The 144179-nt window shown below is 38.0% G+C and overlaps 2 protein-coding genes and 2 pseudogenes across 2 annotated transcripts in view; 2 read left to right on the top strand and 2 right to left on the bottom strand.

Moving 5' to 3' along the window:
• Positions 1–47082, bottom strand: part of ECT2 (epithelial cell transforming 2) — a 61844-nt gene extending 14762 nt beyond the window's left edge. Inside the window, exons 1-20 of the mRNA XM_054577051.1 lie at positions 46995–47082; positions 44137–44288; positions 43432–43511; positions 43241–43330; positions 40851–41033; positions 39766–39855; positions 38919–39026; positions 37559–37632; positions 36622–36752; positions 36374–36489; positions 36215–36277; positions 34428–34650; positions 30594–30730; positions 23990–24109; positions 16158–16226; positions 13739–13849; positions 12736–12832; positions 9924–10005; positions 2265–2343; positions 1989–2108 (exon numbers count right to left, since the gene is read on the bottom strand). Coding sequence (XP_054433026.1) covers positions 1989–2108; positions 2265–2343; positions 9924–10005; positions 12736–12832; positions 13739–13849; positions 16158–16226; positions 23990–24109; positions 30594–30730; positions 34428–34650; positions 36215–36277; positions 36374–36489; positions 36622–36752; positions 37559–37632; positions 38919–39026; positions 39766–39855; positions 40851–41033; positions 43241–43330; positions 43432–43511; positions 44137–44266 — 2103 coding nt within the window. The 5' untranslated portion in view covers positions 44267–44288; positions 46995–47082. The remainder of the gene's footprint in view (positions 1–1988; positions 2109–2264; positions 2344–9923; positions 10006–12735; positions 12833–13738; positions 13850–16157; positions 16227–23989; positions 24110–30593; positions 30731–34427; positions 34651–36214; positions 36278–36373; positions 36490–36621; positions 36753–37558; positions 37633–38918; positions 39027–39765; positions 39856–40850; positions 41034–43240; positions 43331–43431; positions 43512–44136; positions 44289–46994) is intronic.
• Positions 47083–66077: 18995 nt separating this feature from the next.
• On the top strand, positions 66078–119343 carry NCEH1 (neutral cholesterol ester hydrolase 1). Its single transcript, XM_054580614.1, has 5 exons — positions 66078–66402; positions 101010–101238; positions 103170–103239; positions 114700–114871; positions 117280–119343. Exons 1-5 carry the CDS (start codon positions 66265–66267, stop codon positions 117895–117897), a joined length of 1227 nt encoding a protein of 408 aa, XP_054436589.1. The 5' UTR covers positions 66078–66264; the 3' UTR covers positions 117898–119343.
• LOC129073673 (ATP synthase F(0) complex subunit C2, mitochondrial-like) lies at positions 103675–104132 on the bottom strand (annotated as a pseudogene).
• Positions 119344–119362: 19 nt separating the features above from the next.
• Positions 119363–122998, top strand: LOC129076431 (sister chromatid cohesion protein PDS5 homolog B-like; annotated as a pseudogene).
• Positions 122999–144179: the final 21181 nt, after the last annotated feature.

The raw sequence follows: 144179 nt of genomic DNA, 5'->3' as shown, positions 1-144179 counted from the left end.
AGATGAACAGAGCCAGTTGACCTAGGCACGTCAACAGGAAAAACCTAAAAAAACTTTAATAGAAGCTAACAAACAGAAGTACCAACAAACTATGGACAAACAGAACTCCATAACAATGCAAAATGAGATGAATATGATCCATAATTGATTCCACCTAGCTCCTGTTCTCAAAAGCAGAGCAGCCTAAATTTCTTTTATGGGATAGAAAAGAAGTTCTGAATTATCTGCCTCATGATTTCTTATAACTTTCTCAGTTCCGGGTATGATCAATTGTGTACAGTATTTTCACTCTTCTGCGTGTTGTAACATTTCTGGAAAAATGCAAATATCAATTTTCAGTAACCTCACAATAGCAAAACTCTGCTCTTAACACAAGTGAACTTCTGGTGACTGGGCATGATTTACTCTCTAAGATTCCCTTGTATTTTATATTAATATATGTGATACAAGAGCACAACACTAGAAAACAATTAGAAAAGGAAAAAAAGAAAGAGGTATAGTCTTTTTGAAAGGATAATCACTGCAATGACAGAGTGATTTTTTTTTTAACATCATTTAAAAAATAAGCTTTTTATTCTAAGAAACCCAAAACACTAACTTGAAAGAATATATGCATCCCTATGTTCACTGCGGTGTTAGTTACGATAGCCAATATCTGGAAGAAGCCCAAGTGTTCAGTAAATGAGTGGATAAAAAAGCTGTGGTGCATTTACACACTGGAATACTACTCAGCCATAAAAAAGGAAATTTTACCCTTTGCAACAGCAGTGATGGACTTGGAGAGCATTATGTTAACTAAGTAAATAATAAGCCAGTCAGAGAAAGACAAGTACCATATGACTTCCCTTCATGTGGAACCTGATGAACAAAAGCAACTAATGAGCAAAATAGAGAAAGAGCAGGCTGACAGCTGGGGGTAAGGTGGCAGGTACTGGGTGACAGGATTGAGAGACTGAACTGAAGAAAAAACTCACAGACCACAGACAACAATGAGTGACTGCTGGGAGGAGGGGCGGGGAGAGGTAGAAGAGGACACAGGGAGGATAAATGGTGATGGATGGAGACTTGACAGGTGGTGAACACGCCATGCAGCCTAGAGAGGACATGTTGTAGAATTGTGCATCTGAAACCTGTGTAATTTTGTTAACCAGTATCGCCCCATAAGTCAGTAAAAAGAAACATAAATAAATAAATAAATCGCCCATTAAATCTCTTTATGAAAGCGGCAGAAATTTACCCAATAATAGAAATGTCAAATTGGTCTTCTGGTTAATATCCATCTTATCAAAATGAATAGTTTTATCTCCTGAGATAAAGGGAAAAATACACTCCTCTTTATCCTCCATTAGGCTATTTAAGTGTTTAAAAATACACAATCAACAGAATGAAAGAAAAGAGTTGAAAAGCACACAAACGTAGTTCAGTTTGCTTTTAGAAATAACATGGAGGAAAACCTTAACTTCGATGAGAGTTTTAAAATAGAATCATTGCATGCCATCTGATGTACTGACCACCCATACACTCTAAACCGTTAACATAAGGAAGAATCAGAGAATCATAATTCATGAGACTAAGTAACCAAGTTATCTCTCTTTTCAAGAAAATATTGACTTCTTTGATAGAAAAACCTATTTAAATTTCAAAATAAACTTGTAATTATTTTGTACATCTTTTATAAATATACATAAAAATAGGAAGTTCCTAAAACTCTTGACTTAAGCATTTATTTGCATGAAAATAAGCTAAATTTCCATTCTCACTTGAATTTGAAGTCATGAAAATTTATCATACTTCTTAATATTAGGTCCTCTCCTAAAAGCATTCCATTAATAAATAGAATTAAATCAGCAATTGGTCTCAGTCAAAAAACTGTGATTATTTAAGTTCACTTACTTTAAACTTAAATTTAATACTTTAATCAAGGCTTGGTTTTAAACATTCAAGGAAATCACACAAATCAGCGGTGTTAATATTAAGTACAACTTTACCTCCAGGCAATCGTTGAAGAGAAAGAGAGTTACTTGTTCTCCTCTGTCACAGGGGTGCTCACCTAGAGAAATTGTTTCAACTCGTTGGACTAAGCTTCGGTGAGAAGATAAAAGATTAGCCTGTATAGATTGAAAATATAAACACATCACTTGAGAATAAGGAATTATTTTTAATTATAATTTAAAAGAAAGCAGTGCCATGATTCGTTTACATTAAAATTGTAGAATCTAAGTAAGAAAGAAAAAATAAATTGACAATCAAAAATGAATACTTACTGGGCATCCATCTACTTCATAAACAATATCAAAAAATTGCTTTTGAGCTTCAGTTTTCCTCTTATCCTCATTAATATGCCTGAAAAATTGATAAGGTTATTTTTAAAACTTTAACTTTTTAAAACAACAGAATATGGAAACTGCATACAAATACATCATGTTATAATAAAAGTCCTTCCAATGAGTTAATCTTAATTCTGATTAACGGAATCAGTTAAAATATTCCCTAAAAGTATCTGCTACATTTTAAAAAATTCCATACACCCTTCAGAAAAGTACAGTTTGCTATACTCTTTGCTATATTCTCTTTTTTTTAAACTATACTCAGTATACACTTCCTAAAATACATTATATCTGTATAATCTTCATGTTAACAGGTTTAATTATAAGTTCAGTTAAGGTTTTACTAAAGTTATTCCCAAGTCATATGCTAATCATTTCACTGAAACAAAACTAAGACCACAGCTTCCAGACAAGATGAAATAAGGAAAGCAAATACCATATTTTGCCATGCATAATGTGTACTTCTTTGCCCAAATTTTTGAGGGAAAAATAAGGATGCGCGCATTATACATGGGTATAATGATTACATACCATGTGTATAATAATCCCATGTATAAATGTGTACAAAAACATGGGTGCACATTATACATGGCACCTTTGTATATGGTACCCTTCTGACTGAAGCAACTAAAAAACTGTCAAAATATAAAGAAACAAGCATTCTCAAAACACTGGAAGTCAATTCCTGTGTGACATGAAACAAACAAGGCAAGCTGGCCAACTATGTACTGTCTATAAGAGACACATTTAGATTCAAAGACAAGTAAGATGTAAGAAGAAAAATACATATTCTTTTCAAATGCTCATGGCAGTTTTTCAAAGATAGACCACATGATAGGACACCAAGCAAACCTCAGCAAATTCAGGAAAATTGAAATACCACCAAACTTTTTCTCGGACCACAAGGGATTGAAACTGGAAATCAACCTCAAAGAGAAACTTCAAAAACTTGCAAACTCATGGAGACTGAACAGTAGACTATTAAACAATGAATGGGTCAATAATGAGATAAGAGAAGAAATCAAAAAATTTCTGGAAACAAATGAAAATGAACAGACAACTGTCCAAAACCTATGCGACACAGCAAAGGCGGTCCTGAGAGGGAAGTTCATAGCAATACAGGCTTACCTAAAAAAGATAGAAACATTTCAAATAAAAGACCTAACACTACAACTTCAAGAACTGGAGAAACAACAACAAGTAAATCCCAGAGCAAGTAGAAGGAAGGAAATAGTCAAGATTAGAGCAGAACTGAATGACATAGAGACGAAAAGAACAATTCAGAGGATCAACCAAGCCAGAAGCTGGTTCTTTAAAAAGATAAATAAAATTGACAAGGCTTTAAGCAGACTCATCAAGAATGAAACGGAGAGGACCCAAAAAATAATATCAGAAATGAAAGAGGAGAAATAACAACTGATACCACAGAAATAGAAAGGATTGTCAGAAACTACTATGAACAATTATATGCCAACAAATTTGAAAATCTTGATGAAATGGACACATTTTTAGAAAAGTATAATCTTCCAACACTGAAGGAGGAAGACACAGAACGCTTGAACAGACCGATAACAGCTGGGGAAATTGAAGCAGTCATCAAGAAACTCCTGGCACACAAAAGCCCAGGGCCGGACGGTTTCACAGGAGAATTTCACAAAACATTTAAGGAAGAGCTAACTCCTGTCCTTCTCAGACTATTCCAAAGAATCCAAGAGGAGGGAAGACTCCCAGACTCTTTCTATGAGGCCAGCATCACCCTGATCCTAAAACCAGATAAAGACCCTACAAAGAAAGAAAACTACAGGCCAATTTCACTGATGAACATAGATGCTAAAATCCTCCACAAAATATTGGCAAACCGCATCCAGCAATACATTCAAAAGATTATCCACCACGATCAAGTGGGATTCATCCCGGGCATGCAGGGATGGTTCAATACATGCAAATCAGTAAACGTGATACATCACATAAATAAAAGACAAAAACCCCATGATCATCTCAATAGATGCAGAAAAAGCATTCGATAAGGTACAGCACCCATTTATGATCAAAACACTCAGCAAAATGGGAATAAATGGGGCATTCCTCAACGTAATAAAGGCCATATATGAAACACCTACAGCCAATATCATACTCAACGGGCAAAAACTGAAAGCTTTCCCACTAAGATCGGGAACACGACAAGGATGTCTGCTCACCGCATCTTTTCAACATCGTATTGGAAGTCCTAGCCACAGTGGTCAGACAAGAGAAAGAGATAAAAGGCATCCAAACAGGAAAGGAGGAAGTAAAACTATCATTGTTTGCAGATGACATGATAGTGTACATAGAGAACCCTGTAGACTCTACCAAAAAACTCCTCAACCTAATAAGTGAATTTGGCAAAACAGCAGGATACAAAGTCAACATTCAGAAATCAAAGGCATTTTTGTAAACCAGCAATGCAATAGAAGAAATCAGAGAAAAAATACCATTCGATATAGCAAGAAGGAAAATAAAGTACCTAGGCATAAATTTAACCAAAGAGGTAAAAGACCTGTACGCAGAAAACTATACAACATTGAAAAAAGAAATTAAGGAAGACACAAATAAATGGAAGCATATACCGTGCTCATGGATTGGAAGAATTAATATCATCAAAATGTCCATACTACCCAAAGCAATTTATAGATTCAACGCAATCCCTATTAAGATACCAATGACATATTTCACAGAAATAGAACAGACATTTCAAAAATTTATATGGAACCATAAACGACCCCGAATAGCCTCAGCAATTTTGAGAAAGAAAAACAAAGTAGGAGGGATCACAATACCGGACATCAAACTCTACTACAAAGCCACTATACTCAAAACAATCTGGTACTGGCACAAGAACAGACCCATAGACCAGTGGAACAGAATAGAAAGCCCAGAAATAAGCCCAGGTCTCTATGGGCATCTAATATTTGACAAAGGGGGCAGAAGCATAAAATGGAGCAATCATAGCCTCTTCAACAAATGGTGTTGGGAGAACTGGATGGCTATATGCAAAAAATTGAAATTGGATCATCAGCTGACCCCCACCATACACAAAAATAAACTCAAGATGGATAAAAGACTTAAATATAAGTCACAACACCATCAAAGTCCTAGAGAAGGACATTGGCAGGAAACTCTCAGATATCCCACGCAGCAAGTTTTTCACTGATAATGTCTCCTAAAGCAAGGGACATAAAGGAAAGAATAAACAAGTGGGACCTCATCAAAATGAGAAGCTTCTGCACGGCTAAAGAAAACATCAGCAAAATGAAAAGGGAGCCAACTCTATGGGAAAATATATTCGCTAATGATACATCAGATAGAGGTATGATCTCCAAGATATATAAAGAACTCAACTCGACTCCACTCCAAGAAGACAAACGATCCAATCAAAAAATGGGTTAAGGACCTGAGCAGACTCTTTTCCAAGGAGGAGATACAGAGGGCCCAGAGGCATTTGAACGGATGCTCAGCATCACTAGCCATCAGAGAAATGCAGATCAAAACCACCATGAGGTACCACCTCACACCGGTAAGAATGGCCATCATAAACAGATCCACAAACAACAGGTGCTGGCGAGGCTGTGGAGAAAAGGGAACCCTAGTCCACTGTTGGTGGGAATGCAGACTGGTGCAGCCACTGTGGAAAGCAGTGTGGAATTTCCTCCAAAAGCTGAAAATGGAACTGCCTTTGGATCCAGTGATTCCCCTGCTGGGACTATACCCTAAGAATACCAAAACGCCAATACAAAAGAACCTATGCACCTCAATGTTCATAGCAGCACAATTTACAATAGCCAAGTGTTGGAAGCAACCTCAATGCCCATCAGTAGATGATTGGATCAAAAAGTTATGATACATATACACAATGGAATACTACGCAGCAGAAAGAAAAAAAGAAGTACTAAACTTCAGGACAGCATGGATGGAACTGGAGAGCATTATGCTAAGCGAAATAAGCTGGAAGGGGGGAGGGAGGACAAATACCATATGATCTCACCTATAAGTGGAACCTAACCAACAATACAAAGATGCAAGGAAAATAAGACCAGCAACACTGAAAGGAAAAGAAATCAACAGAGACAAGAGGGAAGGGGGGGCGGGGGCGGGGAAAAGGAAGGGAAGGGGAAAGTCAAGGAACATATAGCAAGGTCTCATGGACAAAACCAAAGGGGAAGAGCTGAGTGAGGGAAGGGGGGAGGGGGCAAGGGAAAGTGGTGGGGGGTAGGCAGAGACAAATGTATTTGAAAAAATAAATTAAAATAAAATTAAAAAAAGAAATGTTGAATCATTAAAAAAAAATTTATGGTCAGCTGATTTTCAACAGAAGTTAAAACTAATTTCAGTGGAGAAAAGTTGGTATTTTTACCAAAAAGTGATAAAATAGATTTCCGTTAAAAAAATAAATATTGATCTATACCTTACCCTTATACCAAAAAAAAAAAAACCCTTAAAATGAATATTGGACGTATGATTTTTATCTAATAATTAAAAGTACAAAGCTTCTTGAAGAAAACAGGTAACCTCCGTGACCATGAGTTAGACCAAGATCACCCAAGAAAAAATTACAAAATTACCATCCATGGGGGAAAAAAACCTGATAAATTAGATCCCATAAAAATCTAGAACTCCCATTTTAGAAAGGAACTGCTAAAAAACTAAAAACAAGCCACAGAGTACAATATTTGCAAATCATGTATTTGACAAAAGTCTTTTCTTAACCAACTTTTTTAATAGGGCAGTTTTTTTAAAAGAACTCTAAAATAAGAAAATCCAAATTAAAAAAAAAGAAAGACAAGAGATTTGAACATACATGTACATATAACAAAGAAGATAATACGGATGGCAAATAAGCACATGGGAAAATGCTAACCATCCTTTGTCACTAGGGAAAATGCAAGTCAGAACTACAATGAGATACATAGCTACACATCCATTAGAATTTCACAAATTAAAATGAATGGGGGTGGGGGTAAATGAGTGAAAAAGTTGAAGGGATTAAGAAGTACAAATTAGTAGTTACAGAATAGTCATGGGGATGCAAAGAACAGCATAGCAAATATAGTTAATATTGTAATAATATAACTGCATATGGTGTGAGATGAGTACTAGATTTATCACAGTGGTCGCTTTCATGTTATATAACTGTCTAATCACAGGGTTGTACACCCAAAACTAATACAATATTGTATGTCAACTGTAATTCAAAAATAAACATTTTGATAAAATAAAAAATAAAAAAATAAATAAAATGAATGATCATACTTAAGAACACGGAGCAACTGGTACTCAGGTCCTAAAAATACACTGTTGATGCGAATGCAAAATAATACAACCACTTTGGAAATAGCAGGATAGATTTTTAAACACCTGCATGACCTAGCCATTTTTACTCCTAGGTATTTATCCAGAAGAAATGAAAGTATATGTCCATAAAAAGATTTATTCACCAATGTTCACAGCAGCATATTGGTAATAGCCAGACAATGAAAATGATCAAAATGTTCACCAACACATGAATGGATAAACATGGTATTTCCATACAATGGAAAACAATAAAAGAGAATGAACCATTGATATAAGCAACAATAAGGACTAATCTTGAAATAATTATGCAGAGTATTAAAAAAAGTCTGACAAAAGATAATATACTGTTTGATCTAATTTAGGTAAAATCCTAGAAAATGCAGATTATACTGATTAAAAAAAAAAGAAAGAGCAGTTGTTGCCTTGGGATAGTCTGGACAGGGAGAAGCAGGAAAAGTGATACCAAAGGCGATTAATAAACTTTTGGAGGTGACAAAAATGTCGCTTATCTTGACAGCAGTGATGGTATTGTGGGAGTATATGTATGCCAAAGTTAATCAAAATATATTTTAAACATGTATAGTTAACATGCTGAAACTAGTAAAACAGAAATCTATAACAAATTAATGTTTATAAATTAAGTATGTGTAATTAATGGTGTTAGAATCCAATTTTAGTGCTTTTTTTGTTTGTTTTGCTGAAATAGCAAGGACTAGTTAATTGGTGCTATCTCAGTATTTCCTTTACCTAACAGGTTACAGTTGTTTCAATCAACCACAATAAGCATTTAATCCCTATGCTAAATGTTCAAGAATCTCAAGAATTCAGATATGCTCAAATTCTCTAAGGTTTACATATCAGCATCGCAATTCAACAATAAAATAGCAGCTTCTATAAAATCAACATATATTGAAAATCTACAAGCAAGCCATTTAGGACAGAGATATATTAGAAAGATTTGTAAGGTCTCAAGACGCTTAAATAATGTTGAAAAAGAAGAAATCTTTAATCACCAGTCTTATGACTTTGGCCCATTACCCCTGGACCAGCAGTCTCTGTGGCACTCCTCCAAAGGAGGCAGCAGGTCTAATGAGTAGTTTTTTCCCTAGTTAGGTTACTTTATAATCTTTATTTACCAAAATCTATTACATATAAATAACAAATAGCATATGCTATTACCAAAATAGTGGTACAGTATGATACACACTAAACAGATAAATTAGGCAAGTAATAGCCTCTCAGCTTTTCGCTTTTGGGAAAATATATTAACAATGGCTGCCTACTTCAAAGAGTTTGTTGAAAGAATCAAGGTAAATAGTGTCAGAGGTTGTTAAAGCATGAAGTGTTGAAAAAAACTATTTTCCTGGCCCCAAAATAAATCAAAAGCAAGAAGACTGATGAACACATAAAATACAAATGTAAGCAAAAAAGAAAACATGCATAGAATGGTCAGTAGCAACTGAAACTGGTGTTCACTAATTTGAGCATTATTTTACTGTTGGACCCTCATCTTGCAGCTAGTAAAGTTCCTTGCTAAGAGCTCCTTTGCAAGTATTTTAAGAAATATTTCATATTGAGCCACCTCATGGGATCTCAGAAAATACTTCATTATATCTATTAAATATGTTGATATGTAAAGTCCTAAGAGATGAAGTGCTCTCGCCCTCTATGAGACAAAACAATACCAACATAGTTTTCAACTCTAATCATAGTAGTCAGAAAAGAGCATTTCTGATCAGAACTATGTCTACAAGTTTATAACAATCAAGGGCCCAAATCAGTTTTATTGAGTTTATGCTTTTCTTACATCTCCAACCAACCCTGACAATTTAATTCCTTAAAATTCAAGTTAAGAAACAAAAAGCTAAAGGTAAAGTGAAGAAAGTATTATAAACCTTTTGTTTTTATTTCACCACTGTCAAATACCCAAGTTAAATTTGGGCAGTTTATATGAATATGAAGACAAAAATAAGCTATGACTAGAGATATATATGAAGAAAACATCTATTAGTAAATTATAACATTTTCAAATTTGCAAACCATTGCTATTCTCTGTGCATAACAGTTTAATACTTTAAGAAAAAATGTTTTTGATTAATCAGTGTTTTATTACAACATTCTCATCATTTCAATGTGTAACTACACTATTAGAAAAAAAGCTTCAGTATTTTACAAATATTTGTTAACATTTTCCTCTCTATGACTAATTGTTCTATCAATTCCATTCTACATCCAAGGAACAATAAAAAACGGAAATAATGCACTTACTTCATTACTTCCCTTAGTGATTCAATAGCATTTTCTAGCATGCTTTTGTCAGGATTTTCTTCAGCTGTATGCTTCTTAAGGTCTGTAATGATAAAATGTTTTTTCCATCATTAACAAAAATTCAGTGGTTTTCCTTCTAAGACTTAAAAATGTTACCCATCTTAATAGATATAGATTGATAATGTTTAAAGACATAGCCAACATTCACTTTAAAAAAATACTTACTCAGCATTCCCTTAAGAGCACTCTTTCTACACATGTTAAGGCTTCCACATTTTTTTTATTGACTTAACTTGCTATTGCAGGTAACACGTATTTCACTATCTCAATTTCCTTCCAATGAAGGTTGAGGACTTAATAGATTCCTTAAACTCTCTCCATGAATGAAAACACACGATCATCAGTTACTTGAGAAATCATTATGCAGGGATGGGCAAAATTAGGTTTACAGTTGTGTGTACAAGAAAGAATTTAGTCTTGTATTATTATTTATTAATTACTGTGTTACTTGTATTACAACTGTAAACCTACTTTTGCCCATCCCTGTATGTTGTATTTTGTACTGAAGTCCATGACTCCATCACAGAGAGAATCTGTTGCCCTTCAGAGCAGGTTTTGTTTAGTTTACAGGTTCATGGGATGCTTACAGGTTCAGAGATGCTTACGTAACTTTGACTTTTTTAATCCAGGTTGTTCATAACATTTCCTATGCCGTTCCACCAAAGGGTTTCCTAGTATCACATCCACCCAAACTTTTATATGGATTGATAAAAGAATGGATCAGAAATCAAGCTCATTTTAGTCATGACAAAATGTGATGGATGTCTACAGAAACTTAATGGAAAAATAAAGATAAGCAAAAATATTTACATACACACACACACACACACACACACACACACACACACACAGACTGCTGTGTAAAGTTAAAAGTTTGCTTGCCCATATATTCTCTTTATAATCTGTAAAATAGAACAGCTTTTAAAGACCAGAAAATTGACCTCCAGTCAAGATGGAGACATAGGTAAACACATTGCACCTCCTCATGCAACCACAGAAAGAATTACAACTAGACCTTGAAACAAGTAACACTCAAACCTGTCAGAAAATTAAGCTGTAAGGAAGTATATTCAAAGTGATGAAAAGCAAGGACCTACAACCTAGATTATTCTATCCAGCAAAGCTATCATTTAGAATGGAAAGGCTAATAAAGTGCTTCCCAGACAAGGTAAAGCAAAAAGAGTTCATCATCACCAAGGCATTATTACATGAAATGTTAAAGGGACTTATATAAGAAAAAGATAATGATCAAAACTATGAACATTAAAATGGCAACAAATTCACAACTATCAACAACGGAATCTAAAAAAAAACAAATGATGCAAACAAGCAGAACAGGAACAGAATCACAGATATGGAGATCATTTGGAGGCTTATCACTTGGGTGGGGAAAGGGGGAAAAACAGGGGGAAAGGTCCAGGGATTAAGAAGCGTAACCGGTTGGTACAAAATAGACACGGGGATATTAAGAACAGTGTAGAAAGGAGTAGGCAAAGAACTCACATGCACAAACCATGAACATGAATGAACTAAGAGGGGGAGGTTTGCAGGAGGAAATGGGGGTACCAGATGGAGGGGAGCAAAGGGGGAAGAATTGGAACAAGTGTAATAGCAAAATCAATAAAAGTTATTAAAAGAAGATGACTAGAAAATCATTTTATCAGCTCTTAATTCTAAACTACATTAGAAAAACTTAGAACAAAAATTGTCAATTTTTAAGCAACTACTACAATTCAAGTTAAACCAAGTATTTTAAGAAAACAGATTAAAAACAGATTAAAGTTACAAAATTAGCCTCCTTGTTAGTTATGTATCCTACTGTAGTTAAGGTCTGAGAATCAAAATGCTTTATTACAGATTTATTCCTGTCTGTAATTTAGTTTTCATACTTAAATTTTTAAAATATAAAAACTGACACTGTCCTAAACATGATCACTTCCTTAGTGAGCTAAATGTACAGATATGCTTGCCTTTTACTGCAGACAAAATTTATTCATAAAAATTAACTCTGCTGTAAAACTCCCTTGCATTGATATTTATAGTGTAACTCCTAAAACAAATGAATGTATGTTTCAAGAGTGTTCTGCACAATCTAAGAAAAAAACAGTAAGCATTGAGAGCAAGTATACAAAACTTTACTATGATTTGAAAAAAAAAAAAAATAACTTGAGACATATGAATAATCTCTTGCCTTGTGATTTTGTGAGTAAATGGTGTGTTTACATACATATAAAATGATTTTAAATTAGTGATACACCATGAAATGTAAGGAGACTTTTAGTGGAGAGATAAAAAGTGCAATACTAGTCAATATAATTGACATCAACTCTGGCTGTTGTGGCTTGTGGATTAAGTGCCAGTCTACGAACCAAAGGGTCACCAGTTCGATTCCCAGGCAGGGCACATGTCTGGGTTGTGGACCGGGTCCCCAGTAGAGGGTGCATGAGAGACAACCCCACATTGATGTTTCTCTCCTTTCTCCTTCCCTTCCTCTCTCTCTAAAAATAAATAAATAAAATCCTTAAAATATAAATATAAAATTGATATCAGAACAAATAAAGCATTTTAGGCCAGGCTGTTTTTGTAACACAAATGATTAAGGTTATCCATAAAGATGTTATCTATGTAAATGATATAAATGTTAATGCTGAAATCTAAGAAAACTATGAAAACAAAAAAGTTTCCAATTTTTTAGAATAAAACCATTCCACAAAATTATCCAAAGTGGTCTGAAAAATGATTAGACAAGTACCATTCAAAAGTAATGCAACACTGGGTAACCTCTGTACTGGTCGGATGAGGAGTTCAGCAAGGCTTTGCCGTCCACATTCTGGTTTAGCTTGGTTTATCTGAAAGGAATTAATTTATTCAACAATTTTTAACAAAGCTTTTTTTCTACAAACACTAGACAACCTACATTTATCAGATTACACCTGATCATTAATGTCCTGATGGCTAATTGCCAAAGTGGGGTGGTAGTTGTTCAGTGGCAGATTACTGTGGTCAAAAAATGTCCCAAGTCCTGAAATGACTTCCTGGCCATCTAAGGGTTACATCTTAACCAGAAAATGAGTTCCTCCACACACTATTATATATTTCATCTTAAGATGCTCTTAAATCTATCATTCACAGGAAAAAATGTTTTAAAATATTAATTATGCTACCCTGACTCGTGTAGCTCAGTGGGCTGGGTGTCGTCCCGCAAACTGAAAGATCTCTGGTTCGATTCTTAAGAGTGCATGCCTGGGTTGCAGGCCAGGTTCCTAGTTGGGGGCACGCGAGAAGCAACCAATTGATGTTTCTTTTGCACATGGATGTTTCCTTCTGTCTCTCCCTCCCTTCCCCTTCCTCTAAAAGTAAATACAATCTTGTAAAAAAATAATAATTAGGCTGACACCACTGGATAAACAAAGGAAAGGCACTGATGGGGGGCAGGGGAATCACTAAAGGCAAAACAAAATCACCCTGGAAATTTTTTAGGTGCTTGAGAACTAAAACATGGATAACCTAAACATAATAGTAATAACAACAATAACCATATACAACATTCTCATTCACTCAGCTGACTCGTGGACCCTGCTACCTAATATGTCAAATCTTCAGAAGCTAAATATCACTGCCACTCTCAGGTACAGCTAAAGTTAACAGATAACATTAAGGTGTCCTTACATGCATACATTTTTACTAAAAGTATAATTTTAATAAACTCCTTCAGAAATTATTCCCAGATTTTTATTTGAAAGAATGTACATTACCTTCAAAAAAGCATGAAATCTTGGTTTCTGTTTTTCACACTTAATAATTGTTTCCTTGCTCATTTCAAAGAAGTTTATAAAGGGTGGGTAGGTTTTTACCAAATCTTTTGACTAGGAAGAATAAAAAAGAAATTAATTTGTAATGTATTTCATCCTTAGACACTAAAATTTAAAGTCAATGATCGACAATCTGACATATTGAAGGCAAACGTTTGTAAGTGTCTTCTCATTCTCATATTAAATAAAAAATATTTTTTAAAGTTCATACTCATGAGTGAGTTAATTGCTAAACAAAATGCATCAATTGGTACATACAGCCTAGAACCTGAAAAATAAATAAAGACCAGAAAGAAACAAAAATATATTACAGCTTATTGTACTAGTATAAGCATTGCAATTTTAAAAAACTTCCATAAATTTACAACAAAGAAGCCAAGAACATATAATTGAGGAGTCTGTACAATAAATGGTGTTGGAAAAGCTTGACAGCTACATGCAAAAGAATAAAACTAGACTACTATCTTACACCATTCACAAAAATTAACTCAAATAGGTTAAAGACTAGAATGTAAGACCTGCAACTATAAAATTCCTAGAAGAATACAAGGGAGGTTAAGTTCTTTGACATGGATTTTCGTGATGTTTTTCAGGATCTGACTCCAAAGGCAAGGGAAACAAAGCAAAATGAACAACTAGGACTACATCAAACTAAAAAGTTTCTGCACAGTGAAGGAAACTATCATCAAAAGGAAAAGACAACTACCAAATAAATGGGTGAAGGTATCTGCCAATCATATCCAATAAGGAGATAATATCTACAATATATAAAGAAATCATAAAACTCATCAACAAGAAAAACCTGATTGAAGAAAGGACAGGAGAATCTGAATAGACTTTTTCCCAAAGAAGGCATACAGATGGTCAACAGGCACATGAAAAGATGTTCAATATCACTAAATATTTAAAAAGGGAGAACCAAAGCCACAGAGATATCAACTCATACCTGTTAAAATAACTACTATCATAAAGACAAGAAATAACAAGTGTTGGAAGGATGTGGAAAAAAGGGAACCCTGTATACTGTTGGTGGGATTGTTAAGTGGTACAGCCACTACAGTAAACAGTATAGAGAATCTTCAAAAAATTAAGAACAGAACTACCATATGATCCAGGAAGACCTTCCAGGTATTTATCCAAAGAATTTGAGTAAGCATCCCTATGTTCATTGCAGCATTATTTATAATAGTTAAGCTGTGGAAACAATCTAAGTGTCCGTCAATGGATGAATGGATAAAAATGTGATTTTATATATATACAATGAAATGTTATTTAGCCATAAAGAAATTAAATCTTACCATTTGTAACAACATGGGTGAAACTTGAGGGTATAATGCTAAGTAAAATAAGTCAGAAAAAGAAAAGAAATACCATATAATTTCACTCATATGTGGAATCTTAAAAAAAAAACAAGAGGAACATACAAAACAAAACAAAACAAAAACAAAATCATAAATACAGAGAACAGAACAGTAGAGCGGGGTAAGGGGGTGAGCAAAAGAAAGGAAGGGGTCAACTGCACGGTGACGTATAATAACCGAACTTTCGGTTATCACTTTCTATCTGTATGTAGATGTTGAATTATACTGTTGTATAACTGAAACTTGTGTAATAAAAAAAAGTTTATAAGTTCAGAACACAGGCATTAGAATTAATCTGTGCAGAACATAAGAACAAGCTATCATTTATTGAAGGATCCAAACCATTACAAGATTAATTTTATTACTCAAAAATGGAAACAAGAAAATGAAAAATGTCTTGGCTCACTGAGGAGACTAAAAGGTATCAAAAAGGTATGTGAGACTAATTCGCATATTTGTAATTCACAGCCAACCAGAAAAAAAATCTAAGAAACTATATGGTAAGGATGGAAGTTAGAAGGCCTCAGAAAGGAAATGTGCCAGAACCCGAGGCACTGAAACTTAAAAATCGTATTTAAAAAGACAAATAAATTTATAAATCCTATTCATAGCACCTTATTCAAAATACGTTTACTTTATTTAAAAAAATTAAGCTATGCTGTGGTTATGTTAAGAATCAGTTCCTTAGAAGCTTTTAACAACGACAATAAAAAGGGACTATCAACTAAGGAAAAGTAAAAATAAAAAATTTTTAAAAATCATTAATCTACGGCCATTTGTGAAGGGCAAATAACTTGATATATAGCACAACGATTATAGTACAGTATAACAATTACCGTTTCTAATGATGACTTTGAGCTATTGCAAGTGTTGAATTTTATATTTTAAATACAATGTCAAGGTTTTAAAAGCTCTCACGTTTAAACAGGTAACTTTCATTTTCTGCCAATCCTTTGATACAATACTTTAATCTGAAAACTTAAAAAAAATAAAATACTTACATATTTAAGAAAGATGTCACCAATGCTTTTGTTTTCATCCCAATTAACAATAAGATCTTCAAGATCATCCTGAAAGAGCACAAAATGAACTTGACAATCCCTTAGACATCTTTTAACATTTTTGAAGATACTTTACACAGTGTCTTAATTTGATGGGCAAAACAATTAATAACACAGTCTTTCTCATCAACAAGGAATTAACTTGAGAAAAACATCCTTAGGAAAAAAACATTAAGAAAGTATAGAGTAGCCCTGGCTGGGTAGCTCAGTTGGTTAGAGTGCTGTCCCCATACACCAAGCCTGTGGTTTCAATGCCTAGTCAGGGTACCTATAAGAATCAACCAATGAAAAATGCACATAGGTAGAGCAACAAAATTAATGTTTCTCCCCACTATCTCTCAAATAAATAAAAAAGAAAATATGGAGTTATCAAATTAATAAGACTAAGCCTAACTTCTTATTATGATGTGACAGTTCAGTATCTTTTATTAACTATAAAGCTAACTGGCATTATTTATTATAGAAACTACTTTCATTTGTGCTGCTGAAGCATCTTATTTAACATCAACCATTAGAAACTAATCTAACTAATCTATAATACGGGTCAACAAACATTACTTAAAGAAGCCATAATGGTTTATGTCACAACACTTAACTCTGTCCTTGTACAGTGGAAACAACCATAGACAACACATAAATAATTGAGTGTGGCTATAGTTCAATTAAACTTTCTTTACCAAAAGCAAAACTTTACCAAAATCCCAAACTGCCTGGATTTGGTCCACCAACCATAGTGTACTAATCCCCAGTCTAAAAAATTCCTCAATTATCATACTAAAATATTACATATTTGGAAAAATTTAGAAGACACTTAAAAGCTTTATAAGTAATAAAATACAAATCAGATGATAAAATGAGATGCCAAGAAATGACATGCCCTAATTGAAATTCTAAAAATGATTTTAAAGTAGACATTAATCAATCAGTTCTTATACCAGAGGTTGTCAACATATCACCTGCAAACCCCACAGCATAACTTTTCAGTGGGATCCATGAGATTAAAACTATTTTCAATTACAATACTAAGGTATTTGACTTTTTCACTCTAATTCACTCACAAGTATACAAGAGTTTTCTATAGGCTACATAATGTGTGATATTGCAACAGATTGAATAAGGAAACAGGTTTGAGAAAAAAAATCTCCTATTATGTCAGACAAAAAATGTAAAACAACTGCCTTGGCTGAAGCTCAGCGGATTGAGTGCCAGCCTGCGAACCAAAGGGTTGGTTAGATTCCTCATCTAGGGCACATGCCTGGGTTGCAGGCCAGGTCCCCACTGGGGGGGCCCGAGAGGCAACCACACATTGATGTTTCTTTCCCTCTTTTTCTCCTTCCATTCCCCTTGTTCTAAAAATAAATAAAATCTTCTTAAAAAAAGGAAAATATCACTCACTATTTATTTTGACAATTATTATTTTTCATAAAGAATATGTTATTTCTGCTACCATGAGTTGTTATTACTTTAATTTACTAATATATTTTAAATTGGATATCCACACACAAAAAGAAAAAACCCTCACCTCACTCCAAAATTATCTCAAAATGGATTATAGAGCTAACTATAAAAGCTAAAACAATACATTTAGAAATAAGAGGGGGAAAAAAACAAACTCGGCAAAAATTTCTCAGATATGATCCCAAACGGACAGACAATACATGAAAGGAAAAAAAATATATAAACTGGACTTCATCAAAATTAAAAACTTTTGTACTTCACAGAAACAATTAAAAAATGAAATGACAAGCAAGAACAGATTGGAAGAGAGTATTTCCAAAAAACACATAGCTGAGAAAGGATTTGTATCTAGAATTTATAGAGAACCCTTACAAATCAATAAGATAACAAACCACCCCATCAATAAATGGACAACATATCTAAGCACATATTTCAGCAAAGATAATATACAAATCGCTACAAAGCACATGAAAAGATATTCAACATCATTAAACATTAGGGGAAAGTACATCAAAATCACAACAAGATACCTCACATCCTAGAATGGATATTAAAAAAGCGTAACTATTAATGAGAATGTTGAGAAATTTGAACCCCATACATTACCACTGAGAATGCAACATGGTATTTTTAAAAAGCCTATAATTTCTCAGAAATTTTAAACATAAGATGACCATTATGACCTAAAAATTCTACTCCTAAGTATCTACTGAAGAGAAATGAAACAACTGCCTATACAAAATTTGCACACAATGTTCACGGCAGCATTACCCATAATATCCAAAAACTGGAAACCACCTAAATTTCCATCAACTGGTGACTGAATAAAGCAATGTCACAGAGTCATATAGTGGACTATTATCTGGCCATACAAAAGAACTACTAACGTGCTTCATCATAGATGAAATTCAAAAATTTGCTAAGTCAAAGAAGCTAGACAGGTATCACATACTGTATATTTGTATTTACATGAAAATCCATAGAGTAGTGTAGCAGTTGCATAGAAGCACAACTAGGAATAGGAATTAACTATAAATGGACATGAAGGATCTCATCGGGGGAGGTAGAAATGTTCAAAAAATGGATCTACAGTAATAACTGCATCACTTGGCAAAGTTATTAAAATTAATGAATCGTATATTTGAAACATGTTAATTAAAAAACACAGTTATCTCAGTAAATCTGTTTAAAATGATACAGCTTAAAAAATATTTTTAAATTTTGTTTTAATTTCAAATATAGTTAAACCCACCCAAAAGTTCCTCAGTAATTTTGAGGGATGAAAAGAGATCTTAAGAGCAAATAATTTAAGAACCATTCTCATACACTATGAGATTCAGAAAAGTTCAAAAGAAAAAGGTTCTTTTGACAGGATAAAAGTTAACTCAAAGCAAGACTCCTTAACAGTCCATAAGTTAAGAACTAAGATTTAACAACCTAAAATTATACTTAAAAGAGGCAAATGAAGGGAAAAAATGAATATAAATAAAACTAATCTTGGGGTAATAAAACTAATATAGTGGATCTAGCACTAACTAACTAGTTTTAAATACTGGCTCTTGGATTTCTTAGTTCTGTGCCCTTGGGCAAGTTACTTAACCTATTAGTGTTTGAATTTCCTACTCTGAAAAATTAGGATGGTAATCATTCATATCTCATAAAGGACTAAATTAGTCAATACTTGTATAGCACTTTAAAGCATCCCAAAAAAATAGTAGTGCTCAATATGCTATTATTAACTATATTTTCCTATGTATTTAATATAATATAGGGGGTATAGTTGGAAAACAGTGATGCAAGAGAAAAACTTATAGCTCTGCCAATATAATGTAGTAGTGTTTTTCCACCACATTCACATAACTTTTATTACAGCATACTGTTATAATTGTTCCAATTTAATCATTAATTACTGTTCTTAGCCTTTTATTGTGCCTAATTTATAAATTAAACTTTATTGCAGGTAAGTGTGTACAGGAAAAACAGTACATATATGGCTTGGTGCTATTGTGCTTTCAGGCACTCATTGGGGGGTCTTACATGTTCCCCTAACCCTGAGAATAAGGAGGGATGGCTGTACAACTTTTGTAACTCAAACTCCGTGTTACTGTCTGCTTCTGCAGAGCCCAACCAGAAACAAGGGTGACATCAATGGTAGCAAAAATTCTCTACTGTAGGATGGCTGTATATACTTATGTAAGAACATTGCTATTGAGAAGCAAAATAATCTCTAGGTTCTCTGAAAAGTAGCCCACTCTCTGGTTAACCTTTAATTCCTAATGCTTGTTGATTAAATGAAGATTTCTCCCTTCATTTTTAGCTCATGAATTAAGTAATATAGAACCTGAAACCTCAAACCACAGTTGTGAACCAGTATTCAAACTCAGGTTTGTCTGACTCCAGATTCCCTGTCATTCCACTTGATGTATGCAGTATTACACCACAGTTCCTCCCCATTAGAAATGGGGAGTCAGATTTGCCAGGCAAGCAAGCCCCCAAGAGAGTAATTCACAGTGCCATCATTTCCTACAATGTTCCTGTGGGAAAATGTTTGACCCAATTTAGGACAGACACTGAGACAAACATAGCTCTTTCTCCTTGTCCAAAACACATTAGAAATCCTCCATAGGATTCTCCCAACCTTTTGTCCTGGCCACCAGAAAAGAGGGTCTCTATAGCTCTAAGACAAAGAACATAGCTCAAATCCTAATAGAAAAGTAGAGGAAGTAATAAGCAAGAGATTATGAAAACTGAGCTGGGAGCATTTGAGTTCTTGTTCTCTGGCATATGTCATCAGTTTAGCTCAAATAAACTCTTATAAAAATTCAAAAAAAAAAAAGAACAAGAAAACTAAGCTACTTTTTTCATTTCTTCTTCATTAAGATTCTTTCTATACTGTTAACTACTTTTATATAAAAGATGGGTTTCTCTTTTACCTAGCTCACTGCACAATAGATGAAATCAGCCAATTCCCCAATATACACCTGTTCCTGAAACATGTATGACGGCATCCTGAAACTTACAATAAATTAACAAAGGATAAACACAAAAAGAAGAAAGTACTCTTTCCAATCCCTCCCTTTCTCTTTTGTTTCATCAGTTCCATACAAATGCAGGCATGTGTACCTCAAGGACCAATGTTAATACTGAAAAGGAAAAATTCACTTAGAAAAAGAGATGTTTTTAACATGTAAAAAATTCTCAATCTAAAGATCGGTAGCAAACTAGAACTTGGAAGCAAGTTAAGAATGAAGCAAAAGGCATCCACATAATATCTAGATGAGAAAAATACACTGATTTCCAATCCTGATTCAGGCATTTAAAATTAGCATGACAATCATTTAGCAAACATTTACTGACAGAAATCTAAGCACCAGACAGAGTGGCTATATATACAGTGGGAATTTAAAAAAAAAACACAAAAAACAAAAACCTCACAGACACAGAGAACAAACTGGTGGTTGCCAGAGGCAAGGAGTGGGAGGTAGGCAAAGTGGATAATCATGGTCAAAATGAACACACTTCCAGCTATAAGATAAATAAGTGCTGGGGATCTAGCATACAGCATGGAGACTATAATTAATAATACTGTATTGTAGGGGGAAACCCCAAAATACTGGAAATTTATTTATAAAAAAATTGTGTATTTATTCTTATATGTTTAAACTTCAGTCACCTTCAAATTACTCTTCATTTAATGCAATATACCTATCGAGACATATTTTCCAGTACTCAAAAACCGTTTTTGAACTCATCAATTTTGATGCCTTTTAGTGCTTCTGCCATTTTTTGTTTCACCTCTTCCATAACTGCAAACTGTTTCCCTCTGAGGACTATTTTCATCCAGGAAACAAAGAGAAAGTTGCTTGGGGCGAGATCTGGTGAAAAGGGAGGATGGGGCATGGGAGCCCTGCCATTCTTTGGTCAAAAACTACTGAACAGTCCGTGCAGTCGGGGCAGGTGTGCTCGTAAATCACCCATCAAGAAACGGCAAAAATGTTGAAAGAGTATTCAAAAAAAACTTCACAGAAGCCTAACGCAGCCTCTCACGACAATGCCAGCTGGTACACTGATACAGATGGGTTCCTAGAACACTCACCTAGTGGAAGAAGCCTGTACTAGAAGGGGCCTGCCTTCCAGAAGATAATTCCAGTTTTTTGAGGGGGCCCCATCATATATGCAAAAGTTGCTAAGAAAGATTTTAAAAGTCCTCACCAAGAAAAAAATAGTAATATTATGTAATGATAAGTGTTAACTAAACTTACTGTGATCATTTTACAATATATATATCTCTCTCTCAAACCATTACATTGTACACCTAAAATTAATACCATGCTATATGTCAATTACATCTCTTTAAAAAACAAAGCAAAATAACATTGGAGTTTAGAACAGGCTGTGAAATTAGACCAAAAAAAGGGTACAAATCCTATATCCAGCAATTATGAATGACTTAGGAAAAATTACCATATTTTGCCAATTAAAATGTGAACTTTTTTGCCCAAACTTTTGAGGGAAAAATAAGGATATGCACTGTACATAGGTAGTACTACTTCTGTACCTACATAAATGTTTTTAATTCTTTTATTTACGCTTATGTGTTAAAAGTTTCACTCTAGAAAGCAATAACAATATCCATATGCAAAATAATACCCTGGAATATGATAATCAGTTTTGTTTCTAGATGTAAATAAACAATTGAATTAAAAAAATTAAAACAAAGGATTTTTTTTTCCCTGAAAGTTTGGGCCAAAATATGTGGGTGCGCATTATACACAGGAGTGCGTTATACACAGCAAAATACAGTTATCTCTTGTGTGTAGCACTTTAACATCTGTGAAATGCAGACAATAATAATACCAACATCTCAGTAGTGTCTAATACTTGATAGATGTCTGGCTACATTTTTAAAAAATGAAAAAACTTATGTGTAGAAAAGACAAAGAAAATACAACAAACTTTTAGGACAATTTGGGTGATAAAATTTTGAATTTTTTCAACTCTTTTTTCTTTTGCTCCTGATCTTACAAACACTTGACAGCAGGTATTGGTTTCATGATAGAAAAGACACAGGCTTTGAAAGTTTTAAGTGTGTGACACACCTGGAATCAGCTAAAAAACACCTAATAGTTTAAATACTAGTAATCCAACTTTTCAGAAGAAGCTTAAAGTATTACACATGAGAAAACCAAAGAAAGGGTGACAATCATTTTCAAAGCTCCAATGAATCAGGGAACATGATTTTCTGAATTTATGATCCTATACACATAGAAAGTATAACATTTTATATTAGGAAAAAACTGGCACACCCAGACTAGCTAAAATAACTGATACAAAGTCAAACTGACCCACAAACTAGTGGTAGAACACCAAGATAAAAACGTTCTTGCCTTTCCATTCTACCTTTATGCCTCTCACTGTTTCTTATGAAATAAAAAACATTCCAAGAACACTTTCCATTTTAAATATTCAAAATCCTAAAGGGAAATAAGAATAAAGTAGCCCAAGGTTCCGTAGGTTTTTAAGAAAATAAACATTCCTTCAGCACTCCCTTTAGATCTAGAAATAACTGAAATATACAAGGAGTCTGATAAAATATAAAATACAAGTATTTGAGAAATTGCATTTTTACTAACTCACAGATCTTTTATATTTTTGTTGGTAATGTGCCATAACATCAAAAGTAATATAATGTATTTGTTTATTATATTTTATAATTTAGAATAATCTTTTCTACTAGACTATGGAATAAACATAATATGGGTAGTTTTGAGGGGGAAAAAAATGATTAATTTTGCTCAAGCACCACACAGAAAAAATAAAAGTAAAGCTAAATTACTTATAAGAGTTCAGCTAACCCTGCCCAAAACTTCACAATGAGAGTTACACATGAAAATCATGGGCCTGTCATTAAAAAAATTAAAAGAATAGCATTGTCTTATATGATTTTAGTATTTATCTAACTATAGAGAATTGAATGAAATGAACTCTAAGTCCCTTGCAGCTTCATAGTTTTTCAAATAAACCAAAGCAAAACCAAAAATCTACAACCCCAGAGGAACAATGGTAGAAAAATACACTAGCAACCACATGGCTCTATAGAAAACCCTGTAAGGTCTTAATTCCTTATTTTCAGGATTGAAATTTAAATAAAAAAACAAAACAAGCAAACAATAAACATTAACAATGTACTTGGAACAAAGAACAAATCAGAAGTTTTAGATATAAAATTTATTTAGCTAATCAGAAGTACCTGAAAAAATCATAATACACATAATCGAAAAGAATTACTACAAAACTAACATATACAAATTTACCTTTATCTTACTGTGCACATCAAAGATATCTGGGATACTACCAAATATAGTCTTAATCTCTTCTGGTGCAAGGATAGGCCCACCACGTTGTCCTTCTTCTTCCAGTGGTACCTGAAATAACTAAAAGGTGAAAAAAAAACCAAAACACTAGTTTAGGTACATTGTGTGTTGGGGGCGTGGGGCAGCTAACACACCAACTAATAAAGTGGAGATGAAATGTTAATGAAAAAAAAAATTTTTTAACTTCTCTTTAAATTTAAGACTTTTTTCCCAACATTTCCTGTTAACTTATGTATCTCTGTATATGTATTCTTGTAATAAAATGTTATGTCAAAATCTAATTAAAATTTATCACAGTTCTACAAATCATTAAAATTGTTAGCATAATACAAGAGTAATTTCTATTTTTATTCAAGTTTCTAAGGAAGACAGCAATAAGTCATCAGTTATTCAAGACTTATACTTAATATAAGTACAAAATGTTTTTAAATAGTAGGCACAGTAGCTTGGTTTAGGGGAAAGAGACTAGATTTGAAGCAGAAGACCTGCTTATATCAATCTAAAAAAAAAAAAAAATAGCTCCTAGAACTAATATGTGCATATAGAAAAGTCAGAGGATACGAGGCCAACATGCACATGCACACACACATACACAAAGGACATAGACACGTCAATCATATTTCTATATACCAGTAATGTGCAAAGGAAACCAAAATTTAAAACATATCATGTACAATAAAAAAGTAAACTACTTAAGCGTAAACAAATAGATCCTCAAATAACAAAATTTCAGTATAATATTGCTATGGATGCCATAGGAACTTAACTCATTTATATCAATTAGTTTATGGTAAAACTGGTTTTATTATATGTCGTATTGCTTAAAGTCACAGAACTTGATCGATGATGTTAAGTGAGGACTTACTATAATAAAACATATACATGATTCTGAAAAGTAAGGATACTGATCGAAGATCTAAGTAAATGAAGACATATATGGATATGGATTGAAATATTCAACACAGAAAAAATGTCAATTCTCCCCCAAGATGCTCTATGGATTTAACCCAATACCTATCAAAATTCAGGACATTTTGTAAATGAAGAAAACAGAGTTCTAAAAATGTATATGGAAAGGCAAAGGAACTTCTTAGTACTGAAAACTGCAGTATTCAAGACTGTGTGGTATTGGAGAAGAGAGAAACATGCAAGATCAGTAGCAGAGAACAAAGTCTAAGAACAAAGCCACACAAATATGAAGTAATTTTTGACAAAAGTACAAAAGCAATTCAATGGAGGAAGGCTAACTATTCAACAAATGGTATGAGAACATCATTTACCATAAGCAAAAAACTAAACCCCAGCCTAAATATAACTACAGTATGATCTATAAGGGAAAAAAATCTAATAAATTAGACTTCAACAAAATTAAAAACTCTTTCAGCAAAAGGCTTAGAATAAGAAGACATGCTGTAGACTAAGACAAAGTATTTGCAAAGCACATACTTACAGAAGAGCAGTATCCAAAATATAAATAAAAATAAAAATATACAATTCTCAAACTCAGAACAACCCAATTAAAAGTAATGTATTGTTGGGTTCTTAATATATGTAGAAGAGAACTACAATAATAGCACAAAAGCAAGGAGGAAATGAATGGAAATTTAAAACACAAGAGACATCCGGCCAACATGGCGACATAGGTAAACATGCTTTGCCTCCACACACAAGTACAGCAAAAATTACAACTAAACTACAAAAGAAACATCAACCAGATTCCTCAGAAAATCGAGCTGTATGAAAGCAAAACAATCAAGGATTTAAAGAAGCCACACTCATCCAGAAGGGTAGGAGGGGCAGAGACCCAGAGATGCAGAGAGGCAGCAGAAAGAGTGGTCCCACATTCATGTGCAGTGAATTAAAATTGGGAGGGATAACTTAGGAGTGAGCCATATCAGCCCCAGACCAGACCACCCAGCCCAGGGTTCCAGCACCAGAAAGATAAGTCCCTATAACTTCTTGCTACAAAAAACCATGGAGGTTGGGGCAGCAGAAGAAACTGCAGGATTCTCAAGACACTTCTCTTAAAGGGCACAGAATGGACTTACAACTCACGCAGACACACCCCTCTGGGATCCAGCACCAGGGTAACAACTGGTAGGGCACAAATGGCATGTGGGGAGAAGGGGAGGAAGTGAACTGACTGGCAAGGCAGAGAGTGCTAGGGAGAGAGCTTCCTCTTGGGCAATATCCAGAGGCCAGGCAGCAGCACTGTCCCCTCTTAGCCTCCCCAACACAGAGCCAAAGAATGGTGAAATGGGTGGCCTGCCCTAGCGACTACCTAAAGCTCCACCTGACACAAATTACAGGTGCTGTTTCTACAACAGGCCACTAGTAAGACAGGGAGTCAAAACACCTTTACCTAATACACAGAAACAAACACAGAGAGGCTGCCAAATTGAGGAGACAAAGAAATATGGCCCAAATGAAAAAACACAACAAAACTCCAGGACGAGAACTAAATGAAATTGAGGTAAGCAACCTATCAGATGCAAAGTTCAAAACACTCATAATCAGGATGCTGAAAGAAATTGTTGGGTCCTGCAACAGCATAAAAAAAGACCCATGCAGAAATTAAGGTAGCATAAGGAAATAAAGAAAAAGCCACAGGAACCTACAGTGGAGGGCAAGAAGCCAAGATTCAAATCAACAATTTGGAACATAAGGAAGAAAAAAGCATTCAAGCAGAACAGCAAAAAGAAAAAAGAAAAAAAGAAAGAAAGAATAGAATAGAATAGAATAGAATAGAATAGAATAGAATAGAATAGAATAGAATAGAATAGAATAGAATAAGGAGCCTAAGGGACATTTAGAATGGAAGAGCAGATAAAGTGTTTCCCATACAAGGTAAAGCTAAAGGAGTTCATTGTCCCCAAGCCATTATTATATGAAATGTTAAAGTGTCTTATCTAAGAAAAAGATGATGATCAAAAGTACATTAAAATGACAACAAATTCACAACTATCAACAACTGAATCTAAAAAAACAAACTAAGCAAACAGGCAGAACAGGAACTGAATCATAGGTATGGAGATAATCTGGAGGGTTATCATCTGGGAGGGAGAAGTGGAAAGGGAGAATGGGGAGAAAGGTGCAGGGATTAAGCAGCATAGTTGGTGGGTAAAAAACAGACAGGGGAATGTGAAGAACAGTATTGGAAATGGAGAAGCCAAAGAACTTAAATGCAAGACCCATGGACATGAACTAAGGAGGGAACTGTGGGAGGGAATGGGATACCAAGCAGAGGCAAGCAAAGAGGAAAAATTGGGACAAGTGTAATAGCAAAATCAAAATATATTTAAAAAGAAACATGAAAAGAAAGTACATTTTAAATATAGATAGATAGATAGATAGATAGATAGATAGATAGATAGATAGATAGATAGATTGATTCAGGCCTTCCAATTCTCGAAGTATGGTGCGCTCTTACCTGCTGGAAACAACTGAAAATACTAGAGAAAACCCTCTTTCTAGCTGACAAAAAAGGAAGATACCTTCCAAGGCCAAAATCTAAGTAAAGGTGGAGAGTTGAATATAAAAACCAACTTTTGCCCGAAGGACATCTGCCTGAACTAATGAAAGTTAAGCTTCACCTATGAAAACCTCTGGCACAGAAAACTGGCACTGACCCTAGTTTCCAACATATTATCAGCTTCCAATAAAGTTAAAGGTCCAAGTTTTTACCCAGACTATGTTCTCAAGGAGACATGAATAAGAATATTCAAAGCAAACTAAGAGTAAAAACCAAAACACTAAAACTTAATTCCAAAGTCCATTAAAAACAAAAGTTAAATAATCTGATTCATTCATATAGAAAAAATAAATTACAGACACATGCAACAACACAGATATGTCTCAAGAACATTACTCTCAAGTGAAAAAACAAATCACTAAAAATATATAAATATGATTACATTTATACAGTTTGTTTTCCTATATATATGCAATAGATTTATAAAGTAAATAAGCAGAAAATTCCAGATGATGATTATTCTGAGAGAGGTCAAGAAACCCAAGAGGTTCCAATGATATTTATACTCATTTATAAACATTCCTTCACCTAATCAATATTTAAAAATCCTGAAAAATATTCAGATAATCAAAATACATCAAGTTTCATTAAAAATCTTTTAATAGTCTTAAAATAAGCCATCCAAAAACAGTTCTGTGTTTGCTTTTAATCTCCATATAAAAACCAGGCAAAACCTATTGATTCTACTTTTCTAGTATATATCCTCTTTTCACTGTCACTGCTACTACCCTAACAAATTCAGAGCCTCTAAATCTAAACAAGACTACTAAAATTACCTCCAAACTGGTCTCCTTGCCTCCACAAATTCCCCTCTTTAATACCTCCTTCAAAATGAACCAAGATATCTTTCTAAAATGCAAGTCAGATAATATCGTCTTCCCATACTATAGCTTTCAGGTGATAGAGCATACTAAACAAGGGCCTTCCCCAGTATGGCACAGGCAATTTTATCTCAACTCTCACCGTATCCACACCCCATCCCCTATCCTGGTCCCTTCATACCACTCTGAACTCTTATCCCCCTAGACTACTGTCAACAGTTTGCACAACGGACACCTTCAATCATCTGTATTGTTTGCAAAATCTCATATATACTTCCCATCCATATTCTTTGCATGTACCAATCAGACTCATCCTTTATAATCCAGTTCAATTTTTTCCTTTATGATGCTTTCCCAATATTCAACATATCAAAACTTTCAATGCAACACCTTTCCTATGCTGGAAGAGAACTAAAACTCACCTCACAAATCTCCAAATATCTTAACTAAAACTCCTCATGACACTTATAACCTTCCACTTGGTATTATAATTTGGTGTGTATATTCTAGCTCCTCTTTCAGTCTATGCTCTTTTAAAACAAAAGTGCTCTTTAACTCCTGGCACAACATTAATTTACAATAATATTACAAATTTTCCTAATATTATGGAATATTTTATATTCTTCTATATTATATTCTGGATATTCATTTAATTTGGAGGTTAAGTTAAAATTAAGTTACTCCAAATTGAATTTCAAAAAACAGAGAACATACCAGTCCTAAAGTAAAGCTCCTAGAAAACACTATCATAAATTTTGACCACAATCTCTTAAATAAAACCTTAGGTGAGTTTATACTAAGCTTAGTAGTATGAAATTTTGTGTATAGTTTAATAATCGCAAGGGCCTTTTTTAAAAGGAGTTCTGGTGAATTTAATTGATATTCAAATTAGAATTCTGAAACTCTCTGAAACTCCAGTGCATCTACCATGGCGTGAAAGGATTTACATTTCTAGGTAATAAATGCAACCAAAGTACATGAAGAGTATATGCCAAAAGGATATTGTTACTCAACTACATTTTGGCTGAATACAAAAACTTAAACAAGAAAGTCATCCAGTATGGTATTTCCCTTGAAGGAGAAGAGAACTGACTTAAAACAAGTAAAGTTTAATACAGCTGAGGGCCTCATAAAACCTTTACTACTGCTAAACAAATCAATTGTGAAGAATAACCTTTCTTCATTACTATCAAGAAAGGAGCCTTTCCATTTCTTATCCATTCCTTATCATTATCTTTCTATTCAAAAACAAGTTCAATGGTATTAACTTTATTTTCCTAACACTCTATCTTCTTCATTACCTAAAACAAATTTATTCCTTCTACAGATTCCAAAATAATGTCCTATTATTATGTCTTTCAGAACCTTGATTTTCGATTTATTCCTTAACATGCTTCAATCTCATATTACAAGGATTCATTAGAATTGTTTTTCTTCAGAAATAACTCCGTAGTACATGTTAATAGCAGTAAGCAGTGCATTAACATATATTTATGATCAATTACTACAAAGTTTAAGAAAACCTGGCATATGAAAGGATTTTTTTAATTATTGCTATCCATCGTATTATACCTCATTGCTCTTGCTTTATCACATATGTACAGCACTGCCTAAAGCAACGACTCACACACTTTCAGAAAAAGTTATCTACCACTTCCAAATATAAATGCAGCGTCTTGAAAAGGAACCCACAAAGCTGTGAATTAAACTTGGCCCTCTCTATGATCATCTAATCAGGATTCTTCTCTCTTTAAAGTCAGTCTCAAAAACGGTGCCATTTCTGCATGAATAAAAGCTCACCCCGGCCGGTGTGGCTCAGTGAACTGAGACCGGCCTGTGAACCAAAAGGTTGCCAGTTCAATTCCTAGCCAGGGCACAGGCCTTGGCTGCAGGTCAGGTCCCGAGTTGGGGGCATGAGAGAGGCACCTGACTTGATGTGTCCCTTGCACATTGATGTTTCCCTCTTTCTTCCTCCCTTCCCCTCTCTCTAAAAGTAAATAAATTAAATCTTTAAAAAAAGAAAAAAGCTACTATTACAGTTATGCCATTTCCCTAGCAGCAGTTTTTCTCACACACTTTCATTTTTACTATGTTCAAATCCTATTATATAATTTTTCTTGTAAGAAATAATATATCTCATTTTTTTACTTAGTAACACTGGAGGAGAAATCATTTTGCAACCAACTCTTACCTGAATAATTGTGGCCAATATATTTACATAATTACTTTCAGTCTGATAGAGCTCTTTTGCAACTTGCCACCTGGCTGACTGCTTTGAAGGAACAGGAGTGGAACTTTTGGAAGACTTAGTACAAGACTTTGGTGTTTCTAAAAGGTAAAAATGAGGAAAGATTTAAAATGCAGGCCAGATACAACTACCAAACATTGCAGATTTAACAGAAAAAGGGAAGGAGACCAACTCCTGTAAATATACCACTATACAGATTTTCATTAAAGTAAAATTTCCTAAGATGACACCAAAAAAAATTGTTAAAAACATCAATGACTCCAAATTGACAGGCATTTTACTGAATAGCTTGTATCCTTCAAAAATGTCATGGTCATTATTAAAGATTGAGGAACTAGTCTAGATTAAAGGGGACTAGAAAAAGATTATGTAACCTGTGATCCTAGGCTGGATCCTGGACCAGAAGAGAAGAACTTTTTTCTTTTGCTGGAAAGGACATGAGGACATTGATGGAACAACTGATAAAATCTGAAGTATTAATGTTAATTTCCTACTTGATACAAGAAATGTCCCTATATTTTGAGAAATACAAATGTAAGCATTTAGAGGTAAAGGAAAAACATATCTGCAACGTATCCTCAAAATATTCCACATATTAAAAATTGTGTGTGGAAAAATAGAGACAGAAAGAATATAAATGAATGAATGAATGAATATTAACGCTAACATAGCAGAATATATCCTTTTGGGAAATCTTAGAGAGCAGAGAGAACTGTACTATTTTTGCAGTTTTTTGCAATCTGAAATTATTTCAAAATAAAAAGCTTAAATAATAAAATGAAAAGCAACATGTAGACACATTTAAGTTAAAGGAGGAAAATGTTATTATGATTACACAATTACAATAATAGAAAACTTTTTATACGTGTGTATGTATACATATGGAGAAAGACTCCCTCAAAAAAAACCCAAGATCAACTGCAAATTCTTTGTAAGTTCAAAGTATCCAGTCCAGCCCAAGGTGCAGGGAGGATGCTTTAATATATTTTTTAAAAATTTTTAAAGAAATTTTATAAAAACTTAAAATATATTTTCTTGCTATCAATATGGTTAGACTATTTAAACATTATATAGAGAATCTCCTAATAGAAAGTTTCACAGTAAAAACAGGAATGGACAACATATAATAGAATGATGTGAAAAAAGATACTCTCTAGTGCCAGCACACCAAGTTTATGCAATGAAAAATCATCTTAAGCATATTAAAACAAGGACATGTACTAGGGAGTTTTCAATGCTTTTGAACAATAACAGACTTTCAAAGAATTTCTCACCTGCCATGTTACTTCAGGTTACTGTCACCAGACTGAGAAGCCTCTGCTATGAAAGGATACTTTGGGGACGGTGGGCAAGGGGGGGACCAACATATATGGATCTAATTTTATTACTATGTTTAGGCAGTGATCGACAAACAGGAATTCTATTATAGAATCTCTATTATATTAGTATTGTCATGTCTCATATTGTTTAGTGGTTCATTTCCCTTTCCTGTGCCCTATACTACGTAATCAAGCTTCAGTCCTTTATAATCAGCTCTTACCGCCCCATGCCCATTATGTCCATAACTACAGAACCAGTAAGATTCTCAGATTTACATATCTAATCATAATTCCCTACACAAGCACCTGACTGAACTTTTCCAAATGGCTACTGGACATCACTACCTCAATTTAACTTGGATGGTCTCTAAAATTCACTATCTCCCTTCAAAATATAAACTTGCTCTTTTTGCCAAGGTAACATTTTTCTCACTATATACTTCGCTGTCTTCTCCTCTTATTCCCTTCCTATCACTCCATTCTATCAATATCTTCCCAATGCTCTTCTCTTTGCAATCCTGGTTGAGGGCCCTATCATGTGTGGCCCAAGTCACTGTAGATTACTTCATAGTCCGGCTATCTCTAAACTGCCTTCCTTCAGATCATTCTTCAGAATAACCCACTACAAATAATCTATTCAATTAGTCTGCTGCTCCAGATTTCCTAATGTTCCCTGTTGATGACAATATACTGTTCAGAAATGCTAATCTGATTACAAAGTCCTCTAATATTAGGCCTCAATTAACCTTTCTAATTAATTATTACTCCTCATTATTCCAAGCAAACTGACTCAACACTATTCCCTAAAAGCTGTGTTCCTGCTCCTCTTCTCAAATCCACCTCAGTTTTCTGGACCTACCTTAAAATGACTTTGATTGCATGAATATTTAGCGAGTACCTACTCTGTATTAGGCACTGAGAATAGAGCAAAGAGTAAAATAGATAGGTTCTTTTTCTCTTAAAGCTTATATTCTAGTGAAGCTAATAAAATAAAGTAAATATATATATAACGTTTAACAGTGATAACTACTTCTGAAAACAACAGGTGATGAGTTGGTAGGAAGGAGTGGTAGAACAGAGGCTGAGCATTACAGAGAACCCAACAGAATTTCTTTAAGACAGAGAAAGCAAGTATAATATCCCTGGGCTACGGATATAGTAGAAATACTTAAAGAATAACAAAGATAGTATGAGTGAAGCTTAGAGAGTATCACGGGAGAGCATGATACCACATGAGGTTAGAGGTAGGTGAGGAAGAACTACACAGGAACTTGAAAGCTATGGTAATACAAAGCCACTGAATGGCTTTAGGCAGAGTGGCATGATCTAATTTTTTTTAGTTTTACAACCACTGTAAGTGCTACATCTAGAAAGGCAAAAATGGATACACAGAGGCCATTTAGGAGACCACTGAAATTGTCTAAGAGAGATCTTTTCTACAGAAGTTGATAAAAGATGATAAAAGTTGATAAAAGAAGAGTGTTCAGAGTGGTAGAGAAAATCAAAAGGTCTAACTTGATTATGTTAAGTTCAAGATAGGGACAAGGAGGTATGAAGTAGGTTCCTGGAGAAGGATGACAAATTTTGGAGTCATCAGAATATACATGTTGTTAAAACCATGGAATTAAATGAAATTATTTAGAGAATTAAAATAGAGAAGACACAACCCAAGAATAATATTCAACATTCAGAGTGGGAGGGAGAAGCTAGAGAAATGAGTAATATGCAAAAGCCAAGGAAAAAACTGTGACCAGGAATAAGTAACTGTTCATGTGTTGAATGCTGCTGATTGCATAAAAACTGTCATCTCCCCAACAAGAGGCAATTTCACATGGCGGGGGGTGATGAAGTTCAACAGGAATGGGTTGAAAAGACAATGAAAAGCAAGGAAATGAGACAATGGCTCTTTGAAGAGTACTCATGTGAAAGGGAAGAGAGAAAGGGGACAAGTGAAGAATTTCATGACATCAAGGTAATCTAGAAAGCACAACATGTTTGTTTGCTGACTACAAAACAAAAAATTGATTGAAAGGGAAGAGTTCATTGTAGAACCTTTTTTGTATCAGTTGAGAACAAAGTGAATTCACCTCTTCTGACTTTGTTGTACCCATCTTCCCCATAATACATCTGTGATTTTGCTGAGCTAGTGCAAAGAATTTGCTCTTTGAATATCTCCATCACTTTCTGATGGGTGACCCTAAACGAGTTATTTCTCTAACTTCAGTCTACTCATCTGTAAAAGAGAAGAAATAAAAGCTATCTTATAAACACACAAAATATAAAAAGCACTTAGCACATAGTAAGCAATCATTAAACAGAAGCATTTCTATGTCCTTTTTCTCCTCAGCGAGAATAAAATTAAAAAGCCTCTCATATTCACTATAACAGATTTATCAATACTTTAATAGCCATTCCATTCCACTAAAGTTTAAAGAAAATTTTTTAAAATGTGAATTACCTCCATAGTTAATGCTAGAGTCTGGCGTGTTGGAGATATCTAGGAGCGACCCTATAGAAAGGGAATGTTCAGCCGACGGGCGCTTCCGGGGAGGGAAAGGTGACAGGTCTGACTCTCTCGAGAGCTGAGCCAGTGCCTCTTTCAAACGACGTCTTTTGCGATTGCTGTTTGGAGTATTTAGAGAAAGCAGTGACACTGATTTCTTGAGCTCAGGTGTATTAGCCTGCAATCAAAGGTACAAAAGCTCAATTTCACTTCCATGGTTTTTTACTGAGACAGGAACAAAAGAAAAATACATTTATGAGTCTGACAAAACCTGGATTTCGCACAATTTTACAGCTATATACCCTGCCAGGTAATTCAGAATCTTCATAAAACATAATAGTCAGGAGACCACTGTAATTGTCCAACTCCTAGCACCTCATTCTTTTTCTTCATAGCACTATCACCATTACACACTCATCCATAAGCTTGTTTACTGTCTATTCTCCAGTTAGGACACAAACTCCCGGCAGGGAGGAACCATTCATATTTCATTCACTGTATCCCTAACATTTAGCAGAGTGCTGGACACAGCGCTCCAATATTTGTCTAATAACACTTAATTTTAAGAGCTCTTTCTCAATATCTAAAACATTTTTAAACTTTATGTTAAGAACCTAACATTGAGAAGAGTCTGAAAAGAATACAATACCCGCCTAGCTGGTGTGGCACAGTGGATTGAGGGCCAGCCTGGAACCAAGGGGTTGCCGGTTCTATTCCCAGTGTAGGGCACATGCCTGGATTGCAGGCTGGCTCCGCAACACGGGGCACACAAAATGCAACCACACACTGATGTTTCTCTCCCTCTCTTTCTCCCTCTTCCCCTCTCTAAAAATAAATAATTTTTTTTTTTTTTTAAAGAATACAATGCCTACCTGGGTACATTTTATGGAACACAACAAATCCACACTTCATCACCAATATCTATTCAAAATTATTAAATCCCAAACTGAAGTAAATCTTTCCTTAAAGCCTGCTTCTATAGCTTTATGCCACATTTTGGTGAAATACCACTCCTTCTTACCAAGATCCAGCATGAAGGCTGGATTCTCCTTGCCTACATTCTACTGTAACATTCATTTTTTTTTTAAATGACATCTTTCCCCTTAATATTAAATGGCTACCAATACTTATAGAATAAAATCTAAACCTCTACAACATTATAAACTTCTTAATTCTGCCCACCTAGTAAGCTTTATCTGTTGGCCTTGGTTCCCATATTCTTTTTTAAAGCCATACTAAAGTACTTGCTATATTAATACACTTTCAAGTTTCCATACCCATTCCTGCCTGCTGCTTTACTTACATGTTCTTACTGGATTAGTCTAGTAAGTTGACTCAATATTCATTTGCTCTTTTAAATACTGCCTGAGTCTCTCAGAATGAGGCTGGTTAAAATACATTACTTTATTATAATATACATAATTCTGCACTGTAACTGTTTACATATCTAACTTTCCCTTAAGATTTAAGTTTCTAAAGATAGGGATATTACTGTTCATAATAACATCACCAAGTGTTAGCAAAGAATGACATATATGAGATTAAAATAACATCATTACACTGAGTGTTTTCACCTAAATATATATAGACTACTAGTCAACATTCAATTGTTCTCAAACTCCTAAACGTGATGTAGATGACCTGCAGGCTAATATACCAAGCTCTTTCTGGTTAGAAAAATGTCATCTTTATACAATCCAATTCACAGAACAAATGACTAAGGTACTAACAACAAAGCATACCTTTTCAAATAAATACATAGTTTCTCCAGCTCGGGCATCCATTTGAATGCTTCCCCAGAACCACTATGTGAGAAAAAGAACATCTTAATTAAGAAATCAACTTATCAGAAAGCCAACAGTAATATTTCAGAAAACCAATCTCATTTTAGAATTACTTGCCTCTTGCTTGACAACATAAAGTTTCTTTGAAGGTTCAAATGGAAGTTCTTTTACTATATTCTCTTCAACTATAAGGTGAGTGCACCTTTCATCCCCAACTGGTAAATAGCTACCTCCTAAAGGGGAATGCATACAAACATAAATAAGACACACTATCTTCAAACCCAAATTTTTAAAGAGGCATATTGATTAGGCAAGAGTGGGAATAAAATACAAATATAAAACTTTTAAATTATGTTAACTTCTACCTTGCATTTCAGTCATTTCTTCCATATTAGTTTTTTCTTCATCTGAAAATCCCAGAAAACTTAAAATGCAATCTTGAAATGGAGGAACTTTAAATTCATTTCTAAAATCATCAACTGATGCACAGAAATCCCTAAAAACAAAACATAGTCCTCTAAAATCAGTTTACTTAAATTCAACAAATATGGTACATCAGTTTATGATTCTCAAGGTTTTAGCATAACCCATTTATTAAAAATAATTTTACATCTGGTCCTGAAATGTTAACAAAAACTAACATTTTGACAACAGCACTCCCCACCCAAAAAAGTTAAAAAAAAAAAAAGTGACGTGACTTCAGTCATCCTAAATTAATTTCTGACAAAATTTGATCACAGGTAACCTTTACAAGATTCAAATTCCTCTTCTGTACAAGAAATTTTATGTGTATTCCAGGGGTTCTAGCTTCATGAAATCTTAGGTAATGAATAAGTACAACAGCAAGGAATTATGAATTTGGAAAGCTTAAAAGGTTATGAATTGCAATCAGTGTTTAAAATGTAACTAGAGATCGCTTCTCGGCCTTTTGGCTGAGATCCAGTGTAAAATGTAACTAGAAAAACATAAAATTAAAAAAAAAAAATACAATCCAAACATCCAGATTCATGAAGCTATTATTTATCAAATTTATTATTACACAATAATTTTAGGATATTTATGATAATCAAAATTACTTCACAAGTTGAAGTCCAAAAATAACCATAGGGTGTCTTTTAATTTTCAGTATTTCATAATTTTTTATAACTTTGCTCTTCCTAGGTTTTATTTCCTAAGCTACCCAAGACCGAATTCACTTTTTCTAAATTATCTATGCATTTAGGGTTTGGAGCACAAAGGTTTACCTCTATAAGATAGTATGTTTAATTCACATATTGAACTACTGAATTTTTAAACACTTACTGTTCATCTCGCCTTTCCCAAGCTTTATAAATCCATTCTGGCTTCATAATTGGAGTACCCAGGCTCACAGCAATCTAAAAATATAAATGTTAATAATTTTTACTTTAGACAACTGCATTCACAGAAGTTCTAAACAATTATATACATATTTTTTTGCAGTTTTATATCATTGTTCATCTGCTTTGTGACATAATATAAAGAAAAATTAACAGAAAAAAAATGCCAATCATCCAAGTTAGGTTAAAATGCCCTATTTTGCCGTGTATAATGTGCTCCTGTGTATAACGTACACCCACGTTTTTGGCCTAAACTGTCAGGAAAAAATATTTCATTTTAATTTTTTAGTTCAATTTTTTATTTATACATAAATCTGATTATTGTATTCCATGGTATTATTTTGCATAGGGATATCATTATTGCTTTCTAGAGTTGCACTTTTAACATATAAGTAAATAAAAGAATTAAAAACATTTATATAGATAAGGTATTAGTACTACCCATGTATAAGGTGAATCCTTACTTTTCCCTCAAAAACTTGAGCTAAAATGTGAGCATTATACATGGCAAAATATGGTAACTTTAAAACAAATTCCATAGTGTCCATACAATTTCCTTATTTTACTTTAATATATCTCTGAAGTTGATTAAGTTCACCTTCACTTTTATATTTCATTTCTATTTTCTTCATGTTTACTTTCTTGTGAGAACTGACCCCCAAGACAGCACTATAGAAGAAAACATCTAATTAAGTAACTAAAAACTTCAGCATGAATTAGAAAGGATGAATCCCCAAGAATTCAATATTATACAGAAATTACCATTTACTACATAAATAGTACACTGATGGGAACATGAAAATAGATAAGCCCTTCCTAAAATACATACTGAAGTGTAATCTTAAATGAAGATTTTAATACTAATAAAAGTAAATACCTTCTCCTGTTCTTTTAAATTTTTCACAAGTTAAATCTTAGAACCGTTCTATAAGAACATAGCTCTGCTCTGTTCCTATAAAGACCACTTAGACAAGAGTGAAATATTTGCTCTCATCACTTCTCAACCCCCTCATTCACCAATGCTTATAATAATCTGTTAATATTATTCACCTGCCTGAAATGTTATCCATCTACCAACCTCCACAATCCTACATCTCTGAAGACCTAACTCAATCAAGTTCCATTGCCACCTCCAAACCTGAGACCACACTCCTATGATTTAAAATTTTTACTAAATGTTCACAAAGCAAAAATTAAATATCTGATGTTCAGTAAATTGTAGGAAAAATGGACAAGTGTTATTACTAAATGCATTCCCAAATGATATTATACTGAAATACACAAAAATATCCAAGTTTACGTACCCTGAATTTTTCTCCTTCAGTACAATTTGCCACCAAATGTGTAACTTTTGAATTAAAGTCTTTTCGAATAACTCCACCCATGTGGTGAACCAATGTCACCAATCTGACCTCAAAAGAAAAATTAAGCAATATTGACTTCATAATTAATTTAAACAAAATTTTAAACTATGTTTAAAATTAATTTAGCATTTACTGAATACTTTCTACTTATAAGATACACATAAGGGATTTTTACAAAGATATAAATTTTAATGATAAAAAAATGAAAAATTTGTTTGAATTACTGGCACAGGCAAAATTATATATAACAATCAGCTAGTAAAGATGATCGTACAAACCTTTAATTAAACTGACTTTCACACAGCCTAAAAATATTACTTTTTTCAACATGAGGTTACATCACACCAAGATTCTTCCCATAAAATTAGAGTAGTACTACATTAGCTCTAACATAGAAAATTCCACAAATCAAAGTTTTTATGAATTCTCTAGGGAAATAAGAACACTTTAAGGCTGAACTTGTATCACAAAAAATTGCAATGTGTAAACAAAAACTTCAAATAATATGGCTGATAGGATACTAAACAAAAAAAAACAGTATAAAAGATAAGACAGTTATGAATGTTTCTGTTAATTCATATGCCAAGCATCCTAAACAAAATATTTGTTTCTTTACAAGGCTCTTCAGAATGTTTCTTCACAAAATTTAAAACCTGGTATAGCAATAGTAATTTCTCCTTCAAAACTTTTAAAACTTGCAACCATAATACAATTATCAAATAAGTGCCAATTTAAATTTATTTTGCTGGAAAACATATTTTTTGAATACAAGTTCTGAAATACTTACTAGTTCTTCTTTCTTCCTGAATCCAGTGAAGCAAAGTACTAGATTCATCATGCTTGTACAATAGAGTGGACGACATGAAAATGGCAAAGGCTAAAGAACACAATTTTAAATCTATGAGTTTCTTTACAGTAGAAAGGCAAATACATTGCTCTCAACTTAAATGTATTTTCCCTCTTGCCAATCAACTATCCCAATCCAAAGGTTTACTTGCGTTTTTCAACATGCAACAAAAAATAGCAAAAAAAAAAAAAGATTGCTAGTTTACAATGAAAAAATTTTCCAAAATTCTTAAATCATATTTGATACACATAATCTAAGTATAATTTACAATTTGCAAATTAAACATAAATATATTCAAACCTTTAGTTCCAAAATGTATTGTCATATGTGAAGTATTATCAATAAGGAAGGATTTCTGACTCCACACACTACTTTAAGTGCTTCCAATTGAAGTTAAAACAGGTCAGATATTTATACATACTAGGTATATAACATATACTTGAACCAAATATGGTTCCAACTTTTGAGCTAAAAAAGAACGGAGGTAATCAGTAAATACTTTAACCAATTTAACACACATATATTAGAATGAGAATATATAAATATGTACTTAATTATTTAATATATGTATACTTAATTACCACCATTAAGATTATTTTTCTTAATTTTGGTGTAAAAATTTTATTTGGTTTCTGAAAGCAACATTTCTTAGTCAAAAGAGAATTAAAGATGATGTGCTTATTATTAGCTTCTGTAACCAAAACACTCTATGACTTAGCAATTTTAAATTAATAAGGCAAGTTTAAAAATAGCAAACCATAGCAAATAAAATCAAAGAATAAGCACTAACTCTGCTACAACTCATATATTACGTACATAGTTTGTATTGTTTAACTATTGAAGGTCTTAGATATTGACTACTGTAAATTACAATAGAAATATTAAAGGACCATATTATAGTAGCTACTACTATTCCTATTCTAAATGTTCCATACTCTGATTAATGAAATTTTTCTGTTTAAAAATTTTCACACATTCATTAATAAAAACTTAATTAAAAGCCATAATGAACATATTTTTGTTACCTTTCCTTTTTGTGCACAGTTTAATACAACTGGTGGTCCAATAACTCTACAATCAGTCTTGTGTAACTCATTAAAGACAGGATCCTGGAAGTCCATGACTACGAATACATTTTCGAATTCTGGAGACTCCAAACTTTCATACTGTTCCACTGATTCCATCTTTACAAAGGGCATTTTAATTTCCTAGATTTTTTTCATGTAGTTACAAAAATAAGATTTATATATTATAAAATTAGTTCATATAACTCTCTAAATAAGACCTAAAAACCAATTCACTATCATTTTTAATTTCTATTTATAAAAAAAATTTAAGTATTAAGTCATACAACAATGAGCATTATACTTAATAGTGAACAGCTATTTCTTTAATTGCTTATTTGTATTTTAATATATATCTCCACCTACATTAAGATATTAAATTTTGAAGATTAATTATTATAATGGCATAAACTTCTGACTTAACAGTCATTATAAATCTAGTATGCATATAAAATAAAATGATAAATTTAAGTGTACACATTTCAACAGAAGGATGCATCAGAAACAATGCTTTTTCTTCTGACCACAAAAATGATGCCATACATATGGCTCCTTCTTGTACAAATTAACTGTCATCAGAAAAATAGAAAAACCACAATGGCACTTAATAGCTACAAAAAGGACATAGAGTAACAATCATTTCAGTATATATGAGGAAAGTAAGAGAAAGATGTGAACTATGTAGGTAGTTGCAGCTTGGCAAACACAGGATATAAAAAGACAGGTTATTGTTCACCACTTTATACTGTACATCTATGAAAAAGAATGAAGATTTTTAAGTACCTATACAACTCACATGTAAAAAAAAGAAACACTTAAAATTCTGAATGGGTAAATTATTTGGGTTTTATTTGCTGGGTTGAGGTGATGGGCTGAATTATGTACCCTCAAGATTCATGTTGAAACTCTAATCCCCTGTACCTTAGAATGTGACTGTATTTGACAATAGGGCCTTTCAAGAGGTAGTTAAAGTAAAATGAGGACACATGGGTGGGCCCTAATGCAATCTGTCTCGTGTCCTTATAAGAGGAGGAAATTTGGACACACGACAGGGATAGCAGGTATGTACATGGACAGAAGAAAGGCCGTATGAAGAAACATCAAGAAAGTGGCAGTTATCTGAAAGCCAAGGAGAAAGGCCTCAATATAACTCAAACCTACTGATACCCTGGACTTCTAACCCTAGCAACTGTGAGAAAATACATTTCTGTTGTTTAAGCCACCTGTGTGCGGTATTTTGTTATGGCACCTCTCACAAACTATTACAGCTGGTACAAAGAATTAGATAGATTTCATATGCTGATTGTCAATCATTATAATTTATAATTTTGGAATTAAAGCAAGAATTTAGAATAAATATAGAATTAATGAGAAAAACAATAAAGAATTTAAAGAAAAATATCATACAAGGTCTGTCCGGGATAAGTCCAGCCACTGTTAACATAGCGAGAACAGTTTGTGCAACATCAATGTAACCTGGCGGCCAAGGAGAAGAGAGAACTTGAATGTGCATGCGTGAACAATGACGACTTCACTGAGTGGGGGTGGTAGATGTCGCTGAGTGAGCATGTGTACTGTGTGGCCGTCACATTCAAAAATGACCGAGTAGAGGAACGTATCTGCACCAAATTTTGCGTTAAGCTTGAACATTCTTTCTTGGAAGCTGTTCAGATAATTGAGAAGGCCGCAGCTATGGGCAAGTGGTGACTGGCAGCTTTAACAGATAATGCACCTGCTCAGGCATCACGTCTTGTGCAGGGTTTTTTGGTGAAACATCAAATCACCCAGGTGACTCAGCCCCCCTACAGCCCAGGTGCGGCGTCCGATGACGTCTGCCTTTCCCAAAAGTAAAATCATCTTTGAAAGGGAATTTCAGACCATCCAGGAGATTTAGGAAAATACGATGGGGCATCTGGGGGCAACTGGGAGAACTGTGTGAGGTCCCAAGGTGCCTACTTTGAAGGGGACTGAGGTATCATTGTCCTATGTACATCATTGTACCTTGTAGTACAAACAATGAAGATTCTTCAATAACTGTCTCTATTTTTCATAGTGCATGGCTGGATACTTTCTGGACAGATCTCATATCTTTGTAAATACATGATATGTCATTTAAATTTAACAATGCCAAATTACTTAATAAGGATTTCATTATTTGCAGTAGATGCTATAGTCTGGGGCTTCAGAAACACCCAAATTTTAAAATTAAATATAAAATTGTTTCTATTCATCTAGCTTCAGAGCATACAATATACCTTGTACCTAATTTAGGTCCAATCACCGTAAGTGAAATATAAGACTACAATCAAGGGAAGTGCAGCATGCCACATGCAATGAAGTGCTTGACCTACCATATTAACAATACTTTTTATTAATTTTTCATCCGATTTTCCAGGACAACTTTCTTTTATTATTACAGGGACATCCATTATTTTAATAGTCTGTGGAAAAAAGACTTAAGTATGAGATTAAGAAAACTATAAATCTATTTACACACTGATGGAACAAAAACAGCCTTTTTAAAAAAACTAAAACCCCATACCTTTAAGGCTTCTATAAGTTCTTCTTGTTTCCCAGCTTCTTGAACCAATATCACTCTTGTCTCAACCTGAGGCATTTCTTCTATTAAAATTAGAAATGTTTGAATATGTTTATCAGGAATTAATATCAGAATCAGTAGTTCCTAATCCCTTTTTGTCTACATCTGTTATGTTTTTCATCTTTGAGACCATAACATCCTCTAAAATTAAAATTACTTAATTCCCAGTTTATTAAAAAAAAAAATTTGGCCATATATCATTTGAAGGAAGAGAAAATATATTGTACCAGAATATACAAACATCAGCACTATTCCTAACCAAAGAAAGCATGCACTGTCTTGTATAGTTATCCTCTTCAACACTGCAAGCAACTTTAGGAAAGGCCCATTTACATAGTGGAGTAAGGGAAGAAGCATGTTTTCACCTAACCAGATAGAGCTGAATATAATCTAGCTAACAATGTTACAGCTGCATTGCCCTCACACACAGAAAAAGCAATATCCAACAAGATGACGACTTCCCCTTCGAAGCTGGGAAGCATTAATTCAAACAATAAACAAAAATCTACATAGTGTAAAAAGATTTTGTCAACAAATATTTACTAAATATCTGTACTCTAGCTTAACACTGTTACAGTTAAATCTTAAGCAGTCTCTAGTCAGTAAGTTTAGGAAAAATACTGATTTGGTGTTTTAAAGCACATTTACCTTCAACATATGAAGTAGGTCCAATAAGTAAGTTTTCCTTACAAGTTTCGGTAACTTTAGAATCAAAAATGGAAGAGTCTGCCAAGCCTGAACTCCCAGAAGTGAACGTTAAGACACTATTGTCAGCCATTGTTTGTATTCTTCTAAGTTGGCTAAAAAATAGTAATAATAAATTTGATTAAAAATACATGAAACAAAATGATCATTGGGCAAACAAGTGTTAGAGGTTCTAGTATTAGATTTATAAAAAGCGTCATCATCCATTTTTCTTAATATTGAACCAAAGAAAATCACTCAACTTCTCTGAGCCTTAGTTTCCTCTTCTATAAAATAAAGACACTAATTCAGGCTCAGTAGAATATAGTAAAAATAACAATCGAAAGTACTCAAAACATTACCTAACACGTGAGCACTCTAAAGGTACTCAAATACTATTCTATCTTCCACTTCCCTATATCTAGCCCTCAGCCAACTTATTTTCTCTTGTTATATTGATTTATAATACTAACATCCCAAAATAATCTCAGTCAAAAACTGAATCCATTCTTATTCTATTCTTTACCTTATTCACCCTCTTTGAAATTCCTATCAATCCCATCTCAATATCCCTGGAACTTGGTCCCTCCTCTTAAGGTCCAGTGCCACCATGGCCACCTATCCAAATAGAACAGCTTCAAACAACTTTCTCTAACAAGTTTCTTGTGACGTCACTGTCTACATAAATTTCAGGGGTATGATCCTAAAAACAAATGTGACCACATCACTTCCTTGCTGAGAACTTCCACAAGGCACTCCTCCCTATATGATCAAGTCCAAATTCGCCACGCAGTATACAGTTTGGTCCTAGCCTAGCTGACTAGATTATTTGGCCTCATCTTCTATAATTCCCCCAGTTTACGTATGCTCCAGCCACGCTTTTCTCAGCATTTCTGAAACAGAGATCACAATTTACTCCACACCTACTTGCATTTAATAGTGCTCAATTCTCCACCTATAATGTCTTTCAACTCCTAAACCACCCCTCTTGACTCATCCTCTGTGGGTTTCTTTGAACCTCTCATGTACAATTGTACTGTTCCCTTATCTGTATTTTCATATTACCTTACAAGTGTCTCTCCTCTAACAAAAATTAACACAGCAATTATGTATGGGTTAGTACCCATATGACTCTGAACTACAAAAAAAAAAATTTTTTTTTAGATTTCCAGGTTTTGAGAATTGAAAAGTTGGGCAAGCAGGGGAAAAAAAGGAAAAGTTGAAGAGAGTTTCATAAATTCAAATGGGGGTGTTATGTAAATTTATTATCTTGAAGTAAATTTCCAGAACATTATCTGGAGATACATGTCTGATCTTTCCTCCTTTTTCAGATAAATAAAATACACAAGTATCTCCCACCAGATTCTTAGCAAAGTGAAAGTTTAAGTAAACTGTAAGTTTACTTATGTTGAGAAACAGCGAGGTATCATTAGCATCATTTCTGGATAGTGTACTAAATAGCGTGAAGACATGGTACACTAATGGCACGAGTCCTAAGCACAATTGTTAGGTGCACATTTCTAAGGCCAGACAACTCAATTTCCTGTCTCAGCTCTGCACTTAATAGATTAAGCAACAGTTTTCACATTAGTGAAAAAGACAATAGAACCCAAATCAAGCTGTGATGAAAACTGAACACGATGTCTTAAAACGAGTGACAATTATTAATTATAATATTCACAATGTGGATATTTCTTACAGTTTTAACCAAACATCCATGTCCATTGTTATTCTGAGGCTCTCGAAAGGAGTGCTCCAATAGTTGTTAATGTCTTTATTTAGAATCCATGATAAATTCTATTTAGCCCTTATTTTTAAGTTTCTAACACTTCACTGTTTTTGAGGGGGGGGGGCAGGGAAGGCTCTAAAGAGACTTTTATTCAGTCACTTTTTTAAAAAGTCAAGTGGTGAACTAACCTGCTTTAAGAACATTCTTAAGGAACTTCTGACTAAATACACTAACTATAACACAGGCCTCTTCCCATCACAGATAAATCTGTCATTTAAATAAATAATTACTTTTGGTTTCTTTTTAGTTTTTTTAGGGAAGTCTTTCAGGGTGGAGAAGCTAAACGCAATATTGGATATGTTGGTGGTGTTATTAACAACAGTAACAATGTTGGTAACATTACAGAACACGATTAATGACTAATCTATATAACCCTTAATATGTGGCCGATGTTATTCTAAACTCTTTGCTTGTATGTATTTAATTTCTGCAGCAATCCTAAGAGGCAGGTACTATTATTGTGTCCAGCTGATAAACCTAGAACAAAGAGGTTAAGTCACTTGCCCCAAGTCACAGTTTCTGGAAAACCGGGATTCAAATCCGAACTGATCCAGAGGCTGCGCTTTTATCCACTAAGCCATACCTAATCTGTACAGAAGAGGAAGGGCTGGCGTTTTATGTAAAAACTAAACTGCCCACAGAGAAGACGCCAAGAAAAATCCTGGAGGGAAACCACTACGTCCTCCGAGATAAGCCCACAAAGGGTGTAGCGGCCGGTCCCCAGAGCCACAGAGGACAGTGCGGTTTCCCAAGCCTCCTTTCCCAACTCCCACCCTTCACTCAGGGACTCTTCCAGAAAAATAATCTAACCAGGTGAGCGATGAAGATCCACAGGAACCTAGTGGACTTCGGGCTCCCACTCCGCGTCACGGCCCAGGTGCTGGAAGTGCTGTGGGGCAGTTCCCAGGGCCGAGACGTCTGGGCCCCGGGGCTCCGGATTTCGCGGTCACCGGGGACGTTTGCAAAGGACCCCACGGTTCCCGGGGCCCTAGCCCACTCCCACCTCCCCCACCCGTACCCACAGTGTCCTCACCACTCTCAAAAACGCCCTGGAAGGCCACCTCTTCAAGCCCCGATTCCTCTAACTGTTACCGCCATTCCTCACCGGAGGCGGCCCCAAGCAATTCAAAAAGTGAGCCTCTCTCTAAAAGTCATGCCGATTGGCGCGTGATGTAAACCTCCTTCCCATAAGTTGGAGTCTCCAGAGAGGCGGTGCTTAGTCCCTGCTTTCCGCCCACTGATTGGTTGTGCGTATGTTTCAAATGCACCCAACGGCTCGGACGTAGAAACGTCAGGAGGTTGTAGAAGAGTGCCCCGTTGTGGCCAGGAGGGGGCGGTGGTTTCTCCAGGGCTTACCCTGTGAGAGTAGCAGGTGTGTCTGTGGCTACCGCTTGTTTGCTCAGTAAACATCTCGTTTCCTAGGGAAAGTTTGAACGGATTCGCCTCTCTCCCACCTTTGTTATTTTTTTAAGCGCCACCAAATCCTCTAAACAAAATCAGTGCCTCCATGATGATTTTTTCCCCCAATTGCTGAGAGCGCTAAGATTTTTCCGCCGGAACGCTTTCTGTTTTAGCCATTGGGCTTAAAGGTGTTGTAGCAGAGCCGAGGACCAGATAACTCGGGGGCTCTGCAGACAGTTTAAATCAGTAGTTCGCTTATTTAAATCTGGTATGGAAAGCACAGTACTCTGGTCTAGGGAATTTCGTGGATGATTAAAATGAGTTCTTAGTATTTCTCGGACTTTTTTTATTATTATAAGCTTGCATTTGAATAAATGTAAAAATATGTCAGGAGATTCCAGAATTTCCTGGAGACAAAGTAAATTGCTTCCGGATGTCCTCCGCCGTCCCGTTTCCCCCCCCGCCCCCCGCCCACCGCGCCTCCGCTGTGTGATCTTTTGTAACTTTCCTCTAAAGTCTAGCCAAGAGTTTATAGTCTTTCCTGTAATGACTTTTGTTATTATGATACAATCTTTCTTCTTTCTCTAAAAATAATACCCTATATAATTACAATCGCTTAAGAAAAGTACGCCTCCCCCAGGTGAGTTTGCCTACTTCCCACCTAATCGGCTGATTTGCCTGAGGGATAAAAGAGGAATCTAGCCAGAACCTTAAATCCCATTAAGAGAGGCAAAACTTGGACTTTGAAATGGAATTCCTCTGAACATCTCAGGTCGTGGGGGTTTACAATTTTTTCTAACTTTGTCCAGCCACCTTAAAATGCCTGAAAAAGTTCCTAACGCAATATGCAAAATGAGTGAAGCAGTCTGGTAATTATTGATTTCCCTGTTTGTAATTGAAGAATATTTGCAGTCAGCCATTCATTATAGTGCTGTGATAACCGTTAGGGCAAAAGAAAAGAAAGAGTGGTTGAAATCTCACTTTGGAATGTGCTTGCATACTAAACTAGGGTGTGCCTGGCATTCCAAATACTCTCCTCTCGGAAAATATATTACCCTAGTGAGGAGAGCAGCCCATTTGTCCTGTTAAACAGATTTTAAAATTGAATTATTCCTTTGGATTACTGAGATTATTCCTTTGAAGAATCAATTTATGCACCTCTGTTCTAACTGAGTGACACTCTGGGTGGTCTTCCCTGAATTCCTTTCACACTTGCTCCTCTTCCAGTTTATTCGCTTCTTTTTATTCATAGTTCCTTTCTTTCCCTTTCTCCCTCCCCATTCTATCTCCATCTTATTTTTTGAATCTGTTCTCCTTCAGAGCAGTGGAAGATGAGAAGTTGGGAAAGTTAGTTTTGGGTTATGGACTACCTTTCTCCACCCAACCTCATTCACAGGTGTGCATGCTGTCCATGCAATCACTCTTCAAATCAGCATGAACAAGATTTCTCACACTTTTCTAGTTAGTACAGATCTACTAATAAGAACTAGTATATCTGAAAAATTATTAAATTTGATGCAACAAATCAAATAGATCAGCTGGTTAGTGTCATCCAGGTAAGCCACGGTTGCAGGGTTGGTTTCCCAGTCAAGGCACACACAAGAATCAACCAATGAATACATAAATAAGTGGAGCAACAAATCAATGTTCCTCTCTCTCTCCCACTTCCTCTCTCTCTCTCTAAATTAATAAAAATAAATAAATAAATTTAAATGTCTCTTCATAGGATTAAATGTTTAACTGGAACTAAATATTAACACTATGTCACATAGATCTCAAATTATTTTTCTCTATTACCATCCTTAACCCCTCAAGGCATTTATGAGATACATTTATGAGATATATATAATGCCACATTATGCACAGTTACAAAGATTCAGTCCCTCTAAGAACTTATCACTGGAGATTTTTGTTTCAAAATGTTTAATGAATAGTCATGGAATTCTGTTCTATCTTGAAATTATTAACATGTTCCAATTAAAATGTCATATTTCCAAGTTGTTTATAACACAGCATGTTCTAACCTGTCATCTCTGCCTGAAAAACAAGTTTTAGAAATTATAACCACTTTGAGCCATAAAAAGCTACTTTATACACCCCAATAGCCAGTAATTATGATATGAGCCATTGCCTTATTCATATGAATCAAAAGGCTATAAATCACTTGACATAGATTTGCAAAGCTGTACAGATTTGTCACTTAAAATTTTTCAGAAATAGAATTAGCTTTCCTTGATGGAGCAAGAGGTTTCCAAATATGACGAGACCATTATTTCAAATTACATAATCTTATTAGTAAAATTTTAGATGTAGAAAAAGAAATCTTAGTTCATTAGTCTCATTCTTTTATTTTACAGATGAATTTTACCAAGGCTAGCAATAGAGTTATAGTCCTTTACCAAGGTCGAGTAACTAGTTAGTGAGAAAACCAAGATAAAAGTTTTATTTCCATTAATCTATTCTTTTTTATTATAGATATATTTATATTTTACATTTTACAATAACATTTATTCATAATGCTTATATTTTTTACCTTTGAAAATATTAAAATGATTTCAGTTCCATAAGAGACCTGTTGGTCTGGTTCACAAATGTATCTCCAGCACCTAGCAATAGTCCCTGGTACATAGTACGTTCTCAAAAGTTCCATGAATAACATTGCAATTAATCTGCAAGAATACATATCTCCTTCTAAGCCATTCTCCAACCTGCATTCAGAGCAACATTATGCAAATCCAAACTCATCATATCATCATCCACATGGTCTGACCTCTACCTGCATTTCCAGCTTCATCTTACACCATGCTCACTCTCTTTCTCTTGAGTTCTCTACCTGCCTTGTCAAGGATTTTTGCACCTGCTCTTCTCTCTACCAATCCCTCTGATCCCCGTTTGTTTTTTTTTAACCTAGAGTAGATAACTTCTATTCATCTTTTAGCATTTGCTCAGTCACCACTCCTGGAAATGCCTTCCCTAACCAACCACACTGTCAGAATTCCCACCCCACAGGCCCTAGCACCAGGAGTGTTCCTTTTGTAGTACTTATCAAAGGTGTGATTATTGGGTTAATGTTTGTCTACTCCACTATCTCAGCTACTTGAAAGTAGGAAAAACATCTTTTTAGCCACCATTTCATCCACAGAGCCTAGCACATAGAAAGTACTTGATTATTCACAAGTATTTGTTGGAATACAAGTGAATAAATGAATGAATGAATAAAAATTTTCATTATAATATCACTGGTGTTTTTTCCAATGACACTAAAGAAAATTTCTAATATTTTTTCTTTCTAACCCATTTATATGACTTTTTCAAGAAAAAAATGGCATATTTCCAATATATGTACAAGGATAAAATAATTCCATCTTAGACATTTGCATAAATTACCCAAAAATTGAATGATTCTTGTATCACAGCTAATCAAGCTATGAGTGAAAGAGAGTTACTGCCAATGGTACTAAACAGATTCAGTTAAAACTTGCCACTGTTTATGAACATAAGAAATTATCTATATAAAAAATTCAGTTTTTCTTACCATCTACACTTTGATACATTATTCACTGACACTTGTAGTTTGCTTCTTCCACACTATCAGCTGACTTGCAAATATCTGGGATATCCCAGAGTTACACTGTCTGCCAGTCTAGTTTTGACAGCAATTCCATCTTTGTAGAGTAGCATTTCCTACTAGAACAATTTGAATACTTTGCTGCTGTTTAAATGAATGGGAAAATGTAATCGCTAGTGCAGTTGATATAAAAATTGGAACACAGGTCACCAAAAAAATATGGATAATTGACCTCAATTGCACGCCCATTTGACAAAAGCAGATTCACTATAGGTTTAATAAGGAAGGAAAAATCACATGTAAGAAATAGCAGAAATGCATTCAGGAAGATATTTTGAAGGTGAGATGTAGTGTTGCATATGATGTTCAATTGCATAGAGCAATTCTATATAAATCATGTACATAGAAAACAATTATCTGTAAAGAAATATACAAGATGTTCCTAATGTTTCTATCTGTACAGTAATATTTGAGGAGATTATTTCTCCCTCTCCTTTATATTTTTGGAGTACTTCTCAAATTTTCTATCATGAGTGTTTTGGTGGACAATTGTTGTGTTCCTGGCTATTGAACATTTAACACTTCCTTCCTAATAATAGTGTTATTTCACTTTTGAGGAATCCATCATTGAATATGGTTTTAGTGAGAGGTAATGCTTCCATGTTACCATAGATCTGAATGGGGCCACATCTTCCTCCTATGATTAAAGCTCAGCTAATCAGTTGCTCTCTCATAGGACTTTGAATTTTTAGCATGTGCTAAAGATGTGGGAAGGGGCCAGGATCATATGCATTACCATAACAACTATAGTGTGAAGACCAGAGAGATTCTTTGGGTCCAATAATCATTGCTGGTGTTTCCACTGCCCATGCCTCTGGAGCTCTTTAGCTCCTGCCCATTTGCCAAGGCTGAGCTTCAAACCGATTCCATGAATTTGTAAAATAAATTATTTTCCTTAAAGATAGAATTGGTTTATATCGCTGATGACCAAGTGTAGGGTACGTGGAGGCAGTCTGGCTCCCTCACCTAAATGCGTGGGTAACTGGAGGGAGCAGTTCCTCACAACCTTGAAGGAGTCTGATAAAGCAGTGTTCCCACAGCTTTGAGCCTGGGTCTCATGGCCTGTACTAAACTGCCCTGTAGCCTTGAGCAGGCATGCTTGCGCAGCTCATGATAGTTACTTCACCTTTCTGGCCTGTTGTCTGCTTTGTTTGGGGCTAGTATTTAAGGGATAGGAGCTTTGGACGAGGTGGAGAGTTGGGGCACCGACTTGGACACGAGCTTGTGGCCTGTGTGACTCCCTCTACATGGGCTTGTGGCCTGTGTGATTTCCCCGGACCGAGCTTGTGCCTGTGTGGCTCTCCCGAATAAAGGCATGTCAAGCTTCTCCAAGGCTCCATGCATCTTCTTCCATCTACCCAAGCCCCAAGTGGACCTGTCCAGCCTAGAGAGGCTACAACATACCAAAAAAGCCAAGATGTGTTGCTTTTACAAATCTAAATCTTGTCGGCTCTACCTTCAAGACATATCCAGAATCAAACTAGTTCTTATCCCCTCCATCACCATTTACTAGGCTACCATTATCCCTCAACTGAATTACTGAAAGATCTCCTAACTCAATTCCCTAAAGTTATCCGTAAATCTTTATCATCTATTCTCAATTAAAAAAAATTAACTTGAGTATTCCTGTTAAAACACAAGTCAAATTGCGTCAGTCTGCTTAAAACCCTTTATTGGCTTCTCAATTCTTTCATATTAAAGCCAACGTTCTCACAGTAGTTTTCATGGCCCCACACAATCCTCACTGGCATCATCACCTGCTCCTTTCCTCTTCATACCTTTACTCACCTCTAGCCACATTGGCCTGTTTGCTGTTTCTCAAGCATGTGAGACATGCTCTTAACCCTCACTGTTTCCTTTGCCTTTATGTTCTTCCTTCATATGTGCATGACTTGGTCCTTGTTGTCAATTCTACCTCACCAAAAATTGCACCCCTTCCTCCAGCATTCCTGATCCCATTTGCCTTGCAAACATATTATATATCTATTTGTTATGTTACTGTTTATTACTAGTGCCTCTCCACACTAGAATGTGAGCTCCATGAAGGCAGTGAATTTTGTATGTTTTGTTCCCTGGTATATTTCCAATGACCAGTTCAGTACCTGCCACATAATAGGTACTCAAAATAATTTTTTTAAAAAATCAAACAAAGAAAGAAAGGGATGAAAAATAAAAAGAAGGAAGGAAAGCTTTTAGAACTGAGCTGAATAAAGGAGGAAAGATCCTGAATTGCCTTTGGAAACTCTAAAGAAATTTAAGTTCTTCTAAAACAGAGAATTTGAAAACCACTAAAAATTATTAGAATGACAAGAATTTAAAATAAAAACAATAAGTACCTAGTTTCTGGTGAGGATATAGAGCAACAGGATCTCTCAATCATTGCTAGTGTGGATATTTCTTTCAAAGTTAAATAAATATACAATCGCCTCAAGATCCAGCAATTTCATTCCTATATGAGAGACTCCTTGAGGAAATTTTATTCATAATTGCTAAAACCAGAAAGAATCCAAATGTGTATCACTAGCGAATGGATAATCAAATAGTAGTACATCCAAAACATGGAACGCTACTGAGCAATTTACATGCAGCGAAATGGATGACACTCAAAAGCATTATGTTAAATGAAAGAAACCAAAAACAAAATGCCATATTTACTACAAAATGGCACAAGAAAAATTTTGGGGATGATGAAAGTAATGTCTTGATTATGGTAGTAGTTGCACAAATGTATGCCTTTGTCAAAACTCATGACTTTTACTATATGTAAATATACCTCAGGAAACATAACTTTTAAAAGCCAGACACTGATGAAAAAAAAAATGGACAAAAGATTTGAACAGATACTTCACAAAGGAATACAAACTAATGGCCAATAAGCACATAGGAAATGCTCGGTGTCATTAGTCATAAGGGATACGTAAATTAACACCAAAATGAGATAAAAGTGTACACTTACTAGAATGGTTAAAATTAAAAAGATGGATAATACCAAATGTTGGAGAAGATGTGAGAAAATCAGAACCCTTATTGTTGGTCAATGTAAAAACCCACAAACTCTTTAGAAAAAAAGATCTGGCAGTTTCTTATAGAACTAGGTATATGCCTATCTATAACATTAATACTTACCCAAGAAAAATCAATACATATGACCACAAAAAGTTTTGTATAAGAATGTTCATAGCAGCTTTATACATAATACCCCAAAACTGGAAACAGCCTAGATTTCCGTCACCTAGAGAATGTATGAACAAACTGTGGCATATTCTTACAATAAAATAGTAAGAAAAAGGAATAGAACCACTGATTTCCACAACAATGTGAATGACTCTCACAAACATTCTGCCGTGTGGGTGGAAAAGCCCCACACAAAAGAGTAAGGCTATTTATATAAGATTCTAGAGCAGTCAAATCTAATCTATAATGGAAAAACCAGAACAGTGGCTATCTGTAGGGGGAATAGAAATAAGGAATAAATGGGAAGGCATGATAGCAATGACAATATTCTGTATCTTAATAGCAGTTTGAGTTATATAGGAATGTGCATTTGTCAGAAATGAAGATTTGTGCATTTTATTGTTTGGAAAGTTTACATCAAAAGAAAAAGTAACCAAATATTGGACTTTAGTTAATAATATGCATGTTGAGGTACTTAAAGGAAATTGTACAGATGTCTGTCATTTACTTTAAAATGTGTAAAACATTGATGAACTGATAACTAGCTCCATGATAAAACCAGAAATAGTAAAATATCCATGGTATAACCTAGGTGGTCTGTAAATAGATGTTTACTATTAAATTACTTTGACTTTGCTGTTTGAAAATTTTCATAAAATATTGAGAAAAATTCAATAAAAATTTAATTTTAGAGTATGAGAATATCAAAGAAATGTAAATGCAGCCTGAATATTTGATGATATTAAGGAATCACTATATTTATATGTATGTGTGTTAATGGTATTGTGGTTATAATCTTTAAAGAGGTCTTATTTTTTAAATAGACATTCCAAAATATAAAAACCAGACTTTTGAGACCCTTGCTAATTTTTTCTCTGTTCATTCCCAAATTTTATATCTTTTTTTTATTCATGTAGTTGACCTTATGGGCTTCTCAATTCTCTTATTTTTTCCTATGGTTATGATATTTTGACCCTAAATACAATACCTTTACTAAATCCTGGGACAGAAATAAAGCAAAGGAGTGACAGTGCAGTCACTCACAGCTCATGAGATATGAGTTCGGGGCACTGGGACCCAGGAGAAGTTTTAAATCCATATGACTGAAGTGCTGAAATTCTAGCAAGCATAAGGGACCAAATAAATAGTGTGTGAGATGATAAGGATCAGATGGGCATGGATAGGAATTTCTAGCTGGAAAAGCAATTCCTGTCTGTGCCCATCTGGTGCATTTTGAAAAATGAGGGTGAATCACAGGAAACCTAAATCCAGACAACTATAGAATTCCTAAAGTTCTTAAGCTTTGCCCTATAGTGAATGAATTAACAGGTACCCTGTCAAGTATTTTGTGAGTTCTGTGAGTATCATATGAAATAATGCTGTTGCTTAGGATAGTGACTCACAGAAAACACTCAATATTTGCCAGCTATTAGCATTATTATTTCTTTGACACACATTTATTAAGTACTTATTATACACCACACACTGTACGAGGCACTGGAGATAAAACTATGAAACAAAGTGATGTGGCCTTTGCCCTGACAGAGCTGAGTTTAGTTAGCTCTGTCTTGACTATCTCAAAGTCTCCCCTTTCCTCATGTTTTCCTTTTTGTACAACTAGAGTTCATAAAACCACATAGTAACCTAACCATCCATAATCAAGAGGTAATTTTATGTATAAAATAGAAAAATGTTTTACTAATGCATATTAACATGAAAATTGTTTTGCTTGATATAGTCACCAATGTGAAAAAAAATTAATGTTTTATCTCATTATTTGTACCTTCTCTTTCACACACAGTTGAACTTATTTTATAGAGGCTATTAAAATATTAGGCTATTTTCTCCTTCATTAAGCATAATTTCCTTTAATTTTTCATTAACATTTTGCATGCTTCTCATTTTAAATATTAAATGGAGCTGTTATGGATAATATCATAAGATTGAAATGTTTATCAATATTTTTAAATTACATTATTTTATTTCCTAATTAAAGCCCTTTTCTTGTTTTCTTTCCTTTTATTTTTTTGAATGAATATGACTGACAAAGGAATTAATGTATATTAAATCACTGCCCTTGAGAACACTAATGTGAAATTAAAAGTCAAGAATGTTATCATATAGTAGATACCTCTAGATAGCACTTCTGTGAGGCAGATTCTGGAGGTCCCTGTTTGGGCACCAGCTGAGGTAGAGGATGGACTCTGTTCCACAGAGTACGCTCTGGGTTGCTCATGGGGATGGGGAAATAAAATAAGTCATCCCAGACACTCTTCTCGGTCTGCTAGAGGAAGGGGGTGGCAATTCCCTCTAGTGGAGAAAGCCCTGAGCCCTTTCCTTGAAGTGGCTTCTATTGAGAACCATATGCACAGGGGTAAGAAGGCAAAGCTCATCAATCAATGTCAAAAAGCTATGTTTACAGAAAACAAATAGAGATCATAGATAACAATTGAAGGGACACAAGAGATTTGCCTCCGGTTGGGGTCTGTGAATAATGTAAATTTCCTTCCCAGCATTAGTCAGTTATCATAGTTTTTGAGGGAAGAACAAAGCATGCTTCAAGGAACTTACTTCTAGGCCTGATTCTCGTCCCATCCCCCACCCCCACCACCCCCACTGCCCTGGGAACCGCCCGATCCAGTTTAGGGCTGTACCTGCCTTTAGTATTGTTTCAAGCCTGAGCCACGCAGGCAGGGCAGAGCTGTCAAGAGATAAGGAGACTTCTTTCAGATAGAATGAGGACTCTGGCCATATCAAAGTCAGGGGGTGAGGGTTTTTTCCCCTCCTCTGTGTCCCCCAAGTCCTTCCCTGATGCCCATGCAGCTGTGCCTGTCTTAGGTTGCCCCTGCCATTGAGGGATCTTACCTGTCATTGACTAACCAGCCATTGTCTGGGGCCAAGCAGGGTGATGTGAGGGAGGGAGGGGCTGCACCCTGCAAGGGGGACAGGTTTTGTCTCCTCAGTGGCCTATTTTCCCAAGGCCTCCTTGCTCAGCTCCAGCCTCAGGGCTCTCTCTTCTGTTGGCGAGGCTACAGTCCCTGAAATCAAGTGCAATGGTTCCCAATACTTCTATATCATTTTATTTTTTTAATTGTGAGGCCAGTGGAACAGAATAGAAAGACCAGAAATAAGCCCAGGTCTCTATGGGCATCTAATATTTGACAAAGGGGGCAGAAGCATAAAAGGGAGCAACAATAGCCTCTTCAACAGATGGTGTTGGGAGAGCTGGATGGCTACATGCAAAAAGTTGAAATTGGATCATCAGCTGACACCATACACAAAAATAAACTCAAGATGGATAAAAGACTTAACTATAAGTCACAATACCATAAAAGTCCTAGAGGAGGACATTGGCAGGAAACTCTCAGATATCCCACGCAGCAATTTTTTCACTGATATGTCTCCTAAGGACATAAAGGAAAGAATGAGCAAGTGGGACCTCATCAAAATAAGAAGCTTCTGCGCGGCTAAAGAAAACATCAGCAAAATGAAAAGGGAGCTAACCCTATGGGAAAATATATTTGCTAATGATATATCAGATAGAGGTTTGATCTCCAAGATATATAAATAACTCACTCGACTCTACTCCAAGAAGACAAATGATCCAATCAAAAAATGGGCAAAGGACCTGGGCAGATGCTTTTCCAAGGAAGAGATACAGAGGACCCAGAGACATTTGAAAGGATGCTCAGCATCACTAGCCATCAGAGAAATGCAGATCAAAACCACCATGAGGTACCACCTCACACCGGTCAGCATGGCCATCATAAACAGATCCACAAACAACAGGTGCTGGCGAGGCTGTGGAGAAAAGGGAACCCTAGTCCACTGTGGGTGGGAATGCAGACTGGTGCAGCCACTGTGGAAATCAGTGTGGAATTTCCTCAAAAAGCTGAACATGGAACTGCCTTTGGATCCAGTGATTCCCCTGCTGGGACTATACCCTAAGAATACCAAAACGCCAATTCAAAAGAACCTATGCACTCCAATGTTCATAGCAACACAATTTACAGTAGCCAAGTGTTGGAAACAACCTAAATGCCCATCAGTAGATGATTGGATCAAAAAATTATTGTGCATTTACACAGTGGAATACTACGCAGCAGAAAGAAAAAAAGAACTACTAAACTTCGCGACAGCATAGATGGAACTGGAGAGCATTATGCTAAGCGAAATAAGCCAGGGGGCGAAAGACAAATATCATATGATCTCACCTATAAGCAAAACCTAACCAACAATACAGAGATGCAAGGAAAATAAGACCAGCAACACTGAAAGGAAAAGAAACCAACAGAGACAAGTGGGAAGGAGGGAGGGGTGGGTGGGGGAAAAGGAGGGGAAGGAAAGTCAAGGAACATACAGCAAGGTCTCATGGACAAAACCAAAGGGGAAGAGTTGAGGGACGGAAGGAGGGAGGGGGCAAGGGAAAGTGGTGGAGGGAAGGCAGAGACAAATGTATTTGAAAAAATAAATTAATTAATTTAAAAAATAAATTGTGAACACGGATTACTTTTATAACTTTATACTGTGATAATTAAGAACTGCCATAATTGTGTCATTTTCTCTGTCAAATCTTTCATTTCCAGTTAATTACTAATGATTTGCATTCAAGAACTTTCCCATGAATGTTCAAGTGTTTTACCAACTCTCCCCTTGGCAGAAAGAAAAAATATGTTTTCATGCTCTGAAAATAAAAAACAGTCCTGACTGGGTAGCTCAGTTCATTAGAGTGTCTTCCCAATACACCAAGATGGTGAATTCGATCCCTAGTAAGGGCACATACAAGAAACAACCAAAGAACATATAAATTGACATTTTTCTCTGTCCCTCTCTCTACCTCTCTCTCTAAATCAAATTAAAAATTTTCAGGGAAAAAAAGAAAATAAAGAACATAGATTAAGAGGCCCATTTTCTGAAAAGTTTTGGAGTACCTTAAGGTAGAAATCACAAATATGTTTATTTAAAATTTACAATCAGAAATTAAATCATCTACCCATAAACTTTACAAGTAATAGTGCAAATTTAAAAACAACAATAATAAACAACTTGAAGTTCCAGTCTCTTACTTTATTCCATTATCTTTTTTGAACTTTAATGAAAATATTTACTGTCGTAGGTCCCTAGAGAAAAATCAAACGTGTGTGTGACAAGCTTATTACAGGGAAAAACACTTTTTAGAAAAACAAACTTTGCATTATCTTGATGATTTCTTGAGTGTACTAAAAATTCCTTGTTACTACTTTTATTACTACTTCAGTTAAGAAGGCATTAATACTATGGATTTAAATTTCTATTTTTGTTTTTCTATACTATTCTCATTATTAGTTCTCATTTCTTTTAGGAATTGCCTTCCTAGGGTACAGGAATATTAATTACTTTGAGGGTAGAGTACCAAATTTAAAAAAACAAACAAACCAGAAAACATCAAGGTAGCCAAGGGTACAGATTCTACATTGTCAGCATATTGGGCCAGGTCGTATCTTTCAAATTTCAGCTGTTGATTTCCAGGCTATACTTTCTTTTTGTACTTTTTTTTTGTGGTAAGGACACTAATGTGAAACTTAGGATAAAGTATTTTTGGATACAGTGAAGTCCATAAGAACAGCAGAAAAATAAACCATGGAATTAGAGCTAGAGGACACCTTAAAAAGAATCTCTGTTTCTTCATTTTCTAAACAAGGAAAATGAGAAGGAAAAAGAAGCAGATACTGGTGGCAAGGAGACTATTAAATTGGCCTTTGTAACAGTTCATGACTTAAGATTCTATCGTCCTGAGCAAGCATGGTGGCAATAACAAATTAGGCAAATATGAGAGCCAGGCAAACAAAATTGAAGACTTACTAGTGACAGATTAGATGTAGGAAAACAATATAAAGTTGGGTAGAAGTGCAAGTTTTTATAATCCACACACATTATAGGGAGCTGATTTCATAACAAGATATAGTTTATTTCCAGCAGAGCTTGTCTTTTTTCTCAAGGCAGTACAATTAGTAGAGCCACTGCCCTTGAACAAGGTTATCTGATATCCCCAACAGGACTGGTTACCAAATTTGTTTTTCTTCATACTTTGCAATATCTGTAGGTATTTTAAAAACAGTGTTACACAAAGTAGGATCTGTAGATCAGAACTAGCCTATAAATTGATGTCATTACACAGTGAGATAAATATAGAAATTGCAAGTTAGCCTTTAGAAAATTTAAAAGTTTGCTGTGAGATCCAAGTGGATGATCACAGAGTAACTTAAAAAATTATCAGTCTGAAAGAACTAAAAAATAACCCTGGACCTTCATCAAGAGCAGTTTGAGAAGCTTGGTTTTCAAAGATGAGAACAAATATATATACATATAAAGTCCAGCCATTGTTAATATAACAAGAACAGTTTGCATGACATCGATGTAACCTGGCAGCCAAAAGAGTGGACTGGAATGAGCATGTGTGAACAACGATGACTTCACTGTACTAGTCAGTGGGGGTGGTAATTGCTTTTGAGTATGTGTACGGTGTGGCCTTTGCATTCAAAATGACTGAGTGAGGAGAGCAACGAATCTGCATCAAATTTTGGGCTGAGCTTGAACATTCCTCTGTGGAAACTATTCAGATGATTCAGAAGGCCGCAGCCATGGGCAACTGGTGACTGGCAGCTTCATCACAACTATTTGCCCACTCACGCATCATGTCTTGTGCAGAGATTTTTGGTGAAACATCAAATCACCCAGGTGACTCATCCCCCCTACAGCCCAGACTTGGTGCCCTGCAACTTCTGGCTTTCCCCAAAATTAAAATCACCTTTGGAAAGTAAAAGAGTTCAGACTATGGATGAAAGTCAGGAAAATATGACTGGGCAGCTGATGGCAATTGGAAAAACTGTGTGAGGTCTCAAGGTGCCTACTTTGAAGGGGACTGAGAGGTCATTGGCCTGTGCACAATGTTTCTTGCAACGTGTAGCTTCTTCAAGAAATGTCTCTTTTTCATATTACATGGCTGAATACCTTCTAGACAGACCTGTTGTATGTATATAATACATAAAGTTATAAACCAGATAATAAAACTTTATATTTTATGACAGCACTTTTATAAATATATAATTTATCTATAGTAAAAGTGAAAATATATTAACAAAAAAAGATTAAATAAAATAATGTATATAAAATACCTAGAATACTGCCTGTACATAGAAACACTAGATGTTCATGATAATGACAATGACACAGATGACAATGATGCTGGGACCTGCCGCCACTGTACTTACTAGTTTTTTGCTGCTGGTGCAGACTGCACTCCAGACATCTCTGCCTTATCACTGTGCCATTCCAAACACACAGTCATCATTAACCATGGATTCTTCCCATGGTGGCCAAGCCTCACAGCTCTTTCTCTTTCTGGGTCAGTTTCAACAGGGATTTACAGGCTATCAAACCTACTGAGAAACCTAGCACTACCTTAAATGTGACAATGTCTAGTATCACTTGGGAAAGTCAGCTTACACCACGTTCACAGTTCTTGTCTAGATTTATAAAAGAATACAAATTTATTTAGAGGGTTATAGCCGAAAGAAACACAAGAGATCACCTAATGAAGGTTCAGAATGCAGTTTAGGGAACAGCTGAGTCTGTACTCCAGCTCTGCTTTGCCTCAATGTGTGACCTGAGCAAGTTACCTAACTTTTCATAGCCCCTCTCCTAACCTGGAGTAGTAATATTACTTGACTCCTTTTCAGCAGTGACTGGCAAAGCATGTGCTAATAAATAATAACTATTATTATTAGCACAGCCCTACCATTTACAGAGGAGGAAACTAGGCTGGAGAGGCCCAGGATCACATGGTTGGTCCACGATTGAACTAGGACTAGTTGTCAATGTTTTCTCCTACTCCTCACTTTCCCAACTTTATTTTGCAATTCTGCAAGTTCCTAGAGGGGCTTGCATTGTGTTCATTTTGTCTTCTTGGAAAATATGGGCAAAATATATATATATCAGGTTCAGTATATTTGTTTATTTTGTGATTCATTAATTTAATTCTGGAAATGCAGTGGTGTAGACCAGCAAATGGATAGAAAAAGGGAGATAGAACAAATGCAACTAAGTGTAATTCCTGTGTGTCCAATGGGCGCTCCACCAATGGTTAGCCTGTGTCTTCAGGAATTCACAAATATTAATGAACTGGGTTTACAAAATATTAAAAATCACCCTAAGTGGACGTTCCTCAATGGTTATATCAGGGCTTTCCATTACAAACAGCAGAACCAACTTACTCTCTTTAGTTTTAACAGAAAAGGGCCATTGTCAGAGGCTAGTGGTGCTTGGAGCAGTACCCAAAGCCACCATGAGACCATCCACAGTGCCTCTGGGAACAATGGGCAGAGACACTAACACCAACCTTCACCTCTGAAGCCACAAAGAACTCCATGACTCTCAGCCAGACTCTGCACAATATCTTCTTCTGGATGACGCTTTTTTTTTTTTTTTTTTTTTGAGTCAAAGATTTCCACGAGTGCTGCTAATGACAGAATCTAAGACACATGGTGGGTACCTGAGATGCATAAGAGACAGGGAAGGTGACATTTCTAGCTTCCAGCTTGCAAGTCTGGGGTTCACAATGTGAGAAATTACCAACATTTAGAAAGAGTGTTCAAAGATTTCAGGAGGACACAGATATACCAAATGCCCACTATGGGACTCGTCTAAGTTTTCTTTGAAATAATGTTCCTTTCATAGGCCCCCAGACATATTAACTGTAAAGCATATGAAGAGTCAGATGATTCACCTTTTAAAAAATATAACATAAAATGAATATTTCTGGAGAGTTAAACAGTTTAAAATTTTCCTTTTTCCTTTTTCCCTACAACCCTCCCTTTTTATCATCTTCCCCATTCTGCCTCTTTTTTTCCCTTGTGTTTTTCTCTGACTCTATGGTTTCTCTAAATATATTTATCAGTCACCTGTATAAATGACAATTTTCATTAAATTTGAAAAAGGTACTGATGAATTCACCAATGCTTCATAATATTCATTCATTAAAAATATTTGTTAAGCACCTATCATGTGCCAGGCACTGTTCTAGGCATTAAGGATACAGCAGTGAATAAAACAGACAAAACCTCTTTCTCCTTAGTAGGTACAATTAGAATTTTAAATTACTTCAAGATCTTACAAAAAAATCAATAAAGTAGGATCTAATTCAATAAGAGAAAAGCAAAATTACAATCTCTAATTCAATTTTCAACAATAAAGCTCTAAAATAAGGACTTTCTAGACATATTTTAAAATGAAATAAAGCAACTAGCAGTTATTTTCCAAATGAGTCATTAATGTTATACATATAAATATAAAAACAATTACGATATGGAAATATATTTGCAAAGATATAAAGAGCAAAAACAAGGACACAGCCCTGAGTCCAGGATTTGTACGTGGTTTCCTCTTCTGTCCACTGTTTATATGTTGTTAGTCCTATGCTTGACCCTCTCTCTGTTTTTCTCATTTTTCATACTGTTAATGTTTTAAATATTTAGGTCTATATTTCCAGCTATGATCTCTCTCCTGAGACCCACAACCATGCACTGAACAGCTTACCAGACAATCCCTTTGGAAGTCTAACAGGTACTCAAACTACAATAAGCCCCGAAATGAACTCAGTGCAAAAACTAAACCACGGGCATAGCTACTAAAGTAAAAGGGGTGGGATGCTCAGCTAAAGTGCTTCCATTACTCTTTTAACATTTGGATACTGTACTGGACTGGATAGTGCCGCACACCCCTTCCAAGTCTACTTCCTTCCTAGTACCTGAGAAATTGACCTTACTTAGTATTAGTAATAGGGTCTTGCAGATATAGTTAGTTAAGATAAGGTTATAATGTATCTTAACTAGCCTATATAAGATAAGATTGGCCTTTAATTCAACACAACTAATGTCTTTATAAAAAGAAAAAAAGAGATGCAAAGACTGATACACAGAGGAGATGGCCATTGGCAACAGAGGTAGAGTGGGATGCCTCTACAATCCAATCCAGCAACTACGGAAGCTAAGATAAGGCAAAGAAGGGTCCTTTACTAGAGCCTTCAGAGACAGCATGGTCCTGCTGACACCTTCACTTCAGACTTCTAGCTTTCAGAACTGTGAGAATATATACATTTCTGTTGTTTTACACCACTTAGTTTGTGGTACTTTTTTTTTTTTTCAATAACAGCAAAAGGAAATGGATACCATTAGTGAGGGCAAGATCCAGGAAACTGGGGATTGAAGCATTGGAGTGGTCCCTGAGCTGTGTGTTTATGATTAGGAAGAGGAGGCAATATGATGCTCCCAATCAGGAAACATCATTGTCATTTTCCTGGAGCTTCCATAGGCTGGTCCATGTTGGGTTTTTTGTTGTTTATTTTTTTAATGAACTTGTAGATCTCTTAAATGATGATATAAAAAGATGGTTGCAAGGAAAAGAAAACTTCCTTTTGTTCTTTGAGCACAAGCCACGGCTTTCCTTCTTGAGTATAATGCTGTTACAATTGGTAAAATCAAGAATGGGCTTCAAACCATCATCACTAGTGGGTGTTATGCAAATTAAGTACCTATATTATAAATATAGTAATTCCCAAACTAATTTTCTTCAACGTATCATGTAGTGACTTAGACTTCAATTAAAAGCTTAACATTGCATTTAGAACATATTGCTAAGAATGTTGCTGAATACAATTCTCGGTACATAACAGGATTGACCTCACCATCTTACCCTTGATCCTGTTTTACATCCAATATTTCTGGCAGTTGATGACATTGCTCAAACCAGAAACTTTCAAGGCACTGTCAACTCTCCCCTTCCTCTCCTCTCTCTAGAATCCATTTAAGAAATGTCACCAATTTAAGTTCTAAATTATTTCTTTCACTTGGACTCTTCGTCACTACTGAGCTTCTCTAAGGCAAACAGTACTCCTTCCGGTGAACTTCTTCTCAGCCTCTTTGGTCAACTCGTCCGCCTCCTTTTTCTAAACAGTAAAGGCTAAGGCCTTCAGGCCTGTTTTTCTTCCCCCAACTCCCCACACTCTCAGCTTCTCTCCCATCCACTGCCATGGTTACAGTTAAACTAATGATTCCCATGCTTACATCTCCAGCTTGCACCTCTCCAAGAGGTTCTGAAGACTGGTATGCCTAGGAGCCTCCTCAGCATCTCTTCTTGGATGTTCCACAGACACCTCAAACCTAAATACTCCAGACTGCATTTGTCATTTTCCCTTAAGTCCTTTACTTTCCCCAATTTTTTTTAACCGGGTTGCTTCAACAAGAAAACTGGGAATTCATCTTTCCCTCCCTCACCAAGTCCTTTTAATTCTACCTTTTGATTACCAGTTATTCACTTGGATGCTAAAATTATTCCAGCTTTAACCACAGGGAGATCCTTTAAGCTGCCATTTGTATTCTTTTAACAAGTCCCCTTCATGTTTAAGTACTTCTCTATCTTCTAGCACAAAAGGCTGATCCTTACTTTATCTTCGCCAGCCCTGGAATTAGCCCTTTTTCCCCTCAAGGAGCTGGGGCAAAATCATGGTTCCTTTTATTGGAGACTGAGATTCATAAACCAAGACTTGGATGCTAGCTATACTACTGGCTGGTCACTGCTTGAATTACAAGAATTTGCCATTTTCTTCCTTCATGACATACCAGCTAAAATTTTATTCCATTGGAAGTCTGGTTCTAAAAGAAAGTGAATTTTTATCTTCCTGAACATCTCCATTTTGAGCCTACGTGCTTTAGACAGACAGAAACTCATCACACTGAAACAATTCCAGGCTTCCGCGTGAGGACCTTCACGGGGGATCCCTTGGTCACAGACTGCAATACAGACCTGTGTCCTCCAGAGTCCGCTGTGCTGCGCGCAGGCCAACCTCAGAGCTTTTTAACCTGGGATGCCTGCGACACTTCACAAGGACACCAAAGAGGGGTCACGTCAGCGTTCCGACTTCCTCCCGACGCCGCCTCGGATTGGCTCCTGGGCATTTAAGAAACCAGGGAATGAGTAGCTGGCCCTGCAGAAACTTGCTGGAGATCTTCGGGTAGCATCGCCGTTTCGTCCTCGTCAACCCGCAGACTAGCCGACCGTGGGGAGGATGAGGTCGTCCTGTGTCGTGCTCACCGCCCTGGTGGCGCTGGCCGCCTATTACATCTACATCCCCCTGCCCAGCTCCGTGTCCGATCCCTGGAAGCTGATGCTGCTGGACGCGACTTTCCGGAGTGCAGAACATGTGGTGAGACGCAGCCCAGCGCTGATTCTCTCTCACCCCTCTTAGCAGTATTTGAAGGGGGAAGCAAAATTTCCGGACCATGCCCCACGAGAATGCTATTTTTCTAACGCAGTGAGGCAATTGCTCTTTAAGGTGGTTCAGTGTGGCATTTTCGGGGTGTCGCACTCACCGCCTTGTGAGCAGCGGTCTAGGTCTGTGTCTCCTCCTCTGCGTTGGCGACGGGGAAGGTGAAGTATTTGAATAGAATTTGACAACTGTTTAACCCTTCGTCTAACCTAAATATATCCCTCCCCACCCCCACCCCCCGTTTTGGTTTGCAAAACAATCTTTCAGCATTTTATAAGCCACCTCTCCCCCATTTTCGTTCTCCGATAGGGGCCGGCAGAGAGGGAGTTAAATGTTTTTAGGACAGCTCTGGTAATAACAGGCTCTTATTTCGGGCAACGAAGCCACCTTAAAAGCAGAAGCGGGCACAGGCTGTGTCCCAATGTACCCTGGTTGTGAAGCTCTCCATTCCCGGGGTCCCAGCGGTCAGGGCTTCTCCAAGCCCTTGAGGAACCGGTCAGATCTCCGATTCATGCCTGGCTTTTTTCCAGTGTAGCCCAACACACAAGGCCAGGAAGCCTGGCTGGCTGGAAGACAGACGTGGTTGCAGCAGCCGTGTTTGCAGGATGCATTTGTTTTCTGCCTACCCTGCAGCATTTATTTGATGTCCTTGCCTGTCGAGGACATAACCTCTGCCTGATCCAGGACACCCTGGCTTACCCTGGCTTACCCTGGCGGGGGTCACATTTCTCTCTACTGAATCATGAATGTGTATTTCTTTTCCCCGATACACAGGAAAATATTATTGCCTCTGCTTTGTTCTATGGTGAGAGGCCTTATTTTTAGTGCCAGAGACTCTAAAACCTAAACTACAGTCTTCAGCCAAGGTCAAGCCCTATGATTAAACAGTATTTCTGAATAGCTTACTCTATCTAAACTCCTGAACTTCCTCCAAAATCAAGTTCTCCCCTTCCCCCAACCTTAGGCTTTAATCTCAGGTTATTTTTGTAAACTTCTTTTTTTTTTCAAGAATAACTAGAGAAACAGAGGGGAAAAAAATCATGACTTTTTTGATATTCTATTTCGCTGTCCAGCCTGTCTGTGTGTGAGATTCCATAGTCTCTGAAGCTTTGATTGAAAATCCCCTTCAGTAGGGTATTGGGGCACATTCCTCCTAAGGACCTGCTTCTCTTGAATCAGGCACTGTCTCCACTGCCCAAGTGCCCTGTCATCTCCTAGGAACTGTCTGTGAAGCTCTGAGGCCTCCTGCTCACTGTCATGTTCACACAGTGAAAAAATGACCACCCCACTCTTTAGCACTGATTTCATGAAAGGTAATCTTCATGTAGGAAGCCTTGCAATCCCTCTTTTCCTTCAGAAATTATGTAATTTGGGAGTAACATCCTTCGAGGATCCTGGGATACAATGATATTTACCTGGAAAAGAAAAATCACATCAAAGAAAATGGCCTTTAGCAAATAGGCCATTTACAAAACAGGGAAATAAAAGAATAAAACTTCTATGTTGGCAGCAGAGATTATTTTTAGTTTTCGAGTTACCAGGGAAGTCTTCCACAGCATAACTAATCTGGGAAAAGCCAGGTTGGAAGAAAAGTCTTTCTTCCCCATCTAGGCTGCCAACCCTGTAAAGGCAAGGCCTTCGGACTCTACAGTCCTTTATAGAATGTGCCCTGAGCTGGTGTCTGGGAATGATAATGTGTGTAATGCCAGGTCACAGAGATAGATGAGGCGGCAAAGTGTCCTCACCTAGCACTAGTGGCTTTGCACAGAAGTGGCTTTCATGACTTGTCATTGGAATTGTGAAATGTCAGACAAATCATTCGAATCACATGGAAGCTTATTCTGCCCAGTAAAGCAATTTGCCAGTGTTTCTTCAAATTATCCTGGCTTGACAAAAGTATGGCTTGACACAGTGTAAGTAAATGAGAGCATGACTCTTAAGAGTCATGCATTCCTGAATCATGTGCCAGACAGGCCACTTGCTGACAGTGAGGGCAGGCAATTTACTAACTTACTCCAATCCTCAGTTTTCTCTGTAAAATAGGGTAACTTTGTAAGGTTGTTGTGAGGTTTAGTAATGCATTTAAATGCCTGGAACTTGCTGCAGTTATTCTTTTAAGAATTGTCCCATAGGTCTGCTATGGATTGTGGAGATTCCCAAATCTGTAGGATTGCCCTGTTTTGCTAGAACAATAAAACAAATGTAAACTGGAAGCAATTGAAACCTGGACAGCTACCACTAAATCTCATAGCTTAAAGTTTGTTACCCAAATAATTTTAGACTTGATTGGTTCAATTACAAAGGCAGCTGAAGCTTCTTCAGAAGTGAAGGTGGGCCTACTTCCTAACACAGCAGACTGGTGCGTAGCATCAAGAAATATAAATGCTAATTTTATTCTATTGTCATTAGCAAATGCTTTGCCCCTCGAACTGTTCTTATCTCTTTTATCTTGTGCAGAAGAGTTATGCTTATTGCACTTTTCTCCCTTGGAGTCCTCCAATGTTACCTAAGGAGAAGCTACTTGTTATCTTTCTCTAAGTCATCTCAAACACAGATGCTACATTAGAATCATCTAGGGAGCTTTAAAAAAAATCCCAATGCCCAACTCACACCCTATATAACTTTATCTAGAATTTGTGGGAGGTGAGTCCCAGGCATCAGTGGTTTTAAAAGCTCCTCAGGTGATATCAATGTACAACAAAATTTGAGAACCACTGTGCTTTAAGATACCATATTTTGCCACGTATAGTGCACACCCATGTTTTTGGCCCAAACTTTCAGGGGAAAAAACCTTCCATTTTAATTTTTTATTTCAATTTTTAATTTATTTATATTTAGATACTTTTTTGTATAATAAAGGAATTTTAGCATTATTTTTTAACGTATTATGGTACAAGAAATTTTATATAACAGTTACAAAACACAAAAACAAATACAAGGTATTTCAGGTACTACCCCTGTATAGTGTGCATCCTTATTTTTCCCTCAAAAATTTGGGCACAAAAGTGCGCATTATACATGGCAAAAATGATAAAATACATTGCAGATATAGGTTATATATTTTCCTTAAACTGCTCAAGTTATGTTGCACAAATGTTGCTGGGAATGAGCCTCTTCATATTAGCGTGGATTAGTTTATCAGATTAGTTTGTTGATATTTAGGCTCTAAGAGTCTAAGGGGATAAAATACTAGCTAAGCAAATTTCAGTGTTATATCACAGCCTTCATAAGACTTGAGCAGTGGAAAACACAAACCAAAGATGATCTGAGAAGGCAGTGCGGAGAAAGGTTTAGATAAAGCTTGGGCAGAGGAAACCAGAGGGACAAAAGAATGGAGTTTGGGCAGGTTCTGACACTGATTTTAAACTGCTATGCAAGCCAGGAGCTTAAAAATGCTAATCCCAGTACAGGTGAAGATACTGAGAAGTGTACATGGCTGCGTTTGCCAATATCCATTGAAAGCCACAGAAGCATATTTTTTTCTTTGACCTAGCAATCTTTTTGGAGGGATTTATTTTCATTATGGATACAGGCAAAACTGTAGCTATAAAGAAGGAAAGAGTTTACAGGCTCAAAAACCATGTTCAAATAATCCAAGAGAACTGCTATTTATGAGAAATATGGGGGCCCATGCAACAACCTTTTTTTATCTTTCATTCCTTTTTTTTAGCGTTATTTAAAAGAATGAAAACTTAAGAGCAATAAGAGATAAAGTAAATTGTGGTAAACTTACATTTTGGGATATTGTGCAGTCAAAAAAAATAGCTTTGAAATAATGTTTAGTGGCCTACAAAGGGTTTGTACTGTACAGTAAGTGAGAAACTGCTACAAAACAACATATATACCCACTTAAAGTATCTTTTAAAACATATAGTTATGTATGTTATATATAGATATAAAAAAGGAGAAGTATGTGTTTTAAAATACAGGGATTTGGGGGTACATAAAATTATATCTTCAATTTTCAAATTTGTATAGTCTAGTGTTTCTACAATGAACATGTAATAACAAGAAATAATTTTAAAACTTTTCTTGTAATAAGTTTTTGTTGTAAGTTACCTACTTCTAAAGTGGAATTGATGTGCCCATGCATCCCAATGTGATTAATCTTTTAGTAACTTTTCTATGAAGAAATCAGGTTTCTATTTAAGGCATCCTGGATCCCCTGATACAGTGATCACAGTGACATGCTTTGTGCTCAGTCACTTAGTTGTAACACAGGTTGAAAGTCTATTGTATGAGATTTTAGGGAGAGGCTAAAATGACCTAAAAGAAACTCTGGTTTAGTAGACTGGAAAAGCCATGTTAATATTCAAGTATTTAAAAGGTACTAGAAGATATGTTTATGTGCATTTTGGGAACTAAAGATCTGGGAGGGGGCTAGGTAAGCAGTACAGTGACTTTGGAGCTGATTTTAAATAGGTAGATATCTTAATTCAATTACTGTACTGGTGAGTTCACAGGCTATATTGCAGAAAATGGACAATCTGGGAAAAGTGGAAAGCTCTTTTAGTAGTGGACTCCATTTTTCTTAGTGCCACATGACATACATCATTTACATATAAATTATAGAGTGATCATTTAATTTTTTAGTAAGTTACAATTGGGAAAATTTAAGTGAACAAACGAAATGTGTGAGCATGTGTGTGTGATTACAAGTATGTGGTAGGGTGTCCCAAATCATTAATAAAAGACTATTTGAATTGAAAAAAAAAAAAACAAAAAAAAAATAAAAGGTAGGTACTGTCAGGTATTACAGGAGAGGTATAGTTACACAAACTCATAAGATAGAAAGGTTATATACAGTTTAGAGAAGTGATAAGATAGTGCACCAAGTTAATAATGGTATCTGAAGGGAGTTCAGAGTAAGAGCTTGACTTGTCTTACCTTGATCATCTAGCTTACTAGTTCTTATACTATGTATTTTTTTGATGACATCATGCAAAAGTGAGGTTGCCGAAACTGGTATTTCTATTGAATTTTCACCCTATTTCTTATGGATGACAGTGCTTTTGGACTAGTAGAGCAAGTTTCTTTTGTTTTAATCCTGTAAAATGTCCCTGTAAAACTTGCTGAAATCTAAAGTGACCCTACCTGAATTTTCTGTGCATACATGGGCGTGGCTTAAATGTCAGTTCGCTGTGAGATGCCATGCAGAACTCCAACTTGCTAAGTTTTTCCATAATCATTCATGCATGAACTGGGTGTTTACTAATGTCAGGTATATTTAACTTGAAAACAGTAGTGTACGCTAAGTTTTGTCTACCACGTTCTAGACTTGCCATGATATGTATTTCATGTAAGTAGAGATTTCACCAACCACAAAAATTTTTAACTAATTTGATGTGATTTTTCTTGGCTGCAAATACCTGGCTGCAAAGAGGCTTTAAGAATAGCTTCAGGGCACTATTTATTCAGTATTAATTCTGACAGATCCGCAGTCTGAGCTGGTCTTTAGACTCTTGGTGAATCCAATTAAACATTAAGGTCAGATTGATTCAGCTACCAAGTGTGTTAGACAATGCCTAATTTACAGTTTCTCTTTTTCTTTTCCTTAGAACTCTACAAATATAGTCCCGTGCACAGAAATGCCATCAATATTAATTTATTTTAATGGCATGTTCTATTTCTTACATGTGGATTGCGCTTGATCCATGACATTTCTGTAAGATGTGGAAGTGCAATAATCATTCTTAAATGTTCTGTTAATGCACAATTACTTCTTTTAAAATAGTGAGTGATATTTGCTGCACTGCCCAATGAAACTATGTGGGAATTATCTATCACTTATTTTCTCCTTCATTTTTATCTTTCCATGTTTCCAAAATAAAATTAAAATCCTACCATTTAGGAGTCATCACTTAACAAATATTAACTGAACACCAATGCTAGGAAGTGGCCAAGTGAAAATGAAAAACATATGCCTGATCTTAAGACGTTTATAGTTGAGGGAAGGGGAGATAAATCTATTGACAGTTGCACAGCGGGGACTTGACTGACAGAAGAAGCCTTAAGATAGAGGTACTTGTGGGTTGCTACGGGAGCCTTAAAAAGGTCCTCTAATGTAGACCTGCACACTGGGGACTATTTCCCTTTCACATTGACATCAAATCTGAGTTATCAAGGTTAGTGCTTCCAGCAAAAGTAGCTAACATCCATTAAGCTTATAGTGAGCGTTTACTCTGTGCCTGATGCTGTGCTGCATGCTTAGCATGCCATCCATTTAGTCCACGCTGTAATTCTATGAGGTGGGTGTTTTCTGTTTTTGTTGTTTTAAATTATTTTCTGGTCCACTGGCACATCGAAATAAAATGTATGGCCTTGGAAAAGACCTGTAAAAGCATGAAGCGAAGTGAATGGTGCCTCTGTTTAGCAGCCATTAGAAGCTCTGGGTCAGAAAGGATTTTAGGTATTACCAAAATCAACCCACTTACTGCGGCTCCACCTGACCCCCTTGTCTGCTCCGAGAACCCCCGGCTCAGAGGACTGATGCCCCAGGTGAGGGTTACAATGAAGAGGCAGGTGTTTGGTTTTTGTTTTTGTTTTGTCTTACAAAGGAGGAAACTGAAATGTAAAGATGACAGTTTATAAAAGGTGAAAGTATGGTTCACCTTCAGCCCATCTTACCCTGAGCTCAAGAGCTTGATCACTGTGCCAGAGTACCTTTCCTTAGGAGCTGGCCAAGTGCAGGATGTGGGGGAAGAGAAGAGAGGGGAGAAAGACGGCTGAAAAGGGCACTCCAGCTAGAAGGGACTTTCCAATGGGAGAGGGTGATACTGCTAAGGAACTAAATGTTGTTTAGACTGACAGGAACATGAAACTCAAAAGTCAGAAGGATGTGGCAGGAAGCAAGCCACAGGTCAGATAACAAAGGGCTTTGCGGGCCGAGAAAGGAGCCACAGACAGATTTTTAGCAGGGAAGTCACTTGGTCAAATCTGGGTTTGAGTGCAGTCTTTCTCAGTAGCAGTGTAGAGGCCAGAGTTTAAGAAAGCAGGTCAAGGTGCAAAACCACTTAGGAAGCCATCCACATGAGAGGTGAGAGTATGAGCTAATTAAGTGGGCCTGGTTTGGACAGAGGTTACTAATAGAGGGAATGGTATGAGTGAAGGAAGAAAGGAGTCGAAGATGATTCCTGGGACAGGCTGTGAGGGAACAGGGTGAATGGTGGGGATGACCCTGATTTAGGAAAAGGAGCCAACCTGAGGGTGAAGACCCTGTTTGCAAGTGTCCATGGCGGTTCATAAATAGCTCGTATATACAAGACCAGAGCTGAGGAGAGAGAGAGCGCGTGCGGGAGATGATATGGCTGTGGGAGTGGTCAGTGGTGACCACTGATATGGCTGGTGGTGGAAGTAGTGGGAATGAATGGCGTATCTCCCTGCAGTGGCAAGAGGGAGAGGAGGCTAGTGCTAAGGGAAATGAGACCCTGAAGAACCTATTTCTTCAAGTTATATCTTACATTTATATAAAACTCTAGGTTTTTACAAAGGGTTTCACTTGTATCAACTCGTTTTATTTTTACAGTAAATAACTGGCTGGCAGTAGTTGTCTTGTCTGTCAAGTGAAAAAACTGAGGTTCAGAGCGGGTCAGTGACGCCCACTAAGATGACACGATTAACTTTACTGGTGAAATGGGGACTGGAGGCAAAGTTCCTGGACTCCTGGCTGGGCCAGGCTGACCTGAAAACGAAGTCCTCTGTGGCAGGTGTGCTCCTTTTCGTCCCTGGTGCTGTCTCTCTGACGGGCCCCTCGTAGCTGTGGCCATGCACACGGGAATGCTCAGGAATCACTTTGTCACTGGTGCACTGTGTCCTGTCCTTTTTTTGAGCCCCCACAGCCCACAATGAAATGAACCTACAGTAGTGTTTCCCAATCTTTTGTCGTGCCATAGACTCGATTACATTTTTAAAGTATGCCAGAGGAAACTGAAGGAAATGTGCGGGGGAATCTCTATGGGTTTGAATGGCAAGAATTCACAAGATTTATAAAGAGAATTATACAACAGTTCTCCAATAGAATGCCAACTTGGATACATTTTGAATAGTTATAAAAAACGATTTTAAGTTTTTACTTGTATAAACCAATACCTTGTGGCCCACCTGTGAACCGTGTGTGACATACCCAATAGGAACCTCTTCTCTCTATAGTTTATATTGCTATTGACCACAGATTGATAGTCCGCAAATTACATATTCCTAGGTAGCCATATAATCCATCGTCCAAACCAGGACATTTTTGAGAGCAATATGGGCTGTTATTAATGATCATACCAATACAACTGTTTTAAACCAGAATTATACCTAGACAGATCTGGACAGATGGTTGGCCTACATTTATCTGGCTTGCAAACATACAGCATAATCAAGTCTAAGTTGTAGAACGATCCTTGTGCTCCCTGTTCTGCACAAATCTGGCTGTTAACTCTCTAGTGGACCCCACCTCCTCACCCCCTGACTTCCTAGCCCCTAGGACAGTGGCAGAATAAAAGTCCTAAACTCCTTAGCTGGCATTAGGGCCCGCTACACCTTGGTAGTGCAACTCCGCTGGACCTAGCCTCCCCGCGCTCCCATGACAGACTTCGCGCTTGCACCTGACACCTTTCTTCTCCCTGTGTCACCTCTGTCTCACATGCCTTCACTCTCTTACTTGGCCAACATCCCCCTACGTCTTTCAACATCCCCCACATCTTTCCACACCCTCAAAATCATCTTTTTTGAAAACTCCCCTTTTTTCCCTAATCAGCTTTAATTTCTCTCTCCTTTTCACTCTGCTAGCTTTTTTTTTATGGTCTTTGTATGTCTCTTTCTCTTTGTTGCTATGTATCAACTTCCCACCACAGCATAAGCTTTCTCACCTATTATAGACGTAATTTCTCTCACTGTTTTGTGTGGTTTTTTTGGTTTGTTTTGGTTTCGTTTTGTTTGGTTTGAAGATTATTCACCATAGAGAATACAGGAATTCATGGTTCTACTTTCTTGCAGTCTTCAGTTACCCCATTTGCCCCAAGAGGCAGAACTAGTGCTTCATGTGCTTGTGACTCTGAACTTACCTAAAAATGGCTTTTGGTTGTCCTTTGCAGTATTTTTTTCCCCAAGCCTACTGTTTTCTAGGTTTCTGACTTCCTCATAATATATTTGCAAATTATGCCTTGTTTCAAATTTGTAATGAATTATGTGCCTGTTTGAGCTAAATGTAATTTACAATTACAGGACGCCTCCTTAAAAGATTTCTAACAAATTCCCACATTCATTTGATATCATTACATTCATTTGATATCATTTTACCCCTTCCCTTTTCCTCTTGAATGGATCCTTGATGCATGCCCTGTAAGAAATTTATCTGACCCAGCCCTCTTCTGCGCAGCCCTCTTCTTCTGCTATCCCATAATATTGTGTCTGCCCTAGGATTCAAGTTACCTTTTCTTTGACTGCTCTGGAGGCTACTTTTCTAAAGTGCAAGTTGTCTTTATTCCTCTTCCTACTTTAAGCCTCAGATACAGATGAGGTCACTCTGCCCCAAGGTGTCAGTCATTTCCATCTCAGGACACAGTTCTTCCCTATTAGTGAGAAGCAGTCTGGAGCAGCAAAAGTGCCTGCGTCCTCGACTTTATTAGTGAGGCAAGTCAATTCTTCTGCTTTTAGAAGATTATATGCTTTTAATTGAATAAGATTTCTGGCAGAAAATAATAGATCTACTGATTGAAATAATAGGTATAGCCACCTTGTGAAATAGTCTTCATGTCCTCCTGTAACAGGAAAGGCTCAAGAGAAGCCCAGCAAGGTTAAGCAACTGATTCACAGACACATTACTGGCTAGTGAGGCTGGCTGAGACCCAGGTCTGCTGGGCATCGTAGCCTTCTGAACTATATTTTACAGCTTCCTATTAAGGTTATCAGTCTCCCCTTCTCCCCTTCCCACTCCACCCCCTCCACTCTGAAATCTTCTGTAGTAGTTGTGTGATCCACATTAAGAAAGCATCATGGAAGAAAGAAGTGTATTATGTATTTACAAATTTTAGTTCGGGAGGATTTTAATATTTATTACATATTAAAAAGGATTCCATGGTTAAACAAGAAACTGGGAAATGCTGATTTAAACCATTAGTCAAGATTTTTTAAAACACTGTAAAATGTCTCAGAATTCCTATCCCACTAATATGTATTTTGAGTCTTTAAAGAGATAATGTACAGTGAGTCCCAAATTTAATTGACTATAAATCTTTATTTTACAAAAAAAAGTTTATGATGCTGATGGTATATTTATCAAATTTTGAAAACCATATTCGTAGTGGTTAAGAACATGGATTTTGGAATCAGGGAGATCTGTGTTCAAATCCAGGCTCTGAGCTGTGCTAGCTCTGTGATCTTTGAGCTGTGCTAGCTCTGTGATCTTGTAGAATATTTCACCAATGAGTTTATTCCCTGATGTAGTAATTGGTCACAAATCTTAGCCCATAAAATTATTTGAAGATTGTATGAGTAATGTGTATAAAGCTTTATAATTTGACATCATCATACAGTAGTAAGTGAGTAAAGTGCTCGGAACAGTACCTGACACATAAGACACATATTTAGTAAAGATCTGATTTTTGGCAGTTGTCTAGAGTATACTCCAATCATAATATGCTATTCTTTTATTCTTTTACTTTCACCATTAACCTTGTCAATCTGCAACTGCTCTCGGGTTTGTGGATTTCTGTAACAGGTATTGATAGATCTTCTTATCCTGGACTGCTACTTGGCTAGGCTACTGGATTTAGATCCTGGCTTTAGCACTGCATTGTTGTGAGAGTGGTTGGGCAAGTTACTTCAACTCTCCAAACTTCAATTTCCCTCTCTGTAAAAGTGGGATAATGACAGTGACTCTCTCAGGGCTTATTATATAAATTAAATGTGATCGTGTATGTAAAATTCTTAGTACAGTGCTTTGTATAGAGCAAGAACTTAAAAACCTTCCTATGGTTTTGGAGTCCTCGGGCCGATGTCATAAATGGATGTATGAGTCGGCAGCGGCAGCAGCAACATCACTAATTCATGTGTTCTAATCATTTTATATACATATTACCTTAATCTTTATAACAACCCTATGAGGTAAGTGCTATTATTAGTCCACTATTATAAATGAAGAAGTCAGGCACAAAGGGGTTGAGTAACATGCTCAAGTCACACGCAGAGCCTTAGTTCTGATGCAGGTGGTCTGGTGGAATCAGTTCTCTGAAAGCTGGGGAAATTATATGTCTCTTAGACTGTCACTGTCTTATAGTAAAGATGTCTACTGAGCTTTGTCAAGGTATTAATCTGTTTTAGAAAATTATGTGTCACCTGAAAAAGACTTCCTTAGTGTTTAGGTACCTAAGATAGAGATAGCAACATGATGTTTTGTTATATAATATAGTGCTTTATTTGACCTCTGCCCCAGGGTGGCCGTCTGGCTCTAATGTAAGGTAGTGAAGAAGTATTTGCAAAGCAGTGTTATTTTCCTCAACAAAGGGCTTTGGATTTGCCCAAATGATTCCCTGCTGGGCCCAGGGATCTATGGAAAAGATGACTCTGACTTCTAAGTTATTAAAGGCAGGTGTCTTCAGTTCACCACCATAATAGAAGAAATTCACCATGACCTTTGTCATTTGTTAATTGAGCAATGGTTGTGTGCCAGACACTGAGGTCATAGCAGTTTGTACACACACGCACGCACACACACACACACACACCCCCGCCACCCCCCCCCCCGCACCTGGCGTTCCAGGCGCTATTATCCATGCCAAAAATATGTGACAAGTAATTCCATAAAGGAAAATGTAGGGAATATGGAGAAGATTTTTTTGCAGGTCAGTGGTATTTGAAATCCCGTAAAGACATGAAATCCCCTAGGGAAACAGTGTCGAGCAAGAAGAGAGAAGTTTCAGAGTTGTGAGAAGAGGTGGAGCCAACAAAGGAGCTAGAGCAGCCAAGGAACAGAGGAGGAAAACTAGGAAAATATAGTGTCATAGGCACCACAGGAGCCCACCAAAAGGGCAGGGTCAGGTCTGCTGAGCGGCTGCGCAGCCCGAGGGTGCAGATGGGCCCAGCAGCTCTGCATCCTGCTGGTCCCCTCGGTGCATGAGACTCAGAATCTATTCCCAGGCAACAGGCTCTTTTACATTTCAGCGTCTCAACTTGTTTGTTTGGATGATTTCAAGGATTCCTGGCAAAACAAATGTTTTGACTTTGGCAATGTGGATACTGAGCTCTCATTTCTCACAGGAAATAGCCAAAATATATTTTAATAGCTTGTAGCTAGAACCTAAGATGGAGATTACTGATGGACAGTACTGATATACTAGTCATACATATACTTATGTAATTATTTAGTATATTAAAAATAAGTTTTAAAAACATAAAAAGCAAGGGATTGAAAAAGTAAAGGAACTCCCCTTCCCCGAATAACTAAATTTACATGGATTGGTTCATCTGTATGGAAATACATTTTAAAATCTGGATTCTTACCAAACTGAGAAGCTTTCCCTGTGTGCTTCAAAATGAGGTTCACATCAGATGGAATTAAACTTACTCCATTGTAAACCAATGCCTTTTTATTCTATAGTTAACAGTATGCCATTTAAATGCACTACTCTCTTTTTGTCAAGGACAGTGGGCCACTATTTCACAGGACACACCATGTGCCGGGTTTGGGTCTTAGCAGCCACAGAAGCTCCTACTGACCCAAACCAATAACTTGCCAGATTCATTTCCTTATAGAGCCAATTAAAATTGCATGCTTCTTCAACTTAAATGAAGATGTATCTTAGAAGAAAATAGAAAACATCATTATTGGTTGTCTCTCCAGGAGCAACCTGTTTAGAAGTGATTTTCAACGACTCTAAAAACATTAGCATGATTTCTTCATTCAATAAAAGCATATTTTCCAGGAAATCATAAAATTCTAACTGCTTAAAAGCTGGACTTTCCTTTGGGTGTTATCATGGTAAAATGTCTTTATGCCATTCTCTCCCCCGGGCCCCGCCCCCCCCATCTCCATCTTTTTTTCCATTTTCAGGTTTAATGAGTGGCAAAAAACTACCGGTAACATTTTAAAGTTCTGTGCAACTATGATCCTTAAAGTTGTTGCAATAAAGGTTGGTTCCTGTGGTTTTATGTGCATGTGGGAGAGCCAGGTTTACCTAGGGTCATTTTGTAAACACTAAAGTTATACTTAAGTGTATAGTGCTTTAGTCTGTTACAGCTCTTCCTGTTTCTTTTCGTGGAGGAAAATCTTGCATTATTCATTCTCTAATATACTGATATATTAACTGGTCCCCTGGAATGTGTCAGACCCTGCAGAGACCTTGAGGTGCTCATATTCTAGTTGGGAAAACCCAAGAAGAGGTCAGTTCCAACAGAACTTGCTGAGCGCTGCAGTTTGTGGTCTGCAGGGGGCCGAGGAAGCCTGGGTTAAGTCTGGAGAACTCAGGCGGAGGAATCCAGAGGAAGTGCTGGCGGAGCCGAGGCTGAAAGAGTGAGAAGAAACACAGCAGAGAGATGGGGAAAGAAGGGCATTCCAGGAAGAGGAAAGAGCAGGTGCAAAATTGTGAGGTGGGAGAACACAGCCCGTCCAAGGAACTTCTTCTATTGAGTTTCTGAAAGGTAGAAAATAAAAGTTTAAAGGACATCTTTACATAATTGATCCATGGGTGGAGCTAGTCCTGTCTTGTTAAGATATAATTCACCGTTTTAATTATGGTAACTTTTAAGTAAGCTAATGGTAGGATTATGAAAGCATACAATTATTGTTACAGACTCATAGCGTGGTATTTACATTTTGGTGGCCAAATATATAATTTGATTGAAAACAATTTGTTTTTCTACTGTTGTTTGGTTTTAGTATCTTTTGGTCTTAAAGAAAAAATTCGGTCAGTCTTTCCTTGCTGTGACCTGAATGTTCTGCTTCAGCGAGTCATTCCTTGTTTCAAGTTTGAAACAAACACTGCAGTTCTTTTTGGCTGTGGTGCCTTACTGGAGTTAAAAGGTTCTTGCATATTTGTCAAAAAGGTTGGGTTTATGGCTGGAGAAACTGACCTTTGGTTTTAACCACCCAGGCTGGTTTCCCTTTCACATTTAATTTTTCTTTCTCACTCCACCCTGTTGTTTCCCTCCCTAGAACACGCTGCCATTCCTAATCGTCTGTTTGCTTAATTACTCCTAAGTAAGGTGTCTCCCTAAGTAATCCTGTCTCCCCTGCCAGGCTGGAACGTCTGGGAGGGGAGGGAGCAGGACTGTGGACTTCACCACTGTGGACCCAGCCCCTAAAAGTACCTGGCACAAAGTAAACACCCACCTATCTGCTGAGTGAATAGGTGGCCGAGTGACTGTAAGGCCCTGGACAGCTTCTATGATAAAGAGGGGTGGTGATAGCATCCTGCCAGGAAGTTTTCCCCGGACATCCCATGTGTCACACAAAGCATTTTCTGTAGGATCAACCAGCAAAATATGCTTTCTTTTGCTCTGAATTCCTGTTCCCTCCCCGTAAAGAGCTCAAGTGAGAAAAACGGTAAAGGTAAGCTGCCTGATTTTTCAGAAAGATTGAATTTAGAAGCAACGGTAGAAGAAAACATAATCAGCACTATGTTCATTCATTGAACAATTACAATGAGCAGTAATTATGTAGGCTCATTACGATTACAAAGTATCAACGTGAGCTATTAAATTAACAGGTTTGTAAAAATCAGTCACAATGGTTCACACTGGAAAGGAGCTAGATCTAGACCCTGGTAATGTCAATACAGCAAGTCTTAGCAGAAGCTCAAACTAAGTGCTAGAGAGCAGTGAGGCAGCAAGGAGGGAGTTGGACAGAGTACCAGAGGAGGGGGTGTTTGAGAGGGAAACTGAAGGTGGAACTAGAATTTGGCCATGAGAAGAAGCAGGAGAAATTCCAGTAACAGACGACACATTCCAGTTCAGCCTCCGTGTCTCTGAGGAAAGGATGTAATGCTCGGGCGAGGCAGACGCGTTGTGCAGACCAAGGGGCGTTCATTGGGTGTGGCAGTGTGGTTAGGTTAAAGGGTGTGTGTGGGCAGGAACTGGCTATTGGAGGCTGCAGAATGTTCTTTAAATTCTAGAGTCCCTTTCTGTCACGGCTGCTTTAAAAGTTTTTTTTTCCCATAGAAGCATAATTCCTTTAGTAAATGAAAGAACTGAATGATTTTTATATACACTAAGAGGTACCTAATTATGCTATAGAAAATTTAGAAAATAGAAAACTGTACTCTTACCTTAACACAACCACCATTTATTTGCTTTTTGTTATATTTTTCCTTTCAGTCTCTCTTTTTGGATATAAGTTGTCTTAACTTTTCTCAGGTTCTGTCATACTGCACATACAATTTTGTGCACAACTTATTTTACTTATCACTATACCAGAAGGGTGTACCACATTATTACTGCTTGGTGTTCCTTTCTCTTTATAATGGAGCATGTGCCATTTTTAATATAACTATTGCTCTATTACCAGAAACTTTGACTATTTAGTTACTTGCCATTATAAATAATGTTACAGTGAACATACTTGTATATATAATTGTTGTGTCTTTATGATTTTCCCTCAAGAGATTCCTCAAAACTAGAACTCCTAAATTAGGTACAAATATTTTTGCAGGTCCTTATTTCCAAGTTTTTCTCCCATGTATATGGTTAACACAATGTGACAGAACGCCAATGGTGCTATAGTCTTTTCAGTATAAAATACTGTAATCAGTCTTTAAAAACTCGTTAATTTAATAGCTTGAATTGATATTTTGTTTAATTGTAATTTCTTTGGGAACAGTTGACGTTAGAATTCTTGTCCATTCCTTCAGTACCATTTACTGTACATTGACTTTGTATCAGTTCCATTCTGAGGAAAAGCAGCAAACAAGTGTAGTAATGCCTGTTCTCACCTCTGTTTTAACATTAAAGAAACTGTCATTTAAAAAAAAAAATACTTAAGAGGTTAAGTATTTTTGCAAAACTTATACCGCGGGTAAACAGCGAAGAAGGAATTGCAGCCTGGACTTTTATTTCAGTCCCAGGGCCTTTGCAATCGGCTGCACTGCCCTGTGAAGGGAAATGTAAGGGCTTTTTAGCAGACTGCCTATGCCCCCAAGTGTTTTCCTCTATGCTCAATCTAATCATGATGCCGTTGCTAGTCCTCAGAATGTGTCTACGACTTTTGGAAATTTCATTCCAAGCCATTTCATGAGGTCCACGTGAACATCAGTTTCACCTCACTTAATGAACAAAACACAGTCCTCAGCTTCATCATGCACCTCTTCACCTAGAGGAACTTTGGCTTTTCTAGAGATCAAATTCAACCTCATGGAAAGAGGATTTGTCCCCATTAAGGGTATACAAAGGAGTGAAGCAAATTCTCTGAAATCAGTTGGATCACACATATAAATTTCCTATTCCCTACTTCTTTGCAAGGGTTAGTGCCCTGGATGTTGCTTTGGTTGTCAGTCAGAGTGCGAACTGTCAGCTTCCACTTCTGCATGGATTGTAGGGCCCTGCGTGTCCACAGCACCTGTGGGTACCACCAAGTGTTTAACACATATGTCAACCGCAAGGAGAAGGGCCAGTGACCCTTCACACAGTATTGAACACCTATTATTATAACACCCAGTTATAAATAGCCCACTTCCTGGCATCCCTGGTGGCATAAAGGAGACAGCATTTAGACAGCATGGACTTTTTTTCATACATATATCATGTCATATAATATATCATATTATATTCTGTTTAACGTATTTTCCTTTAATCTTTTCTTCTAACACTAATCAAGTTAACAATCTCAGGAAAGTTAATCTTTGTCCTCCATTTCTTTTTTGGTTCCCCTCTCCCCAAATTATCATCTGTACCTCTGACAAGAAGACTAAACTCAAGTTAAGGAGAAAGGAAATCTGTATTGTGAAGGAAAGGGAATTTTTAAAGAAACAAGTGCATCAGCCTCTTCAGCCCTTGGGTACACCCATAAATCCCATTCAGATTCTTCCCAATCCCATATCCATTGCCATTGCTCTCTAATTAAACAGTTTCTATGCATCATCACAATTCAAAATGTAAGACAAACAAAACACAAAAAATATTAAGTATTCTGATTTTATGTCTTGGTTTTGTTTATTATTGTCCAGCTTTGGAGATAGAAGAACACTGTCAATCATGTGTAGTTTTTGTATGAAAAAAATGTGATTTGACTTTCAAACAACCAGCTTGAGAGCCAGAGTCTGACCTGTAGATTTGTTCTTTTTGGCCCACTCTGCATAGTAAACATTTTAAAATTCATTGCCAACACTTAAAATTCAGGATATTTTATATAAAAATCTGGGCTTTCTGCTTTTCTTTAAACATTTAAATCATCTGGCAACATAGGGCCAGAGTTTCTACATCAGGCAATCACCTGGGGAGAGCAGCACCTTCTTCTCATTTGGGACATGGTTCCTCCACTTTGCCACAAGCCTCCCACTCCCTGATATGTTTCACTTGTTTTATTCATTTGTTCTGGACCCTGAAGATGTGAGTTTATGACCTGTGTTCTGTACTGACACCCACTTAATGTTCCAGCTAATTAACAAATACTGATTGAACAACTTTTATTTTGCACAGGTGTTCCAAGTGATTGCTCTGCTTGAGGAGTTCCAATTCTGTTTGAAGACACAATACATAATTGCACAATAAATAAATAATACAGGACCATAAGCCTAGAGATGTCAGGAGGCAGCTAACTAAGTACACGGGTGATTTTCAGATGGGCAGTACAATTAACGATGGCTGGGAGCTTAGAGAAGGGTGAAAACTGAGCTGGAGCAACCTTGCATGGTGTTAGATTCGAGCTGTACCTTGAAGAGTGGATCAGAATAGCATTGCAGGGTGGCTGGGGAAGGGAGGACCTGTGTGGTAGGGGAGAAGGAAACAACATAAAGTATGAACAAAAGCAAACTGGTAGGAATGAGCGTGCTCAGGAACTGTGAGCAGGCCTGCTTTTCTGGATAAAGGAGCTGTTTAGAGGGAGTATGGGCTACCACTCATCAGTGAAGCTATCTGAGATCCATCCTTTCATTCTCACCATCACTGTCCATTCACTTCACAGTTATGCTGGAAATGCCCAAACAGAACGCACAAACATTAACCCACCTCTCTTTACGCAAACCATGTTTTCCACTATCTTAAAGCTCTTTGGTGTTACCAGAAGATGTTAGTCTAGGATCATCCGGGAAAATTGGAGGACATGAAAAAGAAGCATGAAGAGGATGGAAGGACAGTCTGGCATGTACCATTCAATTTTCAGAGGGGCCCAGGTTCAGCCAACCCTTTGGCCTAACTTGCAGGGGTGTCCAACCTTTTGACATCTCTGGGCCACACTGGAAGGAGAGTTGTCTTGGGCCACACATTAAATACACAAATACCAATGAAAACTGGTGAGCAAAAAAAAAGGTTTTGAGTAAATTTACGAATTTGTATTGGGCGGCATTTGTGGCCATCCTGGGCCACACGTGGCCTGTGACCCACGGGTTGGACACCCCTGGGAGACTATGACCCATTCTGCATCTCCACTGTCCTACCAGTCTTGATGTGGTTTTCTTTAATTCTGTAGTTGTAGGACTTCCATCCAACTCTATTTCTAATGGTTCTGAAGGATGGTTGTTCTATAGTTTAGTTGTAATTTGGATGGGGTTGTGTGAGAAGGAGAGCCATGCTTACCTACAGCACCATTTTAACCAGAAGTCAAAACTAAGAGCCTTTACATTAAATGTTTTCTTCCAGAAAATTCTTAACTGCTATGTATGGCTATGCTCAAGCAGTAACATTTAATTATGCACCATTTTATATTCATACCACAAAATAACAAAGGCACTACTAATGCAAGCAAACTTAAAATTAAATATTTTCTACTTCTGAGCTGTGGGTGTGGGCACACACTTGGCTTTGTGGTTTCCCTGGTTTCATTAACAGAAGTGTCCTCGTTGTCAACACAGGCTTCCTTGAACGCTTCACTCTCCTCTGAAGGGTAAAGCTGATGATCTGGGGTTATAAAAGATAGCATTTTCTTGGGTTCTGCTTTCTCTGCACTAGAGAATTTCAGGGCTAAAAGAATTGAGAAATTAAAGACTGAGACTATGTTCAGTTTTGGCTTTCATGTGTAGTATGATAGTATGATGAATGGCTTTCAAAATGGAAATCTTTACTTCATATCTACTTGACACTCATTCTAAGCCTCAATTTCCAATCCTCACAGAAGAGATCGCAAAAAAAAATTGTCTTAAGTTTAATTCTTCTTCTACATCTTTGGATATATTTCTTGTGTTTAAAATGAAAAGAAAATTCAAAACTAAGGAACTGGCTAGGATCTGTTTGCCTCCATTTAATGTATTTTAGGAATGTCAGAACACAAAGTTTCCCATTGTATTTTAATAAAAAAAAAAAAGTCCCCTTTTGTAGTCCATGAGCATTTTCAAACATTTTACTGTTTTATTTCCCCTTTGTTTTCTTTCTCTTCAATTTCTTCCCACTCTTATTTCTTCACATCATCAGGTGCTTGAGAGGGGATCCTCGTCATTAGACTCCACCTCAGCTTCGTTTTCCTCTACTTTTCCTCCTCCTTCTCTTTCTCCTACCACCTCCGCATCCTCATCAAGTCCTCAGGTTCTAAGGGCCATGTGTTTCCCTCCATTTTCCCAGTGAGCTCTGGACCTTGGCAAGAAAGGCTTTGTAGATGTCATTATACTTTTTCCCCAGAGATTTATATTCTTTATTTTTTAAATTTAGCTTCTATCTGATCATGTCATTTCTGCAGGTTTTTAAAAAGACTTTTTAAATTAAAATATAGTTGGTGTACAAGATTATATTAATTATGTTAGTTTCAGGTGCATGATACAGTAAATCAACATTTTTATACCTTACAATGTGATCAACCCACTAATTCTGGTAATCATATGTCACCATGTAAATTTATCACAATATTATTGATGATATTTCCCTTCTTCACCTTTTCACCACCTCCCCCGAGCCTTCTCCCCTCTGACAACTATCCTTTTAGTCTCTCTATCTATGAGCCTATTTTTGTTTTATTTTGCACCCTCATTTGTTTTGTTCTATTTTAGATTCCACATATAAGTGAAACCATACAGTATCTGTCTTTGACTTATTTTACTTAGCATGATACTCTCTAGGTCCATCCATGTTGTCACAAATGGAAAGATTTCATTGTTTTTTATTGAATAATATTCCATTGTATATGTGTATCACAACTTCTTTATCCATTCACCTATTGACGGACACCTAGGTCACTTCTATACCTTGGTTATTGTCAATAATGCTTCAATGAACATAGGGGTGCATCTATCTTTTCAAATTAGTGTTTTTATTTTCTTTGGATAAATACCCATAAGAGGAATTGCTGGGATTTAAATTAGGTCTATTCATAGTACTTTGAGGGATCTCTATACTATTTCCAAAGTGGGTGTATCAAATTGCAGTCCCACTAACAGTGAACAAAGATTTCCTTTTCTGCACAGCCTTGCCAGCACATGTTATTTGTTGTGTTTTTGTTAATAGCCATACTGAATGGTCTAAGAAGTAATCTCTTTGTGATTTAATTTGCATTTCCTTGATGATTAGTGAAGCTGAGCATCTTTCCATCTGTCTGTTGGCCATCTGTATGTCTTCTTTGGAGAAATGCTTTTTCATGTCTTCTGCCCATTTTTTAATTGGATTGTTTATTTTTTGTTGTTATTGAGTTGTATGAGTTCCTTACATATTTTCAACATCAACCCCTTTACAAATACATCATTTGTGAATGTATTCTCCCATTCAGCAGGTCATCTTTTTGTTTTGTTGATAGTGTCTTTCACTATGTAGAAGCTTTTTAGTTCTGTGTAGTCCTCTTTGCTTATTTTTGCTTCTGTTTTCCTTGCTTGAGGTGATATATCCAAAATAATATTACTCAGACTCATATCAAGTAGTTTACTACCTGTGTTTTCTTCTAGAAGCTTTATGGTTTTAGGCCTTACATTGAAGCCCTTATTAATCAATTTGAATTTATTGTTATATGGTATAAGAGAGTGGTCCAGTTTCATTTTTTTCCATGCATCTGTTCAGTTCTCCCAGCACCACTTGTTGAAGAGACTGTGGTTTCTCCATTGTATGTTCTTGTTTCCTTTGGTATCGATTAGTTGGCCATATAAATGAGGCTTTATTTCTGGACTCTGTATTCTATTTCATTCTGTTTCATCTATGTGTCTATTTTTGTGCTAGTACCATACTCTTTTGATTATTATAGCTTTCTAGTGTTGTTTGAAATTAAAGAGCATGATACCTCAAACTTTGTTCTTTTTTCTCAAGATTGTCTTGGCTATTCATGATCTTTTTTTGGTTTATATAAATTTTAGGATTATTCATTTCTGAGAAGAATGTCATTGGTATTTTGATAGGGATTTCGTTGAATCTGTAGGTTGCTTTGGGTAGTATTGTCATTTTAATGATATTAATCCTTCCAATCCATTAGCCCTTCATATCTTTCTAATGATTGTATCCTTTTCAATTTCTTACTTTGCTGTCTTATAGTTTTCTGAGTACAGCTCTTTCACTCCTTGGTTATAATTTATTCGTAGGTATTTTATTCATGTTGATAAAATTACAAATGGAGTTGTTTTCTTAATTTCTCCTTCTGAGTGTTTGTTATTAGTGTGTAGGAATGTGACAGATTTCTGTATATTACTTTTGCATCCTGCTACTTACTGGATTCTTTCTTTCTATTAATTTTGGTGTACTCTTTACAAATACATTATCATGTCATCTGCAAACAATGACAGTTTCACTTCTTCCTTTTCAGTTTAGATGCCCTTTGCTCCTGCAGTTTTTTAAGGACGAGGAACTCATCATTCCCCAGAGCCAGACACTTTGAGTAGTCCTGAACTGGACAATTTGTTCAGTTGTGTAATGATGACAAAAAAAGAGATAAAAAGTAGTAGTTTTCAATAAGCTTGTCTTAAAAACAGGTGAATAATGAAGACTAATAATTTACTAACCTACTTATTGTGCCAAACTCCTTTTGTCTTTTCAGTTGGGATTTATCTCTTTTAAGTGGAACCAGACTTTTGCTTCCCTGGGTTTGTTCTGGGGGTGAGGGAGTGGGTTCTTAGAAAGTATCATAAAGACCAGATTCGAAGTCATCCCATTAAGAATATTTTAACACATTGAAATACAGTGCTGACCTTATTTCTCTCAGGGCCACAGAACAATTGTTCATCCCAACTTCCCAGCAAGCCTTGCTCTTCTATATTTTTGTCAGTTACTATATTTTGTTCCCCTGTTTGGAATGTCCTCCCCTATTTTCTTCTGGCAAATTGCTATTTGGTCTTAGAGACCCAGTTCACATATCACCAATGCTGTGAACATGTTGCAGACTCTGCTGCGTACAAGTTGTAACTTCTTTCTCTGTGTATGTACCCACGATACTTTTCATACTCTTGCATTGTGGAGTACATATCCACTTTATATACTGTAAGCTTCTTAAGGATGGAGACCATCTTTTTATTTCTGTTTGTCTTTGTACCATTTTTGGCGTCTGGTAAACAGTAAACACCCAAATGTTCACTGGAAAATGTATATGGACCCTTTTCCTTTGATGGGATATCCAACTTATGAATTCACAACAAATCTACTTCTCTAACCTTTAGCTATAACCAGTATCTGTTGTGTAGATATTTTGATTTAGACTTAACATTAGACATTAAACACATTAGATCGTGTGTTGTAGTTGTGGATCTACAACTAAACATCTAAATGATTGCGAGGCACAAATTGTTTCATTTTCCTGAATCTGTTAAATTGAGAAGCCTCTCCTGGGGTAGATTGAAAACCTCCATTGTCAGGGGCCTCGAGATCCTGGTGCAACAGCCGCCCTCCATCCTGAGCCTGTGGGATGGGTGGCCCACCCTCTCTCCTAAGGCCTCAGGCCAAGGAGGGGCCCGAAGCTGCTGGTTGTAGACCTTCTAAAGGCTACAAAGCCACTGGCTTTGTACTGACACCAGTTTTCCTAGGCACTGTTGACACAAGCAACCTGGTCCTGGTAGCCAACCCAGCAGATCTGCTGGCAAGTAAGCAGCTGATAGGAAAAGGATACATTTCATGACCTACTTCCCTTCTCCACCCTGATTTTAAATCTTTTACTCTTAAGTGCTCAAGACCTGGGTGATGGGAGAGGCCCAGGGATAAATAATGGTCTGGTTAGTGGTTTTATTCTAAGCTCTGAGCAATCAGTCAGAGTGATGGGGCAGTCCCCTGGGTTCTGATGCTCACTTTGTCACTTCAAGCTTTGTGACTCTGGGCAAGACATTTAGCTTCAAACAAGCATAAAATGAGTGTAATATCTGCTCTTCCTGTTTCACAGGTTCTTTTGAGATTCATACAAAGAAAAATTCAAATGGTCATAAACTATAAAGCAGTGTACGAAAAGAGTAATTACACTTAAAATTTATTATGTATGTTACATAGAATGCATTGTTATTATAACCACATTCTGAAGGTACATGAAGGCGTCTTAATTTATTATAATCATCTGAATCTGGCTCTTCAGACATCAGTAGGCATCTATAAAAATCACTTGCCTGTGTCTTTTGAGTTTACATGCCACTTCAACCATTTTTCAAAGGCCACATCTAGTTTGCTGCTTCTTGTACTTCATATAAAGCAGAAGGTTAACCCACATTCTGGAGTATCCTGTGCAACATACTTCTGAAGCCAGGCCAAGGGAGTGAGTGGGCAAGCTCTGAATTGCCATATAGCAGAAGGAATCTTGGGAGATTTTGTTTAGATGTTTAATTCTTTTGTGCTGCCTTTAGTCAGCAGCTATTTGGAACACTCAAATGAAGACAAATGCCGCTTGTCCTGGCGATCAAGGGAGGCTTTTAGCAGCTTCAGTGGCCTCATGAAGGACATTTGTTTATGACCAGCTATGTATGAGGCACTGGAAAAAAATTGATCCCCAAAGTTCAGATCTTATCCCAAAGAGCTCGTGATCTAGTTATTGCTACTATAGGCAACAGAGGTGTGAGTAAAAAAGAACTCAAGTTAATGTTTTTAAAGTCTCATTTCACCTGCCACGTGCGTGGGTATGGAAGGCAAAGGAGAGTGAGATGGAACAGGGCCGAGAAAGGAGGTGCGAGAGGAAAGGGCCCGAGAAGGCGTGAGAGAGAAATGTGCTGAAGAGGAAGGGCTGGAAAAGAGGGGAAGACGGGGGTAGAGTCGTGCAGCTGCAGCTGCGGACCCTGGCGAGCCGTGAATTTTACCCGAGCCTCAGTTCCCCTTCGTGTAAATATCGAAGGCTAAGTGTTCATCCCAGACATAAATCTTCCAGTTTTATCGTATAGGCTTGAAAATAAATGGACACATGAGTGGCAGTAGAGGGTGGTGGTGAAGAGTTCTGAAACCAGAATTTTTCCACTCAAATCCAGCCCACCGCTTTCTGTGTGGCCTTGGGCAGTTCGCTGGACCCCCTTTGGTCTGCGTTACCTCCGCGCTGAGAACAGTGACTGGCAGACTGCAACGTCAGGACGTTTGCGCTGTTGTGCTCCTGAACATGTCTTGATGGAATACAGGAAGCTTTTGGAGCTAAGCAAATACTTTGGCCGTACAGAAATCCTTTGTCTTCTATGTGATAATAAAAACAAACAGGTTCAGGAACTGGAAAGAGAAAAGCTTATGTTTTTTGTGCTCCCCCAGATTGAATTGTAGCCCTGGGAGTGAGAGGACAAACGGAAGGCTTTTTAGGGTGAAGGGTCAGGGTGTCAGCTCCCTCTCTGAGCTCTTTCCTTTCTCTGTCCTGGGTTACCTTGTTAACTGAGCGGTGGTGACACTTCTGCCAGGTTTGCTCTGTGGCTTGCAAAGAAATGCTTGGATACAGAACTAAACAGATTTGAAATTCTGTAGTAGAGTAATCTCATCTGAGAGTCCTACTGTTACATAAATGTATTTGTGCTTCACAGGTTGGCTTAATAATTCCCTCCAGTGCTTTGCTATATGGAGTAGAGTGCAGTTGTGTACCACACAGCTCTTTTGGTCCATGCCTACTCTCCCAGTGTGGGGGAAGAAAGGTTGCTTAACAAAGATGGTACTGCATAAAAGAAATAAGTGAGAAAGGACACGTATAGGAAGGTTACCTAACCAGAAGGTTACCTAACCAGGTAGCCAAAAGCCTTGTTCCAAGGCTTTTATGGAAAAACTTATCAGTGGGTAGGCGACAGGAATGCATACATATATGTTTATATTAGCGTGTTCAGTTTCACAGAAAATAGATACCTTTAAGAAAGCAGGTGGCAGGAGTTTACTGATTTACATGGGTCCGAGAGAAGACAAGTCTAAACAAAAGAGAATTAAGACAAGGACAAGCGCCTTAATGATAAAGGGCAAGGGGTGTAAATAACGTGAAGGTCCTTCGCAGCATGAGCTGAGCAGAGTTATGAGGGAGGAACAGAGCACACTCTGAATTTACTTAAAAGGTAAAAAGAATTTACTTTTAGGCCTGATTACCCTGGCAACCATCAGATCTGATCTAGGGCTGTTTTTCCCATACTGTTAGCCAGGCAGGGGGAGGGAACCACCGAGGGCTAAGGAGACTGATTTTCAGCTGTGATGAGAACTCTGGCAGTGTCCTAGCCAAGCTGAGAGGTGTGGGAGCCTCTTTGCCTCTTTTCCATGTCCCCAATTTCTTATCTGCTGCCCCTGTTGGCCAAGGCCTGTCTTACCCGTCATTGACCATTGACCCTCACAAGGCAAAGCAGAGGAGGCCTTTCTCCAAGGCGTCCTGATTATTTTTGGCCTTGGGGCCTTCCAGCTTGTTGGCAGGGTTACAGCTCCTGAGACCAGGCAGGGCTTTTCCCAACAACAGGTAATGCGGATTTACTTCTCACATGCACTCTTTCTTCCCCCCTTTATCTGGGAAACGGGGGCCCAGAGAACTTAGGCAGCATGCCCAGGTCACGCAGCTAATAAATCATAGAGCCAGGACTTGGCCCTGGTCCATGTCCAAGGGCTGGGCTCTTCCCTTTCCATCTTATTTCCTTTACTCTTTCTAACCTTGTTCTAAGAATTTCAAAGCAGGATAATGGAAACATGATTCTTTATAACCTTTTCTTCCAAGAAAGCCTGGAAGATGAGGTTCTGCTCTCCTGAAGTCCTTGTACATGTCTCCGTTTAGGGCCACACAGCCGGTGAGGCAGCATGGCCCCAAGCTAATTCCAGGTCTACTTTGTGAGTCACCACAACTTAGCTAAAGTAATGAGACTTTATTATATGATAGTCTGAAATGTTACAGAGGCCTGACATAAACAAGTAAAAAGAGCATTATGAGCACTGATATACTAAGTTCTATAGCAGGTATCTTTTTAAAAGCACTATAAAGTAGTTATTATGATCACCCCAATTTTACGGGTGAAGAAACAGAGGCATAGAGAAGTTTGGTAACTTCCCCAGAAACATCCAACTAGCAAGTGTCAGAACCAGGGTTGAACCTTGGCCAACTGACTTCCTAGTTCACATGCCAAAATAGTGTGCAGTGCTCTATGGATGATCGGGAAAGGGTGGGGGGCGGGGGTAGAGGCAGCGAAGTGCTCTCTGATGGGGGGTAGGGTGCAGGGCAGGGAAAACCTGATTTGTATTTATTGCTAATTTCCAGATAGAAGTACTCTCATCACGGCCAGTTTCAAGCTACTGACCTGATGTCAACTGACTTGTAAATTTTAACAGTAGATTTTTGTGACCTGGCAAGAGCTAGTTCCAGCACAACATTAAAGGCCATTGCCGAAAAAACACCAGGTTCAGGATAAAATAAAGTTTTGTGAGTTATACTTGAGTGCACTTGACTCTAGAGAACTGGAAAGTACACGGGTTGGGGAGGTGAGAAATGGGGTTGGAATGTAGAGTAGCATCAGACTGGAATGTCAGGTTCGGGGTTTATTTGTTTTTTTCTGTAGGAAACTTGAAGTCAGTGGGAGCTTTTAGGCAGCAAGGTAATGTGATCAGCTTTTTAGGGTCTGATAAGCCACATACATCAGGTTAGAGAGAGAAAGCGTCTAGAATTCAAGTTAGTAGGTAAATACAGGAAATAACGAACATACAATCAAGGCAGCAGTATGAGTGAGAGGTGGCGGCTGGGCGCAGAACAGGAGTCAGACTTGTTGGCAGGTGGAGTCGACATACATTGATAATGGACTGGATATCATGTGAGGGAAAGAAGGAGCTGAAGAAAATACAGGTGTCCCCCGCAGTGCCACTTCGCTTTTACGAAAGGCCTACAGTATTAGTACCTGTTTTCACTAAACGAAAGAAAGTCGAAGAGGATTTTGTTTTTATGAAGAACAGTGAAGAACAGACACAGCATTCAGCGTTTGTTTTGCAGCAAGCCCTGATGGAGGCAGCACACAGCCGAGCAGCGAGAGTGGCGTCCCCAGGGCTTCCCCAGGAGCTGCACTCAGCACCTCAGCATCTCAGCATCTCAGCCTCAAGCCGCCAGAGCTTTGAACTGTTGTCTCTGAGCATCTGGGCTTTATGTCTGTTTATTTTGTGCGTTCATTCACAAGATGTGTTCTAGGGTATGAGAAAAGCCTAAGGGAGCTTGTAAGGGTGTTATGCTTAGCCTAAAACTGAATGTAATGAAGTGTACCCGTTATGGTTTGGTAGGTTATTTGGGCAGTCTGGAAATACTAAAAAAATTGTTTCCACATAAATGAATGGTATTGCTTCTTCACTTCATGCCATTTCAGCTTACGAAAGCTTTCATAAGAATGCTGTACTTTCAGGTAGGGGGAGAAACCTGTATCAAGGTTTGTTTCCAGCTTGGAAACTAAAGTTGGGGTCAGACCACTAATAAAGAATTTGTTGGAGTGAGTTGCCAATTTGGAGGTGGAGAAGGGATGGTAGAACCTGTTCCTATCAAAGAACTTTTAGGTTAGATCCTGGGATGTTTGGGAATATGCACCTGCAGCCTAAGAACCACTGATCAAGGCCTGGAGATAGAAATTTGGAAGTCATCAGCATATGCACAGAAGTCATAGCCATTCGATTTAATAGGCTTCTAGTTAGTAAGCACTTCCTATTTGCTAGGTGTTGTGCCATAGGAGTACTTTGGCTTACTCAGGAAAAGCAGCAGTTAGTTCTATGGTTAAATAAAATAAAAAATGGTCCCTGGCCTGTGAGGCTCAGTTGGAGTGTTTTCCTATAACTAAAAGTTTGTGGGTTTGATTCCCAGTCAGGGCACATACGTGGGTTGTGGGTTTGATCCCCAGTCCAGGCACGTGTCCCCAGTCTGGGCATGCAGGGTCCCCGTGTGGGAGGCAACCAATCCATGATGCTTCTCTCTCACTTGCTCAAATTTCGTCTTAAAAAAAAAAAAAGATTTTCTTTACTTTTTCCTTCACCCTATTGACCTACTGCCTTTCTAATCTACAAACAGTGGGAGTAATTCTCCGCATTCACTGTTTCTATTTCTTGACTCCCACTCATTTTGCAAGCCATCACAGCCTGACCTCTAGCCAGATATCTCCAACTAACTGCCACTTACTGAGTTCTCCAGTGATACCCTAACCCAGTGTCAAAACCGATGAGCTCCGTGGCCTCCCTGCAGGCATTTAACAACTTGCTCTTTCTTGAAATTCTTTCCCCTTTACTTACCCAGCCTCTTGCTTCTCTTGCCATACTATCAATTAATTCCTCCTCTTTTGGATGGGGTGGGCACTTGGGGGTAGAGAATATCCTTTAATGATTGGCTCCTTCTCTCCTGCCCACTGTCCCTTTAAATAATGGTGTCCCCAAGTTTTCATAGTTTTATTTTATTCACCTTTACAATTCCTGCTTTCTCTGAGCAAATTGGCTTCCCCTCCCTAGTGGAACTGACTGTATTGCTAAAAGCCTCCAGAAATGGTGATCGGATAGCCTGAGTGGTGTTGGATTAGAGATCCAGCCTCCAGCAAGTAAAGTAGCATTTTTATTTTTACCACCTGGGTGGGACTGGGAAAGGGGACTCTGTCATCTCCCTGTTCTTACCGAACAGGGAGAGTGGTGCTGAACACCTGTGAAGCAAAGTGAGGGCGGTGGGCGTAAGGGCAAAGTGTGGACACCTGTTCTCCACGCAGACTTCTGTGTGCCTTTCCCCACCCTGTTCTCCCTCCCCAACCTATTGACCATTCATTAAAACTCAGTCCAGCCCAGCTAATACTGTCCCCAGGCAGCCTCTTCCGATAGCCTGTCTCTCCTCTCCTAAGCTGGATCACATACTCTGTACTTTAACATATATATGTCTGTTTTTGAAGTTTCTACATCATCTCTTGTGTCTAGGATGTTCCCATTTTCAGGGCATGTGAAACTTCCCTCTTACCTCTTTTGGATGGCTGAATAATTCAATGACATACAATAGACTAATAGGAAAAAATAAAATGTTAATACATGTGCATGCAGAATTCATATAAGCATAAAAATTCCAAAGATGGACAAAATGAGGTCTATATGTCACTTTGGACTAAGGAGTGGGAGGTAGGCAATTCCTAGAGAGAGAGAAAGAGTAAACTTTTGGTAAACAGATTTTTATATGGCCACCCAGAAACAGTGAGGCACAAAGGGGAATCTAACAAGCAGACTTTTGCTTGGCTCCTCCCTGCCTGCTCCGCTTAATTAAATGTGCTGAGGTGAATATGCGAAGGTGACTCTGCTAAGGTTGCCTTCCTGAGCAGGTTTTTCTCTCTGTATCGCTTAGGAAGGAAAAGAAGAGGGTGGAAAAAACCCTCTTTTGGAGTTTGTTGGGCTTTGTTTTTAACTTACAATAATCTGCCTGGTAAGGTGGCACATTCTGCGGAGATTCCCTCCCAGCCTCCCCACAACATTGGCGTATTTCTTGAAAATAGGCCCTTGTGCTTTAAAAGTTCATCCTGTACCCCCAATACTTAGACCAGCCATGACCAAATTGGTACTTAATAAATGGTGGTTGAATGAATTAGCTGACTTGATTTACTTGGTGATTTTCAACCCTGCTAGGTACTGAAATCACAGAGAGAGCTGAAAAGATACCCTTGCCTCAGGTCATGCGCTCAGAAAGGATTATTTAAATAGGTGTGGGGTGGGACTCAGGCATTGGTAATTTTTAAAACTTCTAGATGATACTCATATGCTGCCAGCTTTGAGAACCATCAGATTCAGTGACTAAAGCAATATACCAGTGCCTGCTTTAGGTCAGATGTTTTAATATCATTTTTGCAATAACTCCATGGAAGGAGATGAAATTTGTTTTCTGTTAACACATAGAAAAAGCAGAGGCTCAGAATGATGTAATAACCTCGTGTGAACCACGCAGTTGGTAAGAGACAGGGCGAGGTCTGACTGTCACCAGCGTTGCCTTCCCAGCTTTCCTTTAGTGGGGGCGGGGGGGAGCAATCCGTTCAGCCCCATCCATTCTCTCAGAGGTGGTGCATTAGCCAATTGTACAACGTTGGGAGAAATGCGGCAGTTGCTCGATTCTACTTGCAAGAATGAGGTTTGGTGGGAATTGGCCCTGTAAGGCATATCTCTGTCACAACTAAGCTGTCTCGCCCAATTTGTTGGTCAATTATGCCTTTTTTTTAGGTCAGTAATGCAGCCTGGCCTCCAGGGCCCCTTTCTCTGGAGTGTCGTTGTTCCAGTAGCTTTTTGGCCAGTTCTTTCCACTCTTCCTCCCCTCCAGTCTCTGAAATGAGCCTATAAATTTAAATTTCATTTCCAAGTCATCTATAATTTCTTTGAGATTTTGATGCTAATCTTTGATGGTTGCAGCACTGTTCTCCTTCTGCAAGTCTCAAATGGTGTATACTTATTACAAACAGTTTTTGAAGAATTATAATATCTCAGATTCACTAGAAGATATACTGGGATCTTACAAGTTAAGTTAAGCATAAATTACAAGTTTGCTTAAAAGTTAGTTACTGATGACCAAAACCAAGTCAAGTTGGTCTAACCATTTAAGTTGTAAACGTTAACAAACTGAGCAAACAGTCCCTAAATACTGTAGTCTATTTAACTTACTAGACATAAATACTGTCATGTTTGTTCTATAGGATAAAAACTGAAGTAACAGTTTTCTTTTTAGTATCAATTATTAGTTGGCAAATCATCATAATGAACAGTTATATAGCATTTAATATGTGCCAGGCACTGTTCTAAGTGCTTTCCATATGTTAACCCACTTAATCTTCAGAAGAACTTGATGAGTTAGGTACTCTAATTCCCATTTTACAGGTGAGGAAATTAAGATGTAAGAGCATTCACTAAGATGTATACCCAGTAAGTAGCAGAAATGAGATTCAAACCCAGGCTTTTTCACGTTGATAGAGGAAGATTGAGATGGTGCTGTAATTCCTGAGTATCACGTAGCCTGAACTAACACTTCTAGCAGTTGGCCTGAGCAACCAGCAGGTTAGAATGGGAGACATGGGAAAATCTTGATGTAGCTGCTAAATCTTTTAAAGGAGCAGTAGTCAATGTGCAGAGCTGGGCTCTCTGGCACACAGTAAAGGCAATGATGATGAGGGTATTGAAATAATCGGTTTATGCCTCCATGATGCACCTCAGACTTCTTTTGGTTACTAATCATGACATCCTACTTATGCTAATGGTCATTTTTTTCAGTCCTAAGCTTCCTTAAACTGCAAAATTGTTAGCTCTTTAAAAAATTCTTTCAAATTTGCCTTCTGTACTATGATTGACTCATAGTTTTACTTTTGCCAGTCTCTAGAATTCCCCTTCTAGATTCTTCTTTTCAGCTTGTCAAAGAATGTTTTCTCAAAGGTCTGTTTCCTTGACACTGCGTTTTGTCTCTTGGCTGCTACTTCAGTGTTTCACTGTGTTTTGAGTTAACAGTTACTACTGAGCTCTTCCTCCAGGCTGGACCTCCTTGAAATCTCTGACTCTGAATTTGTGAGCTGCCTGTGGACCTGTCTACCTAGATGTTCCATTGGCTTTGCCTGGAATAATTCTAAAATGAGACTTATCTTTCCCTGGCTGTCCTTCCAGCTATGTTCTCTGTTTCTCACACCCCGGGTGAAAGTCCTGGGTTACTTTGAGTGCTTTCTCTGTGTCCCCTAGGCTGCCTACCTGATCCCAGTCCCTCCCTCCACACGGTGAGCAGTTGCCAAGGTCCATCAACGTAAAAAAAAACAAAACAAAAAACTTAATCTGAATCAATGCTTTATAATCTAAAGAATTGCTTTATATGTTAAAGTCTCAGAGAGAGCATAGGAAACTATGAAAGCTTTAGAAGAGATGGAAATTTGGGGAAAGGGAGGGAATCAAACAACTCTTAAATTCTTACCTACTTAAGTTCTCAGTCCATCTTTTACCGACCTTTGCAATAGAGTCTTTACATATTGTAGGTTACCAATAAATTTTTAACGAATACGGTTATGTGACCTTTGGTAATTTCTTGCCACAAACATTGAGGTCTGTTTCACAAGAGTTCTGCTGAGATTAGTGAATCTCAGGTGATCTGTACAGCGGCCGTAAGGGCAAGTCATATAATTTGCATGCCAATAAAGAAATTTAAATGTGCATTTAAAAGTTCCCTCCAACTTTACAGTGTTTTAAAAATATGACCATGAATTTTCAAGCAGATAAATGGTCCATGGAAATATGTTTCTCTATAATAAGTGGGAGTAAAGCAGGATTTAGAGAGTAGAAGTTGAAAAAACTGTTGACAGGGTGAAATGACCATCACTGGAAAAGGTGGAAAACCACTGACTGAGAAAACCAACCTCTGAATATAGGAAGTGAAGCAGGTAGTGAATTACAATAGATGCTTTAAGTATTTAACGTGGTTTGCTCATGTTGAAAGTTGACCTCTTACTAAGTTATTTATGTGTGTAGGTATCAGTGTACTATGGCTTTTCCCCGGCCTCCCCGTCCCTTTTGAGATAAGCATACAAATGAACTTTTTGGAGATCGTTATTTTACATCTGTTTAACCTGGAATAATTTTAGAACTTTGCCATCTTCATGATCTTAATAACAAATGCATAATGTCCCAGCTTCTTTAGAAATATTGGGCTATCTGTTTCTGGGCTGACATTTCTAGATGCAATGATAATAATAACCAACTCACATAATAACCAATGATGATAATAGTCAGCTCAGTGGCTGAAACAGTATGTGCCAGCCACTGTTCTACATGTTTCTGCCTTTTGTTTGTTTTCCATGAACGCTGGCTAACGGTTTTATAACGCAATGTTTTCTAACTCCTTTCATGGCATGGCATATGTATACAGAACTAATATTTGCATGGGACACTGGGATAAGTGCCTCAGGAGCTTGGCTGCTCAGGGCCCAAAGGCTTCTGTGTGGAGGACATCTGCACTCTCTTTGAGGCACACCAGTGTGCCTGTGCACACAGTGCTCAGAAACTGTATTACAGTGTATTGCAGACTTTATATGGCCCTGATTTCTGCTGGTAGCATTGTTTGCTTGATCTTATGATGGCATTAAATATTCACTAATCATCAGGGGTCTGTTTCGTCTTCTACGGAAGGATGCTGTCACCCCCACTATTCCCCTTCCTGAGGTTTGGAGCCACTAGGAGAAAGTCCGTGCACGTGTGCCAGCCCTGTTTCCAATCACACTGACACTTCCGAGCCTTTCTAGTTTGACTAGTCACTAGCCTCCAGATTGCTTCCAAATCTCTGCCTCTGAAACATAGCCATTCAGTCTTGCAGGGAAGTCAGTTTTGTAAGTGTCCTCAATTGAAAGAGCTTGTATGAGAGGTGAAGAGAGGGGAATACATTCCAGAAAGTCTTTGCTGAGTGGATGACTTGGGCCTCTTCTGTCCCTGCTCCTTCTCCCACCAAATAACTGGTGAACACCTAATGCGGAGTTCGATGTCCTCGAGGCTCAAAGGGCATCTGTCGGTCCTTTGCGTGTTTCTGAAAAGCGCCTGGTTACGTCTGAGCTGGTCTGCTTCTACATGCCAGGGCCACGGTTGACTCTGCTTCTTCCTTCTCCCACCCTTTCCTTTCTCCTACTCTGGAAACAGCCAGACACACTGAAATATATAAGCTTAAAAATACTTTAAAAATGCGCAACGCAAATATAAAACTTTCCTCTCTTTTAATTGTACTTAAAGTATTCTTCCTCCACTCCTACTGTGCTTTTGGAACTGTGATGTGCTGATCCAAGAAAAAAACAAAATGGACTGAATCCTGGAACTCACAAATTCTAGGGTTCAGTCCCAGAGCTGCCACATATCCAGCTAAATAGGCAAGTTTATTGCATTTCTAAGCCTTCTTGATAATATGGGCCATTTCCCCCTCAGAGCTGATCTTGAAAACCCAAGGGAATCTAATGCCTGAAAATATTCTGTAGGCTCTAAAAGCAAAAGGTAAATGCAGTTTGTCATTGTATTAAGGACGGCCAGGGAGCCCTCAAGTAGCAGTTGCTTGTAAGAATTTAAATTCCAAGAGTTGGTGAGCCCGTCTCTGGGGATGACAAAGTTGACCTGAGCTCTCCCTCTTCATTCCCTCCCTCGCCCTGCAGTGTGAGCTGATCCAGTACCTGGGCCTGAGCCATCAACTGCTTGCATTGAATTTTATCATCACTTCTGTCGGCCAGAAAAACGCCTGGTCATCTGCTCGGGTGAAGGTGACCGACACTGACTTTGACGGCGTGGAAGTCCGAGTGTTTGAAGGCTCTCCAAAGCCAGAAGAGCCACTGAAACGCAGTGTTCTTTATATCCACGGGGGAGGCTGGGCCTTGGCAAGCGCAAGTATGTCCTGGTCACCCTCAGGTTGTTTGGGGTTGCGGTTGGCCCTGGGGGAGAGGTGTATGGGATTGAGTTTGACTTTCTTATTGGGTACAGACAGGGGGGCCATTTGACTTGGCTCCTCTGGCCAGTCCCAGTCGCCCTTGCTGTCCCAGCAAAAGTGTTAGTGGTGTGTCCTTTTCATGCTTTAAAGCATCCTGACTTGCGTGATTAATTTTATGTTTATAGCCTAAAGATTTTTACCTTTGTACTGTAACATAAAAACCTATCATATGAAGGTTTTTGCCTATTTCATTGCTTATTTGTTAATTAAGGTAGTCCTGTTTTGAAAATATTTTTGTGACCTAAATCATAGACGAAGGTTGCAAATGACTAGCAATAGCTTTCTGCACCAAAACAAGGTGAGGTGTCACTGGACCAGAAGATGAGGGAATTCTTTATCATTCTTTTGCCAACTTGTGTTTTGAAGACATCTTTCTATGAAATAGAACAAGTATTTCTAAAGGCTCATGTTGACTCATCAACGTTTTATCTGCATATGAAACCAAGGGTGAAGTAATCTTACAAAGCGCAAGAATGTTTTCTGTAGTATTGGGTTACTTTCATCAGCAGAACAGGTTCACCATGGCAGGCTGCCCAGTGGAGCAGGCCAGTGGCATGCGTACTGAGGATGCATAGAGAGATGGGGTCTCATCTCTGCTGGGGATTTCCTCAGAGCTGTTTCCTCATCTTCCGCCCGGAGCTTTGGCATCCCTTGAGTTTAAAAATGATGTCAACTAGTTCTACTTTGTTGGGTTTTTTTTTTTTTCCTGAAATAGCATTTTTTATGAGGCAAATGCCAAAAGTGTAGCTTTTCCTACCAATCCCCTGCCATTTAACTCCATATTCATCATTTATTCTACTAGTCATTGATTTGTTCACGTTTTGAACAGATATTTATTCAGCACATAGGATAGCCTAAGACTGAGAAGTTTCTGGGGGTACAGGACTTCCAGTACAAAACCTCAATTGTGTGCACATCTGGACCTTTGGTGACCCTAATATGTGGTGGGTGATGGGGATATAAAGATGCATGAGGCAGAATCTTCCTAGAAAAGAGCGAGTCTGTACCATTGGACACTTGCCAGGTCAGACGTTATATTGGAGGCCAGGAAATGTAAGTATAGGGACTGGTATAGATTATGAGTCAACCTGGCCTTCTGTACATAATTTTAACTGATCACTTTTGCAAGAAAAAGAGCTCAGGCTGAGAGAAATGTGTAGATGGATATGCAGTTATTAAACTTCTGATTCTAAGACTTCCTTGGAAGGCCTATGGATAATGTGACATTTGGCTTTCTGTTGACACAATCTGCACTTAATGTTTTGAAGGAACAGCTAAGGGTTACTTTTTTACATTATAAAATTTCTTCTCTCACTACAAACCTTTGAATCCCCTTTCTAAATATTGCTAAGTGTTCTTAAAATTCTAGTTTGTGATGTGTTGGTTTAAACAAAATACCATAATCTTCAAATTGGTGACTTTCCTGAATTGAAGCAAATGAGGATGTTGAAAGAGAAAATTTTTATGGTTTTAAGAAGAAAACTGTTTATGTGCTGTGATTTTTGGAAAAGCACAGAGTCAAAGAGCTACAAAATCAGAATTAATTTGGTGCCTAACTTGTAGTTCATTATGAAATAAATGTTTAGTTAGTTTAAAACACACTCAAATGCAATCTAATATGGATTTCCTGTTATTTTATAGTAATTGTATTTTATCAGAAACTTGATTTAAAGTTTGCATTTGCACATGTAACTGTATTAAGGAGATACATTGTCCCATTTGCTTTTTATTATTAATAACTTAAGTCCAAGTCTAAAAGCAATTCACAGCAGAATTTAAGAAAAGACAGTATGAAATAATTTAATAATGATTGCCCCTTTGTTTCTCTTAGAAATCAGGTATTATGATGATCTCTGCACAGCAATGGCTGAGGAATTGAATGCTGTCATTGTCTCCATTGAGTAAGTAATTAATACTAGTCATAGAAATAATTTAAGAAGGAGCTAGTTACTCTATTTTACAAGTGATTCAGTATAGACTAAAGGTCCAGGGAGGTGAGGTGATTTTCCCAAGGTTACACAAAATGATTTTTGATAGAATTTCTTGAACTCACTTTATAATGTCTCAAATTATATTTTTATTTTAGTTTTGGAAACTTCTAGAAAAGGAATTAACTGTAGTTGAGAGAAATATACAATTAGTTACCTACAGCATATAAATTTGATTACTGCCCCTCCCTTTTTTTTTTCCTATGAATACAGTTACTGACTTATCTTCCTCTGTCAAATCCTGAGCCCACCACTTTGCCCCAGGCTGCCTGGGGCTGCGTTAGAAAGGGAACATCCGGGGAAGGCAAGACGTGGGAGAAAGAACTAGGGGAGGTGGAGACGGCTCTTTCACGTGATGAAGAAGATAAGAAAAGCCGCCGTCAGGCCAAAGAGCCCCGCGGCCTCTGAGAGGTCAACGCCCAGAATGGCGTAGGAAAAGAGTTGTTGCTTCAGAAAAGGGCTCCTGGCATCACCAAAGACAAGGCTCCCAAACACAGTCGCAGTTCCAGGCCCAGAGCCAGCCACGCCCACTGCGGCAGCCCCAGTGACCTTGACTGCTGGGTCGATGTCCCCTGAAATGCCGCTGGTTTGGAAGCTGCGGCTAGAAACCAGTGCGGTCAGAGGACGCGGGGCTGCTAAGCTGGGGAGGCTGTCATCTGTCTGCGTCTCTGGTGATTTCAGCACCACCGCAGACAGTGACCGGCTCAGCAGCTGCGAGGTGCCCGGACCAAGGCTGGGGTGGAGAGAAACGGGGCGCAGGCGCACGTTTTCAGGGGGTGAGGGGCTGTGGCAGGAGAGCTGCTCCCAGGGCAAGGGAGTCAGAGAGCCGATTCCTACGGCGTTTTCAAACACTGAAAACCAATCAGTATTTTAAGAGAATCTCTCCTATGACCAAAAGGTGTAAAAGTTACTCTTCTGGAGTCAGGTTCTGTAACTCAGACCTTGTAAGCGGGAATGAGTTCAACAAATTTTAGTATTATCATCATTATCAGTAGTATTAGTATCAATATCTTGAGTTGTTTCTACAAATTACTTATTAACAATCTTTCTGGGAAACTAAGAAGAATGTGAATACTTAAGAATTGTGGTGATAGTAATAATACAAAAACCACGGTACCTATTCCGTGGCAGACAGCGTGCATATGCTGTTGTGTATGTTGTGTCTCTTTCAGATCTGTGTTCAAATATCATCCTTTCAGCTAGGCTTTCCTTGACATTCTATTAAAAAGTGCAGCCCACTTTTCCTCTGCTTGATTTTTCTCCAGAACTGCCATGAACATTGGACAGATCGTATGTTTAACTTATTATGTATTTATTGTACTAAATGAAAGCAGACAAAATAAGTTTCATGAAGACAGAGATTTTAGAGATTTTATCCTTTTTGTTTATCGCTGGTCCCTCTGCCTGGTAACATTCTTGGCAGATAGTGGGCATTCAATAAATATTTGTGGGATGAGTGAATAGAGTCCTGCTTAGTTCTCATATAAATCATCCAAGATGAATATTTAGACCTTTTCCTCACAGATGAGGAAAACAAGGCCTGAGAAGTTAAGTGACCTGCATGAGGTCCCATAGCTAGCTGGTCACAAGGGTGGAGTGGAGAACTGAGCCAGGCCAAGTGGTTCCCGAGGCACAGTATCAAGCCACTATCAAAGGAAAGCGATAACGCTGACAGTGTGACCGTGTATGGCACCACCATCCACCTTCCATGCCCTGGGCTTATCCAGTCTCCTGTCCCTCTGCCTCTTCCCGCCAGCAGCTCCCCCATTCACGGCTCATCTTCTGCTTGCCCCCAGTCCAGACCTGGGACACAAGAGAATCCTTTCTCTGGCAGTCCCTCGCCAGGGCTGGTCTCCTGCGACATTTGGGCAGCTCTGGCCCTGTGAACAGAATCCCTAGAGTCACACAGGCGGAAGTGTGGTTGCTTCCTCAGCAGATTTTCCTTTCAGTAAGGCCTCCCAGATCACTCAAGGGCCCTCAGGGACGTTTTGTAATGCAGGAACCTTCAAGTAAATGATGATGGCAGCTGGCCTGGGCATCTGGCCAGAGGAAAGCAGGGACTGTGGGAGCAGCTGAGCCCCACTATGGAGCCAGATCTTATAGTCCGGTGCCTGGGAACCCCTCAGAGCTCCCTCAGTGGTCTCCTGTGTGGCTCCAGCTCCTGTAAGGCCTGGGGAAAGGAAAGAAGTCGGCCTTGTTTTACTTGGCACCATGAGGATGCTCCGCCCAGGCCTCACCTACCGGGACTTGCTTATAGCAACTGGCAACATGCCTAAGCTCTTCCTATATGCTCTTCGCCACCTGTCAGCACCTGTTTCAAGTAAAACAGGTGCTCTTAGGCTTATCATAAAACACAGGGATGGAAGAGATGTTTTTTAAGATTTTTTAAAAAACAACTCAAACACAGAAGGGACTACTTTCATCTTTAGCTTTCCATTGGCCCTACTCTATACAGTGTAGCCTCCAGAATTTTATCAGCTGGGAGGCATCACAGCAGCAGGCAAGTACCATTACTCATGACTGTTTGACCTCAGGCAAACCATTTAATCTCATGTGCAAAATGGGGTTAGAAATCCTTTCCGTGTGTTTAAAATGTGAGCTGCTGGGAAGAGAAATCATATCTCCTTTCACTGAGGTCCCCATCACCCAGTGCAAGGCTTAGCACATGCATGCTAGGCAAATATACCTCGAGTTGGGTTAATGACTTCAAAGAGCTATCACAAGAATCAGTTTGGGCAATTGAGATAAAAGGGCTTCTGACACCCACAGGTGCTAGGCAAGTCTAGGGGTTAGTGCTGTAGCCCACAGAAGGGAGAGGCCCAACTTACAGATTTATTTATTGACATATGTTTGAAAGTCACAGCACTTTCCTTTGCAGAAGTAATGAGCTAAGACGCTTCGGATCCTGGCCAGCCAGTTTACACAGAGCCTAGTTAAGGCACAGCCAACATCATATGATCATGATGGTTCTGTTGGAAAGTGTCTTCAGGGGTCTAACTTGGGAACATATCTCTTTTCACGTCTTGCCTCTTTCTTTTATTCCATAAATATCTATTGAATTCCTATTATGTGCCAGTTACTATGTTAAATTCTGGTTACATACAATGTGAGTGAGACAGACATCATACTTACTCTCATGGAGTTTGCAATCCAGGTGAGAAAATAAACCTTAAGCAAGTCATGTTAAGTGTGATAAGTGATGTGACGTAGAAGGTGAGTAGTAATGGAGGCATCTAATAGGTAAGATCTTACATAGTTTGAAGGGTCAGAAAAGGTGTCTTGAAGTAAATCATATTTGAACTGAGGTCCTTAGGATGAGTATTACCTAGTTAGACAAAGCGAGTTGGTCATGGAGGTCCAAAGCGGTGTAATCAGAGGGCTTGGGAGGAAGGCGAGGAGGCGGAGAGCATTAAGGGAATAAAACTTGGGAGGAGACAGAGGGAGATAGACTTCTGGCGTTGACGAATGAAAAGAAGAAATAAAGGAGGATGATCCTGAGAGTTTTCCGGAGGCGGTGGCCTTCCTGGAAGTTCTCCTTCTCCTGGCAGTTGTCCGCAGACAGTGCTTCCTTGTCTTCGAGGTCCACAGGAGCGGGTAATGGTGTCCTGGCTTTGCTTCATGTGGGGCAAGGGCTTGGGGAACGTTATAATCTGAGGAAGCTGGTGGGCAGGGGCTGGGCAGCCCCGGTCACGGAATCACCTCATGTAAAGCATGCACCAGCAGTGGGAACTCCTCAGTTCATGTTACCGGTGCTGGCTCAAGGTTCTGGGGACTGACCTGGTAGTTGAGGTATAGACAAAGGCCTCAGGGAATAAAAAACAGGCCATGCCTTCTACTCAGCTGCTTTTGCAACACTATGATATTTTACATAATAATTTCACAATAAGTATTAGTTACATAAATGAAAAAATGTATCGTATAATAGCGAACATGCATGGATGTATCCTCATTTATATAATCTAGGAAGCTCTATTTTATATTCATAAACTTATTTTCATAAAGTTCACTGTAGTTTAGCTATAACATAACATCGTGTCTTTCTATCTGTAGTTTATATAAGACACAATACTAGAACCACAAAAAATAGGTGAAAAGGAAGATTCAACTTCCTTTTTAAAAGATAAAATGTAAGCTTACAAATTTGGCATGTTGGATATTATTAAATTTTATTTAATAAATGGTATTGAATCCATAAATTCTATTAAGTTCTAAAAAGCATTTATATTGCTTTCTTGGATGTGGAAAAGAGTTTCAAGTTGTGTTTTGCTTTTCATTACATCTTTACTGCACTCAAACTCTCCATTTGACGTAGACGGAGATCTAGTCCCATTCCAGCAAATGGCAGTGGCAGTACACAGAGAGAATTTAAAATTTTACAGAGCTGTAAAGAAGAACGTTGCTAATGCGGACAGAAAAGAAGCTGGAGTGCTCACTGTAAGAGCCCGCAGCCGCCATCCCGCCCGCCCTGCGACCCCCGCTACCGCACACTCCATCCAACGCGGCTCGGTGACGCTGGGCTTCCTCTGTTCCTGAAACTCCAGCCCCGTTTACTCTCCTAGCCTGCGGCCACAGCCCTTGCTCACCCAGCCCTACCTGACCACCGAACATTCCCTGCTAAACAATAGGCTTATGAATAATCTAGCATTGTGCAGAAGCTGGCCAGCCCTAACCCTCGTCCTAGGCAGCTTACCTCATGCTTCACCCCTTAAGATTCAACCCTAAACTCATAAGAACGCCCACACTTACACCCTCGCTGCTGCAGTCTGCTCCGACTCAGTCCACTTAATAGCAGCTCACGGGTTAAACCTGATGAACTCATTGCCTGTTCTCCTGTCCTCTCTCCCCTCATCTGCCAAACCTAACACTTAACCTTAGTTTGCTGCTAATAGAATTACAAAGAGTGGGACACTTTTGCCTCTTTTTTTAATCCATAAAATTATATGATGACAAGCTGACCAAATCACAGTGCTTTTAGAAGACACAATACAACGCCCATCGTGATAAAGAGTTGTAAAATCAGACACTCTGAAAAACGCCGAGTGACAGTGACCTAGTTGTGACTTTCCCTCTGTTCCTTTACCTGCTCGGGCCCCCGAGCAGAGAAATCCCCACGCGTCAGTCCCACGTGGGCAGCGCCGGAAGGTGGGTGGACCGATTCCCTAAGGTTCGCCTCCAAGGAAGGATTTGCTCTACTTCGCCCAGGCCAACCTGAGCACATACAATTCAATACCACAGAAGGATGGTGTGGTTTTTTTAAAGAAGTAGATTCTTTTATTCTTGTCACTATCACTAGCTTAATGCATCTCCTCTTTAGACGTTTTCTACTACTTCAAATCCCCCAGTTTCTCTTGTGGTTTTGATCTTTTAGAATTTCAAGGGAGAGGAAGACCGGAGCTTTAGAGAAGGCCTGTGTGGCAGCTGCAGAGTCACCTGTGACTGCGAACTACAGGGAGGCTGTGAAGCCTGGAGTCGCTCACACCCGTGCCCTGCAGGAGCTATGTTTAGCTTCTGAAATGACACAGAGAGAGGAGGCTGGGAGGACCTGGCACTGAGCCTGCCTGGGCTTCTGTGGCCACCTGCAGAGCACTCTGGCTCTACTTACCCTCGAGGTGAAAGGCGGGGTTTGCATCTGAGTGGGAGGAGGCAGTTAGATAAATCAGGAGAGTCTGAGAAGCTCCCTGCTGCCTGCGAAGATAAGACTCCAGAAGTCTTAAATGGTCAACAGAGCCTCAGAGAAGCGCATCCTTTGACTGGGTCACACTTCTAGGCTCAAGCATTCCTAGGATGTTGGTGAAACCGGCCTGACGTGTCAGTTCTTTTGGATGTTATTCTCTCCCAATCAGCCAAGCCTTTGCTAATCTCAGCTCTCCCTTGCCGAAGGTCTGGTGGTTGAAGCTGTATCAAGGGGGCCAGTTTAGAGAGTAGAATCAGAAGGAAGGAACCTTCCTGAACCTTTATGCACAAACCACATTTTAACAACAGAAAGAGAAACAATCCTTTCACTTTTGCAATTTCATTATGTGTTCTTTTAATGGAAAGGAAGTATCTACCTGTTAGAGGAATAAATAGATTCTTCCTCTGGAGATGTCTCCCACAGAGAGCACACAATGGATGCAGTTATTGATTTGTTTCAGATAACACGCCCCCCCCCCCCCCCCCCCCCCCGCCGAAGATATGGCTCTCTATGACTGAGGAGAATATTAACCTTTTTTTATTCTCAAGACGAATCTATTGAGCTCCTCTTGGAAAATGATGGATAGGGAAAAAAAGGACAGAGGGCAAAATAAGGAATGAGATTTTATCTCCCTCCTGCTGAATCTCATGGGAGTATAATTTCATTCTAGAATATCACATATACCTTTCATCTAACTGGCACTACCTGAAGAGAACTTAGTGTCCTTGTCCACAGTACAAGATTGTCCACTGTGTTTCCAGGTTAGGTTATTTTGAGAGACGATGTCCATCCATTTCAGTGTCACCAGAACATGAGTGACATTCACGGCTTCAACTTCCACAGGCTTGGAACAACTTCCGTTTCCCCTTAGCTATGGGCCTGTGTACAGCCCCTGACTTTGACTTAACGAGCAGTTTATCAGCCTTTCTGATCATCGCTTCACCTCCGCATCACTGTTATTAAAGTGTGTGTTGACTGTTTCAGGTAGGTGCACATCAAACTCTTCAGTACCTAATTCTCACTTTCCATCTACTCCAAGAGGACGTTGAGGTGTCTGTGTTATGACTGTTGTCAGACCGTTTTTGAGGGTGTCCGGGAAGGGGAGTTACTCTTGGCTGGGCCTCTCAGGGAGGAAGTGGCATTTGAAAGGAAATGAAAAGGACGAGAACATTTGATGAAGAGTTGCAGGGGGAAGGGTCTAGGGGATGGAGACAGGGACCGCTGCATTGGGAACAGGAACAGGGAGATGTGTTCAGAGAAGAGTGACAAAGTGGCTGGACTCAGTGATATTTCTGAACCTCCGTTGCACATTAAGATTACTTGGGGAAATTCTTCTTCAAATATAGTTATGGTGGGCTCCACTGCAGAGCCAATGAGTTGGAATGTTCTGCAGCAGGGCTCAAGCCTCAGTGTGCCTGTAAGGCCCCCAGGATTCCCCTGTGGCGGGTACAGAGCTGAGAAGCTGAGCAATGCATGGGTTACAGGAAGTCGGGTCCTTGGGGCTGTGCCAGACAAGTAGGTGGGTTAAGACCGTTTCTTTTTGTTTTTAAAGCCATATGGCTTACTACTTTTCTCACCACAGGTTGTGTTATATGGCATATTTTATATGGAAAAGGCACAAAATAAATCTTCAAAATTTTGTTTGGTGGAAAGAAAAGAACGTAATTAAAGGTTGTCAACAAAAGAAATGTCCAAACCTACAGAGTTTTTCTAAGAGTTTATTTGAGCCCAAACTGAGGACCATTGCTGGAAAGCAGGATCTCAAATACCCCAGAGAATGGTAGTTTGTGGTTTTTCTTGTGCATTTGGAATTAAGGAGGAAATATAGGATGACATGGAGGTGGGAGAAAGCAAGGCAGGGGTTAGATTAGAAGACAGTTAACAAGATTATGTACTATCTTGAGGGTGGTTAGAGCTTTGAGGGGCATTTCAAAGGTGTGTTAACCTATATGCACAAGGGCAATAGTCAGGACTGACTTAAAAGCCATCCACTAAAGAAGTTATATGCCTCAGGTGTGACAACCCACCATAACCTGCCCAGTTAGGAGTTAATGATTTGTCATAATACCATTTTTTTGTCCACAAGATGTACCGTGTGCCCAGGCACTCTGCTTGGTGGTTTGTTTTGAGAATATTGTAAAACCATTGAAATCATGAGGGACATTCTGGGATGTCCAAAGTCTACAGTTTGGAGAATTCACTGCTTTGGTAGAATAATGAGAACACACACGCACACTATTAAAAGGCTGTGAGTGTCTGAGAAAGGATATTTTAAAAGGGTGGGTCCACATGGGTTTCGAAGCTCGTTGTGAATTCATGTCACAGATTTGCCGCTTACTACCTGTTGTAGACAAGTTACACACCCTCCTCGAGCCTCATGTTTTCATCCTTAAACCCAAGGGTTTGCTCTGAGATTTGAGTGAAAAATGCCTATAAAGCACTTGGTGAGGTGCTCACTTAGCAGGAATAACATTTTTTATAGAAAGTACACATGTATTCAATTGTTTAAATCTCATTCCTGAGTTTACACTAAATTTTGTATATCATGCACAGTAAAAGATAGTTAAAGCTGGATTTGCAGAGTCCCCTATCCCAGCAGTGAGTTGGTGAAATTGAGACTGTAGTTGCTAGAATTCACCAGGTGCTTTTACTCAAGACCTACAAACTTAAAACTCAAAAAACAAACAAAAAAAAAAGGCAGAATTCAGAATGCTCTTTAAGTACTTTGCAGGGACATAGCTTTGAACAAAACCAGCAGATAAGTATATTTTTACATGCTTTCTTTGGCTACGTCACTCACAGATTTCCTCCTGATTGTCAGTTTTCCATGGCTCTAAAGATTGTACAGCACTGTGGTTATATTCTTCTGGTCAATTTCAAGCTCCTTTGAAGACTCAGCTTACACTGGGTGACCTCAGAAATATCTAGTTTCACTGTAGTCTCCAGTCCGTGAAAATAGTGTCCCTTCTTATTGAATAAAATTAGAGACCGTTCCCAGCTTGAACAAAGGGAAGGATGGGGTGGAGGTCTTTAAGAGTGCCAGGAAGACTCTTGCACCCTAAACTGTTTGTTTTAAGTATCTTTACTCTGTCATCTGAACCAGTTATTGACTGGCTGATACGGTTTGAGGCAGTAGAACTTTTTTTAGATTAACAATTTTTCTTTATTCAAAGTCATGGAGACCTTTTTGGAAGCAACATCTGAAAATTTAATTCATGTGTACGTACTAATAGAATATGTTCTGACCTCCTGGGCCACCAAGAAAACAGTTTATCATGATCTATGGGATCTTGCCAAGACAAAATAGCCTTTATTTTCACAATTTGTCATAAAATGCATTCATTTTTATTTCATTGGTAAAATTAAGAATTCAGCTTAGAAATGGTGACGTTAAAAAGATTGAACCCTTGTCCCAGAAGGGAGAGTAAATGGAATCATGTGAGATGTCTCCACCTAGTGGACAAAATGGTGTAATCCTACTCCTCTCACCAATTACTACCAATGGAATACCATAGCAGCAACTTTAAGATGTGAAAATCAACTGAAGAAAAATACATTTTGGATGGTTAATTCATCACCACAGATGAAAAAATAAGGAAATTAGAAAATTTATTTTATCTCTTATAAGGCAACCACTAAGGGAATTTCTTATTGCATTTACAGTTTTTAAATATAGTAATCCCTGAATGACGAGATCTACATTATTATTTACCATAGTGTTTCACAAATATTTATCAGTTTGGCTGTATCTACACTGAATGTTGAAGCTAGCTGGTTAAATAGCTGGATTTTAGATGAAGGAAATAAATGGCCTTGTAAGAGTAACTTAGGAAAAAAATACTTTCTGAGAATAACAATGCTAATTATAAAATGGAAATCAAAAGACCTGAGTTCTTAACTATTATTAGATTTTAATAAAGAAATTTTTATCCTACCTTGTTTTGATCTGGATTAGACTTATTTATTGGGTTGGCCAAAAAGTTCATTTAGTTTTTCTGTGTGATGGTTCTAGTAGTGCTTAGTTGTCTTTAACTTCATTCAAACAATTTTGTTAGATTGTATTGTGACAGCTGTCATATCAACGTGCATTTAAAAGAAGTTTATCAACAGCGGTAAATTTTTGTGCAGCCATTTTAATATTTAAGATAGAAGAAAATACAAAACATCTTCAGTGTATTATGATTTATTATTTCAAGAAAGGTAAAAAATGCAACTGAAACACAAAAAAAGACTTGTGCAGTGTTTGGAGAAGATGCTGTGACTGATCGAATGTGTCAAAAGTGTTTTGCGAAGTTTCTTGGTGCTATTGACATTTTGGTCAAATAAGTGTTTGCTGTGGGGCTGTCTTATGCATTAGAAGATGTTTTAGCAGCATCCCAGCCTCTGCCCACTAGAAGCCAATAGCAGGAGATAGCCGACATACTCAAAATATCCAAATCAATGAAGTTATTGGTAAAAATGAAAAATGTGTCTTTTATGGAAAAAACTAAATGGACTTTTGGCCAACCCAATACAAATCAAATACTTTAACTTTTCTGTGCCTCAGTTTGTTTTTTTTTTTTTCATTTGCAAAATAAAGATATAATAATACTCATATAAGATTTACTGGATGGATGATTATGTGCCTAGCACATTGATAGATACTGGACACACAGTGATAAGTAAAACACAGACATTGATATTAAAGGACACACTCTTTATGGGAATACATAAAGAAATCATTTCAAGGTGAGACAGTAAGAGCAGTAATATACCCCAGCACATAGAAGTACCAAGGGATAGTAGCTAGCTCACTCATTTCTTCTGTGGAAAAAAGTGTAGTTATAGTCAAGGAAGGCTGCCTGGAGGAGGCCAAACCCTGGAGTACGGATTAAAAGATGAGTGAGAATAAGTCAGGAAGGAGGACGGAGACTGAGAGGACTGTCCAAGATAAGATCACCAAATATCGATTTGTAATATCACATGGGACATTTGAGAAAGCCAGGGGTATTTTTTGGACTCTTAAGGGAATATGAATCCTGCTAAATGCTCAGAGTAGGATCGCAAAGGGACTCTGATCTTGCAAAGACGGGCAGTAGAAGCCCCAGGGGGCCCCAGAGGGCCTGCGCTGGGCCCTCGGACTGATCTGGCTTCCTTTCTGCTGGTTGACAACTGGCGCCTTAGGTTCAGCCTCCCAGATAGTAAATGCCTTGCTTGGGTTGAATGTCAGACTGGCATGACCTCTTCGGTGGAGGACAGCTTTGCTACATTTAACAGTCAATCGTGAAGAATACCATATAGTTAATGTGCTGAGTCACCTTCAAACCCAGAGGTGTTATGAATGGAACACTGACTTTCAGAAATAAAATTCAAAATCTGTTGTGGTTCTATCCATCTTTTAATAATCAACCACTGCCTTTTACTTTGAGGTTTCATTTTTGCATTGGTAGTGATCGGTGTTTGTTTTTGTTTGGTTTGGTTTGGTGGCCAAGAGTAAAAAATAAAGAGGAAAAGAGGAAGAATCATTGGTAGTACAAGAAATCATTACATTTTGAAACTAAATATTTGATTTGCAAGAAAATGAAAGGTTTATTTTTATATTTATTTAAACTCCTTACTTGCTTATTTCTGGCATCAAAAAGAACCAGTGTCTCCTTAAACTTTAATGTCCTGTAAAGACTTAGGAAATCCTTAAATAAATACAACTTTTGTCTTCATAGATACAGTCTGGTTCCAAAGGTTCATTTTCCCGAGCAAATTCATGAAGTTGTGCGTGCCACCAAGTATTTCCTGCAGCCGGAAGTCTTACAGAAGTATTCGGTCGACCCAGGCAGAATCGGCATTTCTGGTGACAGTGCTGGTGGGAATCTGGCCACTGTCCTGGCCCAACAGGTAACAGAGTGCCCTGAGGTGCTGGCAGGAGGGCGCAGGATGATGTCCAAAAGCCAAGCGCACTGTCCACTACACATGGCAATGGCTTAGCCAGGCCGGTTGCTGTGTGGCTGAGCTACTCAGATGGCTGAGCTGGGAGAGCTCTCAGAGATCTTTCCACAGTAGAAGAGAGGTCACTGAGAGACACATCACCTCTGAGTCCTTGTGAAGGCTCCGAGGACAAGCAATATGAGAAGGGGCCTAGCATTTTAAGTATTAAAGTAGTAAGTATTTCCTACTACTTTTGCATGTTGGACTCCCAAAGCGGGGTATTTTTGCTGAAACTCCAATTGTTGAGATTGTTTTCTAGGAACCTTGGGCCAAATTAAAAAAATCAAGAAGTCTCCCAATTTATTTATTTTTTTAATATCAAAGAAAACATTAAATGGTCCTGCCACCTGAAATGTAATAATAAGTGTGAGCTTCACCTGGTTAAATTCTTTGAAAACAAAATTGGATGCAGCTGTATAAACTCAAAATGAGTGCCTTTTTTTTCTGTTATGGATTTGACAAGAGAAAAACTCTGAGCTGTCCTAAACTAAATGACAGCAGTCTGGAGGGTGGGCGGAAAAAGCAAGAGGTAACCGGTTAGAGAGCCTCGGGCCCAATCCAGAAAAAGACTGCTCACATTCCTGAATGGATATTAAAAATCTGAATCAACTTCCAGGTGGCTATCTTTAAAAAACAAAAAGAAAGAAAGAAAAAGCCAATCACCAGATACCACTGCATCCTATTCCTGCAAGAACTTTCCAGAATGTCGCTGCCCACAGCTTACCCAGGAGTAGGAAGTATTTCTTCCTTAGGGACTATGCATGTTTCCTGCTTCACCATTCCCACCCCCCTTATCTACAGCCAGGGTAAATTCTTTCCAACCATTTACATCTTTCTTCCTGGAGCCTGTTGTATCAAAGAGCGCTGTCATCCCCAGGACAGTGGACATGTTTGTCTTCGGCCTCCAGCCCTCCTGCCAGTGGTTCAGACTGCAGGCCCCAGGACCTGGTCCCCTTTCTGGCTAGCACATGGCTCCATAACCTTTCCTTCCAGAAAAGATTTTGGCCACAAAGCTTTTTGTTTAACATATCAATTAATTTAAGAATAGCATCTCTGTCTTCTCATCTCCATTTTTTTTTTTTTTTTTTTTTTTTTGGTATTTTCAAGTAGCACCTGCCTTTTTATTTGTGGTGTACCTTGGTTTCTTCCCCTTTACTATAATTAAAGAACTTGATTCTCCACTTCGCATTGGCAGGTTTGCTTTCCATGTGTCTAAATGCGTTAAGAAGTTAGTGCTGGTGCATTGGGGAGGCTTTAAAACCAGACCGAACTGGGAAGGAATCTAGGCTCCCTTTGGAAACTGTGGGGCTATGGGCAAGTCTTAACCCCTCTGAGCTTCAGGGAAATGAGGATAATACCATCTGATTGTGCGGCTGTTGCCAGGACTGACTTAGTGAGATGATGTATATACAATTCTTGGCACATATCAATAATACTATTTACTGATCATTTCCTCTCGCTTTTACAGAGCAGTTCCATCTTCTCGGGGGATGGGATTCTAAAGGCCAGTGGGAAACAAAATTGTACGGCTGAAGTTACCTTGAAGATAGCTTGTTGCATGGAATGAGCTAGTTAGCTGTCTTTTAAATGTTATATGAAAAATAAAGGAATCGTTTGAGAGACTAGAATTACGAAATGAGGCAATGCGTTCACATTTGGGCCGGGGGGGGCGGGGGGGATGGAGGACTGAGATCTGCTGAGATGGAGGTCCTTCCCACTCCTGTTTTGACCTCACTCTGGGGCGCGTGCTCATGAGGCAGAGTGGAGGGTACATTGCCCACACCGTGTCTGCACGGTCTCACTCTCGCCAAGCAGGAAGACTGAGTGCTCATCGCAGCAGGCACCTGGAGGCCCTACTGAAACACTCTGGAGCCCTGTCTTCTGTTCATTTTCCTACTCTTGTCCTTTGGAAGAGTCAGGCTAATTGTTTCTTTTTAGGAAGCCACTGCCTAAAAAGGTCTTGCAGGGAATGCAGAACTGCATAAGGCTCACACATCCATCCATAACACCAGTAAGGTATGCTAAGTACGAAAAGATAGATACAAGTGACCCAAGTGACGTACCTTTGAAGTGTTCACTCACAATTGTTAAGTTGTAGACATCGTATCTTTCTCAGTAAATAGGCAGCAGCTTGACGGGGTGGTGGTGGTGGTGGTGGTTGGTGATGAGGAATTATTTATTTTTTAAAACTACATTAATGCCATGCCTGTTAGAAACTTTTGACTGATTCAAAGTAACACATTAAGCTACTTTTTGAGGTGTGGTTTCTGTAAAAGGAGCCATGCAAAATAAAATAATGTTTGCTTCTTCTTCTCCAGTTTAGCCAAGATGCCAACCTGAAAAACAAGATCAAAGTGCAAGCTTTAATTTATCCAGTCCTTCAGGCTTTAGATTTTAACACACCCTCCTATCAGCAGAATGTGAACGCCCCAGTCCTGCCCCGTTCTGTCATGGTGCAGTACTGGGTGCACTACTTCAAAGGCAACTCTGACTTTGTCCAGGCAATGATAGTTAACAATCACACTTCACTCGTCGTGGTGGAGGCCACTGCCCTCAGGGCCCGCCTGAACTGGACTTCCCTCCTGCCCGCATCCATCACAAAGAACTACAAGCCTGTCGTGCAGACCACTGGCGACGCCAGGATTATCCGGGAGATCCCTCAGCTGCTGGATGCCCGTTCTGCCCCACTCATCGCAGACCAGGACGTCCTGCAGCACCTCCCAAAGACCTATATTCTCACCTGTGAACACGATGTCCTAAGAGATGATGGGATCATGTATGCAAAGCGTTTGGAGAGTGCAGGTGTGGAGGTGACCCTGGATCACTTTGCGGATGGCTTCCATGGGTGCATGATTTTCACCAGCTGGCCCACCAACTTCTCAGTAGGAATCCGGACTAGGAATAGTTACATCAAGTGGCTGGATCAAAACCTGTGAAGAAGTAAAAGATCTAGAATGCTTGTGCCCCTCTTAACCTCCTGCACCTGCTTTGGAAAGACATGCACTTCTTAGTCAACTAATTTCCCTCTTGTTATTTGTGAGTTATGGAATCTCTGTTCCCTTCTCTGTGTTAATTTAATTTTTAAAAACGCATTTGACTAAAATAGGTACAAAAAACATCTACATTTGTTTCTCCAAATGGACCAGTATCTCTCTTCTTGTTTTAGCCGAACAACTACAAATAACCATCGCTGACTGTGAAGGGCAGGACCGGGAGCTAGAAAGAGCTGTGGGTCCTGCCTTCCCCAGGAAGTTCTCTTCAGAAGAAATGCTTCTGGCTCTGGATGACCCAGTGCCCTTAAATAAGTTAAGAAAGTGTGGGCTCTTCTCCAGCTTGCTAGAGTTTGCTTTGAGTACAGAACACTGTTAGCTGTGTGCACTTTAAGTTCAGCACGGGGTACCAGGTGCCCTCTGTCCTTTGTGGATGGATGGTTTTGTTACCTATGGGAATTTTGGCAAAGATATTCTAGCAAGGACAAGTTTCTCAAATCTTCCTTTAGAGTGTTACATTTATGAGATAATGTTCTATATGTCCAGTTGGATTATGATGATACTTGAAAGTTACCTTCCACCACTATTATTAGAAAATATAAGGTTGCACGCCCTGGATAACTCATTGTTAAGTTTTTTGGTTATGCCCCCACCTTGGCGGAGAACTTTTGGGACCAAACATATTTAAATTTGGAATAAATTTTCCATTGAAAACAGGCAAACAAACCAACCTATTGTTTTCACAGTGAATACTTCTAACATAAATTACCAAGAGCAGTGTGTATATATTTGGCATAGTCAGAAAAAAAAGATATGTTGAATATTAGTTTAAAATTATGAAAAATGCCAGTAGAAGGTCTAGTTTATTCTTAAAAACTCAACTTTTTCACTTATGTGGCTTTAAAACGGGGCTATTTTGGTATTTATATAATGTATTGCTTATTTTTCATGTTAATATATGTAGATGGATTCAAGATTTTTTAGAATAATGTCTATAATGAATATTAAAAATAATATTTTTAAAAACTTACCTTAGAATTATATCCACATGTAATTTTATAGAGAAGGTAAAATAGCTATTAATACTACTGTCCATTAGGCCTAAGTATTGTGATGTTCACATGCATATACAAATTAAGATAATTAGAAACTATGACTTCCCCTAGCAAAGCCGTCTAAGTTTATAGTTTATAGTTTAGACAAGACAGGCTGCTCATCTCTGCTTTTTATGGTCAGAGGAACACTAGCTCACAGTCTTCTGGGCTGGGGCATGCCCTGGCACCTGGTGCCTACGCCCTCATCTGTCCTTCCACTAAGTCTAGAAGTTTCAATAGCCCAAGGTGAGCTTGACGTAAAGCCTTCACTGCCAGTGGGAACATCTTTGGCGTAACAAGAACCTGTCAAGAATTCTGACTTGAGTCGAGTGCCTCTGCTTTCCTTCCTGCTGTTCCTACTTCTCCCTCAATCACACTTCCTCCAGGGCCTGCAGAGAGCAGCAGTCCAGCCAAGTAATGACACAATGTAATAATACGTTTATCAGTGGGGAGAAAGGAGAACCTCTTGCTCATTTGAAAGATGGGTATTTCCCACTTCTGGCAAGGAAATAACAGATGGAAATTTGGATAGTTATTTTTTATTTATTGTGTAGGCTAGTCGCATGTTTTGTACACAACAGAAGCAAATGCAACAGTGTGTGTACATGCGTGTGTGCCTGCGTGTCTGAAATAATCATACCATTTAGCATGCTAATGTGCTCAGGTAAGTCAGTCACTCACCCTCTCTAGGTCTTTTTTCCCTTTCCTCTGAAATCAGAGAATTGATTATTTGATCTATGAGGTTTCTTCCAAATATAGATTCCAACCATTTTTGTCAGACTGACAAGTTATACGACCTCTTCTTCTATAGTGTGCGCTTTTTTTTTGTAGGTCATTTATTCCGTACACACAGACACGCGCATCATCAAAGATTATTTTCCTAAAAAATTAGGATTTTAGTTCTTATCTTCTTGTAGTTAACCTCCTCATTTACTATTATGCTTTTTGACACCCTTTTGAAGGAACTGATGTTTGGACCTTATTTTGATTTATCTACCTCTAATTAAGCAAAGAAAATATAATACATGCACAGACTTCCTTAAAATGATATCCCTTGCCCCTAGAATTATGAGCCAAATCCTGTAGCAGTTACAGACAATAAATGATTCCAGGTTTCTCAAGGGATCTTGCAGATGCAAAGGGGAGAGAAAGAAAAGGGAGTCAAGCACTGTTTCTGATGAATACTTGAGTTCCATGAAAGCTTTTATACATATGAATGATTTGTCTAATGACTTGCACTGTGTCCCACCTCAGACATTTGAATTGCCCTGGTAGTATTAACAGCTGTGAATCATGATACATAGAACCACTAATTACAAGGTAAGCTATATACCAACCCAAAATCTGAGTGCTAGGAACTTCTTTGGGAAGCCTACAGAGTATATGTTGAAGATATTTTCATTCAGGGTGAGTTCATTTTCTTTTTGTTTTACTTTTTTTTTAAGTTTATGCTCTTCAGATTGATATGTATATATTTAGTGTTACGGCTTTGTTTTGTTTTCCTACTTTGTGAAAAAATTAATAGCCTTTTTGTAATATCATTGTTTTTTGTGAAATATGAACATAAATATATGAAGAAAAAAATCTTGAAGTGCAGCAAAGCATAGTGAAGTGTCAATTAGTCTTAATGTTTTTTAATTGGTTTGTGAGGAATATAAGACTATTATATAATTATCTTGGTGGGTAGGGTATTTTATGCATGACCTTTTAACCTGTGACTTTTTGCTTATTTCCCACTGCAAAGGGAAAGGCAGATTTTATGAAAGATTTTAGCAGCAATTCTGTTTTATAAGATGAAAACCCAGTATGGATGTAGGAAAAGTCTATGTCCACTTTGATTCATGTCTGGAAATAAAACGGCTCCATCTGGAAGTGTGCTCCTTGTCTGATTTCCCAGTTCCCAGCTCACTCTCTCTCTGTATCTCAGATTCCTAGCCTCAATCCCACCCTCATCTTCTGCCCTCTGGACTCCTCCAGCTGCCTTTCAAGAGAAGTAGCTCACTGGCCTCCTTGGTGACATTCCTTTCATGTCTAGGTACAGTATATGCCGCTCATGTTGCAGAAACATGTCAAATACAGAATTTTTAAAGAAGTTATTTAGAGAACAGAAGGTGGGGCTACTGCACTTCTTCAGGCTGACGCGAGCCGGGGAGTGTTCTGCCCGAGAATGATGCCCTCCGTGGTGTGGGAGAGGAGCTCAGCTCAGGGATCTCGGGGGCTCTCCCTTCAGCTCTCTCCCCAGAGCCACAAACCCCGGCATCTCGTCACGCAGCTCTAGTCCACTCTGCTCTCCTTCTGCCAGAACATAGGCATGTCCTGGAAACCTGTACAGGGCACACCTAACCCAGACTGGAGACGTTAAAGGAAGCAGCATCTCAGCCCAGGAGGGGGTAAACCTATTTCCATCATGGCTTCAGGGCTCATTCAAAGACAAAGACATGATGGAAAAATTGCTTATCTTCCTGGTGTCAAGGAAATCTCAGATAAAGTATCCAAAGAGGAGATGGCGATACGGTTATAAATGGTTGTGAAAACTTTCATGGATATGGACCAGGACTCAGAAGGAGAAAAGGAGCTTTATTTAAACCGGGCTTTACATCTTGCTTCAGACTTTTTCCTCAAGCATCCTCATAAAGATATTTGCTTCCTGGGAGCCTGCCACCTTGCTGATTTTTTCAGGTTATGCTCCCAAAACTCCTTACACATCACCGGATAAACTAAAGGATAGATTTGTTTATAATGAGGCAGTTGAAAGGGTTAAAGGATACAAAGAGCCCACAATCGAAAAGGTATTTTTATTTACTTGAGAACTTTATTTGGGTTAAGTCACATAATATTTGCTTTGAGTTGGAAGATAGCTATGAGCTTTTTATACAGCTATACAGAATATTATTTTCAGTTACAAACAATGGCCACAATCAGAAAGTTCATATACACACAGAACCCATGAGTTCTATTATTTGTGAAGGTGATACAGTATCTCAGGAGATTTGGATTCAGTTTTGGTAAATCCGGAACCTGCCTATAAGAATTTAAAGAAGCAAGTATATGATTTGGTGAAAGTTTTACTCAGAAGGACAGCTCAAGCTATTGAACCACATACTGTATTACCACTTTTTAAAATCAGGTGCTGATGTTTGGATAAACATCTACCAGGAATTTGTCAGAGCATGTCTTTGACTTAATTTTGGAGCTCTATAATATTGAGAGTAATTTGCTGCTCTCAGTGTTATCCCAGTTTGGGTTTAAACTACAGAGCAATGATAACAAGCAATGCCTGTAAGTTGTGAAACTACTGGCAAAAATGGGGCAAAAAATTCGGAATTGGCTTCTCGAAACAAACCACTTTGGCAGTGTTACCTGGGGAGGTTTAATGATGTTCACATACCAATATGCTTGGAATGTGTGAAATTTGCTAGTTGCTGTCCTATGAACCATCTTGATTTAGCAAAGGACTTAACAGAGTATCTTAAAGTGAGGTCTCATGACCCCGAGGAAGCTATTAGACATCGTGTTATTGGGTTTATAATTACAGCCGCTAAAAAGGATATTCTTCTGATCAATGATCACTTAATTTTTGTGAGTCAGAGAACTTCAGGTAAATGGTAGAGAGTGCACAAATAAGAAATATGTATTACAATCAGCAGCTGGAAACTATGCTGCAAAACATTTCATGGATCAAAGACAAGCTGCTATGTATCAGAATTTTGCTGATGAAAGATTGCTTTTTGAATGGATCTTTGCTCAATACATTGTTCCCCATAATTTGGAAACTACAGAGTGGATGAAGTACTTAGGTTATTTGTGTGTCACACTGGGTTTAAATGCTGGGAAGTATGCTTCAAATGTTAGCCTGTTCTTTCCATCTTTTGTAGTATACTGGGTTTTATGAGGGAAAAATAACAACTGTATTTTTAAATGTTCACAATTTATGTAATATAAACATTGTTTAAATAGCCAGACAATAAAATACACAGCTATTTTTTCAGAAAGTAAAAGAAAAAGACATTATTTAAATATTTCTGAGCAAAATTAAATAATTCAAAGTATTTCAGTCAAATTTTAAAGCAAAAAATGTTTTTGAGAAAATAGGTAAAATGAAGATTTTCTTTTCGCCCTTCCACAAATCAAGTCCTTTCTTCATTTTTCTTAACAGATAATGAGGTTTTTGCTTTGTTAAATAAACCGTTGCCAACCGCCCTGAGAGAGTGATCTGCGTAACCTGTTCCACAGGTATGCCACAGAAATCTAATCAACAGCGAGAAATTTTAACCATTCAAAGCAATTCTACTACTTTTAGGATGTTGTCTTTTTCTTCTTTCTGTTGTCATTATTTTTAATAAGAAATCAAATTCTATTTTCTTTATTCTGGATAAATTCCTGAAATAAAGAAATAATACCTAGTTGCTTGGCCACAGATGAAAGTTATTTAAAGTCTTTTACTTTAAGATAAATGGTTCACTAAGCTAAATAACACACTCCTGACTTCATTTCTTCCACTCTCGTAGAATGAAGTTACTGCCTCCCATACCAAGCCAGGGCTTCAATGTGTGTCCATTCAAGGACTTGCTGAAGTACCTCCCCTCTCTCCAGGGTCTTTTAACTCTCACTCTACTCATTCCTTCTTTGCTCTATAAATACAGTCAAGTCTTTCCGGTCAAGAAGGAACTCCCTTTTGGCCGAGTTATCTTTATTTCCTCCTCCTTCTGATCCAAACACAGCAATTGTTTTGGTCATCTATTGCTGAGTAACATATTATTCTGCAACTTGAAAGTTAAAATAATAGCCATGTGTTATTGCCGGATTCTGGGTTGACTGAGCTTAGCTTGGTGGATCATTTGCTAAATGTACTGTTGGCTTGGGGCCCAGGCCTATGAGTGTTCCACGGGGCTGGACCACCCACATGGCTCATGTGTGGCTGGCTCATGTGTGGCTGACTCTTGTGGCTGCCTGTTAGCTAAGTGACTTGGTTCTCCTTCACATGGCCTTTTTTCCTGAAACAGAATTCTGAAAGCGTGGCATCTGAATTCCAAGACGGAACATGCTAAGTATGCAAACGCAGGAAGCTTTATATCTTCTAAGATGAAAGTTTTGAAATTACCCTGAATCATTTCCCCATATTCTATTGGTCAGAGCACATCACAGGACCAGCCCAGATTCAAGGAGAGGGGAAGGAGACACCACAGCTTACTGGAAGGAGGGACAATTCCTGGCAGAAGAGAACTTCCTTTGCTTACATTTTGAAAATATAGCTGATGAAGTAGAGAATCTCCCACAAATTACTTCTGGCCCCATTCATTTTCGATCTTGCTTTTGCTCCACTTTCTCTCAAACTGCTGGCGCTGGCTGCAATACAATTAGCTCGGATTTCCATCCATCTGGCCCTGCACGTTAGTGGAGTGTGGGAGAGAAGCGTCCCTGGGCCATTCCTCTGCTGGGTGAGTCAGCAATAACTGAAGTAACCGAAAAATCACACGAATATATGTATGCCACTCAGCTCAAGCTAAATGCACTCCCACTTTAATTTTCTCTTGACTGAATCCTAAAAATGCCTGCAGCCCCGCCAAGCCATCTCACACACAGAGAACTGTGATGGAGGAGATAGTGCAGTGGAAAGGGCCAGGGATAGTAACCAAGAGTAGTTAAAAGTGTGCACCTATGAATGAGGTCCGTGCACAAGATTCAGGCCATTCCTTCACCCTCCTGGATGCCTGCTCTGGGTCCTCCTACGGCCCCAGCAGTGCAGCAAACCCTGAACTAAATACACCGTCGTCTCCTCCTGCACTGGCACGGGCTTCCATAGTCCCTGCTTCACTGACTTAACCACCTCCTCTCCAGCTACCCAAGCTAAAATTATGACATTTTCTGTATCTCGTAACCCAATCCTCCAACTCTTAATCAATCACCAAGTCTAATCAATTCTACTTTCTAAATAGTTCTCAAAATCCATTCCCTTCTTTCCCATCTCTGAATACACTGCTCTGGTAGAGTTTCTCATCATCTCTTGCCCAAACAATTGCAATAACTTTCTAACTAGTTGTCTTCTCTCAAGTATTGTGGCCTCAAATCCACGCACTGCACAGCTGCAAAAGGAATGACTCAAAACTCAAACCTGACTATGTATGTCCAAGCCCCCAGTCCTCAGCCCCTTGAGAAGGTTCAGCGTGTACCCAGCACTGCATGTACCCAGCACCGCGTGCGCAGCTCTCCCTGGGGGCCTTGCCTCTGCCAGCGCCTGCAGCCATGGCTCCCCACGTGTGCTCTGGGCACTGCAGGAGCCCACAACATTAAACCTATGTTCATAATAATACTATGATGTCATTTGCCTTTGTTCCTTTTTTGTTTGATGAGTGTACAATAGTTTTTTAGCTGTTTCTTGACACACGGTGTTGTAACACGTGGGACGCCAAGACAGATATGAGAAGTCAGCTGGCTCCTGTTAAGCCAGACATGAAAAGGTTTGCAAACACATGCCACCCTTCCCATTCATTTGTGTTTAGAAAACTGAGGAGTTTTAAAAAAATAAAATATAGCTCAAAGTGACCTGTGGGTCAATATATCAACACGTATGTTCAAAATTTCTGTTTTAACTTCTAATGTAATCATCAAGAAACAAAGTCCACATGAAGAAAAGCTCATTGGGGGTCCCCAGTGACTTTTAAGAAGGTGAAGTCGTGAGGCCAAAACACCACGAGAACCGCCATTGCACGGCATCACCTCTAGGCAAGCCCTGAGTATAGTGCGGAGCCGGCCACAACATAGGCTGTTACCGGCTTCTACACAAGCTCTGCACAGGCACCATGTTTTCTCTTATCTAATACTCTTCCCTCTACCTAGAAGGCCTTTCTTTGCCCTGCCTTGTCTTGCTTTGCCAGCCTCCACCAGGAAGACTTTCCTAACTGCTCCCTGAACAGGATGACTCAGGTGTCCCTCTGGTTTCTCACAGCACTTGACACATGGCAGAGTAACTACGTGTTAGTAGGTCTGATTCCGCACAAGAACCTGAGATCCTGATGTAGGGTCATATCAGCCTGACCTTTGTGACCCCAACGCCTGACACAGGGCATCTCACAGAAGAGGCACTCAATTAATTCTTGCCGAACTGTTCTTAGGTTGTCACATTTAAAACAGTGTCCTTTTCGTGATATGTAATATTGTTCCTGACACTACTATATTTGCTTATTTATATTCTTAAGATAAAATTTTTGGCATTTCCCCCTTTTTAAATATACATTTACATTTATACATTTTTTATAATATACATTTTTTAATCCTCACCCAAGGATATTTTTAAAATTGATTTTTGAGAGAGAGAGAGAAACATTGATTGGTTGCCTCCCTAACATGCCCTGACCCAGGATTGAATCTGCATCTTTTTTTGTCAGGGATGATGTTCCAACTAACTGACCACCTGGCCAGGGCATATGCATACGTTTTTAAGCCAATGTGTTAAAAACCTCATTTGGTCAACAAATAAAATCCTGAAGCCTAATAACACCCCTTTTTTATTACAAAATCTTTTTATTACAAAATCACACTAACAATTTCACACTATCACACTAAACAGTAATATATATATAATAATATAACAATATCACACTAAAGCGTACCATATAACATTTTAGGTGAAATGTTCAAATGAAAACTATTAATTATTACACCCATATTATTGCCCTTCCAACCACACTCAAGCAGGCGTTACATCTGCCCGAACCTGTAGAACATTAATAAATGTCCAGCAGAGGGCACTCTAGACAGTAAATGGCATTAGCCATACTACACACTGTTCCTTATGTTTCAATTGAAATAAAAAGATTTCCCTAATGGCAACTGCACAGAATACTGCTTGCCAGGATGGGGTTTGCACCTCAGTACTGAGGTTAGCACTATGTTTACATGTAAAAGATTAAGGAAAAAACAAAGTGGACAGGGGTCCAAAGTTCATTTTCTGTGAGTCTTCAAAATGACAAAGGATTTGTAAACTTTGTCTGAACTTTTAACAGTTTCATCTATCACAATGATTTTGTTCTCTGCTCCAGATTGTTTTAATCCCTTAAGTATTTGATGAAACACTCTTTAATGCTATTAGAATTTTCTTAAAAGATGAGACAGTTGTCAAAAATGCACTAAAATATAAATGGAGGTTGAACATGTTTACTCTCCAGCTTATAGACAACTTTATATAGACTTGAAAATTTTTTCCAGTTGTTTAGTAAAAATGAAAGAGAAAAGGGTTTTCCTGCCACAGGATATAACTTTTTTTATACAAACAAGCATAACCGATACCATTGCTTTTGGTGGAAAAGTGCAGAATAGTAGGTACCTTTTATGAAGAAAAGTGAAATTTACAATATTCAGTGAGAATGTTACTGCTGATTTCCTTTTCCAAAGTGTAGAATATTCTTTGAATTATAGAATTCATTTTTGACCCAGATGATGGTTCTTTTACAGATCAATAAAATGGCTAAACATTTTCACAAATAAAGTGTAACTAAATCTGGATGTCTGATACCTTGTCATTTGGGGGATTTCATTCTACTTAGTTGCTTTAAAATTCAATGTAGAGAAGTTGTTGACTATAGGAAAATAGTGTTAATTCAAATTTTGTGTTAAAAAAAAAGATTCCCCACCAGTTTCCTGTTACAATGCTTTCTATGAAAGGTAAATGAAAAAAACTTTTCATCACAGGATAAAACCTAATATAGTCTTATTTATTCATTTATTTTTAATTTTTTCCCTATTACAGTTGTCCCAATTTGTCCCCCATTGCTCTCCTTTGCCCTGTCCCCCCCACCCCTCCCCTCCCGCCATGCCCACAGTTAATCCCTGCCCTGTTGTCCACGTGCGTGGTCATTTACACATGTTCACTGAGTAGACCCTCCCCTTTCTTTCCCCCCCTCCCCTCTGGTCACTGTCAGTCTGTTCCTTGTTCCCATGTCTTTGGCTCTATTTTGCTCGTTTGTCTGTTTTGTTCATTAGTTTCCTCTTGCAGGTGAGGTCATATGGTATTTGTCTTTCGCCATCTGGCTTATTTCACGTAGTGTAATGCTCTCCAGTTCCATCCGTGTCATCACAAGGGGTAGGAGCTCCTTCTTTCTTTCTGCTGCATGGTATTCCACTGTGTAAATGTACCACAGGTTTTTTGTTTTTGTTTTTTAATCTAAAGAAAAAATTTATTGAAGTTCTGAAAAACAATTCCTAAAAGATTGGCTTTTCTAGAAAACTGTAGCAACACAAGGCATTGTGTCTATCATGTTAAAATGTGTATTAGACACAAATACAAAAACCATAAACAAGCTGCCACTCCTCCACAGTCTGAGCAAAATGCCATGGATGACTTGCAAAGGATAAGCTCTTTAAGCTGAGGATAGAAAATAAAAGGAGCACAATTGAGTGAGTGTGACTAGTTACATACTCTGAGTTGAACCTTTGGCACTGGGAGTCAGAGCATTTGTCATATAGCATTAACACATACTATAAAAATGCATAGTGTCAAAGGAATAGAACCACCAGTATTCAAAAGCAGCTTTGTCAACTAAGCAATAGAACACTCTATAGTATGTCTCTCTGTTGTCCATCATACACTGGTAGCAACTTTCAAATGATAAAGAAAAAGAAAGAAAGAAAGAGAAAAGAAGCTGTAACCGCTTTTATTTTCTCTGTTTAAGATCAAACAGAAAACAAATATCGATTCTATTATACACTAATGTTTTCAAAGTACATTGTTTGTACATGCAGAGAACTAAGAACAGAAACGTACTGTAGAGATCAAAACCAAGGTGTAAGTAAGTGCCTCACACAGCTATCCAGTTGTCCCACAGTTTTTGGATCCACTCACTTACTGATGGGCACTTAGGCTGTTTCCAGCACTTGGCTATTGTAAATAATGCTGCTATGAACATTGGGGTGCGTAGGTTCTTTTGAATTGGTGTTTCAAGGACTCTCAGGGGACAATTCCAGCACTGGGATCACTGGATCTGCCATGACACCATGAAAGTCCTAGAAGAGAACATAGGCAGTAAAATCTCAGATATCCCACACAACAATATTTTTTACCGATGTATCTTCTTGGGCAAGGGAAATAAAGGAAAGAATAAACAAATAGGACTACATCAAATCAAAAAGCTCCTGCACAGCTAAAGAAAACAACATTAAAATGAAAGGGGAACCAACCATATAGGAAAACATATTTGCCAATGATACCTTGGACAAAGTTTGATCTCCACTATACATAAAGAACTCATATGACTCAACACCTGGAAGACAAACAATCCAATTAAAAATGGGCAAAGGAGCTGAATAGACACTTCTCCAAAGAGGACATACAGAGGGTCCCGAGATATATGAAAAGATGTTCAATGTCACTAATCATCAGAGAAATGCAAATTAAAACCACAATGAGATATCACCTCTCACATGTCAGAATGGCCATCATCAATAAATCAACAAAGAAGTGCTAATGAGGCTGTGGAGAAGAGGTAACCCTTGTGCACTGTTGGTGGGAATGCAGATTGGTGCAGCCACTGTGAAAGCAGGATGGGCTTTCCTCTAAAAATTAAAATAATCCTTTTTAGAGGATGACTCAGTTCTCTGCCCACCAAGGTACTTTGCCTTTTTTTTCTTCTGTGTGTTTTGATTCATGGTAGACACTTGCAATCCATTTGGAAAAGGGCTGACAGAAAACAATGATGTTTTGCACTTTCAAAGGACTGTTTAGCGCAGCAAAAACCACAGGACCTTCATCTTTTGTTGTGTTTGCTGGCAAATGCCAGGATACCAGCACTGGGTGGACCCTTAGGCAGAGTTAGACGGCCTTCAAAAGCTAAAGCGCATTTGCAATATAAACAGCATTCAGCAGTCACATTTGCAGGGTTGCCATACTTTTAAAAAGAAATATAATATACTCCATGGTTAAGGAGACAAATCTTGACAAAGTTTATGTGGAACAGAGGAAACAGCATGAACTAGAATTTAGGAAACCACAGTTGCAGTTCTAAGGTTGTCAGCAAATATCTAAGGACATTTATGTAAGTTTGCATTGGTGCCTTGGTTTCCTCAATTTAGAGGTGATATTTATCTAAACTCCATCTTTACACCACAAAATACTTGAAGCAGATTTTAATTAAACAAGAAAAAAACCCAATGAAATGGTGACATAGAAATAGGAGCTCACAGCCAAGGAAAAGAGCCAAATACACCAACTAGAAAAGTCAGTTGTGGTTGACTTCCGGTTTGGCTCTGGGCACTGTCCACAAGAGAACATCTAGCCTATAGAAATGTTTCTATAAGAGTTTATTTGATCCCAAATTTTGAGAACATGCCCAGAACCAAACTTCACACTTGAGAAAAATGCTCTGGAGGATGGCAATTTCACCGCTTATTTTATACAATAGAATTAAAGGAGAAGACATAGGGTGGCTTACATGAGATCTGCTGGTGGTAGATCAAGAGGGTGGGAGAAGACAAAACAGGGAAATCTGTGGGATTAGATAAAAAACAAAACGGAGAAACACAAACTTCTTTACATTGGTTAGCACAGGATAGTTAACAACAGTTACAGTATGTAGAGAGGGTGTGTGGGGAATAAGAATAAAAAGAGGAGTTCTGTGGTCTTGTGTTCTGGTTTTGTGCTCTGGTGCCTGAGGCTGTGCCTTCGGCGGGGCTGGGGGTGTCTAGAAAAGAAAATTCTTCTGACATTGCAAAGATGTGTTAGCCCACGTGCAAAAGGACAAAGCACAGGGCTCCCTTACGGGAAAGGAGACCTTTGCTTTAGGCCTGGGGCATAACTACCCACAGTGGCCTGCCCACTTAGGAATTTGTCGTCAGACAATCCTGTACAGTGACTTTGAGTCACCATGTGGCATGCTGATAGCTTGTCTGGTTTATTACAGAACCTCTTCCTCATTCACAGCACCCTACCTGTTGGGGGAAAACGTTAAAAATGTGGTCGGTGATTCAGCCTTTATGAGGCATTTGAGTTTCTCAGGGGCAATGATCTGTCTGTAGCACTGAACTCTAACAGAATATCCTTACACGAGACTTGAAAGATAATATCTTCAATTATTTTAAAGCAAAGACAGCAGGAGCTCTCACATACCTACTTATTTAGGGAACCTCAATGAAAGCTCAGGGCAGGGTTTTAAACTTCAGTGCATCCATATGTCAAATCAATGAAAGCGGGGGTGCTTATACAGTCTGCCTCCAATGACTATTTTAGAAACAAAGCTACAGACGGACATTTTAAAAAGTTATGAGTTAAACAAATGTTAGATATTGTATGTAGTCTTCTAAATATATTGATACTAGTAACAACATGATCAACTTTCTTTCCTTTTGTTGCTGCCAAGAAGTGGGGGAAACAGTGCATTGCAAGTATACAGAAAAAATATTAATTATTTGTACAAGACACTATAAACTGGTTACCTCTGGGAAATGGGAATAAGGCCCTAGGGGAAGGGCCTTTTGTTCCCTCTGAAAAAATTAATTTTTAAAATAATGACTATGTATTATTTAATATATATTTTCAAAAAACAGAAAAGGCAATTTGTTCATAACTAATACCTATACAGGGTCTACAAAATGGCTCTAAATATCCGCTTTAATTTTCTTTCAGTCATGATTTTGTTCCCTCACTCCAGCTAGCTAATGTAAAGAGGGGGGGTAGTGGTAGGGGTACGACCAAAAATCTGGACATCCAAAACGAAACAATGAAGGAAGGCCTGCCTCCAGGGAGCTTGGTACAAAAAATTCAAGAATCCAGGCTACTACCTCTATCGCTGTGTATCTAATTTCTGCTTTTTTTTTTCTTATCTTCCAAATACCCAACTTTTCTCAGCAGATAGGCTTTCACGGCTTGCTTTTATGACAAAAAATGACCACCAATTCTGGGTAGAGTTAAAGCCCTCCCTTCCGACTTTCTATGATGTCTCTTGTCTCAGGAAAGTTCTTGAATGTTTAATGCATATGACTCATCTGGGAATTTTGTTAGGACACTGGTTCTAATGAAGTAAGTTTCAGTGGGTTACGAGAACCCTGTGTTGCTGGGCCACAGTCCACACTGAGTAGGAAAGCCTCAGTGCACTTCTTTTTTTGGTATTTCATTTTCCATTTACATGGCCTTACCACTAAGAATATGGGTTTTTTGTGTTTGTTTTTTTTTTTTATTAATATGGTTTTGGTTTTGTTTTTCCTGGTTGTGTGGTGGCAGTTTCCTTTCTAACAAAAATTCAAGTATGGTTAACATAAAATTTATTTCATGTGTACAACATAATGATTCTACATTTATATATTTTTATAGCATAGTGATTCTACATTTATAAAGTGCTTATAGCCCAGTGTTTAGCAGCAGTTAATAAGGGTAAATAGGTGTTTTTCATGTCCCTACAGGAAAATGTTAGCTCTTTATGCTCTCTGAAGTAACTAAACTTAAAAAATAATAATATAAGTGATGTTTAATTTAGGATGGCACTTAGCAGAAATAACAGGCGTGGCTCTATTACAACAACTAGCCCTAGCGGTTATTCTGACTCACAATCTGTATGCACAATAATTAACCGAAAATATACTACTAGCCTGTATTGTTTAGTATGAATCTTAGGATCAAATGGTTTTCTTTTCCCACCTACTTTGGAGAACTAACTTTGGTTTATGGTTGGCAAAAAATAAATCAATAAAAATACATTAATTTAATTAAAAATTAAAGAGCTTTACAAGCTGTTATGCCAACACTATAGGGATGAAGACTTCAGATAAACTGTCAGTTTATTGGTCACTCATAAAAGAGAATTGTGCTTCTCTTCTATGGTCAATGGGACAGTCCAGGCAGAGAAGAGGCACAAGGATATACATTCAGCAAATTATTGGATCTCAAAACATCCACCTATCCATTTACCCTATGGTCTGTCATCCATCCATCCCTCCATCCATCCATCCATCCATCCATCCACTCATCCATTTAATAAATGTTGTTGCATTCCTCTCAAATGCTCAGGACAGTGCCAGCTCCTGGGGATCAGTCATGAACAGAACACTTCCAGGCCCTTGGAAGTTTACAATTCTATAAGGGAAATGCAAAAGTTAATGGCATTGCTCTAATTATGAAACAACTACAAGTGTTTATAACAATCCATGGTTCACGATACATGTCACCTTATTTAATCCTTACTCAACTTGGGAAGTAATTTTTATGTTTCTGATATTACAGAGAGAACACAGAAAAAGGGGAGAAGTGCAGAATGGAAGTTGGTCTGAAAAAGAGGGAGATACTATAAAAAGAGAAGATGAAGATCACCAACAGGCAACACACACTGCTTCATAACTTCACTAAGGCCTGGCCCAACTGCTGACACAGGTTCGTGACCACTACCCCTAAGATGCATTTCTAAGGTGGGGTTTACAGCCATGTTTGTTATAATTAAGCCTGGATCGTTTGTTCCAGCTTTGCTGAGAGAGAATGGGATACCAGGATAATGTGATAAACAATGTTCAATCAGCCCTCTGGTCAGCATTTGTTCTTGTCACTGGGGCCATAATGAATTTGTGCCCCAAACAAGCACATGAAGTTCTATATAGCCAAATTAAAATGCCCTGTAAGTAGCCCCAACACCATGTTTTTTCCTCTCTCCAAATTGGCGTGATCTAATAGGGAACACTTTGTCAACAAGACGGAACACTTTGTTGTCCATCAATGAAGTTGTGCTCTGTCTCTGTCTTGTCTTGCCTTACCAAGTTTGGTACTCCAGACACCCAGTGCAGACTCAATATGTCTCAAAATTAAAGCACATAACAGAAGAACATGGAGCAGATAAAGTATTAATATCATGGTTTGGTTTGATTTTCAAGACTTTATTTAAAATAATGGATACACTTTTGTGATTTTAAAAGAACATTGAACATACCCTAAAAAATACAACATCTAAGCAACATTTCTTCATTTTCCATCTGCGATCAATTTTCTATGTTAACTAAAGTACTAAATGCAAAACAATTATTTTTTTTTTGAACACTGCTGTGTAAATCCTGAGGGAATTACTCATGACAATAGATGTGATATATTGAATGCTTATATATGTGATGAGCACCTCACAAATGCTTTTCCCTGACAGTGTGTGACTGACTGTGCTTTGTGGGTAAGGAAATTGAGAAGGTAATTAGCTTATCCAAATTTGCATAGCTAGAAAGTGACTGAGAAGGGGCATTTTAATCCAGATCAATTTAACTCCAAAATCTGTGCTCCTTTATCACATCACTGTTGCCCAAAGAAGGTATGTTTTTGAATCTAGGCTCCAACTCTAAGAACAGCATTTGTTATTTTGGGCAGTGGGGGGATCCTGTTAAAATAGCTTGTGATGGTTAATTTTATGTGTCAACTTGACTGGGCTACAGGGGTGCCGATCTGCCCGCATTTTGCCATGCATAATGTACCCCCATGTATAATGTGTGCCTATGTTTTTGTGCATATTATACATGGGATTATCATACCATGGTATGTAATCATTATACCCATGTATAGCACATCTTTACTTTTCCCTCAAAAATTTGGGCAAGAAAGTGCACATTATACAAGGCAAAATATGGTCATTGGTCACACATTATTATGAGGGTGTCTGTGAGGGTGTTTTGGTTTTTTTAATTTTATTTTTCAATTACAGCTTGCATTCGATATTATTTTATGTTAGCTTCAGGTGTACAGCTTAGTGATTAGACAACCATATACTTTACAAATTGCTCTAATATTTTCAGTATGCAGCTGGCACCATCCACAATTATTATTATATTATTGACCATATTCTCTATGGTATACTTTACATCCTTGCGACTGTTTTATAACTACCAATTTGTACTTCTTAATCTCATCACCGTTATCACCCAGTCCCTCAGCCCCCCTCCTCTCTGGCATCCACCAGTCTGTTCTCTGTGTCTATGAATCTGTTTCAATTTTGTTTGTTCATTTATTTTGTTCAATAGATTCCACATGTAAGTGAAATCATATGGTATTTGTCTTTCTCTGACCTACTTATTTCACTTAGCATAATATTCTGTGAAAGTGTTTTTGGGTGAGATTAGTATTTGAATGGGTAGACTGAGTAAAGCAAATTGTCTTCTCCAAGTGTGGGTGGGTCTCATTCAATCAATTGAAGACGTGAGTAGAACAAAAAGGCTAATTCCGCAGTGAATAAGAAAGAATTTCCCCCTGCCTATTTCCTAGCTGGGGAATTGGTCCACTCTGCCTTTAAACTTCAACTAGAATTCACTCCACTGACTCTCCTGGTTCTAAGGCCTTTGGACTTGGCCTTGAACTACACACCAGCTCTTCTGGGATTCCAGCTTGCTGACTGAAGATCTTAGGAATCTCAGCCTCCACAATCATATGAACCAATTCCTTATGATAAATCATATATACACACATTAGTACATATATGTGTATATACACACATATGCTATTGGATTTGTTCCTTTGCAAAACTCAGACAATATACAATGCTTACTCATTAAGTATTGTGAGATCAGGTAATCAGTTAGTGGTTACGTAAGTTTTATTTGGTCCATGTCCAAGCTTCTGACACATTTACTTGTGGTAATATTCTGGAAATTCCCACTGTATTTCCTTGTTGGCAAAATTGACATCCACTCAACCTTGGTGTTAACTGATAATTTCAGAAGATTAAAAGTGACTTATCATCCGTAAAAAGCTGAAACCTTCTATTTTAATTTAAAAGTTTTAAACAAAATTTATTTTTTAAAAGTGCAGGTTCTTTAGTTCAAAATACAAATTTATATTTTTAGTTTGCATATTCAGTTCAAAATTTTTTAATAGATAAAATATACTGCATTAAGTATTTCAAGTACATCTCAAGCCATATGAAACTCATGATCAGAAATGGAGACATTAAAAATTGAAATGCATAATTCACCCAGCTTGTAGAACCACATTTTGTATCAGATAGAATAATCAATATGTCATACATACAAGGGTTTTTCCACCAGTCTCTTTAATGACATTGAGGAGTTTGTGGAACAAACCAGTTGCTCTGGTAGGAGCACCCTGTCCCACCTGGGGAAAGGATGGCTGCCTATCTTCTACTGATGAGTTCTGGCCCTGGCTCTCTGATCTATTTGACATTGAGGAAATTTTCTATGAGTGCCCTATCTCTGTGTCCTGTAGGAGTTAATGTGCCCGCAAAGAAGAGCAAATTCATTTCCAGTATATTAATGAAATCAGAACCAAGGACAACTGAGCAAAAATTCTGTTTTTAAACCTCAAAAAAAATTTTATGAATGAAATGCAAGTAGAATCTCCCAATCACTCACTACATTAAAATATCCTGACAGTATGTTTCTGAATATTATGACATGTGCCCCCAAACTTATTTCATAAATATATATTTAAAAATGTTTACTTATCTGCTTGCTACATCATTAACACATTTATCCATTCAGTACATATCTATTAGGCATCTTTCATTTTTGAGCCATTTATCTGGGTACCATAGAGGTTTTAAGATAAATACTAGAAGTATAACAGGGAGGAAAATATCCAAGTATGTGTAATACAAAACAGCATTGTTAGTGGTGAATAAGAGGAAAAACAAAGCATTAACCAGGATTCAAAAGAGGCTAACATTAAAAAGAGTACTGCATGAAATAAATTAGAAAATTTATTATGAAGGATGAAGAATATGAGTTTAGCTTTGAAAGATAGGCACTTCTGGCAAAGGGCCAATATGAGCTCTTGTGTGTAAGTGGGGAAATTCACTGATCACAGCGTGGTTGACAGGAAGAGTGTGGGAGATTGAAGTGGGGTGATGCACCCAGCTCAGATCAAAGGAGAAACCAGAGAAGTGCACAGAAGTTAAAGGTTAAATTCAACCAGAAAGAAATAGCCCTTTGCCAACTGTGGTGGGCGTGATGCTGTGGAGCAAGCACTGCATGGTCTACAAGTCAGAAGACCTCTGCTCTGCTCTGGGCTTTTCCTTTTCTTTTGGGGGCTCATTTCACCTCCTTGGACCTCAGCATCCATATGTGAGGAATAGGAGCACTGCTTTGCGTACATTATGGGAATTAAACAACATAAATGATTGCTGATTTCCACTGTAGATTGGTAGATCAGTTGCAGCTACGTTATTTAATTTTTGAGCACTCAGAATACTAAGTAGTTTTTTAATGTGAAATATCTTTCAAAATTTTCCTTAAATATAATAATATTACTAGACCCGTGGACACATAGAGCAAACACAATTTAATCATCTATTGTAGCACTAACAATAATGAAAGTTACTTATATTTTTTTGCAACCCTTTTGCTATGGAGACTATTGCCATCCCTAATTCAGAAGAAACTGAAAATTAGAGTGGCTAAGTCAGTTACCTGCAGTCATGAACTGAAAGATGGCCGAGCTGAGTCTATAACCTCAAGGAGCCAGACATGAGCCCACATGCCTAACACCAGGCTACACTGCTTTCATTTAAAGCAAGAAAGACACAAACTTGCATTTGGTTTTAATAAATAAATAATATAAACTCTCAGTGCCTATTATCCAAAAGGGAATTAGCCCAAAGAGTCCTAATATCAATGATTTCTTTTGTTTAAAAAATGTCCTCAAAAAGAAAAGTGTGTAATGTTAACACTATAACTTAATGAATTGAAATGAAATGAGATACTATTTTTAGTTAACAGTTTAGAAGCTACTTTAAAATTATTTGCCTGCTTACCATAAAAAATTTCTCCTCCTTCCCCTCCTCATCCTTTTTCCTTCCCCTCCTCATCCTTTTTCCTCCTCCCCCCTCCTCATCCTCTGTCTTTCCCTTCCCCTTCCCCTTCCCCTTCTTCTCCTTCCCCTTCCCCTTCCCCTTCCCCTTCTTCTCCCTCTCCTTCTCCTCCTCCTCCTCCTCCTCCTCCTCCTCCTTCTTCTTCTTCTACTACTTCTTCTTCTTCTCCTCCTCCTCCTCCTCTTGTTCTTCTTTTCCTCCTTCTCCTCCTCCTTCTCCTCCTTCTTCTTTCTTCAGCTCTCTCCTGAGGACCAGCATCCCCAGGGTTTCCTTATGTGGCTCTAGTCTGCTCTGCCTTCTTTCTGCCAGAGCTCAAGGTAAGTGGATGTAAATAAATTTTTTTTGTTGCACCTTTAAGAGACTCTCAGCATTCCTAGCCACCTCTCCCTGGCAGACAAAGATCCTGCTGCTTTTCACAGCCAGATATTATTTGGGTCCCTCTCCTGGTTCTGGTGCTATAAGCTGGGGAGCCCAACTTGGGGTTTAGATATTACACTACTCAAGGGGGACCCCCCTGGCTGCTGATATGTGCCTCTGGAACCTCAGCGGTCACCTGTGGAGACTTAGGCAGCCCTCTTGCACCGCAGTACTTCCTACTAGTCTCATTGCTGTAATGTGGTTTCTTCTGTAAGTCCTTGGTTGTAAGGCTTCTCTCCAGGTAGTGTTAACTTGGTTATTCAGGATCATTTTCCTATAATTTAGTTGTAATTCTAGCTTTGTCCTAGCAGGTTGTTAGTGTAGCTTCCACCTACTCTGCCACTATCTTGGACCTCCTTGAGTCAATTTCTTTGGACTCACTTTTTTGGTTTCACCTTCTATTTATTGAATTAATTTCTCAGTGTCCATTTATGTAGGTGAAAGCTGAGAACACAGTGGCGACAGAGCCAGGATTTGTAAACTCTGTTTAGCCCTTACTTCTCATAGAACCCTAAGCTCTTCATATCTGTAAGGTTTATTCTAATAATCTCTCAAGTTTACTGGATTTATTAATGCACACTCCCTCCTCCTTCTGATATAACTGGTAATAACACAAAAAGCAACAGAATCCAATTTTAAACCCAGTAATTGAAGGGTGGAGGAAAAAAAGCACAAAACATTTTGGACCTGCATAACCAATGAGGGGAAGCAACAGCTTGAAATAAAAACAAACTACCTTAACTCCCTAAGTACAAAATCTGAGCTCACCTATAGCCAACGCAAGTTTTTAAAAATTGTCATCATTGTTCCTTTCCTTTCATTATCATGTTTATTAGGATTTTCTCTCTATTCAAGGATAGCTTTTTTTTTTCTTTTTAAGAATAAGCTTTGGCACATTTATGCATTGAATATAAACTGCCCTCTCATATTATCTTAGGTTCAATTCAAAAACACTTAAAAAATTCCACCTAGTCCTTGGGAAATGCCAGATTAATCTCTCACCTGAACTAGATAAATAATTAGTTACCTCATTAACCACTCAAAAGCTCAGTTTCTAGGCTGTTTCTAGTAGATTTGCCTTCTCTGCTCTCCTTTTTGCATCTCTACTTCCTTCCAGAACTTATTTATACAGAAGTAAACAAATACAGAAAGCTCCAAGTCTAAGTATGCCTAAATTTGCTGGCCAATTTGCCTTAAATATTGTCAGTTTATTCTGAGAAGGATTAGTGAACTAAAGGTCCAGATCCCAGGAGGAAAAAAAAAATGCCCAAATCTATTTCATGCTGAACTCACTCATGCCTCCCTTGGACTTTAATAAAACAAGGTGCATTCATGAGATAGTTTTTTATTAAGTGTAACTGAGGTTTGTGTAAAAGAGTGATCTCATGTGAAAGTTTGCAAGTATTTATTCACCCAACTTTTCCTTGCCTGATTTCTAGGAAATAGCTGTGTTTAAAGAAACTTTTGTTTTATGAAAATTTTCACTTTCATTTTAATTCAAAGTCATCTTAGAACGTTAGAGCTAAAAGGATTCTAACTCCCTCATTTTAAATATACAGAAAGCTAGGACCAGCGGCTAGCTCCAGCTCTCCTGAGCTCCACGCAATACTCCTCTTTATGATTTTTATTCTAATTTTATACTTTAGGTAAAAAACACACTCTGCCATTATTTGATTAAAGTTTTGATCTATAACTATACTGTACTTGAAGCCATCTAGGAGTCAATTATATTAAGCAAGATGATTGTCCATGAACATAAATATATTCAAAAAACAATTTAGATCAGTGTCTCTCTCCCAATTAGACATGGTGTTCAAAAGTCTTTAATAAATGACAGCACCTGTACTGACCCACTGATGGAACACCAGCTGTAAATAGTTGGCCTTGGCTGAGATGAGTGCCGGGGAGGATTCGCTTTCTGAGTATATACGACATTAGTCTATTTCTAGTTGGAGTCAATTCTGAGGCCTGGTGGTTCTAGGCTTTTAATTTCTTGGGTGATATGCTTAGGGTTTCACTGGCAACGTATCTCCTTTAAAGTCTATTAGCCTTTATTGATTTATATTTGTTCAACTCCACAGACCTTGATTAGTTATGGGTCTTGAATCAAGAGCTCAGTCTGAGTTCTGTCATATAACACCAGGTTCTAGTGTTTCATTCATTTGCAAGTCTTCAGCATTCAAGTTGGCCTTGGGCCCCTTGGCAGTGAAAAACTACACCCTGGGTTAGAGAAGACAGTTCACCTTCTCCTTGCCGCATGTTACATTTCATGCAATGGCTGCTACAGTGCAGGGTAATTGTCACCGTTGTCAATAAAAAGAGCCCAAAATAGATGCATTAGGGGCTGAGGACTCAGACTTCTTCAGATTGTAATCTTTTATTCAGCCACATTTTACCTTTTTTGCTCTCTCTAACTTTGGCTTGGTGCACAGGATCCAGCTCTGCAAGTCTCAAGCCCATCTGCAATCTAACCACACTGGATTTCCGGCTGTAGATAAAGGGTATCTTACTTAGAAAAGCTATAGTTTCTTCCTTCTTTGCCTCTCAAAAGAACATACTTGATAGAATCTTGTCACTTTTGTGGCTTTATTAAAGCTTGCAAAAAGTAGTCACCCTATTATTCTATTTTTTCACCGAGCCACTGAAATCAAGTCTTGGTACCAGGTTGAGGTCCGATTTCATTTTTAAAAACAGGTGGAGAGAAGATATTTGCATAAGGCATATCTGATAAAGGATTGTTATCCAAAATTTACAAATCCTTGAAACTCAACATAAAAAAAAAACCTGTTAGAAAAATGGGCAAAAGACCTCACCAAAGAATATACACAGATAGCAGGTAAACACATGAAAAAGTGATGAACATTACATGTCATCAGAGAATTGCAAACTAAAATAACAATGAGGTACCACTACACATCTATTAGAATGACCTAAATCCAAAACACTGAAAACACCAAATATCGGGGAGGCTGTGGACTTTGGGTGATAAGGAGCAAAAGGTATTCTCGTTCATTACTGGTGGGAATGCAAAGTAGTTCAGCATCTCTGGTAGTCAGCTGGGCAGTTCCTGACACAGCTGAACACTGTTACCATATGACCCAGCAGTCATGCTCCTTGGTATTTACCCAAGTGAATTAAAAACATATCTGTCTAGCATCCTGCACATGGATGTTAATAGCAGCTTTATTTATAATAACCAAAATCTGGCAGCAACCAAGATGCCCTCCAGTAGGTGAACAGCTAAGTAAACCATGGTACAGTCATAAAAAGGAATATTATTCAGCTCTAAAAAAAATAGGCTATCCAGCCATAAAAAGACATAGAGGAAACTTAAGGGCATATTTCTAAGTGAGAGAAGCCAGTCTGAAAAGGCCACTGACTGTTGATTCCAACTATATCAGGGGTCCACAACCTCCCAGCTGTGGCCTGGAACCAGTCTGAGCCTGTTGGGAACTGGACCACACAGCAGGAGATGAGCTTGAATGTAACTCGCTTGAATCACCCCAAATCCATCCCCCCGCCCCAGAACATGGAAAGATTGTCTTCCATGAAGCTGGTTCCTGGTGCCAAAAAGGTTGGGGACTGCTGAACTATATGACATTCTATGAAAGGCTAAACAATGGAGACAATAAAGAGATCAGTGTCTGCCAGGGATTAGAGGGGAGAGAGGGATGAATAGGCAGAGCAGAGTTTTTTAGCCAGTGAAAATATTCTGCGTGACACTCTTTGCCAAAACCCATAGCACAGACAAAACCAAGAGTGAATCCTAAAGTAAATAAACTACAGGCTTTGGGTGATGAGGATGTGTCAACGCAGTGACTGCTGTAAAAAATGTACCACTCTGGTGGGGATATTGGTAGTCCGGGGAGTTGTGCATCCAGTGGGGAAGCGGGTATATGGGAGCTCTCTCTAAGTTCATGCTCAGTTTTGTTGTAAATCTAAAACTGCTTAAAAAATTTTTTTAAGGTGACAGCTTAGCCAGCCACTGTGCTTGCACCACCTGTCAGGAGTCAACACTCCTCAGACAGGGCAAGAGAGTTTCACTATCTCAGGATGCATGCTGTCTGCACCAGCCCATAATTCAGGGTCTGTTTTACGTAAAACCACATTTCCATAGACTAACTTCTAGGGTAGTTAAGACCTCTTGAGTCATTCAGAAAGCCATTTTACACTAGCTTAATAAAAAATGAGAATTTTCTGACAATGTAGCTGAAAAGTGAAGGAGTGAGGCTAGATTCAGACATAACTAAATCCAAGTGCTTAAAATATGCAGTCAGATCTCAGTATCTATCTGTATATCTTCTATCTATCTATCTATCTATCTATCTATCTATCTATCTATCTATCACCTTTCTATCTTTCTATCAACTATCTATCTGTCTTTATCTCTAGACTCATATTATGCTGGTTAAGCCATACTTAAGAGAAAGGATGTTCCTTTCTCAGCAAAGCTTAAGCTGCTACTTCATTGGATAGATTAGCCACTTGCCTATGGCTATCATTTCAATCCATTGCTTCTAAAAGTTTGTATTCATGTCACTGGTGTTCCATGTGATCATTTTAGGTAGTGAGCAAACATTTATTTTAACAACAGTGTCAATTTTACATATATTAAAAATAACGAAGGCATCAAACTTTCTTTTTTTACTTTGAGGCTGAAATAGAAAGGAAGGTAGTAATTTCCTTTAAATGGCTAGGATGAGTTTCAGGTTATGATATTCAGGCATATTTGCCAACATTTCAAACCTTTGGTAATCTCGATCATCCACTAACACTTCATATTATCCATGTAGGCAAAGTGTTGCACAGGCAGAAAAATCTAGTACCTGTTGTATACTGAGAGGGGTAAGTTTGGGGTCATTTAAGTCCCTCAGAAATTCTAGAAAAGTCCATTTCATGTGATTGTTCATAAGGCAACTTTCTAAATGATGTCAACGTGCCAGAAATGGTATTTTCATTTTCACATTGCATATTGCAGTTGATAAATGAAAAATCCACTCTTCTGGAATATGAAACCCACTCATAGTATTAATCTGGTAGTTTGAATCAGTAAGATATATAAGCACTTGAGTGTAATTTTGAAAACCTTTATCCCATTCGAGAAGAAACAGTGTCACTTTAGTATAAAGTAAAATTAATTACATGACTGGCCCACCTACAGTTAAGCTTCTTTTTAACAAAAATTATGTAAGTGATTTTTGTTTTTTCTGATTTGTTTGTTTTTATTTTTAAAAATCCTAACCCAAAGACATATCCACTGATTTGAGAGGGGAGTGGGGGAGAGAGGAAGAAAGAGAGAGAGAGAAACATCATTTGGCTGTTTCCTATAAGCACACTGACCAGGTATTGAACTTGTAACCTAGGTGTATACCCAGGAACCTGTCACCTTTTGTCGTACAGGAGGAAGCTGTTACCCAGCAAGGCCCTTCTGGTTTGTTTTTGTGCAGCTTGATTTATAAGAGGAAGCAAGCTTGCTCCCTAAGCTTAGTTCAAATTCTATTCCAGGAAAAAACAGAAGCTGTATTTTATTTTCTTTTGCATTACCTTTAAGGTTTCACTTTTGTTTCTCTATGAGGAAGAAAGCTGTTCTAACATGCTTGCGTCTCTCTTCCTAAAAAGATACATTTACACAATCTAATACTATGTGGCCGTAAAAAAGAAGGAACTCTTACCCTTTGTGACAGCATGATTGGACCTGGAGAATATTATGCTAAGTGAAAAAAGCCAGTCAGAGAAAGACAAAAACCATGTGATTTCACTCATATGTGGAATCTAATGAATAAAATAAACTGATGAACAAAATAGGACCAGAAGCATGTGTACATGGAACAAACTGACAGATCTCAGAGGGGAGAGGGTGAGAAGAACTGGAAAAAATTAGCCAAAGGACATATATGCATAGCCCATGGACACAGACAACAGTGTGGTGAAGGCTGGGGGTTGGGGGGAT

This window comes from Pteronotus mesoamericanus, unplaced genomic scaffold, assembly GCF_021234165.1.
Source record: "Pteronotus mesoamericanus isolate MK-2021 breed Mesoamerican mustached bat unplaced genomic scaffold, CSHL_Meso_final contig_116, whole genome shotgun sequence".
NCBI lineage: Eukaryota > Metazoa > Chordata > Mammalia > Chiroptera > Mormoopidae > Pteronotus > Pteronotus mesoamericanus.
This window is presented reverse-complemented; position numbering and strand designations above follow the sequence as displayed.

Excerpts from the sequence above, each read along its gene's own strand:
- NCEH1 (XM_054580614.1), top strand. The coding sequence starts at position 66,265 with ATGAGGTCGTCCTGTGTCGTGCTCACCGCCCTGGTGGCGCTGGCCGCC. Across the intron at positions 101,239-103,169 it reads CTGGGCCTTGGCAAGCGCAA|AAATCAGGTATTATGATGAT; the intron begins GTATGTCCTGGT and ends TGTTTCTCTTAG. Across the intron at positions 114,872-117,279 it reads CCACTGTCCTGGCCCAACAG|TTTAGCCAAGATGCCAACCT; the intron begins GTAACAGAGTGC and ends CTTCTTCTCCAG.